At 44.0% G+C, this 136161-nt stretch overlaps 12 protein-coding genes and 1 long non-coding RNA gene across 17 annotated transcripts in view; 6 read left to right on the forward strand and 7 right to left on the reverse strand.

Annotated features, from left to right (window-relative positions):
* The first annotated feature begins 12474 nt into the window (after positions 1-12474).
* Positions 12475-16866, forward strand: LOC134062500 (mitochondrial ubiquitin ligase activator of nfkb 1-A). Its single transcript, XM_062518523.1, has 4 exons — positions 12475-12934; positions 13039-13126; positions 13241-13361; positions 13770-16866. The coding sequence occupies exons 1-4, from the start codon at positions 12821-12823 to the stop codon at positions 14260-14262; spliced, it is 816 nt and encodes a 271-aa protein (XP_062374507.1). The 5' UTR covers positions 12475-12820; the 3' UTR covers positions 14263-16866.
* eif2b5 (eukaryotic translation initiation factor 2B, subunit 5 epsilon) lies at positions 14898-21911 on the reverse strand. Its single transcript, XM_062518513.1, has 16 exons — positions 21728-21911; positions 21085-21209; positions 20798-20983; positions 20419-20596; positions 20210-20290; positions 19726-19803; positions 19319-19631; positions 18972-19117; positions 18733-18877; positions 18443-18544; positions 18131-18238; positions 16907-16997; positions 16689-16812; positions 16186-16311; positions 15638-15748; positions 14898-15319 (listed from the first exon to the last, which is right to left on the reverse strand). The coding sequence occupies exons 1-16, from the start codon at positions 21884-21886 to the stop codon at positions 15260-15262; spliced, it is 2133 nt and encodes a 710-aa protein (XP_062374497.1). The 5' UTR covers positions 21887-21911; the 3' UTR covers positions 14898-15259.
* A 367-nt stretch (positions 21912-22278) lies between these two features.
* On the reverse strand, positions 22279-41508 carry acap2a (ArfGAP with coiled-coil, ankyrin repeat and PH domains 2a). Of its 3 annotated transcripts, none has more exons than XM_062518537.1 (25): positions 41467-41508; positions 41195-41339; positions 36421-36478; positions 36029-36148; positions 35863-35916; positions 35603-35661; positions 35149-35332; positions 34759-34803; positions 34459-34554; positions 34233-34307; positions 33500-33612; positions 33196-33216; positions 33037-33088; positions 32656-32756; positions 31979-32084; positions 31172-31377; positions 30881-30950; positions 30492-30586; positions 30038-30231; positions 29554-29655; positions 28941-29033; positions 28230-28450; positions 27803-27912; positions 27181-27291; positions 22279-26831 (listed from the first exon to the last, which is right to left on the reverse strand). In XM_062518537.1, exons 2-25 carry the CDS (start codon positions 41245-41247, stop codon positions 26681-26683), a joined length of 2490 nt encoding a protein of 829 aa, XP_062374521.1. In that variant the 5' UTR covers positions 41248-41339; positions 41467-41508; the 3' UTR covers positions 22279-26680. The 3 variants fall into 3 exon arrangements, with proteins under 3 accessions (XP_062374521.1, XP_062374529.1, XP_062374536.1); XM_062518545.1 differs by having other exon boundaries at positions 22279-23421; positions 26770-26831; positions 41195-41467; XM_062518552.1 differs by lacking the exon at positions 29554-29655 and having other exon boundaries at positions 41195-41467.
* A 734-nt stretch (positions 41509-42242) lies between these two features.
* dis3l2 (DIS3 like 3'-5' exoribonuclease 2) lies at positions 42243-55106 on the reverse strand. 2 transcript variants are annotated; one of them, XM_062518573.1, is made up of 21 exons: positions 55019-55106; positions 54402-54630; positions 53619-53752; positions 53468-53521; positions 52449-52550; positions 51841-52024; positions 51522-51601; positions 50700-50929; positions 50426-50599; positions 50011-50090; positions 49783-49895; positions 49289-49396; positions 48861-49094; positions 47520-47599; positions 47055-47238; positions 46548-46634; positions 45719-45866; positions 44846-44976; positions 44635-44739; positions 44098-44202; positions 42243-43771 (listed from the first exon to the last, which is right to left on the reverse strand). In XM_062518573.1, exons 2-21 carry the CDS (start codon positions 54610-54612, stop codon positions 43673-43675), a joined length of 2643 nt encoding a protein of 880 aa, XP_062374557.1. In that variant the 5' UTR covers positions 54613-54630; positions 55019-55106; the 3' UTR covers positions 42243-43672. The 2 variants fall into 2 exon arrangements, with proteins under 2 accessions (XP_062374557.1, XP_062374548.1); XM_062518564.1 differs by having other exon boundaries at positions 53916-54630.
* Positions 55107-58343: 3237 nt separating this feature from the next.
* Positions 58344-59829, reverse strand: ccl20a.3 (chemokine (C-C motif) ligand 20a, duplicate 3). The gene is made up of 4 exons (XM_062553912.1): positions 59573-59829; positions 59329-59428; positions 59071-59145; positions 58344-58567 (listed from the first exon to the last, which is right to left on the reverse strand). Exons 1-4 carry the CDS (start codon positions 59661-59663, stop codon positions 58522-58524), a joined length of 312 nt encoding a protein of 103 aa, XP_062409896.1. The 5' UTR covers positions 59664-59829; the 3' UTR covers positions 58344-58521.
* Positions 59830-62866: 3037 nt separating this feature from the next.
* Positions 62867-64569, forward strand: LOC134062588 (uncharacterized). The gene is made up of 3 exons (XR_009935471.1): positions 62867-62983; positions 64222-64292; positions 64449-64569. It is a non-coding gene; the product is annotated as an uncharacterized LOC134062588 (long non-coding RNA).
* Positions 64570-65604: 1035 nt separating this feature from the next.
* LOC134062578 (C-C motif chemokine 2-like) lies at positions 65605-66718 on the forward strand. Its single transcript, XM_062518641.1, has 4 exons — positions 65605-65753; positions 65935-66043; positions 66265-66342; positions 66447-66718. Exons 1-4 carry the CDS (start codon positions 65678-65680, stop codon positions 66469-66471), a joined length of 288 nt encoding a protein of 95 aa, XP_062374625.1. The 5' UTR covers positions 65605-65677; the 3' UTR covers positions 66472-66718.
* Positions 66719-72120: 5402 nt separating this feature from the next.
* Positions 72121-82984, forward strand: capn10 (calpain 10). Of its 2 annotated transcripts, none has more exons than XM_062518595.1 (13): positions 72121-72205; positions 72646-72826; positions 73037-73168; positions 75055-75251; positions 75731-76002; positions 77109-77250; positions 77491-77654; positions 79310-79590; positions 79854-80056; positions 80952-81198; positions 81435-81622; positions 82000-82045; positions 82214-82984. In XM_062518595.1, exons 2-13 carry the CDS (start codon positions 72692-72694, stop codon positions 82241-82243), a joined length of 2037 nt encoding a protein of 678 aa, XP_062374579.1. In that variant the 5' UTR covers positions 72121-72205; positions 72646-72691; the 3' UTR covers positions 82244-82984. The 2 variants fall into 2 exon arrangements, with proteins under 2 accessions (XP_062374579.1, XP_062374569.1); XM_062518585.1 differs by having other exon boundaries at positions 72142-72357.
* A 1078-nt stretch (positions 82985-84062) lies between these two features.
* On the forward strand, positions 84063-89156 carry eif4e2 (eukaryotic translation initiation factor 4E family member 2). The gene is made up of 8 exons (XM_062518616.1): positions 84063-84200; positions 84906-85017; positions 85175-85309; positions 85855-85959; positions 86535-86687; positions 87086-87222; positions 87560-87636; positions 87791-89156. Exons 1-7 carry the CDS (start codon positions 84181-84183, stop codon positions 87606-87608), a joined length of 711 nt encoding a protein of 236 aa, XP_062374600.1. The 5' UTR covers positions 84063-84180; the 3' UTR covers positions 87609-87636; positions 87791-89156.
* A 173-nt stretch (positions 89157-89329) lies between these two features.
* Positions 89330-93974, reverse strand: LOC134062551 (phospholipid scramblase family member 5). The gene is made up of 7 exons (XM_062518607.1): positions 93582-93974; positions 93159-93233; positions 92549-92741; positions 91503-91614; positions 91050-91149; positions 90818-90876; positions 89330-89629 (listed from the first exon to the last, which is right to left on the reverse strand). Exons 1-7 carry the CDS (start codon positions 93946-93948, stop codon positions 89603-89605), a joined length of 933 nt encoding a protein of 310 aa, XP_062374591.1. The 5' UTR covers positions 93949-93974; the 3' UTR covers positions 89330-89602.
* A 2352-nt stretch (positions 93975-96326) lies between these two features.
* Positions 96327-101843, reverse strand: chrng (cholinergic receptor, nicotinic, gamma). The gene is made up of 12 exons (XM_062553924.1): positions 101777-101843; positions 100988-101127; positions 100715-100759; positions 100452-100573; positions 99953-100108; positions 99736-99833; positions 98989-99189; positions 98486-98600; positions 98073-98187; positions 97550-97784; positions 96993-97126; positions 96327-96775 (listed from the first exon to the last, which is right to left on the reverse strand). Exons 1-12 carry the CDS (start codon positions 101832-101834, stop codon positions 96608-96610), a joined length of 1587 nt encoding a protein of 528 aa, XP_062409908.1. The 5' UTR covers positions 101835-101843; the 3' UTR covers positions 96327-96607.
* Positions 101844-118967: 17124 nt separating this feature from the next.
* Positions 118968-122676, reverse strand: LOC134100625 (COP9 signalosome complex subunit 7b-like). Its single transcript, XM_062553936.1, has 7 exons — positions 122546-122676; positions 122126-122290; positions 121794-121869; positions 121607-121695; positions 120203-120405; positions 119511-119616; positions 118968-119276 (listed from the first exon to the last, which is right to left on the reverse strand). Exons 2-7 carry the CDS (start codon positions 122288-122290, stop codon positions 119211-119213), a joined length of 705 nt encoding a protein of 234 aa, XP_062409920.1. The 5' UTR covers positions 122546-122676; the 3' UTR covers positions 118968-119210.
* A 7838-nt stretch (positions 122677-130514) lies between these two features.
* The window catches only part of vwa5b2 (von Willebrand factor A domain containing 5B2), a 17038-nt gene continuing 11391 nt past the window's right edge, over positions 130515-136161 (forward strand). The window contains exons 1-8 of the mRNA XM_062530844.1: positions 130515-130653; positions 130970-131185; positions 132323-132548; positions 132864-133021; positions 134530-134661; positions 135014-135138; positions 135351-135527; positions 135904-136014. Coding sequence (XP_062386828.1) covers positions 130515-130653; positions 130970-131185; positions 132323-132548; positions 132864-133021; positions 134530-134661; positions 135014-135138; positions 135351-135527; positions 135904-136014 — 1284 coding nt within the window. The remainder of the gene's footprint in view (positions 130654-130969; positions 131186-132322; positions 132549-132863; positions 133022-134529; positions 134662-135013; positions 135139-135350; positions 135528-135903; positions 136015-136161) is intronic.

The following is a 136161-nucleotide window of genomic DNA, read 5'->3' on the forward strand; positions in this document are numbered from 1 at the left end:
GTGTGTTCCACACTTGTGAGACAGGAAGCAACCAGGATCATTTAACATCCTGAGCAACATGACCTGCTGGAGAGAAGAGGAGCCATATTTCCCTTTGCGGGCTGTAGCAAATCCCCATTGTGTCCTGTCTCTCTCTCTCTCTCTCTCTCTCTCTCTCTCTCTCTCTCTCTCTCTCTCTCTCTCTCTCTCTCTCTCTCTCTCTCTCTCTCTCTCTCTCCAAGCACTGGTGTAACCACATGTTTTTGCATGTGTTGCTTTACTGTAACACAGTTTCCAGTGTTAAAGCACTTTTGTAAAATTGTCATATTCTAATTGATTTCAGCTAAATTATGCTGTCCGTGCAATTTACATGTGTCAGCAATTTTGATAAACACATAGCTTGACACTGCATATTGGCTTAACTTAACTCTATCAAGGCAACATGATGACATGCGTGGGTTTGCGAGGTTTGATAAATATGTGTACAGCAGCAATCAGTGAGCCTTGAAGGCCAAGATCAGATCTATGAGAGCTATCGGGTGAGAGCCCTTTGCCAATGATCAGCTCTGGCTCTGATGGTGTGCTCAACGTGCTTCCATTCCATTCATTCAATCAATCTCTCTTTTCCCTGAAAGGCCACAGGAGTCAATATGTGTCTGAGTCAAAAGTCCTGTAAACAACCACTTAGTGTTTATCAGCCCTGATAACAGCCATTTAGCAAAATTATTTAATTGAATCTTTCCCATAGTCATTAATCAACACCACTTCTTAGGGTTAGTATTGTCACCACACAGCTTCTTTCTTTCTCTCTCTCTCTCTCTCTCTCTCTCTCTCTCGGTAGCAACCTTATTCTTGAAACAAGCCTCTGACCGTTGAAATAAACTGATAATTACAACAACCACATCAAAAATGTTGTTCTAATTTGCAGCTTGAAGCTGCAGACGTTCACCTTTATTTACTACTGGAGAGAAAGGGTTAGCATAGCTCTAAACACAGAGCTTTTCAGTGCTGTGTGGATGCAGACACGTGTTATAAAACCTGAGGCCACTGCATTGATTTCATCATGGTGAGTGTTCTGCTGAAAACGGATGACTTCTAAAAAGGTCCAGAATATTGCAAAAAGCATTGACCAAACAAGGAATGATAGATACATTTCCTTTCAAAACATGATGGAGACAATCACTATATTTTGCGTTAAACATAATTGCTTGCATCGATTCATCCAAACATAGCAGCATTACAATTTTATTATCACCTGCAATATTTCAACAAAGTTTTTTTTTTTAATAATAAATAAATAAATAAAAATGAAAAATACACTGAAACTGAAATGGCTCATGTTAGCGTATTCCCTTTTTCATTTGCCCCATTTCTCATTTCACTCAGTTAACAAAGGTGTGAACGTTATGTAATTTCTTGGCGGCAGATGTTTATTGACTTGTAGTTATAAATTAATAGTTGATACTTCTGTGCCGCCATTGCAGTGTGATGCAATATGGATCTCCAGGGGAAGCTGTTTTGTTCTTGTCGTGCTTCCAGTTTGTACAATCTAAGTGTCTTTCATTTGTAGCATGCATCCCATATCAAACAGCTTTAATGTCTATAACCTGAAATTACAACTTTGAGTTTATTTCAGAAATTCAGAAAGGTTGGACCAGCAGCAAGGACGGTTATCAGGAGGCACACTCTGATACACCACCAAAGCAGGTCCCTGTTGGCCTGTGATGAAGGATGGCAGATCCAAGTTTTTGAGGCCATTCCAGAGATGAAAAAAGAAAGGTCTACAATAACATTGACAAAAGGGGTCACCCTTGCTATTTCTCAAATGCCATTCCTGCATTACTGATGGACTGACAACCTGCCAGTGACCCATGTCGATAGCAGAACTTCCTGATCAGAATCAGGTCAATCAAAAAAAAAGTAGTGTGATCCACCTGGAATGAGTCCAGATGAGTTAAATAAAGACAGGGACATTCAATCCATATTTATCTGGAATGCATCCGATAGATAGGCTACTGAATATTGACAACTTTGATATAAAAATATTACAACAAGGTCAAAGAAAGAATGCTGTTGTGTTTTCCAGGTACAGCAAAACAATTAATCCTCTCGTAAATCATCTCACAGCCATAAATCCGCCAGCTGAAAATGGTTCCAGAAGAACACTGCGTCTCAGCGCGCTTGCTCAACATGTCTACATGAGGCTAGTCCTAATCCCTCAGAGGCCAGCATTGTTATTCAAACTCTAACCATGAGCCGAGAAATCACACACCCGCTCGCTGTCTGGGAATAAGGTCTTTCGCTCACTGTTTCTCTCACCTGTCGGAATGAAAAGCAGAAGGATGAGCTGCCTTTGACTGCTATGACAATGTGTTCTAATTCTCACTCTATTAATGTTTTATTTGGCCTTCCGTCCTGCTCCTATCTATGTCATAAAGTGGTTATTTATGGCCTGAACAGTACATTGTATCAGTACAGTGTCCCTCACCGATTAACCTGATGAAGCTATTTAGTGTTTTGAAGGCGTGAGCGAGGTCAGAGGTGTGTTGATACACAGTGTACATTTAGTGTTAAACTGGTAGGCGTAACCCACATCAGTATTATTGTAAAAAAAAGCATAGCATGCAAAGGCTTTTCCAAACCTTTGCACTGTGCAATCAAATGTGCATAGCTGCTGTCTTTAAACAAAAAGTACACATTACAGCATGTGTCAAATACCTCTTCTTTTTGATCTCATACCTCACACTGAACAAAGCCTACATTTTGATTATACATTCGAGCCATTCTTTATAAGGTGCATGTTGAGAACACGTGTTTATTGTGCACCCAGGACCTTCTGTTGGCGTATACTATACTATACTATATACTGAAAAGTCAGCATTTATCCAAAAAAAATCCTCCACTGACCCAAAATCGTAAATAATAACAGTTTAAAATGAACCCAACCTAGGATTTATTGAAATCAAGACATAACAATTACAAGATACTAAAGCAAGACATGATACAAAGTCCAGATGAAAAGACAAGACAAAATCCCACACTGACAGCCAACATTCTCCACACCAGAAGGCTTTCGTCTGGAACAGGACCCTAGAGCCTTTAACCCCTGATCAATCACCTGCCCGCAGGTGTTGCTGCTGCAAGGTCCTCACGTGCAAATGCACCTGAGCAGAGAAGAATGGGAGGAGAACAGGGACAAACAGCGCTGGGAACACACACAGCCATGTTTGCCCTGAATAGATGTGTTGTTTCTTTCATTATGACTGATATTAAAACGAAGCCCCCAGGGTTAGCTGAGATATGAACATGACTGGAACAGGACCTCAGACAGACCTGGGTCAGGTGAGAATCAGCAAGAGAATCAACTGAGCTCGCGTGCATTGGCGCGTGAGGGCATGGGCATGTGAGTGTGTGTGTGTGTGTGTGTGTCTGTGTGTGTGAGTGTGTGTGCGTGCGTGTGTGTGTGTGGGTGGGTGTGTGTGCGGGTCCAGCAGGCCTCCACGTGCCTCTCTGCCTCTCTGCCCCCCTCACTGTCGGCAGCTCCCCAGAGAAGGGCTCAGTCTATGGGCACTCAGTGTGCCTGCCTGCAGGCATGGACATTGGATTTCCACTGGCACCACCACCAATCGCTGCAGTTATGTAAGATGTGGTGGGTCAGAACAGACCCAAGCAATATTGTTTTCAGGCCAAAGTGCTACAAGCACAGGCTCAGAGCAACAACCTACCCAGAGAGAGTTCACGTCTTGGTGAACCAGGAGCAGAGGCACAATAAAGCCAGAGGCTGGGCCACGTGAACAGTGATGTGAGTATGATAGGAGCGCTGCACACGTTACACGACCCAGAATGATTAACCATGAAAATCACTGTTATTATCACTTACAGAACCTTTTCGCAAGCCGGGAGCAAATGTCCATGACAGCTCTCCAGAGTATTTAATTTAGTTAATCACACATTTTCTCTTTATGAGAAGACAGAATTATTGACTTGTGCAGAAGTGCAATGACACAAGAATATCAGTACGCAATATAGCATGCAGACTCACTCTGTCTTTCATTGCTCATTCCTTATGATTGGAATAATGTTATTCATTTATGTGAGACATATTAACTTGAGGATTGGTGTAGCAATGTGGTGTGGATGGTCACAATAAACAACAAAACAGCCCCCAAATACTGTGAATTCAGTGAGTCACACTGATCAGGATGTGCTGCATGTGTTGCACACAACCACAAAGGTCTTTCTGAGACAGAACATTCAAACGGTTCTGCAATTAGATTACCATGGCAACATGACATTCGTACAGACATCTGAAGACATTGCTTGGAGACAACGCAGTTAAGTCCCAAACATTAGTCCCTCTGTCTGAGAAGTACAGCTGTGAAGTGTTTTCTCCTTCAATGTACTCGATGCCCCAACTTTGTTTTTGCTCTTCTTGTTTTCAAACATGAGACCTAATGTTCTGCTTTATCATTGGACATGAAGTGCTAAACTAATCTTCAGCACTTTACTAAACTAACTCAACTTTATAGGTTATCTCACAAGCATAATGCATTTCCAGTTATAACAAACCACAATTTTACAGTGAAGGCTGAGTAAGCTAATCACAAAGAGGGAAGTTAACCTTGTTGTCCATAGGCCCATGATTCACATCTCAAGTGTTCAGGTGTCTAACGTAGGCCTACCACAGCATCTTCTGCTGTTACTGTATGCTGTCACTCATCAAACACATCCGTTTCAGTCCTGGGTCAAACAAGCTTACAAATTATTTGAACATAATACAAGTGTGATTATATTTTTTTTTGCATAATCTCTCTCACACATTGATTTTTAGATTACAAGATTTGGATAAAACGTGTTCTGTGCAAAGCTCTCACTTGAGTGTCTGTGTTTTTGTATTGCCCTGAGTAAAATGATTGCTGGGCTTCCACAGAGTATAACCTGGTGCGGTTTGATCAATTTGTAAGTGGCTCCCCTCCGGACAACGCCTCCGCAGTCTATGCTGCAGAACGAAGAGAAGGCAGACAACCTTTGTGCCTATGACTGTTAGACACCGCAACGCCAAACTACCTTTCTCCATAGCTTCCTCTTGTTATCCACTGCATGCCCAGACTCTCAGCCAATACACAGGCACACAAGTATTTGCTGATTAGTGTATGCGATAGTGCTAACATGCACAAGGCTTGTTTTTATAATGTACATTTATAACTACCTATTTTTACTATATTTATTTTCTACAGCTTTTACAATTCTATATCTTCTTTCTGGAAGGTGCCCATTTGAGTTAAATAAAGTGTTTTGCACTGAATTGAATTGAATCTTATTTTAAAATGTGGATGATCAGCAAAGCAGCTTCCTCCCCCCAAAAAAACAGCTGGGGTTAATAGGGGTTTGCTAGCCTAGTTATTTCAATCAACCTACGTCACAGACACTGTTCAGTCACAACATCATTACGCCCCCACACCAGCCCTGGCTGCAAACAAAGCATTGACTATATTGCTGCCTTTGGGTCCATACACGTGTGAGGCAGAAACGTGCCTCCTCCACCGATGACATTAATCTAATCATTTCCGTGACATGACAGCGAGGTGATTAACATAAAGAGGGATTTGGGTGCTCCCTGCACATACTGTAGCACCATTTAGATTAGATGCTTTTTTCTCTCTCCCTCTCTCTCTCTCTCTGAACAGATGTCATAAATACAAATGTCCACACAACACAAATCATGGTCTGTCAGTTTTGGTATTAGTGCATGGCAGGGTAAATGTATGAAGTAGGCTATGTCATGAAATATGTTGTCAGATCTTGTCCCACACATCAGGAGAAAGCAAATTCAGACTTACACAAGTTTGAAAGTGATTTATGAATGTCATACTGTAGCTTACTTTGAGCTCATTTGATCATGCATGTCTGTGGAATCTGAAGCCCACTACATATGTCATGCAGCTCTACTGCCTTCTGCACATCCTCATTTGAATGTAAGAGAAACTCTGACAATTTGTACATTGTCAAGAACTGTGTACTTATGGCATATTTCATTACAACACAGGAGAAAGAACACCTCAATAACCTCATTTTAGTATGCCATAAGCAAACAAAAATAGTTGCATATGATGAAAGGAAATGAAAGGAAATGGACGCCGTACAGTATAAGGATTTTCTTCCAAATCCCAGCGTGTTCTTCTGGGCGGGCGGTTTATTCATAGAGATGCTGTACCAGCAGACCTTTTGCATTATATCTGTTTATGTGGCATTTATTTTAATCTAGGAGGCTCAATCTCCACGGAATCCATCCACTGGATCAGGTCTGTCACTCTCATCACTCTCAGGTAGGCACGTGTGACCTGACGGGGTCAGGTCCGCTTTCATACTGTATCAGGCAAATGACCTTGTACAGTAAATCTCTCTCTTTTTTTTTTAATCATACTTCAATTGCAGTCTGGCATTGGGAGCTCTGGCACGCAAACATGACATACTTCACCAACACATTAAATGAGTTCAGTGTTCTGTACAATATAACTGGTCTTTTTCGAACCAAGTAACATATTTATGGAACAGTTCACTTCTAAACAGTTCTACTAACTACTCACAACCTGTTTTTCTTTTGCATTCACTCTCGCAATAGGAACCGGATCTAAGTCGTAAGTGTCAAAATCATGCCAACACTTGTGGTTTAAAATAGGCACCCACTTGGTCAACAAATGCGAATAAAACAGCCTTCATCTGGCAAATATTTGAATGACACAGCAAATCTTGTTTTTTTTTTTTTTTTTTTTTGCTGTGGAAAACAGCAGTGATAAATCAGTTGGAGCAAGCAAGCATGCTGGTTAACAGCAACCTACAGTATACAGTATACAGCCCACTATGCTTCAAGGGTGAATTTGGGTTGTGTGAGATCAGACGGGAATTGAAGGGGTTTGTTTTGTGATTACTTGTCTGGGTGAACCCAGATGAACCCTTCAGAATTTGAATGTGCTCTGCAGGACCATCTGGATGGGAGCATCTGAACTGTCTGTTCTATACTTTCTCAGGCGTGACCAGCAGGGACATTAAACTCAACCCTCCTGTTGTGTTTGTTTCACTTTTACTCGTTTTGTGTCCCCGTTCAAAAATGTCCTCTGCATTATAACTTTTTATGAATCCATAGTAACACATTGTCATAATGTTGTGATAGCCTTTGGCATTGGCTTAAGTTATGGATATTACGAGTTCTGATCTTCCATTTGCTATTTATGGCCTGCTGGCCTCAATTACCTGAGCTCATGCAAGTCAGAAAGGGGAAGATACTGGGGAAAGTTTCCAGTGGGGGCTGGCGTGAAGCAAAGCGGAGGAGTGAGGGTGTGTTTCTGTGTGTGTGTGTGTGTGTGTGTGTGTGTGTGTGAATGTACACAGACGGTCCATCTGATCAGTATGTGTGCATGGACACAATTTTATACACTGACCATTTTTTCAAATGATCAATGCTGGTCATTTTTGACCAGGAATACGCATGGGTGTTCTAAAGTTAAACAAAACAGCCAAAAAGTTATGAAAATGATCTAAAATAGTTTTGTGTGTTCCCTGTGTTTACAAAGTCATAAAGCCTCATGATAGTCCGAATAAATGCAAGGGAAAAACATGATAAATTAGTCAAATTTTACTATAACACAACGGGATGGTTAGTCTGGCTATCACCATACTAAGCTCTTTTAAGATTGAACATTAGCATGGGCAGTCTGCGCTTTATTTCTAAGAGTCGTTCAAATGACTCCGCACGCTTGGATAGTCCTTCAACTAATCAGACCAACGATCCGGTGTGTCTTTTGGATAAGTGTGTGATCGGACCCAAAGGTTGTGAACAGGAAACAGGTGCCAGCAGGTCAGGCAGGGTTCACCCAGCCTGCAGGATGGTTATGGTTATGGTTATGGTTATGGTTATGGTTATGGTTATTTAGCAGACGCCTTTGTCCAAAGCAACATACAAATAAATAACAATACAAATTAAATTAACAGTGAACAATTACAAAATAGGGAGAATAGCAATATTATCAATAAAACAATCATTTTAAGCACTAACCTAATGAAAAATAAAACAATGAAAATGAGAATAGCAATCAAATAAGTCACTCAATTAATCATATAATAACAATAACTATGGTATGGCTAAATTTAAGTTAGGTTACATTTGAGCATTAAAGTCTTACCATATTGTTTCAGCTAACACATCTTTCTTGTAAACAAAGGTTTTAAATTAGCCTGAGTATACCCATGCTGCCTTGTGCACGATTTCATTCCAGCTGCTAGGCAGCCTGAATTCCATGGACCTAATTTTCGCCTCAGCTAGGGAACCAATCGCAGAGCGGGGGGACAGCAACACGATGACGATGTCTAAGCAACACACCGAAACTTATATTTTGGTTAAGAACCAAACCAGCTTTTGTTCAAATCTACGCACCTATATCTGGCTATGAGGTACGCAGTGACGCATTTGATAGACATCCTTTGTGCCTAATAAACGGCTCTGGCATTTGTATACCCAGACCATATCTCAATCGAAATGAGGTCTAGCGTTAGCGAGGCTATAGTTTAGTATAGTTACTCAATTCCAAACAAAATTACACATTCTTGGGATTTTGTTGATTCTGAAACAGAGGCTATACGTCAATGGACTCCTTTCCAGACCAACCTGCTGAATCATTTCAAATTTGCTAAAAGGGTGATTTGGTTTCACCCTGGCTGTAATCACATAGGATTCCTTCGATTTCTTTATATAATCAATGTACATATCAACCTTCAATGAGTTTTCTTTAACAAAAAAGAATTCTAATTCTTAATTCTAACCTTAAAAGTGAAGTGATATTGTCAATCATAATACCATAACTCCACAAAACTGATCTGTACATTCACTGTCACTGTAAGCAACATAGCCAAGTTAATGGCAACAGCAAGCAGCAGTGAGTAGGTCTGACATCCCCAAACAGGAAACACTCTGCTATCACTCTGTATTGAACTTCCTGTTTGTGCGCACAAGGCTGGATCGGAAGCTTGTCAGGAGTTCTGGAATCTCTTCCCCGCCACCTGGGGAGGTGTGTTTAGCTGAGATAGCATGGTCTGAAAGCAGATGGTGGGCCAGTTTATATTTAGGTTACCCCCCAGACAGACAACACATTACTGTCTGCTTTTCATGTCACCCAGCAGTTAATTAATTCTTCAGCCCTACATGTTTTTACATTTGTGAGACATGATTGTTACCTTGAATTACACTTGGACTGGAAAATAGGTCAGTTCACTATCAAATCCTCAAGAAAAGTTGTTTGATTTGAAATGGATATGACCTTCAAAACTTCATTGAACATTGCAAACAAACAACTTCCTAACTTCAAAATATTTTCACCTAAAAGAATGTTTGTTTGTTTGTTTGTTCGTTTGTTTGGGAGGATAACTGTTGACAGAGCGGCTCTGCTGACGAAGCTGCTCAGATAAGCTCAGTGTACAGTACTGTGTGTACACTGATATCACTAATAAGCACCTGACTCTGACTGTAAGTATAGGATGTACCCAGTTACAGCTTGTCTCTCTCTCTCTCACACACACACACACACACACACACACAAACGCATGCACACACACACACACACACACACACTCACACACACACACACAAGCACGCATGCACACACACACACAGCCAAACATGGGCACATGAGCATCAGAACTGGACCATCATCGAGCAATGGAAGGCTGCCTTTAACGACCACAACAGTTACGTCAGATACCACAGAGAGTTCACGCCTTGATGGGTTAGGGTTGTCATGGTCAATTGGTGTATATATATTCCATCTTTCTTTGGAACCCTGCTCTTATTCTATTCTTAGGACACCTAGATTTATACCTTAACCCAAAGCATTATTGATGTAACGTGACAGATGTTATCTCTAGAAAGGATGTTTAGACAAGTGTCAGGAAGCTGAGTCCCCACTGAAGGCCAGGTTAACTGGGAGAGCGACTCGGTGGTGCTCACGTTTGCTCACCGAGACCTCAGCTTTAAACACGAGGCATGTGTTTCCCCTGGTTTATTTTTAGCCGTATTGATTGTTTTCCAAGTTCTTTTCTTAGAGCATCTTTGTCAATAGAGGAAAGGCCACGAATCCTCACAACATCAGAGTAAACGATTTCTGGATAGCTTTTGATTCATTATTATTAGACATTATTTGTAGTACTAGTTAATGAGACATTGGTCATACTCAGACAAGAGACAGATCACAATGTGATATTTTTCATGCACCATCCAAACAGCTGTATTATTTGGTTATATAGTTCCAAAGAATGTTCCGAAAGACAAGGGACAACAGGCAGGCTGGAAAATGGATTCCCACTTGGTGAGTCAACCAAAAAAATGCAGTCAAGGGCATCCTGTTGTTGTAAACCAAAGCCATGACCTTCAGGATATGAAATCACTGCAAGAGGAGTTTCCTGTGATTCTCACTGCTAGCCAGAGACTTGAAAAGGCCACATGCATGAACGATGGGGGTTTTATTCATGCTGAAAGTCTTCATTATGTTCCATGTGAGGAATGTCTGTACCTTTGACAAGGAAATAATAATAATAATAATAATAATAATAATGATAATAAAGTATGCCCTAGCAGCTTATATTCACTTTACATGGGTAAGTAGGACGATAACTAGGTTTATGACAGACTGACGAAATAAGATGGTGTCACCAAGCAGAGAGAAAATAAGCTATAGCCTAGTTTTTTTTAATCTAATGATGCCTTCATGGCTGCTTCTCCCCTACACATACTGTAGGTGTTCTGTCTCCAGCTATTCAGAAGAACATGTCTAGACTTGAGTCAGAGCCTATTGTCTCTATATAGGCTACTGTATGGCTCTGGCCTCAGTGTGACAGTACTGCCACCTTGTGTTCCAAATAGGAAATTGAAATATCTCAAAGTTCTAAATAACATATAATTTTGACACTGGCTTTTACCGCCTTTAATTATTCAAACGCATGTATGCCACTTGATTTTCCTTCCAATTTCTGACAAACACCATATTATTGTGCAATTTTATCCAACTGGACCAGCCCCAAGATTGTGCACTGAGTCGTGTACTGAGAAAAAAAGTTAAATAGATATATTAAATTGCACATGATCAAAAATATACCGTTGTCATTGTGTAAACTTTAACCTATAATAACATGTAAGAGCTTGCCTTTTGGTCAACACAGACCATACATGCTGATGCTCTTGTCCACAGGCCTATTGCTTATTGATGTGAAGTTGAAAGTCCATACAACAGATCTGAGAAAAACAAGATCTGTTAGGCTAACAATAACAAAGGCAGATGCCATTCCTTCTAACCTGCATTACTATTAGGCTTATCATATAGGCTATTCGAAAGGGAAACAAGTCTTAATAAAAGCAAACAAACCACAAAGTAAGGCTAACACTAGGACATAACAATCTTACAGTCTAACAGTAATCACAAATAGTTGAAAGAATAGTAGTTGAGGAGGCCTATGATTGATGAGGTCACACATTGCCCACTAGCTTACACATGGAAGATTTAGTAACAGTAACATGTCCATTAACAGTATGATTACTGTAATCATTTTTTATATATGCTTCTTTAGCACAAATCCAACTATTGCTCACAAAAAATGCAAAATGCCTCATATCTCCTGCAAAATAAAACACAGAATTCAAACTAATTGTAAATACATCTGATGTTGGAAACACTTACGTCATGTACACACTGTTGCTCAAAACCGTAAGCTTCTTTCTGTCATGGGTTTTCATGGGACTTTCCATTTAAGAATGAAAATCATCTGCAGAGAGAAATATACACAGTAAAGGCAATATTGAAACCAAAAGTATTGACTTTTCTAATTCATTTCCTGTTGTGTTGTGTGAATAGGCATAGTATTTTGGAGCACATAAGGAAAATAAATAAAGTAAAATAAAACAACCATCACATGTAGCTGCAGAAACCAAAAAGCTGATTTTTCTGATGAAAGAATACTGCTCTCTCTCTCTCTCTGTGTGTGTGTGTGTGTGTGTGTGTGTGTGTGTGTGTGTGTGTGTGTGTGTGTGTGTGTGTGTGTGTGTGTGTGTGTAGCCTACGAGGAGTATGTTACGGTGGCCCTGATAGCATGTCAGGTGGAGAGTTTTGCAAAAAGAATTTGATGAAATTGAAAACTGAAAAGGCTGAGAATTAGAGTGACAGGTTTAAAAAATTGTGCGAAGATGCGAAAAGCAGTTTTAAAAATAATAATAATGATAAAAAAACAGTTTAGGACTGGGCCAGAATTCTTGATTATTTTGAAGTTAGCCTAATTGATGTAGCCTAACTAGTTCTAGCCTACATTAAAATCCTATTGGCTCTATGTACAACCGGGTACAAACAAACAAACGTTGCACATCACCCGCATGCGACGGTTTCCAGAAGAAATGCTGTGTTTCGATTGGAGGGGAAAGGGAGAGGAGGCGGTCTGTTGCCAGCAAACGAGGAAGGACAGTCAGATGCTGCTGCTGATATCAATCGTTACACTGGTTTTGGTTTCACTCACTCACACTCAACTCTTTAATGAGATAAGAACATATTGTAAGTGTAAGTGGACATAAAACGGGTGAGTGCTGTAGTGCGTTTGGAAAGACTGAAGAAGGCTAGGCTTGTGTGGTTCGTTGTGAGGTTGCATGCGTTGCGTGCGTGCTTTAATCCAGGTAGTTTTGCTTACAGGTAGAACCCATAGTTTACTTGTTTGTGAATTCCTATAGTTCTCCCTGATCGATTTACTTGCGGTCGATGTATTTACTTGAATATATAACTTTCCTTTTAAACTGAAGTTCTCTCGTTTTACAAGAATGAGCGACACATTCGCTGCTCCCTTTGCACTGTTAGTAGGGTCCAGTTTCGCTTTCTCTGGATTGTTCTACCACTTGTACCAAGAAAAGAAGAAGGAAATAGTGAAACTTAAGGTAAGTGCCAAGAGGATACTCTGTACGTACTAGGCTAGACTAGACTACTACATGACATCCTATAGCCTAATGTCGTATTTTGTGTTGTTGTTGTGACAATGTAGGAGATACCGAAATTCCAACCAGATCATCACCTTCTTAGAATTCTAAAAGCATCTCCGCAACATCGACTACAGTATGTTGCAGTTGAGGGTAAGTTTAGAATGATTGCCTACAGTAAACTGTAACAAAGACGCTCTTCCTTGGTTTCTGTAATAGAGCAAGTATAATATTTTGAAGATGTCTGTGTTCTCCCTTCCTACTAAGGTGTGGTTCAACCTGATGCTGAGCCCTTGGTCAGCCAGTTTGTGCCTAAATGTTTTGGAGTTGTCCAGAAAGTTATTGTTCAGGAGGACTGGAAAGTGTGGAACAACATAACACAGAGATGGTTAGTATGGAGCTCTAAAGACTATATTTTACAGATGATAAATAGCTAAAGGTGAAAATACATGGTCATCAAAATGAATCATGTAGCGTATCTTTTCACCATATTTTGCACCAGGTTTTCTCATATTAGATAGACATATAGTTTAAGATCTAAGAGATTCCATGACCTTATAAATAGACCCAAGTTGTAGCACACCCACATGCTCTATTGCATGACAAACATGGAATCTAGCTGCAGATTCACAGCCCAAAACATTGGGTGTCATTTCAGGAAGTGAGGGGTTAATGGATTCTGATGCTGGAAGGGTGTCCACTAGTAGGCCTGTTGAAGACACTTGGTCATTAGGTCCCTTAGTGCCAGGACCTTGTATTTGAAATCTATCATCTGCTTTCAAAATTTATATTGCAGGTCCAACAAGACAGTGGACCGGAAGGTGACCAACAACGCGGTCCCGTTCAGCTTGGCGAGTCTAGGCGCCTATTACACAGATATCCTTGTGAAGGTGCAGTGCCCACTGGACTCCTCGGGGGACTTCCTGGAGCTGGTGCACCAGCAGAAGAAGCGCGCCCAGACGGGCCTAGTGGGCGCCGTGCTGCAAGGCGTGAGCGGCGAGAAGCCCGTGAGCCAGGACGTGCGGGAGGAGATGCTGAGGGTCGGCACGCCACTCACCGCCTTTGGCGAGGTGGTCCTCGAGTACGGGGACGCGGTCCGGATACAGCCGCCCCGGGACGGCCGGACCTACGTGTTGACGGTGGGCGATCACCGCAGCTTCATAGAGAGGCACGAGAGCACGGCGGGCTGGTGGAGAGCGCTGTCGGCCTTCTGTGGCATCACCGGATCGGCCGTGCTGGCGGGGATCATCTACGACGCCAGCAAGGGACGCGGCGGCAAGAGGGACTAGTCTTAACTCGACACACAGGTGGTGGGAATCGTATATGGCAAGGCCTTTAACCTCGACAATAGTTTGACCAAATCAGTGATTTAGAAATAATGACTACTCCTAACATGTCTGACTTTCATCAAACTTTTTAAATCAAATGTGAAATGTGCCCATGCAATGTGAGGAAACGCAAAAAGCTTGGCTGCAGCAACTGCAGGCTTGAGTATGGCCATGAAAATGCACTACCTCTCCAGAGTAAAAAACACACGGCCATAAAGTATTAGGTCATAGATATGAATACCTAGATTCTACATTGGTATTCATATGTATTAGGTGCTGCTAGGTTTGAGGTGTTCATTAACATTGAATCTCATCGTTGTCTCCACTGTTCTTACCGGTAGTTTCATTTCCTGGTTTGGTGGTTTTACAATAGTTGCCCCACTTTCACTTTCATTGAGATTGGCTTAACCTCAGGTTCTGTACTGCTAGTCCTCATTCTTAAAACATGACTTGTTCAGTCGCAACACTGCTGCTTACCCGCTCCTTAACACCTGCCATGCAATGCAATACAATCAGTGGTGCTCCAATCAAATAGCTTTCCATCAATTTTTTTCTGTTTACTGGGAATTATATGAGCAATGGTTCAATCAAAAGTATTTTGTGTTTTTCTCTGTTGATGAACACAAAATATTTAATGAATACATTTTAACAAATATGCCTCACCTGTATTTGGATTAACACAACCAATTAAGTAACTGTAGCAACCATGAAACCGCTGACAAAAAATATCAAACAATGCTAAAATCAGCCGTTTCTCAGGCGAACTTTGTGGACCTGATTTAGAGGAGTTAACATTGTTATGCCAACTATTCACAGGCACTAAATAACACGGCAGCAGATGCAAAATATATATAAGAAGAGTTCACACAGATGTCCATGTGGGAGTAGTCCCATGCTGTGCCCTGGGTCAGGGCGTGTACTTGGTGTGTCCCTCTATCAGGCTCCTGCGCTTCCCACTTCAGTCGTCCTCCTCTGATGACTCCTCGGCCTCCTCCAGCCACTTGATGAACTTCAGTAGCTGAGGAGGGACACAGCTTTTTTACTCTCACTATGAAATCAACACTCACTTCTAGATTGCCAATGTGCACATGGTGGTGGTAACTAACACATGATTTTGTATCAGAGGGATCAAATCCAAATCAATATGCTGCTATAAAGGCTCCATGATAAAACCCGCTGTCTGTCTGTACTACTTATTTAGCATTAGCGTAATTTAAGAAAGGAATGGTATGTGTACATTCAACTTTAGACAGATTGTCCAAATTCCTATCAGCTCTGCAACAGCTCTATTTGGGACTTAAAAAGCTTGGGCCCTGCTAGTTGTGGTTGTGCTCACCCCTTGGTTTTTGCGTAGCAGTTTGCTTTTGTCTGTGGTGGCCCCCTGAGAGAACCAACGCATGATGGCATCCTCCTCCAGAATCTCCAGCTGGTATGTGTTCATCAGCACCTGAAACAGGGTTGATAGGTTACCTTAGCCCGTACAGCGAAACTTCCAATCCAGCTCCAAAGAGAATGGCCATTTTGAGATGCCATGTAGAGACCGTTTTAAAGGGGAACTAATGCAGGGTTTTTTTTTAGCTTCATTTATGGTAACTGAACAGCTTCGGAGTCATTGGAATGGTTTTGTCTTTTTTTGGGTGGGATGGTGGCTGTCTCGCTTCCCCATAGCGCCTGTGAGCGGAAAGCCACCCTTGCAAGATGACTCAGTCAGATCTCAAATCAGATGACTCAAAAACGGTAAAGTTGAAAAATATTAACTTTGTCCAAGCTCCCTAGTCAAATAACGACTACATTTACCAATTTCCACTATACCTCTCACTATACCCACATCTCTAGCCCTTTTAGTTCCACATGATAGGAAAGGCTCTGAAGAGCTGCTCTTACTTTGACCAGTGCTCCCCAATGACCCTCGTGTTCCAGGAAGAACTCCTCCATGGAGCCCAGACAGTCTAGATGGTCCTGGGCCCTCTTCACATAGTTCTTGAAGACAGGCGCCCATTTCTTTAAAAGCTGTGAAAAGGGAACAGAGAAGCCTCTATTTTTATTATCATTTCCTGGCGAGCTTTAATAATCAATCTTTGTCATAATTATGGAATGGATTAACTGATTGCCCTTACGCTTCTCAAAAAGTTGCCTCGTGTATCACCGTAATAAGCATACAGTTATAACCTCCAATATGTATAATTTACAACACTGGTATCTGATTTGAGATAAGCCCAAATGTTGGATGAAAATAGTTAAAGGGATAACTTTTACAATGTTACACATTTAGAGTTAGAGAATGTACATGTGTAGAAAACCATTGCAATCAGAGTCCTGCATACTATTACACCACTGGCGTTATCACTTGGCTGTTACATGTGACTACTGATAGCAGGGCCACCCACCGGGACGAGTAATGTGCAGTACTGGGCTGTGGTCAACTGCTCCCCCTGCTGGTAGAAGGGGTACTCCAGCGCTACTCTCATGAGGATCTGCATGACTTCCTTCAGGGTGATATTATAAGCATACCTGTTGAAGAAAGCAAAGCAAAACAAAACAATAAATACATGGACTTTGTTTGTATTCATATGTATGCAGGTAAATCACTGTGTGAATGTCTTACTTGAGCGAGTTGATCTCTAACACGAGATTGTCACAGCCAATGTTCTCCTCCAGCCCTCTCTGCAGAGTGCCTTGAACCTCTACCTGGAACACTATACACACACAGGGAGAGAAAGAGAGAAACACATGCACAGAGTGGGTGTTTAGTAGGCTGGCTGGATCCAGATCCATTCTGAAATGTCAGCTGCGGTGGAGAATTGATCAGGGGACACATCGTTCACTTCTGATTTCCCTGGGGCGTAATCAGAAGTGAAACTTCATTGGTTAAAGTGTTAGTTAAAGTTGTCTGATATGCAACATGGGCTTGCAACGGTTGGTTTGGGAGCCGAACAACTGTCAACTCCACCTCTGCTCCACCACACCCACAAACTGGTACATTCGGCTCTTATCAAATCTTTTTGGAAGTACAGCAAACACATCATTCTTCTTCTTGTAAACAAAGCTTTTAAAATGAGTTGTTCACTTAATTCCAAAGAAACTGTGCTCCTGTCATCATATAATACCGTCCCATGCCGGATAGATAGATAGATACTTTATTGATCCCCAAGGGGAAATTCAAGAAATATATGGTTGGTATATGATGGGTGGTTGCGGTTGAGATGGATCGGCTGAGTAAATTCAAATGTGCTCACAGATTAAACTGGGTTTATCCAGGCTTGGTGCTTAGACCATATAGTAATCCCATCCCAACACTGGACATTATTCCTAATTCCAGAAAGCCTGGACCAAAATTTGAGGTCGGGAGGTTCAGTCTGGACTTGGTCCACTGACTCTATGAAAACTTGAAGATTGTGCGGACCAATTAATTTGTCCGGGCGGGCTTTATACAATGATGGACAGACGAAGGTCACGTGATCCGGACGCTTTGTTGAATTTGTTTACAGCAAAAAGCTTGTCGCTAGAAAAAGTTACACATCTATAACGCTATTGTGTATGTTGTACAAGATATTGCCGTCACAATAACTTTAAAAAGCGAACAGGAAGCAGTGATGAATGCATTTGTCGAGAAGGATGTTCTGACAACTGTTTCTGCAGGTTTAACAGTAGGCCATTTCATTGCTCTGATTGGTTAGGTCTATACAACTGTGTGCAGAGTAATTTTTCCCCCTGTATCGGTTGGCACATGCTACATAATCACATCCCAGTGCTTCAGTTCCGGACTCAAATTCTGAATAGAATTTCGAGTATGGCCATATCAGGCTAGGTTCCAAGTGATCCTTCGCACCTTTCACGTCGTCGAGCTCTGGAGACATGCCCCGGCTTCCTGGGTCCTGGGAGCCTTCGCTGGCCTCGCTCTCACTCTCACTCTCCAGGTCAGCATTCAGCACCAGCCCTAACAAACACACACACAAACAAACATCAGGTTACTTCAACACAGCTAGATTAGCCAGGACTAACTGGCAACAATGCTGAATGACTAGTTAAGATGAGAAGCATAAAGGTCTATCGTATGGATCTTATGTATTGGAGAGATTGGACAACAAGCCCTGCAGTAGTGTACACATGGATCTGGTTTTACAGAGAGCTGAAACCTCACCCCATAAACACTGAGCCAGCTCATCGTCCTCTGTATCATCCAGACTAGGGTTCCTCCAAATATAGCCTTTGCCCTCCGCTCCAACTTCAGCAGGGTTGAATGCTATAAATCAAAACATCAACATGATGACAGATGATAACAGATGACAAGGACCACTCAATTTAAACACTACGGAAAAAAATATTGTGCACCTCAGAACTGAACTTGAGCTTTACATAAAGAGATTCAAATGTCTTCTGCAAAGTCCAGCACAGCACTCACACCCCGAGAGGCTTTAAAGTTCTACGTACCCTTCTGCTTCATTACACCTTTAGTATGGCCAGTCTCAGCGTCATCGCTCAGGAACTCATCTTCGTCCTCCTCCTCCTCCTCATCTGGATGGTGCATGGACACCACGGTCCCTTCTGACAATGTGAGCTTAGGTCCGACCACAACCTGTGCCATTCAGAGAGACAAACCTCCTTGAGAGCTGTTCTTTGGATCAGTCGAGCAAGCCCACAGTAGTGGTGAGTGAGTGAGCAAGCCTTACATTGAACGCCAGGACACACTGGTCCTTCAGCGTCACGCCCTCTTTCACCACCACCTTATCGCAGATGACCGACTGATGGACCTCCACGTTGCTGGCAATGGTGACGTCGCTCCAGATGTAGGCTCGGTCCAACACCACGTTATCCCCTGACAGAGCAGCGTATAGAGAAAAGGCTGTATTATATCACAGTAGAATGAAGTAAACATGAAACAGCTTTCAAATACCAATGCATTTCCAACATCATCAATTTCATCAGATGCTTCTTGAAACGGTACATTTCACATCAAGTCACTTTGCAGTAGGAGTAGAGGTTAAGGATGCTTGTGTGGTTGTAGGTGTGGTTGTACCTATGGAGCAGTTAGCCCCGATGACACTATTGGAGATGACGCATTTGGCTCCAATGCTGGTGTCTCGGCCGATGAGGACGTTCTCCTCCATCTGACTGCCGTGCCCCAGACTGACCCCCGGGCCGCGGTACACGTTGTGCCTGGAGTGGGTGCAGCGCTGGCCCTCCTGGTCAGCGAAGTTGGCCTCTGGGGTGAGGGGGTAGACCCACCGCCGGACCATGTCTGACGAGACGGCGTCGTACATGAGCATGTTGGAGACGCGAGCCCCGTAGCCGTCCTTGGTGACGTGCATGTGAATCTGGTTTCCCAAAATCTAACAGGAGGCAAATTGTGTGAAACAAAGCATAGAATAATGTGGCTCTTTCCTTGATTTCTTTCGATTCTAGACCTTTCTCTGTGAAACATACCTCCTCATTGACCAAAAGCCCTCGGACAAAGTCATTTCTGGTCTGGTAGTCGAAATTGTCAGTAAACAGCTCAGCCACCTAAATAAAACCAAATCAGATTTAGTATTAATGTCTTTGAAAAGACAAGACTAGATGTCTATGGACCTAAGCACATACATAGATTATGATGTAAAAAGCAACCAACTTGGACCCTATTTAAATCATATGCTGTAGATTATGAAATATTTCCGTATAACACTACCCTTATAGAAATCCTCAAAGAGTGATTGTGCATGTGAGTGACCCAAACCTTTGACATCCTTAGAAACAGTGTGAATATTTCATAAACACTTACAGTAGCTAGTTTTCGCACGTGTATAGAAATGACCACAGATAGGGCCTTTCACACAGCCCCTTGCAGAGCCCTGATAGTTCCATGGTGTGTGTTCTGCACAGATACTGTATGCCATCATGCACTAGAGAGATGACCAAGAGACATGCTCACTTGTAGGGAACAGATGCTGATGTGACAGTCTAGGAGATCGTGTCGGATCTCATACTCATCACTCCCACTGTGGAAAATGTTCTGAAAACAGAAACAGATTTTACAGTAGTTATTCAATCAGGTTTGTTCCATTGTTGTATTACTGTTTTACTAATAACTAAATGTTCTAACAATCTACGGTAATGCACAATAATAAATGAGCTGTGTACCATGGGAAACTGAAGCTTCTTCAACCCCTGGGTCTTCTGGTAGTGAAGAACACGCTTGCTCTTGCTGTCCATGGCCACTATAATATCATCTTCACCACAGCGGGACTTATGTCCAGGGGAGGACTCTTTGAAGATCATGGTCATCACAGACACATTCTTGTCCAATTTACGCCTTTGCCTAGAGGTAAAAGTGTAGTTTTTGAAACAAATTCATTACTATACAAAGATGACCAGACCGCTCACAACACCTGGCAATGATAACATCTGTTTCCACTGGCCCTTATAGCCACCATCAATATCGACCTCAACACATCAAGCAAACCTTGAAGCAGACACAATTGTCATAATGGTTAAAGATTGCCTCTGCACAGATACTCACCGATGTTCTTGTACTGCTTGGGTGACGTCAATGTTGGACACCACATCTCCATAAACCAAGATAAAATCTGAGCGGATCAAGTTCTTGGCATCAACATCTCGCAACACATCACCCAAAGATCGGTACAGGTCAGAGGTAATAATGTGCACTGTGTTTGGAGAAGTGGGGCGGCACCACTTTGATTTCCTGTAATCATAAAGAAATGAGCGAGGCCAGATAATACAAGTATGACACCGTCAATTTAATAATTCCATGTCTACTCATGCAATATGAAATAGCACACTCACAACAAATGGTCCTTTATCTTGTTAGACATCCAGCAACAGAAGACAAAAGTCTCTTGAACACCGGTTGCCGTAAGAAATTCCAATGTGTAATCAATCATAGAGACATTCGCTAAAGGTAATAGTGCCTGTAAAAAGAAAACATAAATAAATAAACGTTTAACGTTAACCTGCAACGCTAGCAATGATGAATAATGTGTTACGTCAAGACATTTTGCTCTTCTACTCAACCTGACCTGAACATATGTTTGGGTATGGGTAGCATGTTACTAGGTTGTTTTATCACACGAAGGACACAAGCATGATGAAACTGGATGCAACTAGCATTTATTGCTGACAGAAGGGATGCTAACATAAGGTTGCATCAAAATAGCGTCAGCGACTTCATTCAAAAAAACTTTACTTAGCTACTAGCTAGCAATCAGTTATTAGCTAACAACACTGTCAACTTAATTCTTGCTACAGGGTATGTAATTAACATAAACGTAGTTCCAAAATGTCTGGTTTGTACCGTTAATTGGTTAGGCAAGATGGATTGTAATGGTTAGTAAGAACACTTTGAGGTTTAGTGAAAGCATCCCTGTATCACATGCGTGTTTTCAAACGTGAGGCTACTAGTTACAGCAACACTGGACGTGATACATACGCGGGGCTGATCTTTAGTGATGGGGAAAAACCTGCGGTTGAAGCTGTCAGCAATCAGTACAGCTTGAAGTGGCTGTTCCTCTTCTTCTTGGTCAGATGCACCTTTACGGCCAGCATTTCCAGTGCCAGAGCGGCTCTGCTTGGCTACCCTACCTGCCATGTTTGACACCCGTCTGTTCTGTACCGATTGCTACAAACTACGGGAAGCCGCGTAGGACAAATTCTGCAACGCAAATCATAAATGTGCAGGAATATGCCACTAGGCAGATATGGAGAGAGAGAATATCCACATTTAAGTAGAGGAAAATGTCCTCAGACTATTATCATACAGATACTGCTAAACATTTTGTTGAATTGTTTCTGGATTACTTCAGATTACAACTGACATTTACCTCCACAGTGGTCTAATACAAATGCATGCATAGGCTAGCCTAGGCCTGCTGATTGTAAACTAGTATAATTCTGTTTTAACGTTGGTGTCAAAACAATAGTATTTGTTTCTTTTGTGACATAAGTTATGAGTACAAAATGAAAACCTCTGCATATAACACACATTCCTTGCTATTTTATTGGGAATTTCATGAAGCATTCACACACTAAAGGAATAAATAACAGTCACACACAGATGTTTTGTACAATAAACACAATTTTTACACATTTATTTTTGGTTGTAAACAAAATCTTTTGGAGCCTTAAAGACGATATGCTGATTAAGTCACATCATAGTGTTTCATAAACCAATATAAACACCTAAAACAGCATGTCTTCCCTGAGTGTATTTGGTGTTGAGAAAGAGGCTACTGTATACTTTGTTGTGGAATGCTTAAAGGTTCTCCCGAGAAGACAGTGGTGATATAGCACTTTGCCATCGTCTACATTATAGGGAGCAAGGAGTCAGAACTTGGCCTACACCACCATCACTCATGGTATGGTCTGTTTGTCTTTTTCCAGAAAGTATGTGGTCTATCATTGCTACACCATTCAAACTCTTGTTCTAATTATGAAGAGAAATGCTTACAACAAGCAAAAAAAAAAAAAAAAAACACTAGGTTAAATCATCCAGAGATTGTTTGTTCTACTTAAATACTGTTTTCTTTGAAATGCTGTCTAGGGAAGCTTCCTAGCCTACTGACTGTGGAATGGCTGTGGCCCTCATCTGCAGATATCAGATCAAACCAGATGAGTGCAAGTCACTTTGGAGCCAGACATACAGTATAGTAGGCTACAGTGTTACTTCAATGGACAGCCATGGAGATTTTAAGGATGGGAATTATTAGTGTGTTTAGCAAATTTGACATCATCCAACTGCCTGTGGTGGAGGAGCTCAAAATAACATGAAGAGAAGTAAACTGCAAAAGGCCTGCTCTGAGTTCAAAGTTGGACTAAGTTATCCTCAGGATTGATACCACTCAGTCTCAACACAGCACCAAAATCGACTGAGTCACCTTCATGTCTTGACGCCATTGGGACTCAGAACCAAAATCTTAAAGCTGTCCCCAAGTCACAGGTGTCCAGTGTCTTGAGCCTTGAGCTTTGCTTCAACTGTCAGCCAGTCTCCCTCTGTGATGATTACCTGACCAAAGTCAACCTGACTTATGTCATCTGATCATCTGGCTTAAAAGCGCTTCAGCTTGTCAGGCTCATTGGACGCCATCTGGGAGAAGTCCCGGAAGATATCCTGATACGTCTCATCTCCTAGAGGGCACAGTAGAAATCTCATTATGGGAAGAACATGAACCCCACTAAATAGCTTGGTCATGCATTGGATCAAAAATGGCATCTTGTTGGATGTGCATCTGGAAACTATGACATCTCTCAGTCTCGCTCTCTCCCACACACACACACACACACACACACACACACACACACACACATGGCCAAGCACATGGAGGACATGAAGGTGAGTGAGCAGAGAGAGAAAGACAGCCGTACCTGAACATGTTGCACAGCTTAGCAGCGATTGTCAGAGTCAAGCAGGTCAAGCAGTTGTTAAGCAGAGTGGAAAGTGCCAAGCCCCACTAGACCAGATGACTAACGCACACAACTCCTTTTGAAGAGTTTTAAGTAAAGTTGCACAGCATGAATAAGTTATAGGAAGAGAGCAAAGGAAAGCGTACAGTTTAAACACCAGCGGTAAAGCACACTAATATTAGGAAGGAATAAAGAAAAGAGACAACATGGACGGCGTGTTTTTGCTAATGACCATACTGTATTTAAAGTGCAGATTTACAAAGAAATCAGAGAACAGAAAAAGGCACAAGCTCTGGAGTGGGAGGACAGGAGGAGGCAGCGACCGCAGGTGCGTCTGCACAGCACAGGTAACATGCCACCAACGAGGAAACACCAAGACAGACGCTCGCTCCTCCCAACATATCACACCACCATCAACACAGCACTCTCGTACAGAGCCTCATCGACTTTCACCTCAGATATCCAACGGATGACAACAGGGCATACCAAAGCAATTGAAGTATTCCACTGGGTCACATCTTCCCTACACTAAGGCTGGTTTTCCCTACATCTTTGGCAGACCAGTTCATATCTCTGCCCGCTGAAAGTCTATTTGTAACAGAATAACTCCCCCACCCCCCCACATAAACACATTTCACTTTCAAACACACTGCAGACTGCCATATCAGGAAATCAGTGCATGACTGTCTCATGCATTAATTCCATTGTCCAAAAATGGCTCCTTCACTTGACGGAGCACCGTAACATGAAAACAGAAAAAGGTGGTGGTCACAAGAGTAAACACATAATGGGATCAGTGTTCTCAAATGCAAAATGTTACAGATCTTTGTGAACAGGTAGGCAGCAAACATGGTGACATAGGAATAAAGATCTACCGTAGAATTCCTGACTTAATTCCTAACTGCTGCTACAAATGAGAGTGTCTCAACACAGAACACGAGTTGAATAAAAACATCACTATTATGGGACGCTGTATATAGCATCAACATAAAATAATGTGCACTGTAGTACGGAAAATTCTTCTACATAAAACCAATATAAACATATACTTTTCTTTTTTTGCTTGGACTGTGTGCTATGGCCATTTACATAGAATAGTTGGAACAGTCTCTCTGGCAGGTTAGTGTGTAGTATGGCTTCTGCAGGGCAGTGTGCTGACCTGAAGAACACAGTTACTGGTAAACAGTGACGTTTAAAGGGCTGTCTGAGACCGGCAGATAAAGGCCTCTCAACCCACTGCGTGTGCTGGTTTGGTGTTTATATCAATCTAACTAGCGATACATGGAGCAAGGTTTTGAGCAATGTTGCTGGGCAACCACATCACCAACCCCATGTGTTCCGATTGGATGATTTGCCTATTGTCTATTCAGTATTCAATGTTGGTCTAAGTTATAGATCAGTTAATAAATGGCTGCCCACTATGAACAGGGATATGCCCGTACAACACTATTCAGGAACATTGTCCAGCTGCACTGCTCAAGAAGTTGCCTTGTGCATCAGCTTTAGATTGACTTGACTGAAGTGAACAGTATGAGTATCCCAACTATTGATTGCTATATATATCATACATATGTCTAAAGTTTTGTAGAGTTTTAAAGAGTATTGTATGGTGAACTGGCTGTATGCTATATGTACACCCTATAGATTCACCCCAGCCATGTGCTATTGAAGCGTAATGATCAGTCCTTTTGAAGTTACAGTACGTAAATGCTCTACTGGAAAGATATGAAGCACATGCACAGGTTGAGAAACAGTTATTAGACTTGAACGTCTGCGATGGTCTCCACTGAATCAGTGGACAAGAAACAGAGTAAGCCTGCCTACATGGGAGATGCTGATGACTCTAGCTTGAACTAGGTACCCTATAATAGGGCCCAAGCACAGAGTCGGTGGTCTCTGGTTTAGATCGCTTGACAACAGGTGTTCCATCATGTCAGGAGATGACAAGTTAGTGCATTTATCATATTTCCCCTTTACTCCTGGTGTCCGGTTCTGTGTCAGCTCATCCTTTCCAACTTCACTTACCACTAAGAAATAGTTTGTTGCACATGTGCATGAGGTAGCAAATGCCTTCACTTCTCTCATTAGAATCTCCAAAGGTGTTATTTGTCATTCTAAAATGGGATCAAGTTGTCTCAGTAGGCGGTCAAGACCAGAGACCACCACTCTGTGCACAGGGGCCAAACTTTCAAACCAAAAGGACTTCACAGCATTTCAATGCATACAGTGAATTCAAAGATTCTCTACATACAGTACAACACAGACTAGTATTAGGAGAGCAGGAGAGATTAAATACAATATGAAATGAACTTCATCACCGAGCACAAAAACGAAAAAAGAATTTAGCTGCAACATCCAGATAATGTGCAAAATATGTTCTGACAGCCAGGTGATAACACAACAGCCTCTCTCTGCTTTAGGAAGACATCAAGTCTGTAACCCTGCTTTGAGACCCATTTTATCATGGCATTGTGAAGCCCTCTCAACCCAGCCAAGCTGGAAGTCACTGGGTATATGTAGGTGCATCACCAACCAATTCTATGATTTTGAACGATTACAAATGCATTCGTGGTTTTGTTATAAACAGTCAACCTGTGAAACAGGCTGGAAACAAGCACCTATAGCCAGGGATTAAAAACGCAATCCTGACACCTAAAATTGGGAAACATACAAACCACATGTATGCATATTTAGAATCTTATTTGGTTTCTCCAGATCTTATAACACTACTTGTGACCATTTTGCTAGCCAGCATGAGCACACACAACATGCCAAGATGCCGAGGTTTGTTTGCATGTACGATACACATGCATGACAACCATTTGATTTTTCCCCACAATGATTTCAGTTTCATAGCACTCTATGGTCTGGCTGAGGTATTGGAAATAGTTGAATTGCTTTTCTTGTTGCCAATTTATATGTAAATACTGAAAAGGATTGTTTTTTTGTTGTTGTTGTTATTCTGTAACACATTTAGCCAGGTTTAGGACTCATCCAACTGCAGAGTGATAAACTCCTGTATGCATTTCTTATACTGCTGTTCAGTTTGGGTGTTGTGGGAGGGATATTGACCTGGCTGGCCAAACACTCCCTCCGTCTCCCGCATCTCCTCGTTCATCTTGGCCAGACGCAGCCTGGACACAGAGGAGAGGAAGACAGGGGAAAGGGTGGTGAGCAGCAGGAGAGGACTAGAAGGAGAAAAGGCTATTCAAGATGTTGGGTGAAAAATTCAATCAAATTTGGTTGGCCATATTGGCAATATTGGAGGCAGAGCGTGTCTGCAGTTAGTGCTTTTTAGAGCCAAAGAATGCCTCACAGAAAATCTGCCACATCTGCCCAGAACTGACAATATTTGGTGACATCCTCCATTTTTAAGTTGCGTACCCTGTCCATTGCTTTTTATAGTCATTGGTGAAAAAGGACAAGTTGACATGCAATAATCAGGATGTTAAAAATGGGATGAGAGTATTTGTGTCCACTTACAGAGTGACTATGTCAGCGTTGGCAGCCTCCACAGCGATGGACAGCGGAGTTCTGCTGTCAGTGTCGACAGCATTCTGTTTGGCTCCCCTCTTCAGAAACAGGCACACTTGACTGGGCAGAGAGAATGGGCAGCGATTACATTACACTCCATGTAATAGATTTACAAGCAAGATGCTGTCACTGACAAAGGACAGAGCCGGCAAAACTACATCTGCACTGCTTGCCAACCATCTCCATGACAGGCTACTGTAGTAATTCATCTAGATAGTCAGCAGTATACAGTTCATAAGAGTCAATGCGCCCTATGTTTAAAGCAACACTAAAGCACTTTTCCTCTGTTGCACGCACGCTATTTGTTTATCCACCAAATAACGGTGTCAACAGACAAGGTAGAGCATGTTGCATGATTTTATGAACGTGTAATGTATTGCGACATCGAAGCAAGTCAAATTTGTAGTTTCTTAGGTCTCATTTCACTGAACTACAGGTACGCTACCCGATCTGGTAAAGTTACATAGTGCGGTTACGAGTCGATGAACCGCTAAAATGATTTTGGAAACATTATGTTACCGTACGAAAAACTTTTCAGTGTTGCTTTAAGGGTCCTTATGGTGGCACGTACCCTGTGTGGCCCAGTATGGTGGCGTGGTGCAGAGGGCCTCGGCCGCGGATGTCCTGCTGGTCCACATTACCAGCGTTCTGGAGGAGGAACTCACAGGTGACCAGCGAGCCCTGTGTGACCAAGCATCAAAAACAAGGCACAATAGAGACTTGAGGAATTACAGACTCATGGTGATTTCTCACATTCTACTGTTAGATTTCACCCAAATAATCAAATACAAATACATCAATCCTCTCATTGATTAATCCTTTGTAGTCTGCACATCATCAGTACTGGAGTACTGAAATTAGAGCAGTCTGCAAAGGGTTAAACAGACTGTGCTTTGTCTTGTGGAGTTCTTGTCTCCGCCCCGTCCATTCATTCCATATATCGGGACACCTCGGAGGCCGCTATCCATAACGTATCACACACACTGTGGCCCACCCACCCCTTGGACTGCCTGTATGAGCGGCGTGCGGTTGCTGTCCTCGGAGTTGACCCAGTTGATGTCGGCGCCGTGGGCCATGGCCTCGGCCATGTCGGGGATACTGCAGGCGCAGGAGGCCCAGTACAGCAGCAGGTCTGACGAGAAGTCCGTCAGCTCGGAGAACACCGGCGGAGACTCCGTCCGCGGCACCGCCACTGGGGACTCAGACTCAGGCTCTGAGACTGAGACACACACACACGGACACACACACAGGTTGTGTTAGGACTCTCAATCAAACCTACTGAGGACTACACAGGCATACCACGAAGTTGTTATTCTATTCATGTTATAAGAATTGCTGTTTGAATTGAAACGTGGGGCCCTAATACAAAATGACAAAATGTATTTGAGAATTTGACACCATGAGCAACATCCTAAGCGCAAATATTTGTGTATCAGCTCAATGCGCCCACCTGCCATGCGCCAGCTTTGGGCCCAGTGATATTCCTTCACTCTGGTGAAACCATGCTACCCACTGACCTGTGCCAGAAGAGCTTTCTAAAGCAATCACAGCTGTAGTGTGTATGTAGCCTACAATATCTATGTTGTACAAGTGTATTTCATTGGTATGCCTGTGTAGTCCTCAGCAGAGTGTTGCTGACTGTTTCTCTGACACACTAAACGCTGACACCTGAACTGCGTGACAGCGCCTCCCTCTGGACACTCACTCACCTGGCTCACTGAGGCTGTTGCTGGAGGGAGTGGAGGCCAGCATCTCCCGACTGCCATCTGCACTGTTCTGTATGCCACTATCCGCACTCCGCACTAGGAGAGGAGAACAGCATAGTACATCTCATATGTCAGTGTCTCAAGGCACAACTTGCATTTAAGAACACCAAACCACCAGAGGCGTACATCCCAGGTTCAGAAAGTAGAAGTCCTGCCAAGTACTTGATCCAACCATTTAGTAATGCATCCTAATTAGCAGCCAGGTAGATCAGATAATTAGTGATATCACCTGTTTTAAATGCACAGGCAGAAAGAATATATGGCAGGACTTTTACTTTCTGGAACCGGGATGTCCACCTCTGCAAACCACACAGAATAGCAAGGTGGGATGCAGCACAGTGATAGAGACAGATGTGGGATCCCAAACTGACTTCAGATGTCAGTGGACATCCAGGAAATGAGATGAAGTCTGTCAACATGCTTCAGCCAGCCACTCTTTTACGATGCCAGCCACTGATCACAGCGACAGTGGACACTGTCCACACGACAACATGGACGGAGGTGCAGAGGACACACAAGTGGACACACAGTGACAGTTTCACTTGCAGCTACTTACAACTCCGCAGCTTTGAGGAAGTGTCAAAGTAGGAGAAGAGCGAGTCAAGCTCGTCAGGGCAGAAGAGCGAGTCACGGCGGACCTCCTGGCCGGCGGCCGCTACTACTCAGCGGTCAGAGTGTTTGAAGAAGGAGGGGGGCCAGAGGCGAGCGTTAGTAAAGGAGAGGGAAGCACAGGGCAGGTCAGGTCAGAGGTCAGAGGTCAGGTCAAGGGTCAGGGGGGAGAGAAAGGGAAGAGAAAGAGAAGAGAAAGGAAGAGAAAGAGACAGGGCCAGAGAGAGGAGGAGATGAGTGAAGAGAGATGTGTGGCTACGAAGAGAGAAACAAGCAACTTTCAAGCTGAGGTGCAATTAGTCTAACAGGCAAAAGCCAGAGGAGAGAGAAGACAGCCTCGTAAATGCTAGCATCGCTAACCATCCAGAAATGTATATGGCCTTCATGACTGTGGCTTGTGCTGGGGATTGGGGAGAGCACGTATTACCCACCTGAGGTGCTGGAGGCGGTGCGGAGCTTTGGGGTAGGCGGAGGCGGCCGTGGGGGCAGGAACTCGGCACAACTCCTCGGCTGCTTGTCCTGTTTGCTCAGGCTAATCACCTTAGCTCTCTGCTCCATGGCAGAAGGCTTCAGGACAAACTTCCTGTCAATGTACTTGGCTCTGATAAAGGCCTCAATCTCCTGTCTGTGAGGGTGCGAAAAGTAAAACATTATGTCAGAATGTTTGACAAATACTAGTTCATACACTGCTGCCTACTGGTGTAGATCAGATAGCAAAGCATAGTACTGTAGTATAACATGTTAACAACACTTAAATTCTGATGCAATATTCTGTGCAATATTGAGTAGATTCATCCTAAAGTAGCATAACCACCTCCAGTTTTTCCAGCTGTAACAAACACAGAAAAGAGTGAAAGCACATTGTTAATAGGGGAGTAGGCCTACCTGGGGTCTCCAGGCTGCGGCTTCCTGCATCCCAGGTCCTCCCGACGGGCCTCATAGATCTGGTTTATCACCCCGTTTCCAAGTTCACACATTAACTGAAAACACATTCACATGTCTTAGTGAAACTATGGCAAATAGAATAAGGAGTCTTTTAGGAGCAACTTAGAAACACTTTTGAAAATAAAGACTTCAACTACTCAAACATGTGGATGGCACCTGTACCTACTTTTATGACTGCTGGCCGTAGTCAAGTAGTGACCAATTCATTAAGATACTTAAGATATTTTCGTTCACATAGTGAACATACATAAACGATCAGTACAAAGTTGAATGAACCTTCAACTCTCCCATACACACTCCATTACACCTGCTGCATACTGCCATCTTACCTTGAGCAGTTCTGGCTCCCAAGAGTCCAGTGTAAGGGACCTGACTTTGGAGTTGTGCACACCCAGACTCCTGAGAAGAACAGAATGAACACACACACACATCAACAAAACATGAGAGTCTGGGCAGGCCTTAGAGCTTAGAGCAGAACACTGGCCAAGAACTGAATTACCAATCTATAAACTGGACCCTATTTGGAGGCCAGGCTCAGTCTGAGAACTGCGACAGCAACCTGCGCTGGAGGAGCAGCAGTGGAGAAACAGGAGCCAGCAGGAGAGTCACACATGCAGTACCTGTGTATGCCGGAGCACTCGATGCAGAGTGTGATGCCCAGGTTGATGCTGGCCCAGCGTGGCTCGGGTTGCCCACAGTCGGCACAGGTGTCGTTCCCATGGATGGCCAGCACCCTCCCGAGGGCGCTCTCGCCCTTCATAGACCTGGTGTCGCCACCCGAGTCCAGACTGCCCAGGGACGCAGAGGACTTGCGGTCAAGCCTTGTCTAAAATATGAACGAGAGAGTAAACAATCATTTCTGCTAATTATTTTACTTAATAATTATTTACTGTTTTGAAAAGGTCAGTGTCCTTGAACCAGTGACTTCCAAAATGAGGATCCCACTCATGTAGACAGTTTGACTTTAATGTCACACCAAAGAGGTAATGCAACAACATCCTCACACAACACAATGAGACACTCGGCGCTCATTTAGACAGAACAATAAGGCCCTCTGTTTTGTCCCAAGATCAGGGCTAGACTGGGAGCTGCTAGTTCAAACACGTTTAGGGAGACAGACACTCATGCTAGCGAGTTTAATTTCAATATCTATTCTATACCATGCAACACATCTCATAACATTATCAAAATGTACCCTTCCAAATATGCTACTGATGCAGAATACACAAACTACAGGCATTTCTTGAGGCACAAAATGCCCAAGATGCAACAAAGATTTCTTCAAAAGACAAATGCATTTTGAACTAGAGTTTTTTTCTGCGACAGCCTGTGAACTTGTAAGTCTCTTGTAAGTCTCTTGTAAATGTATTGTAAATGTATTGGTTCAGACAGACACAGGAGCACATTCAGGTGTCCATGACACTCACCACCGGTTCGTCCCCGTTCTCTCTGAAGGCCGTGGCGATGCTCTCCTGCACCGCCTTGATCCAGGCCTGCCGCAGCTTCTCCGAGTCCGCCTGCATCATGCAGCTCCTGGGAGCAGGACAGGACCACAGTACAACTCATATATCTCTCCTGAGGAGTCTCTCTTGTGTGTGTGTGTGTGTGTGTGCCTCTCTCTCCCTCTGTGCTTGTGTAGCCTAGCTGGTACAGCATGGCACAGGGCAGGCAGGCCCGAGTTCAATGGGTCTCCACATGAAGGGAAAGCACTGATAAATGATGAGGCCTGTGAGCTGCAAGCTAGGATTGAAATATAATGTATACAACAAACTAAAACATAATTTATATCATACTGTATAACTATAACATATTTTAATCACTGGATTGACTGTGTCATAACATTTCTATTCATATACAAAATAATTCTACAATAATTAATTAAGTACTGGAATTTGTTAGTTCTTTATCAAAATAGCTGTGCTGAGTTTGAAAAATGAAACCAGTGAAACTTTGTGTAAAATGATTCTTTTCGGTAATCTATTTGATTCTATGTTAGTGTTGATTACAACTTGTAATCTGTGTCACTGCAGTTCGTAGTCTTTGTACTTGTACTCTGCACAATGACAATAACGTTGAATCTAATCTCATCTAATGGAATGCTCACTTTGTGGGTGATACCACTTCAAAGCAGAAGCGCCGCTCAATGTCTTCACACTGCTTTACGGTACACAGCCGCAGGTCTTCCACTACCACAGTGGGGTTATCCTGCAAAACATACATATGCACAACCACAGTGGGGTTATCCTGCAAAACATACATATGCACAACCACAGTGGGGTTATCCTGCAAAACATACATATGCACAAACACATGAAGGCCACTGCCTACATTGACTATCAAATGTATCTAATACAAAGAAGGCTTGGTTAATATTTTTCAGCATTCTCTCTCTCTCTCTCTCTCTCTCTCTCTCACACACACACACACACCACACATATTTACATAAGATAAAACACTGACTGTGATAGAGAGGGGGTATTCCTACCTTAAATTTCTTCTGATAAACCATCTGACTATTTTGAATGGAGAACCAGCGCCTTTTAAAGAAAAGCAATAAACAATCACTTGAGCAAGAGGCACAACGCAGAACTAAAACTCAGCAAATCACTACTAAACAGAGAATGTCCGTTCGGATGTCATGTACCTGTCATTATCTGCTTTTTTCCTGTCATGCATCAAAACAGAGGGATGGACCACAAGAAGATGGATGGGATAAATGAAACCGGGGGAAACACATGCCACAAGGACACAAAACAGACAGAAAAAAACTGAAGAACAAATAAGGGATATGAAACAACGACAGACATATAAACAAACAAAAATGAAGAATGGAGTGACTGGTATGGTATAATAAGGGAAAATAACATGCAGATATTCTTCATCCCTTCATGCCATGAACCCCAGCAGGACCATGTGCTTTTGTTCATTTGCACTGTCTCTTTGTTTACCTATTCCATGTTTTAAAGGCGTTGCTCGCCCTCTTGAACAGGTATCCCTCCATGGCTATCCCATTGTCTGTGTCCACATTGTACTCTAACTTAGTGTCCTCGTTGAATAAGTCCTGCATTGGATAAAAGTTCACAATCAGTTCACACAACACTACATATCATATATCCAAAGCACTCTTTTCAGAACAAACTGGTTATGAGGCACAAACACCATGAGATTGTGGAGGGCATCTACGGGATCAATTTTGCTTTTGATTTGTGAAGATAAAGGTTACCAGTGAGGAGTGAATGTCAGAAATGCGCAGGCCAAGAACAGTGGTCAGGCAAGAGAAGAGGCAGACTTACTTGTAGCGCTGCCTGGGGAAGCAGAGCAAGAGGAGACAGAAGACATTAGCAACAGCAACCAGAGCAAGACAGAACAGGCAGAGGGGGAGAGGAAACAGCTCAGGGGCTGAGTGGAGGTAAGAGGGGGCATGAAGACATGTGGAGAGGAATCTGCTGTGCACTCAGGATTATCAGTGTTGTGATCTGCTACGGTGGAGAACGGCAGGACCACAAGCACAAAGTGTGTTTGCATACAGTATGTACAAACACAGAGTCCTATATGAACACACACTGGTCATCTGGGCAGTCTTTGTTGAGGTGACCTTTTATACCTCGCTTAGCCTTTCTAGTCATAAATGTAAATCAATCCAGTGTGGGGTTTCAAAGACTGAGGGCAACTATAGACTACCTTCTGTTGGATAGTGGAATGTTTCTGTTCCATGTCTCTTTTCTCTTTTGCAGCGTCAACCACGAGCTGATCCAGCTAAAACAGAGACAAAGATAGTGTAAGTTACGAACAACCACCTGCTCCGCAGCAGGTCAATAACTGACCTTCATTTACATCTGACTGTATGGTACTAAATTAGTCTCTAGTACTGCAGAAGCCATAAGTGTTGGGAAGAGACCGGTTTTACCTGTATGCCTAGCTGTTTCATAAGCGGTTCAAGCTCACTAAATAGGTCATAGCCTTGGTGGAAGAAGGTGAGATGGGCTTGCATGAAGGACAGCATCTGTGACACAAAATGATGGTTCAGAGAAACGTTTTGAACTTTTAGAAGTTAAAAAGTAAATCTGGGCAGCAATACATGACAGATGGTTGTAAAATCAGCCTATTCAAATGGGTGAATTGGCCTATCTGAGCAATTGTTCATATTGTTTTCAGTTAATACATTCACACTAATTAAGTCACTATTCTTAAGAGGCCCATCACTCACTGATTTGAGGATTTCAGATCTTCTTTTAGATTGGAGCACATTGATCTGAAAGAAACAAATATAACGTTTCTATGATGAGCAGTGAAAATACAGAATACAGTAGAAATACAGAGACAACTTGTATTTCTAATACAAGCACATCCAGGGTAAAAAAACTGTCCTTGAGAAACAATTTTTGAGAAACATCTGAGAAATAAATCATGAGCATTGTCAAATAAACCTCGTCTTGATGAAGTGTATTTGGAGTACTAATACAAATCAAGTATTACGTATTACATTGTAAACACCTGTAATGCAATGTCCCAGAACTAGGTCAACCATATCTTTACAGGCTTCCTGTGTCTGGCAATTCATCAAAGGGGACAGCCAGCTTCCTGTTAGGACTCTCACCTGCAGCACATAGTCCAGGGCGATGTGGCGGAAGCACTTTCGCGTGGTGGTGAGGATGTTGGTGGCCTCGTCCACCTCGTGCGTCTTGTTCCGAGGCACCTGTGCGTTCTTCACCAGCGCCACCTCCTTCTCCTCGCTCACCTTGTCAAACTGCTTCTTGGTCTCTTTTATCTTCCGAAGGTCCCTAAACACAAGGGGCATTTGGATAAAGTAAAACAAAAAAACATATACAGATGGATTATCTTTAGTTGAACAGTCATTTTGAGGATAAAATGTAAGCACAAAACAAGCTCTAGCGCTTGATAGGAATTGTGTTCCATGATCATTAGGCCTACAGTTTGTATAGCATCGTTGTCTCGGTCTGAATGTACAGCATCTTTGGAAGAGACCAATGAGACCTATTATGTGAGAAAACCCATAATGTTATGAGAAAGTACTGATCTATGACACTTACTCCTTCACAAATGTCTGGAGTTGGGACTTTATTGATCTCTGAGCTTGATCAAATAAAATCTGTGGATTGGAGAGAAATGGGCATAATAAGCCTATCGATATTACAACATTAAATCAACATTAAATAATTATATCCTGCTGTAACATGCAGTCAATTTCAAGAAATGAGTGCTGCTTCATATTTGAGGAATTTGGAATTTGGAATATGCCAAATGAATAATAAGAAATGCCTCGGAGGGAATCAGTGAATGATGTTCTTACTGTATGGTAGTTATTCATCTCTTGTAGACTTTCAGCGAACTTGGTTAAACTCGACTGGAAAACAAAGGTACCAGAACTCTAAATAGTGTTCCCAGTGAATTTTGCAGGTTAAGGTTGGGTGTACAGAAATTAAACTGCCAAATGTGCCTGACAGTCATTCACTCACCTCAATGACCACATCTCTAGTGGACTGCAGAGCGAGGTCTCTGATGCCGTTGACAAACTGCTTGTTGGCCAGAATATAGGCCCTGCCAGCATCAATCATCCCAATACAGAGCTTGACCAGCTAAAATGAACAATAAAAGGGAACCAAAAGTTCAGAATGAATCACAGTCACAAGCTGACAGTACTAAATCTGTAAAGAAACATTAAAAAGGATCGTTCAAGTCAAGAGTGTGCGGTAGAGCGATCTTATTCATTACTATTTAAATGTTCTTGCAATCTACCTGCACCTTATCAGGCAGTGCGTGGTACCAGAGTGATTTGGAAAACTGTAAAGTAACATGTTGTGATTTTGTGGGCTCACTGGCAGATGTGTTTTTGAGAGTTCATTCTGACCTTGTCTAGTTTGGACTCTAACTCCCCGACATCGGTCTCCACCTCCTCGATGGTCGCTCTGCACACAGAAAAGGCATTCAAACGTGGTGATAAGTACAGTAGAGTAAAGTCAGTAAGTAAAAAACAAAAGACAAAAATAGGTCAATGAAATGGTAAACTCTCTTGCCATTTCCATTGTGCATTAAACCCACTATTTTCTCACAATGTAAATCTCCCGACACACCAGTAACAAACATTACATTACTCTTGAGCATCACACCGTGAACAGAGTCTTTAAAAGTAACACACATTACATTACACTTTGAGCATCACACCGTGAACAGAGGCTTTAAAAGTAACACACATTACATTACACTTTGAGCATCACACTGAGAGAAGAGCCATTTCGCTGTTGGTCTTTGTTCTTGTCCATTTGAAATGAACCATGGAGCTTCTACTGAGATGCAATCTTGCCTGCCCAAAGAGCTCCCGCTCCACTGGCTGGTGCTTGTTAAATCAATATAAAATGAATATTCACTCTGTTAACTTTTCCTTTGAAGTCCAATATACATAGTGGTACAGAGGATTAATCCTTTTGAGAAATCAATGATGACAGAAGTGCTAACCAAACCATTCTGTTTGCCTACAAGGTTACACAAAATCCCAAGGGTGTACCAAAAGACTGGTAATACTGGACACGCACGCACGCACGCACGCACGCACGCACGCACGCACGCACGCACGCACGCACGCACACACGCACGCACACACACACGCACACACAATTTAGACTATCATGGAACTGGGACCCAGAATGTCAATGATTTGTCCACTAAACGACCAGCGTAAATCTATCTACTGTATCTATCTATCTCCGTAGTCTATCTAGATGGTTGAAATTGGAGTGCAACAATTATGTACATTAAGTTTTTACAGTGTATATCATTATTTTGAAAGAGATAAATAATGATATGGAAAATATTTGTATACTATACTCAAATACCCCCTGTCTCTTTACAGGATAGCTCAAATTGAACACAACAGCTCTTTTTGAAATGGTTTCATTTGTAACCAAGCATCAAACAGAATATGTTTTAACTGTTAGAGCAATCTAATGTGAGGGCAATGCCTCTCATTTGAGACGAGTAGAGGAAAACAACATTCTGCCATTCTGTGACTGTACCCTCTAGCTCACAGACCCACATGGCCGGCGCTCACATGCACGCCAAAGAGATCCAACACAGAAGCCAGACTGTTCACACACGCAATCACACACACTCTCACACACACACACACACACACACACACACACACACACAGGCCTGCTATGAGTAAGAGAAGGATGCAATACATTAACTGTTCACCACTGTACAGCTTTGAAAAAAAAAAAACATAATAAAAATGCCCATCATCCACTACAATAAAAACCAATAAATCGAAACCTTCTTATTTCTTATCACTCTGGCCTGAGAAAACTCCATATTGCTTGTTCACACCATATCAGTTTCAACACTTATGTCACCCTTAGGTCACCCACATCACTGCAGAATTCCCACATAATACAAGGAAACATCATGGTAACTTGTCCTTTGATCAAGCCAAAATTGTGACATTGCCAAAAAAACACGTGCATGTCTGAAATAGTTACAGTTGATGTAAGTATGGCTCTAACCCGTATACTGTAGTTTTTTTCAGGGCAGGTTATCCTACATGTTAAAAATAAAGACATTGACATATGCCTTTCACTCTGATGCTTTAATTTGTGCTGGATTGACAGGGCACAGAGTATCTTAAGGAAGTTTTCTTCCTGCAGAAACTATGGAATGTAGGCCACAATGTCCCCTGGTGGCTCTGAGTGACACACAAGCTTCCTCTACTGCTCTGACGAGCGCATACTGGAGAGTGGGCCAAACAAATCTGATAAAAAAAACTATTCAGCTGAGTGTCTGAGGCTATACTAAATAATGTGTCACGCATCAACTTTTTTAATCCGTTAAGCCAACTCATCCACTTTCATCCAAAACTATGTTCAATGCAGTGAACAAGGGTATTTTATCGACATGGCTGTTCCTGGAAAATTTAATATATCATTTCTTGGTTCTAAGGTAAGCTGATGAAACACATTTATATTAGATTTGATTACATTATATTATAATTATTTTATATACTACACTTAATTTCAAGCCTAATCTTAGGCTATAACAATAGACCAATAGTAACACAGTCTAAAGTACAACTGTTGAAGCAGGCTACTGTCAGTCAGTCCCATAACGCTGATAATCATTTACTATGTTCCTTATGACAAGCCCTCGGGAGAGCAGCAGATTCATCTCAACCCAGTCAATACCCCAGTCTGGACAAGACTGAGAACAACCACAATCCAAAGCCTCTCGAATGATATAACTAAAAGGAATAATCAGGAACTTTTGAGTGAAGTAGCATATAGAAGTGTCTTTACAGTCTTCAAGTGCAGATGGTTTACAAAGTATGCATGCTAATCTAGCAGAAATGCTAAGATTTTTTGTTTACGAGTATTTATACGGCAATGAAATCATTTTGAATATGTTTTCTCATTTTCTGCTGGATTTGATCCCTTGCACCCTCCATCTGCACTGATCCTAGCGGTGCCCTTGAGCATGACTCAGGCCCCCCGGCCCTCCCCACAGGCTGCTTTGTCCACCTCAGCTCCACCACCACACGGCATTACTGCTGGGCCCGGTGTTAGATTACATGTCTTGTGCCTTTAATACTGTATGTAGATCAATGGGATGTGACAGATGAACAAGAGCACTGAGTCCGTCAGAGGTGTGCAACGATGCAGCTTTCTAGCAATACAGTCTGAAGAATGATATCCCTTATCTGACAATATTCAGACAAAGTTCAGCTTTGTCTTCAGACAGATGGAAGTTGTTTTGGCAATTCTAGATTTTCAATTTGCATGATCAAATTTTACAATGAACTGTCTTACAAAAGTACCAAAAAAGCACCCTGGCAAACAAATGAAATGTCACCAATTAATCTTTAAATTAACTTAAGTATTTTTTATTGAATAAATATATCAATAATTGTTTTAACATACCGTGCTTATATATATACAATATATATATATATATGTGTGTGTGTGTGTGTGTGTGTGTGTGTGTGTGTGTGTGTGTGTGTGTGTGTGTGTGTGTGTGTGTGTGTGTGTGTGTGTGTGTGTGTAGTATGAATAGTATGTATTCCACTGTAGAGAGATTGAGTACCTAACTGACCACAGAGTTTATACTGTATTTGATTGAGAAATGTCTGGATATGACAAATAGCCGGACTCTTTTCACTGGATACTACTGGCCTACACTCCAGACTCTCCAATTTGCTGCATGACATGTTACAACTAAGCCTGCTGTGGACAAGTAAGCCTGCGGTGGGAAAGAAGCCAGCTGATGAAGAAACAATATTGCAGGCAGACACCCTGTCTGCCAGTTATCCCTATAGGCAGTCAAACACTTCACCTTCGTCACAGCACAACTGCATCATGAATATGATCTTAGTGTGGAACACCTGCCTTTGTATGCCTGCCATATTGGTGCATTTGTGTTGCTGTGTCTACTTGTAGCTACTGAATTGAAAATAACACAATGTATGACTCAAAAGAGGGCCTCCATTCTCATGTGATTTGGCTCAACTGCAACCAAACCTCATTCAAAGACAATCTATTCATATTTACAACAGTGTAGCAGTACAAAGGCAAAGATGATCTCATTGCAGCCAGAGCAACAACCAATAAAGAGCTCAGACTAAGTGCTGGACAAGCCTTTACAGTCCCTCACAAAGGCAGTAAACTAAAATGCCTCTAAAATTTCCCTAATTCTCCAGAGCAATCACATAGGCATACAGGACAATGAAGCTTGTCAGTGAATCAGGGCAGTAAGGTTAGGCTACCTTACAGTATGTCAGCAAGCAAAAAATCTTGTGACATAAGAAATGTGATGCTTTCCAAAGAAAATGCAAAAGTTGTTGTCCCATTGAAAGCACACTGAATTTAGGCCGGAATTGTTGTGTCGGTCAGTCAGGCCGCAATGAGGATTCACAAACCGCTTCGGGTATTCCCAAGCATCTGTCCATTGCCACTTATTTTCTTTTTTGTCTGATGTCTGGAAGCGAAAACAGCTGTTTTCTTAGCCTACAAAGTAACAAAACATCCTACGCGTCCATTTTTTAGGAAAGCGGGATAGCCTGCAAGTTTTTATTCCGAGCATGGGACATTACGTGAGACATGCATCATTTCAATTGTCTATGGGCCTATATCTCACAATGGGGCATCTGTAAAAAAAAATCATCTGCAGCAGAACTGGGTTTGTTCATGAAAAGACAGTTCAAGCGGGGGAGTATGAATGAGAGAACACGTCACGCAGCATCCGTGAAACCATTCTCTAAACTGCAGTCATAGGCGACCTACTCTGTTTATAATCGCCTCTTGAACAGAGTGCGAGTGACGATCCCCCTGTCCAGATGCAGGTTGATCCAACGAGGAAGTTCGAAGTGCAGCCAGTGCATTCATAGAAGCGGCACTGTCGTGTCTCCATCATTAATCATCAGAAAAATTATATTCCGCAGCCGACATAAGCAGTTGCACCATCAATTGCCCTGGCCTGAACGCATGACTGTGAACATTTGCCTCGTTTTGAACGAGATGACACAACCGCAATGAATGGGTAGCCTAAAGATTGGGGGAAAAACGTATAGCTTTCTTTTTTGGGGTTACATTGCATTTCATTGCAGCATTTGGAAGAGACGACAATAATTATCGGCCTACCGGAATCGAGGAGAGTCTTTCAGACAATCTTCAAAATCCACAGTCACCTTCATTGCTTCAGTTGGAAGGGAAAATGCGCTTCTGAAACCTGCGTCTTCACCAAATCCAACGATCGAGATGCAAGAAACCCTGCCTCGACTGCACGCTAACAATTACCAAGCATTTACCACTTATATTTCAGAATAACTAAGACAATAACTGCAAAATATTTGCAAAACACATGTAGCCAATTACTGCTGAAATGGTCATTGCATCGATTACTATAAACCTACGTCAATCCGTTCACCAGAAATTCAGTCCCACCCCATTCTGCTTGCTATTGTCAGGCACATGAATGTCAGAATATGTGGCCAATGAGAGTCGGTCTTGCGACCACAGTCAAGGCAGGAAAAGATGTCTTGGTTGGACCAGATATGGACTTTAGCCTATCCTATCTGTTGTTACAAGATGGGTTAGCCAAATGTGAGTCACTAAGATGAAAAAGTTGTATTATAATATTACAGCAGTTAAGTCAAAATAGCATTGTAGCCTACTATTATTTGACCAAAGTCCATCTAACGTGCATGGGTATATTTTGTAGAATAGGGCCATCTGGCGTCTTTAGCCTTCTAAATCAACACTTGTGTTATTTCCATACTTATGACACCGTTGCCATTGTGTTTTACTCTGCTGTCCGTCCAACTCTAAAAGTGGACCAAATTGATCATAAACGATTAATGCCAGTGACGTGAGGTGTGAAGAGTATGACCATCCACACCCAATTGGGAACTGCTGCACCAGCAAACTGCTCTGCAACCTTGCACCATTTCCAATATCTTGAAATAGCTGCATCCAACTCATTTAACTGCAATTTTGAATTAGTATTTTTTATATTTTGATTAATTTAAATGATGGACGTAACTCCCCAGTGAAAGGGAAAGGGAAAAAAACAGATGTAGGGTGACTGCACAAGCAGCATGTGAATAAACATAAGCCGTGATTATTTGAAAATACAGTTTGGTCACAGTGTCTTATAATCAAAGTGCTCCAGAAAATAACAGGACTCTGATTTAGATGTAGAAGGCTCTTTAATTCATCACGAAGTTAGGGCCAAATAGATTGCATTTCCATAAATACCACAGGTAGCTTAACATGTATTAGGGGTATGCCCAAACCTGTGGCCCATAAAGCTTTAGTTACTGTAGTCTCCAGTGTAAAAGCAGCATCACATAGAGAAAGTGCACTTACTTCAGCCTTCACATCTCATTAAAGCCCACATACAGTAAGCTCGTTTTTGTGTTCCAATTATCAAGAGGCCTACCTTGGTCCCAGCCAAACAATCCCACAGTCAAGTATATTAAAATTAATCAACTATGCAGGCTTACAATAAAACAAAATAAAACTTTGACACAAAATTAAAAAGAAAAAGTAAAAATGTTACCTTTTTTGTCACGGGAGAATGTTTTGTTTACTAGTATTATTACACTTAAGCTACTACAAAATCCTACTCTTGTTTGAAAGTAGATATTTGCAATTATTGCTTAAAACTGTAAACACTGTACGGCAGCTGAATATATCATTACATGTTAGCTTTATACTCCCAGAGAAACACCACACATCACATTAAAAATCATAAAACAATTTTAAAATAGGCACACTCAAAACTTCAAGTATTACTGTAAGGAAGCAGAAAAAAATGCTTGAGAATTCTCCTCAAGTGAGCAAACAGACACAGACAGACACACACACCCACACCCACACACACACACACAAAGAGACAGACACAGAGACAGACACAGACAGACAGACACAGACACACAGACACACAGACAAGTATGTAACTGAAAATAAATCTATGTTAAAAATCATATCTTGCGTGTGTTTAACCATAATGTTCTAGGGTTAAATGTGCAAAATAATACTTAACTTAGAAAAGAACACTGAAAAAGGCCAACATCAAGCAAGAATAATAATAATAAAAAACATGAAGAAATGTTAATGGCTTACGATGAAACCACTACAGAGATCTTTTAAAAGACAAATATTTTCACTCCTCCAAGAAGTCAAATAAAAAAAATGAGGTGAGTCTAGTTGAGTATTAACCAAAGTAACTGTGTCACAATTAAAAAACAATTGTAATTACAGTCGGTCAGTATTTAGTTGCTTTAACTAAAGCTGATTCAGTACTGCATCCCATTCTTTCTGTTGACGGAAAATCATTTAAAAGTCAGTTCCATTAATAAAAATGTTCAATGCATTATAACTGCAAAACAGGCCTTTTCTGGCACTATAAATATGTCTGTAAGGTTATTTGATGATCGGAAATAAGGATTTAAAGATCCAACAGTAAATAAAAAAAAGTCACTACCAAATGTGGCTCTCGAATCATCTCAAGTCAAAAAAAACAAAAGCGTACACCATTTCAATGAGTGTGAGGGGTGGTGGTGTGTGTGTGTGTGTGTGTGTGTGTGTGTGTGTGTGTGTGAGAGAGAGAGAGACTTATGGGTCTTGCTCAGGTCTCTTCGTCACAGCACTGTATTTCGTTGGCACTTTGTCCGCCCTCAGCTGAACGTCAATCAGAGTGAACACAGAGAGCTCCTGAATGGGACAGAAATACATAAAGTACAGACTCATTGTAAGGATGTATTCTACATGATAATGGGTCATCATTTCGTAAAAATCCTTAACATATAAACTTAAACATAAAGTGTGTCCTTTTATGCTCTTCTATATAAAGTAATGCTTCCTTCTTTTATCCACATCATTTACTAAATGTAAGATTAACATTTCTCAAACTACAGGTTACAAACACTATCTGATCCAATATATGGCCACACAGCATCAGATACACAAAGGAAAAAAGGTAGGGAAAAAATACAAATAAAAAAGGCATCCACTAAGAGCAAAAAGTGACTGCAGCTGACCTGTCGTATGGGGCCCTTTGTCGGGTCCTCTGCTGCCCACACCAAGGTCATCTCCGGGCGCTTCCCCACCTTTCTGTAGTGATGGCTCTCAAGGCCCTCTAGAGCCTGAAACACACACACACACACACACACACACACACACACACACACACACACACACACACACACACACACACACACACACACACACACACACACACACACACACACACACACACACACACACACACACACATCATTGCATACGCTGCCAAAAAGCATCCTCTGAATCTGATGGCGGCATGGCTAACAGGCGTGTCCCTGAGCGAGGCAGCACTTGCTCCAGGGGGACTGCCCCCATTACCTAGTCCACTGCAAGAAGCTCTGGATAAGAGTGGGAGCATCACAACAGATAATGTAATGTGGGTGCTGCCCATCAGAGCTGGCTGTTATGACTTCACCTTTACTCCACCACTCCCCTGAACTGTAAAGTGCCTTGAGTATGTGGAAAGGCTCTTTATAAATGTAGCATTATGGCAATGTGTGCTGCTGACTTACATTGCAGTAGATCCTCTTCTGCACTCCGTAACGCAGAACCAGCACATCAAAGGACTGGTCAAGCATTCCCATCACCATGGCCTCAGACTCCAAAGGACCGCTCTCCTACCAGAGGAACCGAGGATTAGAGGACACTGAACAACATGTGTGTGTGTGTGTGTGTGTGTGTGAGTTGTGTGGTGTCTCTACACATATATGTGCCACAAATTACCTTAACAAAGACACTGAAGAATAGCTCGCTGCTTAGCTCCTGAACCCTCTTTGAGGCCGTCTTCTTGTCGTTGCAGTGAGTTGCCCGTTTGTGGACCTCCTCACTAGTGAGACCCAGGCGGGAGCCTGCCCCTGTAGACACATACACACACACACACACACAGAGGGGCGAGAGAGAGCGAGTGAGCAAGTGTGTGTGTGTGTGTGTGCGTGAGTGGAGATGAGACTGATGAAGGTATAAGCGTCGGATGAGAAGGTGGGCAAGATGGGTGCAGCACTAAGAGGAGAAGATGGAGGGCAGGAACAGGGAACAGCAGCAGAATGGGAATGAAAGGACAGACAGAAGGCACTCTCTTGGGTGGTGCAAACCAGAGAACTCCCTGCTGAGAAACCTCTTACTAGCCAGCTACAGTCTGGCTATGCCCACTTCTGATCTGGCCAACTCTATCCATCTCTGAGGAAGCGTTTCTGTGCAGCAGTGCACATGAATCTTTAGCTTTTCACCTGCTGTTCTGGCACTCATGCTAGGCAGTGGCCCCATTCCATTCATGTACACATCACCTGTGTGATTCTTACAGAAATATCGACATGCCCAACATGGGTCACGTAGGGGATTTTCCAAGACAATAAGGGGCCAATGGCTCTCCTAACCTGACTGGCTAGAGCAAGGTGTGATGAAACAGCACAATGTGATGAGCAATGTCACAGAGCAATGTTGCTCGGGCACTTTATCATTCCATCAGTCAACAGCTTATAGCGCCCATCCACTAAGAACAGTATGTACCAGTATGTAAGATTGTTTTGCAACATTGCTCACGGAGTTGTGCCATGCATCTGATCAACACAACCTTAAATGGCGTCTGAACAGACTCACCGATAGACGCCGCTAGAAGCCGATGGACAATGACATCAGCGTAGCGTCTGATGGGCGACGTGAAGTGAGTGTACAAGGGCACGTTCAGCGCGTAGTGGCGAAAGAGGGTCTCGTCCTTGAGCACGCCTGTGCAGAAATACAGCGCCATCTATAGAGGAGGCAGAGAACAAGCGCTTTCTCAGTTCACTGAGTACACATTTGACATTAAATGCCATGTTTCAAAAAAATGTTTACATGTCATGAGCGGGAGGGTAAAATACAAGGGTAGAGTTCACATTTGTAGCCAAAACAACACAACAGCCGATGCACTGTGCTCTTTAAAACCATTCAAATGAACATCAACAAAATGACCGCCATTTTCTTCAAAGGTTACGGTACAACATAGCTAACAAAACATCTTGCTCAACTGAAAAATGTTGATGCTTTAGGATCTGCAGTCAACAAATATTTCCCATTGACCACACCCAGCTATACAGGTTTGAGTGTAAGAACACACACACGAACACACATGAACACATATGATCCAAGAGAGGTGCGGCAGTAAGCGAGCTCTAACCTGCATGGGCCTGGAGCACATGTTTGAGTGTAAGAACACACACATAAACACATATGATCCAAGAGAGGTGCGGCAGTAAGCGAGCTCTAACCTGCATGGGCCTGGAGCACATGTTTGAGTGTAAGAACACACACATGAACACATATGATCCAAGAGAGGTGCGGCAGTAAGCGAGCTCTAACCTGCATGGGCCTGGAGCACATGTTTGAGTGTAAGAACACACACATAAACACATATGATCCAAGAGAGGTGCGGCAGTAAGCGAGCTCTCACCTGCATGGGCCTGGAGCACATGTTAGTGAGGACCTCCTTCCTGGCGCTGGTGTACTCGTCGCTGCCCAGGGTCTCGTGCAGACTATTCTGTTCACACAACACAGACACAAGCATGGAGATCAGCCTACAGTAGTAGAGGACTGCAGGAGCTACTGCAAATACAGCACACAGAGCGCTCATCAGACATGCCCCTTCAACAATCTCTCAAAGCCTCGTACTAAAGATGTGTTGTAGGCAATGTGTCTGTGGAGGCAATGTTTTGTTTTACAGTGGATCAGTGAAGCTATTGGGCATGCTAGGCCTCATGTTTCCAGTGTCCAGTATCAATGCCACGATATGTAAAACCGTCCAACCAAATGTACCAGTGCTCTGCTTACTGGCAGTCAGTGATGGCAGAAATGGTGTCCACTGGACAGACGGAACAAGACCGGGCACTGTGTCCACTGCAACTGGACAGCCTGTACATAAACGCTGCGGATGTAAACGTGTAAACGTTGAGGCGCTCACATGCAGGGCTCCGGCCGAGGCAAAGTCGATGTTCAGCCCCATCTGGTCGCAGAACTCCTGCAGGTCGTCGATCATCTTGGTCTGGGGGGGCGGGTGGCGCCGCAGGAGGGCCAGCTCAGGGAAGGTGCGGTACAGCTGGTGGGCCGTGGCCATGTTGGCCAACAGCATGAACTCCTCCACCAGCCTGCAACACAGCTCACACAGTCACAGCGGCCGCAACGCAACAAGTCCATTTGTTTTGGCCAACGTACAGTACAAGTTCAGTGTTTTGGCCAATGGTCAAAAAACCCACCGTTAGCAAAGGATAATCACTTTATGATATTAAAACGGATTACTTATTTGCAGCTTATTGAAAAGGAGCACAGGAAATGACTAATGTGCCATGTTTTCTTTGTTTTCGTTGGGCCCTTCTACTAGCCCCCCACACCACACTGCATCTATAAATCAGGAAGGTCTAGGACTCACTTGTTGCTGTCCCTGTACTGGTAGATGTAACAGCCCTGGGGCATCCCAGACTCTCGGTCCAGAGTGAAGGCCAGTTTTAACTGCAAGACAGACAGGACATCATCATCACTCGTGCAGAGCCCGTAGATGTGGCATTTTTTGTTCGTATAACATGAAATTTGGCACTGCACACACTCGTGCCATTAGGATGACACCCACCAAATTTGAGAGAAGTCGGATGAATGGTTCGAGAGTTATGCGTGGAACGAACAGACAAACAGACAGACGTTCCTTGCATTTATAGATAGATAGATAGATAGATAATCAATCATCATCATCTCAACTGGTCATTCTTTATCCTGTGGTGCGGTCATACATGCTTACCTCTTGGACTTTCAGTGATTAATGTACTACTATAGTACACTGGGGACTACAACACGGCATCGCCCTCAGAATCCCCCCCTCTGTTACGCAATGCACCGTTTAATCCTCTAATGGGTGAATGCACAGCCAACTAGACTGTGTTTAAGATACTCTTCTGAATGATCTTGGTCTTGATTTAAAACTGCTCTCAACACAGCCAGCAACACTCTTATCCTCTCAGCCACACATCCTCTAGAGGCGGATCATCTGATCGACATGAACAGCAGCTGACAGCGGGCTAAAAGCATGTGAGACAGCAATTACCTCTGTGAGCGTGATGACACTGGTGCTCAAAAGAGAGGGGCGTGTATATGAGTGATGACAGAAGAAAGTCTGATAAAGGAAGTGCGTGTGTGTGTGTGTGTGTGTGTGTGTGTGTGTGTGTGTGTGTGTGTGTGTGTGTGTGTGTGTGTGTGTGTTTGTTTGTTTGTTTGTGTGTCATTGGGGAGGGCAAAACTCACTAATGTTCATGCTTGAGCTTGATAAGATGTACTGCAGTCATTTCTCGGTCATGACTAAATACTACGCAATGGAACGTTCAGGACTAGGTATGTCAACAGAATATTGCGAGTGACGCGGCCTTGACAAAACGCTGGACAACAACAGCAGCCAGAGGGTCCAGCACAGACTGAAGTTGCAGCATAATGTAGACACTGTGAGGACTCAGGATGACTGACTGACTGGCACTCGTCAGCTGCCTGCCCTCTACCAGGACTACAATCACTTCTTTATTTCCAACGCTTGCAAGCATACAAAAGCCACAGCAACGCATGCAGCAATCCATGCACTCAAGAGCAATCAGGGGAGACACCCAAACTGCACAGCACAAGACACCGTACGCTGCCCCTTTAAGACATTTCAAACGATTCCGTGTTTGGCAGAGAGCCACGTGAGCTCGGATTCCCAGACGACGGGGGGGTCGATCCATCTCCTGCTCACCTGGTCCAGCCGCAGGGCCCCTCCCTCGAAGCGCTGCGCTCTCAGCCGCTTGGCGATGGCGTGCAGGTTCAGCACGGCCCGGTGGATCTCGTCGACGGGGTGCTCCGGGTCGCAGGGCGGAAGCTCCTCGGCGGCGAAGAGCTTGTCCGGGGCGTCGATCATGCTCTGGGCGTGGTCGTAGCTGAGCTTGATGCAGGAGCGGATCACGGAGCGACCGAACCACTCGCTCAAGATCTGAGGAGAGGTACCAGAGGAGGTCATCGTGGAATATAAACGCAGGGGTTAGGCAAAACATTAACTCACTAATTCGTTTTTTTTAGGATTGTGTTCCATAATTCCAAACCTAAGGCTAAAGAAAGGACTTTGGGCTTGTCTATTATACACAATAGAAGACTCAAACATCTTAAGCTCAAAAAAAGACCTCCTACCTTGCCCTCAGGAGAAAGCTTCCATATGACGGAGAAAGTGAGTCGATCCGTCAGGGGGTTAAGGCTACACAGCTCCTCACAAAGAAGACGTGGCAACATAGGAATCACCTGTGTGAGGGAACCACGGAAATATAAATCAAACTATAACAGTGCCATGGCAACACAGTGTCTAGAATGCTCTCATGTTCATGTCTGCTGGAAAAATAGAACTTTTGATATGTTGTGAACAGGTAGACAAACAGCCTTTCAAGTAAGGGCAAAATATCTGGGGTAGACTAGAGTTGTTGAGTCAAATAGAAGAACAGACACACACAGAAATGTTGTGACACGCTTTTCCTTGGAAGAACCTGGAGGAAACTTCACCTAGCCACTCTCATTTACCCTTGGAAACTCTGGGATTGACACAAAAGATGAGTGCCTGACATTTAACACGATAAAACAGAACGAACCAACCCAGCATGTGGAATGTTGAAATAACAAACATAATGAATTACCTTCTGAACCAAGTAAACACTTGTGGCTCTTCTACTGGCAATAAAATCCAGTGCATTCCCCTCTTCAACAAAATAACTGACATCTGCAATATGAACTCCAACCTCAAAGTTCCCTGTGTAGAAATGACAAATGAAGTTAACAACAAGTAGGCTACAGAGATGACCAAATACCCAACTTAAGCATATAAAGTATCATAAATAATAGAAAAGACAAGTGGAAGTGCATACCATCGGGTAGCTGCTTGCAGGACAAGGCATCGTCTAGATCTCTGGCAGTAGCGGGGTCAATTGTGAAAATGCATTCTTTTCTGCATGCAATAAATAGGGAGAGAGGGGTTAGATTACTTCAATGTTTAGTTTTACCACAAGCATCTGCAGAAACAGGTCTGGCAACACCATGATGAACCCCAACTCCAGTGTAGTTAGACAGCGTCACGAACACATGATTGAGCCCTCAAATCCAATTCCAGTACCATTAAACATCCAGTTCCCTGCATAGTTCTGGGTGGTGATGGAAGTTTGAATGTGAATGCACCCTTAAAGACACTTATGGTGATAGTATTCTTATCAAACTCATAGACTTCAATATACTATAGAATATGTTGATTTAGGGGGTGACAAACGGGAGGGTCAAGTACTTCACCTTAAATCTCGCCTCTTGGCAATCTCCTCACGTGGGATGGTCCACGGTAGAGCCTGGGGCAGACAGGCCAAGACCTCATCGGAGAACTCGGAGAAGTCCACGTCATACTCCATCAGGATGCCCTCCGTCTCTGGCTCGATCTCTCCCGCCTGACCCAGGGTCTTGCAGAGGCGTCTACACACACACAATTGTGCAAGGACAGTTTAAAAACAAAACACACTTCTAGTGAAAACAACTTCTACTGCCTTTAGTGCTAGCTCACGCCTTCACCTACCCCTCAGCAAAGTTGCTATCTGCTGGCCAGTGGGTGATCCGGCAGATAAACAGGGTGTTTGCATAGTCCCCTGGACGGGACGCGAAGTCTGCCGGACAGTCCGCCAGCGGCACGTTCACTCGAGGGACACGATGGTCCACGGGGGCGAACATGGCAAAGTTCTTATCGGGGAGAAACTTGATGAAGCCCGACGCTGCCCGCGAGTGCTTCTGCTCCACGATGTAAACCACCTAGAACACACACAATAAAGACAGTGGCAATGCATGCAAATGTATTTCTGAGGTTTATTTTCCTGTGGGGACAGTATAAGTTCCTGGTGCCGAGATACATGTCCACAACAGCAACACTGGTACACTTTGGAGACACAAATGCACACATACACATCCTCCATATGGGTACACAGATATTTGGACCGTGCTATACTGCTGACGGCTCTAAGGACTTAAGTGTAACTGAAGGACTGGCAGTTGGCCATGGGGACGTCTCTGAATAATGCTTGAGGTGTACCTTGAGGTAGATCTATTTTTGTCTTCTGAAAGTAGAAACACTAGTGGAGGAGGAAGGCGCCGACGTACAATCCCAGGCAAACGCTAATGGTGCATCATCGATATATAATAGAAGTTGTTGTTGTTGTACCCCAACCAATAGTGCACATCATCTAACATCTTGGCACGGCAAAGTTGCCACCCCCTTTACTCAGTCTTATAGAAAAAATGGTTAAGAAACATAACATTTCCTTAAAACATATATTCCTTTAACAAGCAGTCCTTTATTGTTCTGGAGAACAAGGAAAGTTCAGACGATCATAAAAACTGGGCTTACCTTGCCCGTCCTCTGGGGCACTCGCTCAGTAGAGGCCCGTGAGTTGCCGTCATGGTCAACTTTTAGTGGGGTATCTGGAGCTACAAACATTCATTTAGAATCAGTGTCCATCGGCATGTTAAGATGCAGCATACACATGGCACATGTGAAGGAACACAGTAAAGAATACATGGCCAGCCAACACCTACATCTACCATCACATAGTACCTAAATCTATTTGGGCACTCATATGCTGCAGAAGTGGCCTACTGTAAGTGCATCCAGCATGAATGGTTAAACCACATGTCTCTGTAAGCACAAGATGAAGGTGGAAAGACACCTTTTCCTTGAAGGCTGATGTTGCGAACTCCCTGCGCCAAACCCTCTTCATCACCACTGTACTGAGCTTCTACAATGACATCAGGGGTGGGGGAGGGCTTTGTCCCTTTGAGCTTCAACGGTGTCTGTCCTGGCGCACTTTGGGAAGTATTCAGTCCGTCAACATCTGCCTCTGACTTTAATACCTACATAGCAAGACCACAGCAACACGTTAGAAGCCTCAGAAACATGAAATTGTTCCAATAACAATTCCATGTAATAAACATTCCATGTATTTCATTAATCCTCAACACCAAGAATAAAAGTAGTGTGAAAGTGCCCTTGAAGGAGCAATCCGGTGATTTTTCACCTAAATCTCTGTTTCTAGAGATGACTGAGTACTGTCGTCGCCGGTACGGAATAAAAGGACAACAAGTCGTTTTACCCAGCTCGAGTGGCTGCAAATAACAGCTAAAGCAGCCAGACAGCACTACACCCTGGGGGCATGAACATGGGGGCTCATGAACATGCCCTCACGGTGTAGCACTGTGGCTTCCTGCAAGCTCCAACTGTTGGCTGCAGCGACTCAAATGGTCAGATTTCTCCTTTGAATAAGAGATGAGAGATTACCTTCCACTGATCAGGGGGGAGAACCTGCACCACCACGACATCACCAGTCAGGGCCCTGTTGCGAGACACCACTCCATCCAGAAATATATCTGCTGTGCCATCCTGTAGCAAAGCAGAGTCCAGTTACTCACCACTTATAGACTGAGTAGTTTCACTATCAGTATATATATTTATATATATATATATATATATATATATATATATATATATATATATATATATATATTATGACTACCGTATATAATATGTATTTGTTGGGGTGGACAAGAACTGTCTGACTGAAAACAACAATAGAAGTTTCACAACTATAGCAGTTTTTATTATATTCAAATTGTATGTGGACATTTTGTTGTTGGACTATTACTTGGTACTTAGTTACCGGCCCGGTCAGTTATATTTCTGATCTCAAATACCCGCCATTTCCATCTAACTTAAGATAATTCTGTGCTTTATTTGACATCACAATCATAATGCATCACAGAATGCCCTAGTGTGGTCCTGACTCTCCGTGTTCTGCCCACAGTAACATTTTGATAATATGAATGAAGCGGTGTAGCCTGGGTGTTCCCATGCTGCCTTGCGCGCGATTTCATTCGCGCTGCTAAGGCAGTCTGGAAACTGCCGCCCTAATTTTTGCCTGAGAAAAGGGACCAATCACAGAAGAGGGGGGAAAGCAAGACGATGATGAGCTAGTATGCACAGACGCATTTGATAGCCAAGCTAGAAGCGGTGTAGTTTTACAACAAAACATCAATCTGAAGATTACGATGAAAATAACTGGAAAATGTGTTTTGCGCCAACACATGCTTTTTAATGCCCTTATGCGCTAAGACACTCCAAACAATCGTATGTTTTGAGGTAAATGTATGTTTTGAAGTTAATGTCACTTATCCTGATTGTGAAAGTATCCGAATACACAAAACAAAACTTAGCTAAACATACATCTGTAGTAGCAAACTATAGACACCAAATGAGAATGAAGGGGAGTCTCAAAAACACCATTTGGGGAGGATACTCACTGGAGATGGAACAAATGCTTCCTGGAATTTTCTAGGGTTGATTCTAAGTGACCCCTGAATTAAAAAAAAAAAAAAAAAAAATCATAGATCACTTGGTTATAAATATGCACCTGCAAACAAAATATGACTACTTTTGTGGTGAAGAATGCACCTGAATGAGTTCTCCTCTCTTCAAGCCAGACGAAACGTCCTGCACACTCATGTATTCTTCGAAAACCCTCTTTTTTGAGCCTCCTCTTCCTCCCCTAGTCTTTTTAGCTTTTTCATTAGAACACACATTTGATCCTAAAATGCAAAGAAGTAAACACAAGTTATGACTTATTCACTCGAGAACAGGTACAACAGATTCTGTAACAGGCCTATGTAAATGAAGGCATTTCATGTCTCAACCTCACCCCAAAAACCAAGTGAACACCAAGTGAATACTGTTGTATCTGAACAACATTACCTTGTGGTTTCTGGTTTTTAAGAGGGGTTGTAATGTTTGCTTCACCCCCACAATCATTCTCTGACCCGAGAGCTGCATCCAGCTTATTCTCTGCATTAGCCTTAGAGGCACTCTTTTTCTTTGCCTTTTTCTTGCTCAGGTCCTTTCTGGTCTTTGCATCATTTTCAAGAGGCTGCTGAGAATTACATTTTGAGCCCAAGGCTGTGTCTTCCTCTGTATTATGCCTCTGTAAGCCTCCTCTGTGATTCAAGACTTCAACTTTCTGTTTGCTCCCTTGGTGAATGCCTTCATCTAAATCTACGATTCCATCTAGATTGGACATCGCATCGCTCCAGTTTTCGTGGTTAAGCTTTCTGCCTACAGGGGACTGCTCTTGTCTGATGGATTTCTCCACACATTTTCCCTTTTTGTTCTGACGTACTGAGGTGTCACTTGAATCTGCACACTCAATAAAAGGTGGTCCTCGTGTCCTCCTGTTTTTATCACCTGGAAAGCACGCGGGTTGACGTTGCGGACCGGTCTCATCATCGTGTATCAGGGATGTCGGCTGAGAAAACTGTTCCAGGTAAGATCGAAATTTGATGCTTTGGTGTTGATTGAGCAGCCTGGCATAGGCATCTTTTTGTGACGGTATGGGATGTTGATCGCGTTTCGCTACTCGAGAGCGCGTGGAGGATCTCCCTTTCATAGATTCCATTATGTTCACTTATGAAATCTGGAAATATACAGCAGGCAAGTTTACTATGATCGTCAGACAGTGACATAACCTTATAACGTTACGTTACACAAGAACCCCTCCCGAAGGTAGCATAAGTTAACCTCCAAGTCCAGTCATTACTAGTCAAATGACTAGCGTTAATGTGAACATAACAGATATGTAACGCTAACAAGCTAAACAGAAGGCAGGATGATTGGAGCCATTAGTTAACGTTAACCTAATGCTGCTAACATTAACGTTACCGACAGCTGTACACGATTGTTCTGTTAACGAACCATCATATCTTATAGCCATCCTGAAAATATACACAGGTTTCATTGACTTAATTTACCAGTTTAAACGGTCATGATTTTGCAATGCCCACACATATACAACAATGACTTGCCTGGTAGATGACTCAAATGCCAACTTGTATTTCAGTTAGTAGCACACAATGTGATAACAAACCTGCTCTTCCGGGGCAGAGTTCATTCAGAAACGTTGCATGCTGGGACTGGGAGTTTGGTTTTTATGCGCCTCCACTGTGCTTGATCACACACATTATTATAAGCAAGGGGTGTTCATTCTCATGCTATTGCCACTTTCTTGCTAGCCTACATAAAACGGTCTTGATTGTGTCACTTTACCTATGCGCTCTACAAACGTGGTAAAGTTGGTTTTATATTGGATGTTGGATATTCGACACATTCGAAAAACCTATTCAGCACCGGCTACGGGGCAAATTTGTGTCAAACCAACGTGCACGTGTTACTAGGCTTGCCTACATAACACAAAGCTTCATTTGTCCAAAAAAAATATATATATACAGTATATTTTGATTTTTAATGTTGATACATGCTTTTTAATCTATTCTGCGACTTTATTTTTTTTACTTACCCATGTCAAACTAGGCTACATGGGGTGAATTCAGTTAACTGCCCCACACATAACACAAAGCTTCTTTTCTCCAAAAAACAACCTTTGATTTCATAGGCCTACAACTTTTAAATGTTCAAATGCTATAAATCTATTGTGCGGTCTGACCTTTTGACCTACACATGTCAAAACACATATGGTGAACTCAGCTAACTCTCCTACAGATAACACAAAGCTTAATTTCTATAAAAAAAAAACACTGTTTGATTTTATATATTTTTTAATGTAAAAACCATGCTTGAAATGCTTTAAATCTATTTTGCGGCTTGACCTTTTCGCCTACCTATGTCAAAACACATCTGATTATCTCAACTAACTGCCCCACACATAACACAAAGCTTTTTTCCCCAAAAAACCCACCCTTTGATTTTAGACCATTTTTTAATGTGAAAAAAGGCTATAAATCTATCCTGCGGCTTGACCTTTTCGCCTACCCATGTCAAAACACATCTGATTACCTCAACTAACTGCCCCACACATAACACAAAGCTTTTTTCCCCAAAAAACCCACCCTTTGATTTTATAAAAAAATGTAATGTGAAAAAAAGGCTATAAATCTATTCTGCGGCTTGACCCTTGTTTGTTTTTGGTTGTTTGGTTGTTTTTTGAAGAAAAGAAGCTTTGTGTTATGTGTGGGGCAGTTAACTGAATTCACCCTATGTAGTTTGACATGGGTAAGTCAAAAAATAAAGTTGCAGAATAGATTAAAAAGCATGTATCAACATTCAAAATCAAAATAAGTTTTTTTGACAAATGAAGCTTTGTGTTATGTATAGGCAAGCCTTGTAGTAACACGTGCACGTTGGTTTGACACAAATTTGTCCCTTGTAGCCGGTGCTGAATAGGTTTTTCGAATGTGTCGAATATCCAACATCCAATATAAAACCAACTTTACCACGCTTAGGCAACACATAATTTAATTGGTGCCCTTGCCTGAAAAAGTTGAGAACCTCTTGGTTATAGCCAGCCCTTGGGTGGGATATAGGCCTAGCTAATCCCTGAATCAATGGTGTGATAATAATTGCATTTGGACAGTTCTCTAATCCTCTGGAGTGGTCGGTCAGACATGTTTCAATCTGACATTTCACTTAACATGAAAACCTGATGATCTAATTCTAATCCATGAATACATCTTCTAATACATGCAATTCAGCATCAGATGTGCTCGTTGTCAACAAGTTTGTGATTAAGTGTTCTTCAGGTGAACAGTGGAACTAATTAATGGGATGACATTTGCTTTAGACCTGATCTAGGTCTAATGTAAGTGTTGCACAGACCAGTGAAACTGCTCCCTAACTTGTAGGCTCTGACCTTCATTCATGAACTTCAAGCATGCCATTTAATAGGCCTACAGTGGATGTCCTAGATAGTCTGAGCTTGTGGCTTTAGAGAAATAATATGAAACTCAATCTGTGCCTGTGCATTCATTTTTCTCCACAGGAGAAACAGCCGACTCGTCTAGAGAGCTACAACTTAGGGCCTACTTCAGCAGCCCTCCACTGAAGGTCATCCATCTTCAGCAGTCATCCACTGAAGGTTCTTTTTTTTTCTTCATACGAGTAAATAAGTAAATAAAAGACCCCGGCCACAATTTGAGGATTTACAGTATATACAAATAAGACCATATCAACATTTGGCATAATAAAAGCTAAAGAAATGCTTTAAAAAAAAAAAAAACCTGCAATAATTGAAACACCATACAAAGCAAAACCATTAATAATAATGTTGGCATGTTGATTAGTAATTGAGACATTATCATAATTCTTTCTGACACAAAGAATAGCCTAGAAACACATGAACAGACGTGATATCAAATAACAACAGCGGTAAGTCCATATACATTCCCTATTTTTGTAACAAATACATTTAACTAATACAATTCACATTTTCCACATCCTGATTGTCAATGCAAGTTTTGATTAATAAATGAATGCCATTAACACCTATACTACTGTAGCCTCCTATTTCACTCATCACGTAGGCCTATAAGTAGGCCTAATTACCTCCGCCAAGGAGGTTATGTTTTCATCGGGGACCGGCGTATGTTTGTCTGTCTGTCTGTCTGTTTGTTTGTCTGTCTGTTTGTTAGCAAGATAACAAAAATTAATGGATAGATTACAATGACATTTTCAGGGAATGTCAGACATGACCCAAGGAAGAAACTATTGGATTTTGGGAGTGATTCGTAACACCGTCGGGATTCTGGAGCCCTTTATGTTTTTAGGTTAGTCGTGTAATGGCATGGTATGGCCACGTGGTGGCGATCTGAATAGTTTAGGTTCAAATGTATGACAATGTTATGTCAAGTTGAGTTGACTACTACCAACTTGTGCGTCATCACGCTATTACTAACTGTGTAGCACGTTTTGCGTTAATCATTTACAGTAGTGGCTGCTTACTGGCCTTCTTTGCTATTGTACTATTCAGCACACTGCTAAACAGCTAAACTGTACCACTGTAAACTGTTTGACGTGGTTATGATCCTAGTGAATTACTTATCATCCAAAAATAGACCCTACAGTAGGTTGTTGTTAGACCGGAGTTTCCCTTTAGTTTGCTGATAGTGCATTGTTTGTTTAGGCCTACTGCCTTATTCTATCACACATCCTCGTGTGCTTACGATGACATTAAATTACCTGTTGGAGAATGTTCAGCCTTGTGGGAGCATATATAAAGGCCATATCTCTCATCTGATTAAAAGCCTACCATTTATATTTGAAATGTACCAAGGGCATGGACTAGGACTTTCCATACTGGAATGTTGGGAGTTGATATAGGAATTCAGACAGTGAACATTTACAAAGAAATATATTTATTGCTTGAAAAACAGTCATGTAATATAATAATATATAATTTATATAACAGGGTAATATAAAAAAAGACATAGAAGAATCACTTCTATCACTGTAGACGTTTCTGATCATTTCAATGTGAAATCATAAAACATTTTGTGACATCCATGCAACTGAAAATCTACTGACTACTATCGTCCTTTGCTCTCAGCACATGGACCTGTGCCCTGGAAAAAAATAAAAATAAAAACAATGTCATGTTAGTTTTATCTCATTAAGTTTTATCTGACAACTCAAGGGTCAACATGGTGGTCACTTAACCCAAACGAAAACATATGCTCGCCATTGGAGGCACAGGGGAACAGAGTATGCTCATCTGGCTACAGAGCAAAAGTCAACAGAGGAGGAATTTAACCTTGGTGGTTGGGGAACTACATGAACACACCTATATGGCATTAATAAACAATAATAAACAGGCTAATTCCCTGACAGCTACAGTATATTGAGTTTTAGATGGAATTGAAATACTGTTCCTAAAGCTGATGATATACAAGATAACTATTTGAGCAGTGTTGCATGGGCAATGTTTGAAAGTGTTTTTATTTTTTTCAATTGTCAATAAGCAAATTTGCATTGGCACACAGTTAGAACCAGTTATGTGGTTGCCCAGCAACACTGCTCAAAGCCTTGCCCCTTGCATCATCCCCTTAAAATCATGGGAGATGCTTACCTTAGCTTGTCGATGGCGTCAGTCACCCAACGTAGTTCAGGATCCACACAGAAATTGCGTTTTGGAGTGTGCAGGCTGCAATGTAAACATATAATTCGTAAGAGTAATGTCAGATGTAGGCCTATACTGTACATAATCTCATGGGTGTTGCAAACGTGGGGTATGTAGACGTTATAACAACCCCACTTTCCCAGAAACACGATTTCACTGCACAATTAACTCTCTTTAGCACAAGTTATATTAATGGCATATACTTACATCACTGCATTGATATTGCATTTTCCTTGATTGGTCTGGATAGTAAATCCTCTGATCTGTTTCGTGGGTACTTTACCCCTGTAGTACATTGTGCAGCAGCCTGAAACAAAAATATAACCACATTATATAATTAATGTTATCTCATACATTATAATACTTATAGTTAGTGTTACTCATTAGAAGACAACAACAACAACAACAAAAACAACAACAGTAATCAAATAGGGCAATGGCTGGTCCTCACCTCTGCTGCGGACAGCTGCAGCCTCGCTGCTGTAGAGCCCCAGGGTGCAGAGCACGATCAGGACAAGGACAGGAACACAGATCTGGGCCATGTCTCGTGTGGTTGCTGCGCCTCTCTCTTCAGACCTTAGGATCAGGGTATGACTGAACCATCAACTCCACTCTGCTTTATACCTCATTTTGAAGTGGAAAGGTGACAGGGGCTGCGGGTTTTCCACAGCCTCTGTGGTAGTGATGCGCCAAAACTTTCCCTCGTAAGCGCTACGACCTGACCGAATGAGGAAGAACATCACGTGGGAAATGCCATGACTGCCGTAGTTTGCCTCAGTATCTCATTGTTATGCTTGTTTGACCTAGGCACATATTTTAGATAAGAGTTTGTGTGTACTCTCCAGGAATGTGTCTCCACACAGTACATACATCACCATGTTATGGAGGGAAATCACTGAACTCTTGGTGTATTAACTGACAGTGATCTAAATTTCAAAAGCCATATGAAAGCAATAACTCAATTCGATTTTTTTATCAGCTCAAAACATTGCCAAACTGAGGCTAATGTCAAACATAATTTAGAAAAACTAATTCATGCCTTTATCTCCAGCAGGGTTGATTATTGCAATGGGCTTTTAACAGGCCTTCCTAAGAAAGACTAACGGCTTCAGGTAGGGCTGTAGTCAAGACCACCTTTGTCGAGTCCAAGACAAGTCCAAGACCAGGACCGGTCGAGACCAAGTCAAGACCGAGTCCAAAGAGGTTCAAGTCCAAGACAGACCGAGTCCAGGACAGAAAAAAACAAGTTGCATGCATGACAGTATAAAGACAATCATTTTGGGTTATTATTTGCTGATCTAAATACCCACCCAGGATTTGTAAGTATAACCATTCCCCTTGATATCACATAATCTAATCTAAAGAAAACAGAATGATATAAGGTGATACCTTAGTTACAACTGATACAAACACCAATCCACTACTATTACCACTGCTAGGTACTAGTACTGAGCATTTGAGCAACTAAATTACAATAGCTTCACTCCAGACAAAGACAAGAATGACCAGTATTACAGAGTGTACTCCTACTTCCCTTGACTATTATAACATAATAAAGACGCCTGGACTCGGTCAAGACCAAGAACCATATTTGGCAAGACCAGTGGCCGAGACCGAGACAAGTCCAAGTCAGATGCCAGCGAGTCCGAGACAAGTCCGAGACCATAAAAAAAAGGACTCGAGTCCTACAGCCCTGGCTTCAGGTATACAACGCATTAGCTAGGGTTCTAAACTAAAAGAACTGACCACATTACTCCAATTATTATTGCATTATTACAACTTTACTTTGTGTCTTTTATTTTGTCTTTTTTATTATGCTTTTGTTAAAGCATTTTGAATGACCTGTTTGAAATGTGCTTTATAAATAAACTTGACTTTACTTTATTTGACTTGAACTAATTGTGATGGTATATTTGACCTTATTGAAGAGAGTGGCATAATTTATCTATCTATCTATCTATCTACCGGTATCTATCTCTCTATCTATCTATCTATCCACATAGCATAATGATCATATTCGAATCACCAGAACTTACACAACAGCAATATAACAGCAGTTTCCACACATATTTCCGAATAGATTTCTATAATGTCATGTCATGTCTCCGTGTCTGCCATGCATAATTCTGCTGGTTTCTCTAAGTAATAATGTCAGTCTGAATGTGTGGGAATGTTTACCAACTGCATGCTATTTGAATACATCCATTAAGTCCATTAATAGTTCCTTTTTTAGATCACCACATGCCCATGACATTCAAATTTAAACACAGTAAAAGAAAGGTCTGTTTCGTCCTGCTTCTTTACTTCCTCCTCTGCTCATCACAGAACTTTCCCTTTCCCATTTTTCCCCCTGGAGGTAAAACACAATCAACTCTTTCAAATCAGTTGACATATAGGCCTGAAAGGACTATAATTATTTCCACTCATTTTTGCCAACATAAATTATACAGATTTACCTGAGCATTATAACTGTTTTTTATTTTATTGATACTGTAGGAAAAGAAGACTTGTATAAGAACAACTAGTGTATATATATATATATATATATATATTATATTGAGTAATATTACTGATTACTACACATTTTAATACTTTTATTTGGATCTTAGCACAAGGGAGGAATTACAGATCCGAACAGTAATGGAAATATGCTGTAGGTTTGTGCAAATGTGATCAAACATGGTACGTGGGTATGGGTATCTATGGGTAGATATGACATCTTCGTCTCCAAATGGACAAACTACCTATTATAGCAGAGTTTGAGCAGTACTTTATAAGTCTCTTTGCACTTGGTTTGCATAAGCCACCCAGTTGTAACCCCCGCAGAGCAAGTTTATGCACATGCCCAAGGCTCCCAAATACAAGCACAATTAATTACAATGAAAACCAAGATCTGTGACTGTCTCAGTGAGTGGCCGATATTTTAACATGTTAGAGTTAAAACAACATGTAAAGATTAAAGCAGCATCCAATGTCAATAATTGTCACTGTTCTATTGTTTTCATTTATGATAGTGATGTCTGGTGTATTTGGAATACTGTTCAAAGATTATCCCAGTCTTTTGATAATTTCAGTCACCCACTCTTTGTTGGGATCAGCATAAATCCATTTGTTTCTCACATAGTCTTGGTGAATACCACAACAGGCTTGGAATTCTAAGTTTTGTTCCTTTGTTTATATGCACCAATTTTGGACAGCAAGAAAGAAATTGAAGGTGGTCATGATATTTATTTGATTATCATTATAAAGAGAATAATGTAACACTAACTGTAACAAATTTGCACGATGGCCTTCAGACAATCAGACAACCCCCCCCCCCCCCCCTTTACACACACACACACACACACACACACACACACACACACACACACACACACACACACACACACACACAGACACACACACAGAGAGAGAGACAATGGCAAATAGAAAGTTGATAATCAATCATTGGCACTTTCCCTAAAGGTGGAGTCTAAGGAGTGACTAATTCTGATACCTTTCGTGCAATTCAGTGATTCATTGATTCTCATGTTCCTAGATGCCCTTTTCCATAGTGGTCATAGTTGGCACTGACAAAAAGTCCTTGCCCAATCCCACCCCACCTCTCTCTCCCAACCCACATCCTCCTGTCCGAGTGGAGGAGAGAGTCTAAAAGTATACTCTAAATACAGTCCTGGCTGTGTCTGTAAATGGAAAACGAATATAAGAGCCTCGGAGTGAGCTATTAGAGCCATCAACATTTTTAATTTTCTACTTACATACTACTTGTTGCCTCAGGAGCACTGAAGAGAGATATGTTTTATTGTCTGTTCAGATCACAAATGGAAGAATTGAGGACACTGTATCTGCAGGGGTGGACCGTGTAAGAAAATTTACTTTATTACAGTAGTTAAGTGATTTTTGAGAATCTGCTTTACTTGACTGTCAATATTATTGGAGACTTGTGACTTGTGACTCCTCTACTGAAAGACAAATAGCCTACTTCTGACAAATGTGTATTCGATGGTGAGAATATTTTAGATTTGTGAACAGAGAATGAATTAAACAATTTAAAGTGTACCGGTATTACTGCATCCATTTTAGCAGTTGCAAAGTTATTAAAATCTATGTCAGAAGTGGAGCTAAAGCCCTAGCAAGCAATAGACCTTATTGACAAAATAAGCATTACATTATACATTAAACAAATACCTTAAAAGCAAGTTCTATATCTCAACTCAAGTAAAAATGTAGTAATATTTGACAGGGTGTATTTTGACTTAAAGGGACACTTCACCGATTAGCATTAAGCTTTGTATCTTTAGAATATGTGAATGGTCGTGCAACATTCCCTCAGTTTGCCTTGAGATGGGAGAAATACGGATTTCAATGAAACCCAAGAATAGGACTTCCTGCTTTCAATGATGAAAAATTATGATTTTTACATCATTGAAAGCAGGAAGTCCAACTTTGAAATCTGTATTTCTCCCATCTCAAGGCAAACTGAGGGAATGATGCACGACCATTCAAAAACATGACTGGTTTTCTAAAGATACAAAGCTTAAAGGGTCACTGCACCCTAAATTAGGTTTTTTGAGCTGTTGATTGATTGAAAATACTCATAAGTGGTGAACTGTACTATTACCAGGGTTAATATTGACAAAAATCGTGTTTCTCGACAAACGTAACATTTCGTCTGATTTTGTATTGGAAATATTGCTCTCTCGCGCATACTACCGTTTGAAAACATGCCATGGCATGTTGGTCCAAAATACTATTGGAATGATGACGTTGTCCTGCACTTCTAGTCCGACACTACGTCACCGGGTCGTTACAAATTAGGACTGAAACGCCCCAACACCTGCTGCCCTGATTAGCCTACCTGTGATAAGCCATGTCTGCAGCACTCATTCCCAGATTGACACGAAATCACCATGGTTAATTGGTTGCAGCAGTGCTGCACTCTCTCTCCAAATTTCAGAACGTCTCGCCCATTTTGAAAGCCGTTTTCAGAAATGTGAAGTGGGTGGAGTTATGGGGTGAAGTGACTCTTTAATGCTAATCGGTGAAGTGTCCCTTTAAGTAAAAGAATTATGTGCTTTGTCCACCTCTACATAATGACAGTTTGGGAGTAAGTGTCAAAACTGATGCTCAAAGAAAAGATTAACTGGATTGTGAGTGTACCATGCCGTGAGGTGAGATGCTGTCCTTTTTGTTTATCATTTTTTACATTTTAGTTTATCATAAAGCGAAAGTGCGGCATGCCATTTTCAATGCAAGTAACATGAACATTAATACAGTAAGCCTCTATGCTCTGAATAGGATGTCCCATTTCTATGTGTTTTTTCTAGGTCACAAGAACATGGTTTGTCTTGGGGTTAAAATCAAAAGGAGTAACTGTGTCTTCTTAACCACTTTAAGAGGTCATGTGCCACAATTGACATTCACTCACTAAAGAGGTCATGAGACACTTCTTAAATAAATTTCCCCTCAAACCCACTGCTCTGGTTCTAGAAAAAGTTACGCAATTTGTGGTCCAAACGCTTGGAGCATGCTTAATTTGCACTCAGGGTGTAGCACGAAGGACATGTGATTTGCAGGATACGGTGGTAGCAAAAGATAGATTGATTGATAGGTTGATAGATTGATATAAATAGATAGATCAGTAGATTAAGAGCTCTTATTATGTATTGTCTGCAAAACATCTATGTCTGCATTGATGAGGTTGTGATGTTATTCCTATCCTACTTCCCACTAGGAATTACCAATATGAAACACACTTCCTCACTTCCACACTTCCTCATCAAGGAACCATGAGTTAAAATCAACCTTGAAGGATCTTCCCTATTGTTTTCATTTTTATACTGACACTTTTCATATGTCATCAACTTTCGCAATATGACAACAGTATGATATGGCACGTCCCTGATAGACCATTTAGTCTCCAATGAACTGTTTTCATATGGATATTGCGGAAGCATATATTCATATTGATTGTGTCCCAGTGTTGTTTACTTCATGTGCAGTGTTGCACTGATTGGCTACTACAGAAGGCTATAAGAACTCAGTAGCACATACTGGATCAGGTGTATGTAAAATGTTGTATTCTATGCAATTAAAATTGTTATAGTTACTATGTAAATTATAAAAAATTATAAAAAAATAATGAATAAATCAGGCTTCTGTTGCTGTCTAGTTCATATATGCAATTAACCAATCTGTTTCTCGAAAAATAATTGCTTTCGTTTCTCCAAATGGTCCCCTTTTGATTATCACCCCAGTAATGTAATGTCATCTGACCTATAGTAACATTTTAACATTGCACAGTATGCATTGTTGAATTCATATTTCTATTAATTATGGCTCTGTCTCTTAATTCAGCTGTGACTACCTGACGGTCCCCCATGATGAGGGCAGAGCTGGAATGTACGTGCTTGTGGTCACGTTTGCCCCACAGAAATTTCCCCTAAGTGTTTTCCCCACAACAACCTACATATACGCCAGCATCTCAGCGTATCCATTGTCACTTTATCAGCCTTCCAATCTAGAGCTTACTTTGGGATCCAAGGACACTGAAGACATGGCAAAGGTCACCTTCTCTCTCTGTGCTCTGCTTGGGCTTCTGCTGGTCTTCGCCGCTATGGGCAACAGCAGCAGTAAGTAGGACAAGTGCTTTCACATCAGCAGACAGCAATTGTTTGGCTTTAACTAACCTGATGAGGACTCTACCACACCTTTGTTGTAGCCTTTGACGTCTTTAGTGCTCAAAGAGCAGTAGATAATATGTGCAATGGCAAACGAGTGCTGGTGTCTAATGTGTTGGCTAACCTGTTACAGAAGTAAATCCAAGGAGCAAGTGCTGCACCAAATTCCAATCGAAACCACTGCCTTTTGAGAATATCCGTGGTTACATTTTGGATCGGAAATGTCGCCTCTTTGCAGTCAAGTAAGTTAATATCCTTCTTCTTCCATGAAAGTAAAGATCAGCAGAGAGGTCATACAAACCAAATGGAGACATTAGGTGTGACACTTCTCCTGTTATTGTGACATGACTACAGTTATTTTGAGGAAGTTACTTCCTTACCTGATAAAAGTCTGTCACCAATGTAACTGCATTGTGATGGAGCTGTGCAGTATCATGAATTCAAGCCCACTTTCTCTCCATAGGTTCATCACTATAAAGGACAGATCTGTTTGTGCTGATCCGAAAGCGCAGTGGGCACAAGATGCAATGGAGTTTGTCAGGTAAAAAAGAAAAAAAAAATCTAATTGTGCTATAAGCCTATTAAACTTGATACGAAAAGTGAAGACAGAAGCAGTCATTACAAGTATCTTTTTTTTTTCCACAGACTGAACCAGACTGCATCAGCATAATGTGTGTGGACACCTACAGTTTTAATCGGAACCTCGGCCTGCATCCAGGGGAAGCTTTTTTTTTTATGACCCGCAGGCTTTATAAAAGATACAATAGGCCTATAGCTGATACTGTATATGTCTGTATACATGTCTGATTGCAATACAAAGTATTCAATAATGGATACAAATGTGCATTATATTTCTGAGAAATATAAAGTTTTTAATGTACCTTTTTATATTTTTGCAATAAAGTCATTGAGAAAAACAGTGCAGTCAAACTGTGTTGTGTTATGTAAGGGATGACGGCCGACAAGGTCACCTGTTTGATGGTCTCTCAGTCTAGTTCTGTATAGGCTGGACAGTCATGGGTAAGATTGCTGACTTGACAGTTGTCCAAAAGACAACCATTGACGCCTTGCACAAGGAGGGCAATATACAAAAGGTCATTGCTAAAGAGGCTGGCTGTTCACAGAGCTCCGTGTCCAAGCAAATTAATAGGGAGGCGAAGGGAAGGAGAAGATGTGGTAGAAAAAGTGTACAAGCAATGGGAATAACTGCACCCTGGAGAGGATTGTGAAACAAAGCCCATTCAAAAATGTGGGGGAGATTCACAAAGAGTGGACTGCAGCTGGAGTCATGCTTCAACGCACAGACGTATGCAAGACATGGGTTTCAGCTGTTGTGTATTCCTTTTGTCAAACCTCTTGAACAAGAGACAGTGTCAGAAGTGTTTCGCCTGGGCTAAAGACAAAAAGGACTGGACTGCTACTGAGTGGTCCAAGGTTCAAGGTCAAACAAGGAAGAGAGGAGAGGCACAGAATCCATGTTGCTTGAAGTCCAGTGTAAAGTTTCCACTGTCAGTGATGGTTTGGGGTGCCATGTCATCTGCTGGTGTTGGTCTACTGTGTTTTCTGAGGTCTATAGGGTCAACGCAGCCATCTGCCAGAAAGTTTTAGAGCACATGTTTCCTGCTGATGCAGATTTCATTTTCCAACAGTACCAAAGTACCTGGTTGAAGGACAGTGGTATCTCTGTCCTTGGCCAGCAAACTCGCCTGACCTTAACCGGTATTGTGAAAAAAAAAGTGATACACCAGACACAACAATGCAGAAGAGCTGAAGGCCACTATCAGAGCAACCTGGACTCTCACCTGAGCAGTGCCACAGACTGATCGACTCCATGCCACGCCGCATTGCTGCAGTAGCCTAATTCAGGCCAAAGGAGCCCCAACTAAGTATTGAGTGCTGTACATGCTCATACTTTCCACGCTCATACTTTTCAGTTGGCCAACATTTCAAAAACGTTTTTTGTGTTGGTAGTAAAATATCACTTAAGTAATATCTTCATTTGGGATTTTCATTAGTTGTCTGTCAATACTATCAAAATTAAAACTAGAAAAACTCAGAGAACGCAGACCTCCGCCTGTATTGTTCTCCCTAGGTTGTCATACATTTGAACCTAAACTATTCCGATCGCCACCACGTGGCCATACCATGCTATTACAGCACTAAGCGAAACACATGAACGGCTCCGGAGTCCCGGATCACTACCAAAATGTAATAGTTTCTTCCTTGGATCATGTCTGACCTTCCCTGAAAATTTCGTTGAAATCCATCCATTCCTTTTTTAGTTATCTTGCTAACAGACAGATAGACAAACAAACAAACAAACAAACAGACAGGTCCCCAATGAAAACATAACCTCCTTGGCGGAGGTAATAAATAAACATTTGAAATATATCAGTCTGTATGCAATGAATGAATATACACAAGTTTCACTTTTTGAATGGAATTGCTGACATAAATAAATCAACTGATATTCTAATAAGACCAGCACTTCTTGTGGAGAGTCAAGAATGGTTTGATCAGTTGCAAGTAGGGCCAGTAAATCCCCATAAAATGTAGATAGGCCTATTAGTGGGGTACGAATTGTAATTCGATTTTTTTGCTAAAATTGATTTTTTCGTTTTATTTGCTTTATTTGGGGTCCTACTGTTGAAAAATGACGGGGTGCAAATTTTCTGACCCCGTTTTGCCCTTCCTCTGGGGGGCGCTTTCTCACCTTGGCCAGGATACTGACTGCAATCATACATCTACTAATAATGATCACATTTTCACAATCTTGGTGTCAATTTAGGGGTTGTTGAGGATGCTGAGTCCATTTATGACAGTTTCATTGTGATCAGAAGTTGTTATGACTCATTTTTACATAACATTGCAGTAATAAAGGCAAATCCAATGGGGCAAAGTCGCCAAACAATAAGTGAGCTCATATCTTGGGAACGCTTTAATGTATGTTAACGAAACTTGGTCACATGACAGCTGACCCCCTCCCAAGGGCACACAACAAATTTGGTGTAATTTGGCCAATGGGGGGCGCTATAATTAGCAAACCTGCATTTAGAGGTTACAGTAGATCATGATGATGTTGGGTTAGCAAAAAAAATCCAATGGCTAGTCATACTCTTCATACTCATATTGATGATCATTGCAAATTTTACCCACTCATTATAAACAATTGCCCATTTTGGATTTTCCTGAAAGAGAAACTAGATCATCAGCAGTCACAACTTTGTTTGGCCCCCTCATTGCTGCTTGCCAATTTTTGTCAAAGATAACTATTTCAACACAAGATATGTCTTTTAATTCTGTCTAATGACACAAAGCTGAGAATCACATTGCTAAGATACAGACAGAAGATACAAGAAGACAAAATTATCAAATGATGCCATTTGTAATGGATGGCAGCTAAAAATCGTTATGTAAAAATGTATGAAAATCAATATCGGATGAAATGAGAAAATTATCTTTTTCTTGTAAAGTGTGACAAGCAGTATGACACAAAATACCCCAGAAATGTTTCACTATCAGTAAACTGAAGACTGTGTGTTATATGAAAGTCTCGATTTCAATTTGAAATTTGGAGCAAGAAAATCTAAACCGAGAGATGAGAGGAAAAATCACATGTAAAATTCTAGCTCTCTAAATAAGGTGGTTCTTCAAATCCAAAGGATAGGAGAAACCCTATGAGCCCTAGGCTGTTTTAAGGGCATTTCCACTACCTTTAGTTAGAAGCATTTATCCTGGTCATTGTAAGTGCCATTCACACATGCTACATAATACAAGAACCATGGTGGAGGGATACTTTGGAGCTGAGCAATTTACAGAAATACTGTATGTGGTGTGTGCCTTACAGAAATAAATGGCAATTTTGATTTAGTGATGAGAAATGATTTTTTGACACTTTTTGTGCTCCATATTTGTGACACGAGCTGATCTAACCTGACTTGTTTGCGTGGCACACATTACGTGCACACATGATGATTCTCTATACAGTAATTTCCCGCATATAAGCCGCATTGTGTATAAGCCACAGGACAGTGTTTTATGCAAGTTAAAAGAAACAAAACCATATTAACACCATATTAACTGCCCCCCCCCCTGTATTAACCTCATAGCGGTAAAAGTTTTGCAAAATCAAGCTGCGGCTAATAGTCTGGAAATTACGGTAATAACTTTTTACTGCATCGCAATGAACAAAGTAAAGGCAAAAAAGTGTTTATTTGTCAAACAAATTTGGATGCAAATGAATTGGATACCATACAGGAATTTGCTAGGATCTCAAAACTGGATTATGAATGTGCCTTGCCATAGAGAAACACATGATAATGTTGGATTATGAACTTAAGCTATTATGCCACAAAAAATACACAAAAACATGAGGTAAGTGGAGCTAAATGAAGTTATTATTTTGCTGTCACTTCGTCTCTTTCATGACCTAGAAGGTTGTATGGTATCTGTGGATAGCTCTGTGTCTCCTCTTTCATCTGACATGTGTGCCATAGCTTTCTGATCTTTGGTTCAAGAGTAAATCAAACGAGAGTAATGGTAGCCTAAGCTATATGACATTATTATTTGTTTGTCACTTTGTCTATTTTTATAACACAGAAGGATGTATTTGGTATCAATGGAAAGCTCTGTTTCTCCTCTCTGTTTCTCATCATCTGATATGCGTGCATGTCTGTGCGATCCCGGGTTCGTGAGTAATTCAAGCGAGAGTAATGGATGTGCGGGTGAACGCAGAGAGCAGTAAAGACTATAAATATGATATACTTTGATTTAATTTAATGACAAGTGTTTAGTCTCGTTGGAAAGCCCCAGTTCTGCTCTTTCGTATTATGAAGGCTTCATCTCGCTGCAACTAATAATTGCGGAGCAATGTAACAGAGAAGAGTGGGAGTGTTTTTTGACGCACTTGGTCAATAGGGCTCATAGGGTTAAAAGGGATCCATTACGAATGGCATCATTTGATAATTTTGTCTTCTTGTATCTTCTGTCTGTATCTTAGCAATGTGATTCTCATCTTTGTGTCATCAGACAGAATTAAAAGACATATCTTGTGTTGAAATAGTTATCTTTGACAAAAATTGGTAAGCAGCAATGAGGGGGCCAAACAAAGTTGTGACTGCTGATGATCTAGTTTCTCTTTCAGGAAAATCCAAAATGGGCAATTGTTTATAATGAGTGGGTAAAATTTGCAATGATCATCAATATGAGTATGAAGAGTATGACTACCCATTGGAATTTTTCTAACCAACGTCATGATATGCTGTAACCCCTAAACGCAGGTTCGCTAATTATAGCGCCCCCTAGTGGCCAAATTACACCAAATTTGTTGTGTACCCTTGGGAGGGGGTCAGTTGTCATGTGACCAAGTTTCGTTAACATACATCAAAGCGTTCCCAAGATATGAGCTCACTTACTGTTTGGCGACGTTGCCCCATTGGATTTGCCTTTATTACTGCAATGTTATGTAAAAATGAGTCATAACAACTTCTGATCACAATGAAACTGTCATAAATGGACTCAGCATCCTCAATAACCCCTAAATTGACACCAAGATTGTGAAAATGTGATCATTATTAGTAGATGTATGATTGCAGTCAGTATCTGGCCAAGGTGAGAAAGCGCCCCCCAGAGGAAGGGCAAAACGGGGTCAGAAAATTTGCACCCCGTCATTTTTCAACAGTAGGACCCCAAATAAAGCAAATAAAACGAAAAAATCAAATTTAGAAAAAAAATCCTACGGGACCATTATTTCATGACAATTCGTACCCCACTATATAGCAGATTCGAGCATAGGCTACACTACATAAACTTAAAATGTACTCAAACATACTTTCCTGAAAACATACCAAAACTATTTCATTTTAAATGAACTGGCCCTTAACAGGCTCCAGGTTTTACCATAATACAGATGCAGTCAGCGATAGGCCTACATAATATTTTAACCAAGGACAGAACAAAATAGGCTACACCATTACCATAGCTCCCTTCCTTCAGGGCTATCGCATTGAACCTCGATCCACAGGATCATGATTGCGGAATGTGACAAAAAAAAAGGGCTTGAAATCACGTGAAATCAGTGACTAAACCTTTAAAATGCCATTTTTCATGCCAGGTATTAATTTAAAAACTACTTAATCTTAATAAAAAGCTGTTCAAGGTCAAAGTCAGGCACTTATAAGGGTTGATATAATTAGGCTACGGGGTTTGGTTTTGTAGTGATGTTATGCATCAGATTTCCTACTTTGACTTTCATTCTATGACAGAATTCATTCGTCACCGTCTCACCGTGCCTTCTTTCCGGACCGGAAGTGGGGCGGGTGCACAGTCGGATATGCTACTGTCCGAGCAGTGACAGTTAGTGAAAGCTATGCAGTTTCCCATGCAAATGTTGACATGATAACAGTGTATGTGATTGTAAGAGTTTACTACTTTAGCTATATAAACACCTCTTTACGACCTGAAGCCATGCTCTCGACTGTCAATGCAGCGATTTGTAACGAGCTCGTTTAAGTTCGCTCAAATCAAAATGCCATGGAAGTGACTCAGTAACACGATGGTTTGTTGAATTTACATTGATGCATGATGGTTCGAGTTTTTGTTTTGGTGAATGACCGTATTTTCCGCCAAAAGGTCGTTTTGTTATGCCGACCCTCAGTAATATTTCATTGTTTCATGGTATTGCGAAATGATAACGCTGTCGTCGCGTCCGTCAGCACTTTGGTCCAGCTCATCCAGCAGTCTTGTGTTCATGTCGTCGGACTGTTTGTTTGCAATAAATGAATTGCGCTGTATGAAAATAGATAAGTGAGGGTAGACATGAAGTTGTGTTCTCGTGTGTCCACAGCAAAAGCTATCATCAAAGCTGCTGAAACTTCCGCCGCTCTGTTGTTATGGAGGAGCCCCAAGATGAGATTGCCTGCTTGTTTGAGGACCCTGATTTCCCCTCGGAAGCGTCCTCCCTGTGCTCATCAGATGTCACACCCATCTCTGTGCTGCAAGGAGACATCACTTGGCTCCGACCCCAGGTATGAGAGGAATATTAATAATAGCCTCAGGCATATAAAGTGAGTATCAGCTACGGATATGATGGGAGGAATTATAAGCTAAGTCAATTTAAATTGATGATGTTTTAATAATAGCCTAAATAATATATAATAAAGTTATTTATAGATGTGTCTGTGAAAGTAAATCCTCGGTATGTCTTGTAGTTTTTTGAGACATTATTATGTTTTTAGGACATTTGTCAGTCTCCTCGGCTTTTCCCCCTCGACCCACCCAAGGCTCATGCCAAGCAAGGCATTCTGGGAGATTGCTGGTTGTTGTGTGCCTGCACTATGCTGTTGAAGAACAAGGACTTGATGGACCAGGTAATTCTAAAAAAAAATACTGAAATAACTCAAGTCGCATCCATGTACTCAGGCTATATTTCACCGACTATTCACTGATGTTGACAGTTCAATTGTTGATAGTGAATGAGAGATATGAGGAATAGTGTGTCCATGTCATGTGGTTTAAGAACAACTAATCGTTTATAGGCTAGAAAAACTTGCCATCTCTGTTTTATAATTTGAAGAGGCAGCACCATGAGAATGTGTGCTTGGAAATCACATGCTTGGATTTGTTCATCAGAACTGATGTGAATAAAGTTAGGGGAAACTGAAAAAAAAAAGTCAGATATGTTTATATTGAAGGAAAGAGTTTCATTCATGCAGTGAGTAAAAGTGTGTCAGGCATTTGCAGTCTTATTGAAAACATGTTTGCATTGCAATGCAGATGACTCGACATCTGCAAGAATTCTTGGTAACACTTTATATTAGCACACACATATTCACCAGTAATTAGCTGCTTACTAACATGTATATTAGTAGCATACTAGCCATTTGTTAGTCATTATAAGTCACTAATTAATACCTTATTCAGCAAGACCTTATTCTACCCTTACTAGACCCTTAATTAAGAATTTCCCCTATGTAAGCTCCTAATTACCCCTTATTCATAGTTATGAAATAAGTTGTTGCATATGAATTATGACTTAAATATACATGGCTCAGTATGGGGCTTGTAAGGTGGTAGTACAACAAGAACAGTTATTCACCCCTAATAATACTTATCAAAGATGGTCTATTCAAACTGAACTAGACACTAAACCACATGTGCTAATAGTGTACAAACAACTAATAATTAAGTCTTTGTAATGCCAAATATGTTCCCTATTCTAAAGTTGGATCTTTGTTCACTATTAATTCACAAATAATTTGGCACTATTAACCCCCATGTATGTATACTGCCTCATACTAAAGGAGAAATCTGGTGTGATTCAATCCTTAGCTCTGCTGTTTGAGGTCAGTAGGGAAGAATAAGATGCTGTCCGTAAGGAAAAGAACAGAGAATTTGATACAACATACAGTAGACCAAATAGCAAACCCACAACTTATTCACACCGGAAGTCTTATTTATGTGACCCTTCACACTTAAAAAAATAGTTTTGAGTTTGAGACTTTTGAGTACTCAGGAGCCAAGAAAGTTAGCATACAAATATATCCAGGTTCGCCTTTCTCGCTATCTCGTATTCATTATATATTTTGTATTTGTGCTAACTTAGCTGTCTGCTTCTTGTGTAGCCTACTATGTGTAGTAATACAGTTAATAAGTGTGAATAGGAGGCAACTTTAGTTTAGGGAACACATGGGGGTTAATAGTGCCAAATGAATTGTGAATTAAATGTGAACAAAGACACAACTTTAGAATAGGGAACATATTTGGCATTACAAAGACTTAATTATTAGTTATTTGTACACTATTAGCACTGGTGGTTTAGTGTCTAGTTCCATTTGAATAGACCATCTTTGATAAGTACTATTCGGTGCGAATAACTGTTCTTGTGGTACTACCACCTTACAAGCCCCATACTGAGCCATGCATATTTAGGTCATAATTCATATGCAGCAACTTATTTAATAACTATGAATAAGGGGTAATTAGGAGCTTACATAGGGGGAATTCTTAATTAAGGGTCTAGTAAGAGTAGAATAAGGTCTTGCTGAATAAGGTATTAATTAGTGACTTATAATGACTAACAAATGGCTAGTATGCTACTAATATACATGTTAGTAAGCAGCTAATTACTGGTGAATATGTGTGTGCTAATATAAAGTGTTACCGAATTCTTTAGGTTCATGGGTCATCTCGGAGGTGGGCAGGTATTGTGTTAGTAGTGGCGTAATCCTGGGTCCATGTCCTGTCCTGCCCTCAGGTGCTGCCAGAAGGCCAGCCGCAGTGGGGGGAGCAGGGCTACTCGGGCCGCTTCCTGCTGCACTTCTGGCAGAGAGGTGCGTGGGTGGAGGTCCAGGTGGACGACCGCCTGCCCTGCATCGACAACAAGCTCTGCTTCTCCCAGTGCCTGTGTCCCAGCGCCTTCTGGGTGGCACTGCTGGAGAAGGCCTATGCCAAGTGAGTGTTTGCTTTATAGTGGGTTTCAGCAGTCAATCTCAGTTTTAATCTCAGAGACCTGCAGTCTCAGCAGCCCTCGTCCTGTTTAGTTTGGGAAATCAGTGCATGTAAGTTTGCTTAAAGAGGACTGTATTTAATTGATGGGATGCCACAATATTGTCTGCAGTGAGTAGTTTGAACATCGATAGATAAAGTCGGGAGGAGGGGCATGTAGTGACCTCATCTTCAGCTGTATTATTCTACAGCAAGTGTTTATCATGTGGTCATCATCAGGTTAACCAGGTATGGTTGTGAGGTGTCCCCATGAAAAGAAAAAAAACCCATATTACGACGATACAATTGTAGCTCTACACAGGCTTGCAAACAAACAGTATCGTAGCTCTACACAGGCTTGCAAACAAACAGAGAAGCTTACACCGCCCACAAACCTCCCCCTACATTCTCCTCCGTCACCACTGATATTCCCGTGTTGTGTCCAGGCTGCACGGCTCCTACGAGGCCCTGTGGGCGGGCCAGGTGTGTGAGGCGCTGGTGGACCTGAGCGGAGGCGTGGCAGAGCGTTGGAGCCTCCGACCCTTCACAGGGGCCGAGCAACAGCAGCAGCAGCAGCAGCAGCAGCAGGAGAAGGAGGAGGAGGAGAGAGAGGACAGAGGAGACGCGCCTCCTGCCAGGAGGAGAAAGGAGCTGAAGCTGCCTCAGGTGGTGAAGGAGGGCTGCGCCATCAGCTGCTCCTTACACAACGACACAGGAGGTGAGAGAGAGAGTGAGAGTGAGAGAGTGAGAGAGTGAGAGAGTGAGAGAGTGAGAGAGTGAGAGAGTGAGTGAGTGAGTGAGTGAGTGAGTGAGTGAGAGTGAGAGTGAGAGAGTGAGAGAGTGAGAGAGTGAGAGAGTGAGAGTGAGAGAGTGAGAGAGTGAGAGAGTGAGAGTGAGAGTGAGAGTGAGAGAGTGAGAGTGAGAGAGTGAGAGAGTGAGAGAGTGAGAGAGTGAGAGAGTGAGAGAGTGAGTGAGTGAGAGAGTGAGTGAGTGAGTGAGAGTGAGAGAGTGAGAGTGAGAGAGTGAGAGAGTGAGAGAGTGAGAGAGAGAGAGTGAGAGAGTGAGAGAGTGAGTGAGAGAGACAAACAGACAGAATCCGCTGTAGAGTAGTAGTCAAGTCACACATTATGTTACACACATTATGTCACACACATTGCGCCCCCCACGCTGGCACTGAAATCTTCAGCTGACTAGCGTTCCATAAACAATGGATGTTATTGAGTGACGCAGACAAAAATAGAGCTAAATCAAAATCAACACGACTGTTGTACTGAATGGAACCCAAGTAATCTGAGCATGCTGCACACATTTCGCCTCTGGTGTGTGTTCCACTGAAGAATGATAGTATTCTAAAGGCAAGTGACCTTAACACTGCAAAAGTAGCTATATGGATGATATTCACATAGCACCGTTGGCAAATTTAAGATCATTTTGAGGCTAAAGAGATCAAATAAATGTTTGATCCGTAAAGGAGGAGGAATTCAGCTTTCGTGCTTGCTTATAGCAGAGCTGGGCTATAAACACAGCACATAAGGCAATACTTTGAACTTGCGGCTGTTGTGGTGAGTGCTGTGCTCCACTCGTGTGGCCATTGAGAAAAAGACGGTTGGATAATGGGCCCATTCATCCCAACAGGAAGTTTGGAAATGTAGAAGTGAGTTTCCCTTGTGGAAGTAATACGTCACCTCCGCTGGGAAATTCCTCATAGGAAGAGCTTTGTTGTGTTTTGCCAAGACTCTGTGTATGTGTATTTCCCCTTGTTGGTTTTGTTTTGCTGCCGTGATAAGAAAGGTTTCTGTCCTTCCGCATTTTGTTGTCATGCAGGTGGCAGTGACCAGTGGCAGTACCATGCCATGAGTGTGCTGGAGTGGACAGACGTGCAGACTGTTGCCGGGGAAACAGAATGTTTACTCAGAATCAGGAACCCATGGGGGAGACGGTGCTGGAGTGGGGCCTGGGCAGAGAAGTGAGTGACTGACATGACTGACCCAAACAGGGACAAAACTCCATTACATATAAACCCATCATAGACATTTACCCATAGATGTATATCTTGAATTTCCCCTTGGGGATCAATAAAGTATCTATCTATCTATCTATCTATCTATCTATCTGTCTATCTGTCTCTCTATTATATCATTTACCCATACTAGAGACATGCCTTTATCAGAACCTTATCAGAAACATTTGCTCTGTGTTGCTGTAGTGGTACTGGCTGGAAAACCCTGGAGCCAGACTGCACCCTGGACCTCCTCAGCCGCACTCAACAAGGGGAATTCTGGGTCAACATGGAAGAGTTCCTGAAGGAATTTGATGAGGTCACGGTGGGCTATCCAATCATTGATGGACATCTACAAAGCATCTATACTGGTACTGACATCACTGACTTTGCTTTAAAATGTATCAGTCTAATGTCACAGTGTGAATGACTAAAAGGGTGATTCATAGAAATTCTTTAGTTGTGTGATGAATTTATTAATTGTGATGAGAAGAAAAATGAGTGTCTTTCTTACAAAGTTATTATACATTTTCCATATAAGTCACAGACAACACTAGCCTAGAAATCTAGACGCACCCTAGCGGCAAAAAATATTTGGGATGGTCTAGGGTCGCACCGTTAAAGGGATAGTTCGGATTTTAAGACACGAAGTTGTATGGGTTCCCTGTCAGCAACGTAGTGCATCAGCACTGACTTACCCCCGACAGCGTCCTGTGAGCCGAGATCCAGCCGGTTTTAGATCGTTTTTGATGCTGAAGAAAGTAGTCCGGCAAGTTTCTGGGGTCACGAAAGTAAAATGTTTTTCTTCTCAAAACCATATGCGTTCAACAGAGTGATATATTTGCACCACAAAAACGTTGTCCAGGAAAAATTCAAACCTCGTAATCACTTACTTATTTTTCGCGATTCCTATCACTGCGTGCTACTGACAGCTGGACAACGTTTTTGTGGTGCAAATATATCACTCTGTTGAACGCATATGGTTTTGAGAAGAAAAACACTTTACTTTCGTGACCCCAGAAACTTGCTGAAGAAAATAGTCCGGCATCAAAAACGATCAAAAACCGGCTGGATCTCGGCTCACAGGACGCTGTCGGGGGTAAGTCAGTGCTGATGCACTACGTTGCTGACAGGGAACCCATACAACTTCGTGTCTTAAAATCCGAACTATCCCTTTAAGGCCAATCCTGTGTCCGACACCGGGTCAGTCGGTCCAATCAGAACAATCTGTGTACCGAGTCCTTGAGCCCGCCTTAGCACAGTGACGACAGAGCTATGGCAGCCGTTCGCGTTGCATATGAACGCGCGGGGGCACCTTCGGCTTCCGATATTGACGCCAGGGGGCTTGACCATGCGTCTTCATTCGACGAGTTGGGTGTGAGACCGTGTTGAACAACCATAGAGAAAAATGAAAGATGGGTGAGGCTAACGAAGCGCGCTCGTTTAGGCTTTTGAAGAGTTAGACTTGGGCTTTTCTTTGAAGGTTGAGCAGAAAGAAGCACTCAAGTCATTCATTTAAAGAAGGATGTATGTGCCGTTTTGCCGACCGGCTACGATTGGTCACAAGTGCTGGCCTATTACGTGCAGAGGCAGTTTGAAAGACATCGGTTCACCCCACCCATAGGCTTCAGCTCTGTGAATGGTCCGACTCCAGACTATACATTTCTGTATAGTTTGGCTTGCCAGGCTAAGACAACACTACTTCAGAAGGTATTGTTATTTAAAAAAGAAAAACACTCATACATTGTGATGGTATATTAGGAAGACATTTCTGTCTGGTGCACAATAGCATATAGAGTACATCTCTACATCCCTTATGGTTAATATACAGTACTGGATTGGGAAATATATTCACACATTCTACACAGAACTGATTGCACACTCCTTGGTCCTTTGGAGATAGCTCCGGGTAAGGAACCCACACGTTTAAGACCGTACACTTACTGTAGAAGTCCAGTTACCAGTTCACCGCTAGCCCACGTCCACCCAGAGCATCATGTGACGAGTGTCCGCTGTGCTCCCGCAGGAGCGGTCCTGTCCCACACGCAGCAGGCGCGGGGCCGCTGGCTGAGGGGTCAGTCGGCGGGCGGCTGTCGCAACAGCAGCGGCTACGCCACCAACCCAAAGTTCTGGCTGAGGCTGGGCGAGCCTGCGGAGGTGCTGCTGTGTCTGATGCAGCACGACCCAGAGGAGCGGACCGCGCTGCCCGCCGGCCGCGACGGGACCACGCACGGGGGCGCCTCGCCGCGCGGGGCCAGAGGTCAGGAGCGCAGGCACCAGCACGCCATCGGGCTCCACATGTGGAAGGTAGGAGGAGAGGAGAACACATCTGCAAAGAGCACATCTTTGTTGAAGGAGCATGTAGATGTAATCGTTAATAGTGAAATCAGACTACAACACTGTTACATCTGATATATCTGATATTTGGTGCACTCTGGGATGCTTGAAGTAACATGTTAGATAAAACAGCAGTAAGGTCTGAAATGAACAAGAAAGACAAACAAAATCATTGGGTTGTGTGTGTGTGTGTGTGGTGTGTTTGTGTACCTGGATGTGTGTCTGATCCCCAGATAGAGAAGAAGCACTTTAAACTGTCGCGGACGCTAAACCGCGCCCCGTGTGCGAGCACACACTCACATGCGTACGAGCGCGAGGTGACGCTCCAGGCTCAGCTCAGTTCTGGCTTCCACCTGCTCATTCCCAGCACCTTCCAGCAGGGGGCGCAGGCGAGCTTCCTGCTCAGGGTCTACTCCTCCAGCCCCAGCACCCTCAGGCAAGTGACCCGGCTCACACGGCAGTCTATGAGCCCAATGTTACTCAACTGTTGCATAGGAAGACATGCATGCACATTTGACCAATGAATAATAGTAATATTTAAAAGGTACAAAGAAAACATTAACAAAATAGATATTGTACTATGATATGAACAATGAATATGAACAATATGTACATATTGACAAATTAACAATGTGTACATAACATATTATGTTTAGAAACTTCAATAATACAACATTAGAAAGTTAGAAACCCATGAAAGAAGAGTTTGGTTTCCTTATGCCAAGCAGGCAGTGCAAGTTAGGTGTCTAAAATAACCTCAAATCAATTGGACGCAAAAAACTTTTGTATTGGTCCAAAGTGATTTGTTGTGTAGTCTGAGCAGGTTCTCAACGCCCGATCAGAAAATGTAATAATCAACGTTTCAGCTTCGGTCTGATCTGAGTGGATTTCTGGCATGTCAGAATGTCTTGTTCATTGCAATCTTGCAGTGTGAGCAGACAAGCATACAGTGTGAGCACATCAATTGTCTGATTGAAACATGTAGCGTGTATAAGTTACTGTATCAGATTTGGCTGAACAAAAAATGCACACTGTCTGCCTGGCTGTAGTTTGTTCCTGGCGTGGTGACGGTGAAGTATTTCATGAATAAGAAGTTGTGCCCAGATATACAGTAATTTCCTGTGTATAAACCGCAGGACAGGGTTTTATGCCAGTTTAAAGAAACAAAACCATATTAACACTATATTAACTGCCCCCATGTATGAACCTCATAACTGAAGAAATGTAGCAAATTCAATGTGTAAGCCGCGGCTAATAGTTGGGAAATGACGGTATGTTTGTAGTGGTCTCTCTGCCTGACTGACCGGTGTACTGTGACTGTGCCCCTGCAGTGCAGTGAGGGTGAGGGAGGCCGTTGTGCCGTCCAGCTCGGAGGGGGAGTGGGAGACCAGCAGCTGCTGTGGCTCCTGGACGCCCGGCTCGTCTGCGGGGGGCAGCCGGAACTTTCCGTCTCACGGGCAGAACCCCCGATTCCCTCTCACCGTGACCTATGACCCGGGCGGATCCAACGTCAGGGTCACTCTGTTCCAGAACTGCCCTGAGTCAGCCTGCCAGGCCATCGGCTTCCACATTTATAAGGTGACCAGAGGCGGCTCTTCTGCTGCTCCCTTCAGAGCGCCATCTAGTCCATCTTGGACTGAATTTATACTATAAATGCTTTCTGATGCTATTTCCCAGTCTTATGTGTCAGGCATTTACATAAATATTTCCCTCAGACGAATATAGGATATATACAGGATAATATAGGATTATGTGCAATACATCTCTATGCCCAATTGCACATCAATACTCTGACCATGAATCCTGTGTTTAAGGTCCTTGACGGTGGAGCAGGCGTGTCTTTGGCTCAGGAGCCGGTGGCCAGCTGCGTGCCTCACTGCTACTCCCAGGAAGTGAGTCTGGCCTGCAGCTTGAGAACCGGCGCCTACACCATCATCCCCTCCACCTACCAGCCCGACTGTGGAGGTCACTTCACCCTCACCCTGAACCGCAGAATACACAGGTGGGTCCCCGCACACAATGAGCAGGCCTGTCCCCTCACAGTGGCAGTAGCAGGCCTGGACACATGGACTCATGCGTTTGTCTTTCTATGGAAATGAAGGCAAATTTGGTTGAAAACTGAAAGCGGCGATTAGAGGAAATTGGAGCCAGATTCAGGACAGGAAGCGTTTTATGGAGCCTACTGTACAAGTTCACCCACCCATTTCTGCCTGTAATGCCCCTTATTATTAAGATCATTCTCTGAGTGAACAGGTTCCAACTCCCATCTCATCTTCTCTTGTTGCTATTATGTTGATAAATTCTACTGCAAACTAATATAATTATGTAATCAATTAACAAAGTAATGTGTCTTGTTTTTTTTATTTGTACTCCACTCAGAAAAGTGGTACAGAGCCAGGAAAGCCTGGGATCAGCCATACAGGAGGTGAGTCCTACTCTAAATGGTAATGGTCTGGGTATAGTCTGGTAGGTCTTCCATCTGTTGCTTTTTATCCCTATTGATTATAATATTTATCTTTCTTCTTCTTTGCCCCCTACTCCACCACTTTTTCCCCCTCTCTCTCTATCTCTCTCGCTCTCTCTCTCGCGGCAGGTCTCTTACATCTCTCTGATGCGCTGCTAGCTGCCGATCCTCTCCACTACCGGCGGTTCTGACGTGGATCCTCTCTCTTTCTGGACGCAGATGAAAGTGGGCCGCCACTTCCCCTTCCTCCTCTCCTCCCCCCCTCCTCCCCCTCCACCGGGCTCCCCCGGACCCCCGCGCCCCCATACGCTCCAGCAGTCCTCCAGTAGCCGATTAGCACATCACAGCGCGTCCGCTGGCCGCTTGCTAATGGGAGACGACACGACTCCGCGGTGTAAACAAACAGGCGCTCGTCCGCCACTCACGAACAAAGATGTCTCTCATGGAGGGGAGCGCGCGGGGAGTTTTAGAGGGGGGGGGGGGGGGTGGGATGCGGAGCTCACCAGCTGGCTACACCCCTTCATCACCCAGCAGCCACCAGAATCACTTTATTTACCAAATGTACAAGGTATACAGGAGTGTGGACTCGGTGATACAGTGCGACAGAATAGGACAGTGCCTCTGTAAGTCAGTCAGCATGCCTCTTTGAACTCGTGCCTGTGCCACCCCAGCTCTCCACCTTCCCCGACATGCCCTTTATTATGCCCTTTTTGCCCCCACCGCTGCCCTCTAGGTCCTCTATCTCTACGCCCCTAACCTGTGCAGGGCCAAACCCAGCGCCAGCCATCAACCGAGTAGGGGCTGCGGTGAGCAGCAGCCCGCCGCTTGAAGCTCTGAAGTGGGGGCTGGGGGTTAGATGGGAGTTGGGGCAAGCTCAGAGGGCAGTGAGGTAGCCTAGGATGGGATGGGGGGGGGGGGGGGGGGTAGGGGGAAGGGCTGGGGGTGATGGGCAAGGAGGGGGTTGCAGAGTCCCCTTTGGAAGTAGCCGCCCTGGTTTTTGGCTCAGCACGCAGCGACCGCAGAAGAGGCATGCATGGCTGCCTCATGTCCTGGGGGTGACAGGCCGTGGCCCATGGAGGGATGAACGCACGATGGCCTGAGCAGCGTGTGTGTGTGTGTGTGTGTGTGCGAGTGCGCGTGTTTGATGGAGAGTGAAAGAGAACGTCTGTTGATTAAGTGGTAAAATTTTGTTTGCTTGTTTCTTGGAAAGCTAAAGTACAGTGAAGTGTAAACAAGTAAATTATGTCCAAAAGATTTGTCTGTATTTACATTTATTTCAATTGTGTTAATTTGGTGGATGCATTTGTCCAAAGTGACTTACAGCAACAGCATAACATCTCAGCTATTAACATGCATTTTGATGAGCTACAGAGCTACAGTGGCAACATCAGATTACACTTAACATTTAAGGTACAGAGCTACAGTGGCAACATCAGATTACACTTAACATTTAAGGTACAGAACTGCAGCTCCAGCAATAGAGTACAGTGCAGAGGAGACTACAGGTAGGAATGACCACTGCATCTGCCAAAACTAGTACTGAGTATAGGCTATAGTGAAGTATGGTATAACAAGTAGACGGAAGAGCGTGGTAAGTGTGTATTGTTGTGTGAGGACAGAAGAGGAATTCTTCTTGGAAGAGTGGTCTTCAAGAGTTTTTCTTTTTTTTTTTTTAACAGTGTAGACTATGTTTTACTTGAAAATGTGTTGAGTCTAAACAAATAAATTGGTAATACATACATAATAAAAGCCTCTAGTTAAGAATGTATTAAAAGTGTTAAACAATTTCATATTGAGTTAATAACTTAGTTAGAGTAGGGTAACAAAGATTCGTGTGGTAACTAGAAATATTGAACAAAATAGCCACGAAAACTGGATGTCTGGAGACGTTCCAGATGTAAACCGAATGAACCACAGAACTCTTTGTAATATGAGGCGACAGATATCATGAATTTGTAAACCATATGCACAACGTGCACGTCGACGCAGCACGATGCGCGTATCCGTCAGCACTTGTGCACGTCGTCCGCTGCGCTTCTGCGGAATTTGCGGGGCTGTAGTCGGACTCCCGAAGACAGACGCCCACCTAGAAAATAATGAACAACAAATTTGACGCGTGAGTATCCAAATAGAACTTTGCATGTTTAGAGAACTGTGGGGTCCACGTGTGTACATGCAAAATCGGCAGCGTGCAATTATTCTTTCACTACTGAGACCATGAAGAAAGAGGTGTGTCTGATAGACTCCCAAGCATGGAAGCCGAGGTCACTCACTCATCTACGGCTGTCATACTGGCTACCTTTCTGTATGTTTTCATCCACGTAATTTACATGTGCCGACCGACAGTTGTATTTTTGTTTAGGGGCTGAGTCGATTGTTGAAATCGAAAGCACGGAAACGGGTACGGCCTCTAGGCCCGCGCTGGATCCTCGGGTTGCAAGTATGTGAGAGGCAGGGGCAGGTGCGCTAGAAACCGGCTCGATAAATCCCTTAAACACCCTTGTCGCGTTACGCGCATTTCTTTGAAAAACGAAATACTTCAGATGAAAATAACTCGTGTAGAATTTCTGAAGAGCTATGCAAGAGAAGTGACTGAAATGAGATGCACAGCCGCCCCCAGTTCAAAAGTTAGTTGCTAGCTAGTTGCCCCTCCAGTCCAGTCAAAGCCTTGGCAAAAGTTAATAAACGTCAACCAGATAAACTTACCAGGTCACCTACCTATCTAGTTTTGTCAAGGGTGATGTGTTCGACATTATATGCCATACGACAAGCCGGCGTTCCTCATACGGTAGTGGCGAGTCTAATTGTTCCTTCCTTGCAGTCTGAAAGATGATGACAGTGGCGACCATGACCAAGACAACGTCTCACCGAAAGACTGTGAAAAGGAAAAAAGTGAAGAAGAGGAGAAGGACCCAAACTCTGCCAAGAGAAAAGTATGTCTGAGGTTTGAATGTATTCATGCAACTCTGTGGGTATCGGTCATGTCTACCTTACTATTTACTGACAGTGTTACAAGTTGGTGCAGGTGTGTTACAAGTGGGTGAGGTGTGTCGCCAGGTGTCAGCAATAGCTCTGTGTCTGTGTTTGCAGGCAGTGATTCCGGGGGCAGGGGAACACCCTCTGCAGTATAACTACACCTTCTGGTACTCCCGTCGCACTCCAGGACGGCCCGCTAGCTCTCAGAGCTACGAACAGAACATCAAACAGATTGGCAGTTTTGCCTCGGTGAGAACATTCACATGACACACCCATACTCACAGTAGTGCACTCAATACAGGTTTAGGACCGCAGGTTCTACCGTGCCGCCGAGCTGTTGGCCTATGGCATTCAGCTGAGGAGAGGCCAAAGGAACATCTGGCTGCTGTGAGACAAGTGTGGAATCCCAACCATGCAGAAAGGTCACAACCATGTCAAGCTACTAAAGATTTAAAGTTATCAGGCACTGTGCCTGAATTCAAATGTGTCTAACAGCAGACCATTTTAGATTTAAAAAAAGATCATTAGGCCTATAGTATGAGTTCGAAAGACTTCTGGCACAAACATACAGTAGTCTTAACATCTAAATTCCAATGTAGTTTTCATGTACGTTGAGTTTGGAATCAGTACATTACAAAGGATGTAGGCTACACTTTTCAAATTCATTGGCCAGATCAGATCAGCCAGAATTGGGCACAATATTACCATTTACAACATAATACTGATGAATTAATTGTGATTAATGAGGAGACAGACAGGAAGGGAAAACTGTTTACATGCCTTTATGTTTACAGGTGGAGCAGTTCTGGCGATTTTACAGTCACATGATCAGACCAGGTGATCTGACTGGCCACAGTGATTTCCACCTGTTCAAGGAGGGCATCAAACCCATGTGGGAGGTTTGTGTGTGCTTTTTTAATTATCTTTTTATCATAGCGCCAGTTTAAAGTATTGCTCTGTAAAACAAAGATAATACAGGGTTTTCCTCTCTATACTTAGAATTACTTTAGTAGCTGATTGTTTGACTTAATTGTTGTAAAATGTGTGTGTGTGTATGTATGTATAAGAATGACAATGTGTAAATTTAGGAGAGCTTCCTTACTCACTTTGTAAATGTAACAGACAGCAGACTGCCTATCGGTATTTTAACCTCCTCTGAATTTCAGTATGGCAGCATTGTCTCTTGTCTTGTCCATCAGTAGTGGTTGCCATCTTGTTAATGTTTGGCTTTTCCTGCTATTGAACTATCCATAGCTCTAGTCCAAGTGTTGTGGTACATGCTACTACATTGTTATAAGTAGGAACAAGTGAAGGGTTTCTATGGCTGGACTGGCTTTTTAAAAATGCCCTAATGCGTTGACTGTGTTGTTATATTGACATAAATTGACGCTTGTATGAAAAGGGACTAGTGTGCGTTGCCGTTGACCCTTAACTGGACAGAGTTGATGTGTGCGTGTTGGTCGCTGTCCCGCAGGACGACGCCAATAAGATGGGGGGCAAGTGGATCATCCGTCTGCGTAAGGGGCTGGCGTCGCGCTGCTGGGAGAACCTCATCCTGGCCATGCTGGGGGAGCAGTTCATGGTGGGGGAGGAGATCTGCGGAGCCGTGGTGTCCGTGCGCTTCCAGGTGCCCCACCCCCCCGTCACCCCAGCAACACCACCACACCACTGCTACCGCTGGACAGGCATTTGGGCTTTTTGAGATGTGTAGAGTGAATCACAGTCCCAACAGTCTCTTTATTTCGATCCGCTCTGTGCAATATCCTTCTAGTGTTCTGTTCTGTCCCTTTTTCTTATAATGTGCTGCACCATTAACTGAAGAGTAAGACTCAGTGCAGTGTAGGTCTGTAGCTGGTAGCTGCCAACTCTTTATCTCAAGGAATGCTATTTACATTCCTCCTTAAGCCCTCATTATTTATGCCAATGATAAACCCATAAATCAACAAAACATGATTTCACTGCTTCTACAAGGTCCTGTTCTTGATTGGTCAGCTTTTGACTGATGTGTGGGGTGGATGTGTCTAGGAGGATATCATATCCATATGGAACAAGACGGCCAGTGACCAGGCCACCACCGCACGCATCAGAGACACGCTACGCCGAGTTCTCAACCTGCCCCCCAACACCATCATGGAGTACAAGATGCACACAGACAGCATCAAGTAAGAGTTTGCACACACAGCCTCACACACCAGCAGACCCATTACAGTTGGATTTAAAATGGTTTTATGGACTATTACACTTACCACATTAAGAAATGAGTACTTCAAAGTCTTTATTGTTAAAGGGTGTAGTTATTGTTAGAGTTACCGTTAGGATGAGTAATATGAAGCAATATCTATCTGCATAATATATTGAAACCCTGCTGAACTGTATTGTGCTTTGTTAAGACTGGTGGCTGACTTCACCCATCAAGCATTTGTGTGTAGAATCACAGAACGTATGTATCTGTGTAGCTTTGGCTGGGTGTGTGGACTGATCTTGGTGTGTCTTTGGCAGGGCTTGGGAAGACTTCCACGGCCTGGTGAATGCCAGCGGGGGACGCTAAGCTCTTCTTCAGCAAGTCTATGCCAAGGGTATGACCTGAACAGAACATTAGATCTTTTCCATCTTGTTTTTTTTTTTCTTTTTTTAATCTAATCCATATTTAATCGATTCTATGTTTTGTTGTGGATGTATTGCACAGATTATTGCCTAAGAATCCCTCTCTCTCTCTGTCTCTCAAAACAGATTTCTTCTATTTTCTTTTTTGGACGAAGAGCAGTGGTCGCCAGGGATGATAGCTGGCTGTTGGACGAGAGGTTCCTGTCTTAAAACACAACATACAAACAAAACAGAGATGACCAGTAAACCCACATTAACCAAGAATGGAACCAGGACCTCAACAGGGAAGCAATGTGTTGAATGGAAACTAGAGAGGATCGGGAATCTCATGCTCCTGATGCATGCAGTCCCTACAGACAACCACCAGGGGGCACTCTCATAATGACAAACTTAACACTGTCGCTGTGATCTAGAGAAGAAGGCTGTTGACAGTCTACTCAACATTTAACCAACCAACCAACCAACCAACCAACCAACCAAGTGATGTACCGGAGCCGATGCTCCAAGATTTTAAAAAGTCTACGGTCTATGAATTCTGACAACTTTTCATTGAGCAGCTGAAGCTGTATGGATTTGGCATAAAGAGAAAAAACAGGGTTGCAGGTATACAGTTTTACTAAAGTGCAGTATTTTAACTGTAGTGTTTTAAGTTGTTTGAACTAGAGCTGTCGTGGGGAAAAATGTTATATTTCTAAAACGTTATTTTGGAAGATGTACATTTTTGGGGAATCATTCTTGATTCCTTCCCTTTGATCTGACATTTTTGGAATCCAAAGGTTGAGCGTTGAAAAAAAAAAGGGTGAGGCCCATGTAGGGTTGTGTGTGTGTACGTGTGCGTCTGTGTGTGTGTGTGTGTGTGTGTCGGTGACGGCCTCTGTAGGATGGACCGCCATGCTGCCTGTAGCACTGTGCCTGGCCTCGAAGCCTACCGTCCTTCTCTCTCTTCTCGGCCCCCAAAGAGATTTTGTGTGTGATTTTTTTTTTTTAAAGAAAGATAACAAAAACAAAAAAAACAGACAAAATCTCCCAGTTCCTTAATGTCGAGGAGATGTTGAATGACAGCTACCCAAATGCAGAACGATGATTGGTCGGATGCGATGGAGATGTCAGCGACAGCTCATCGAATGCAGGGTGCTAATTGGTCACGTGCAAAGGAGATGTCAGTGATGGCCTCCTCAGAGCTGAATGGCGATTGGCTGCTCTGGCATTCACTCGGTTCTGAAGGCCTCATGCACGGTCGTGGGATCAGCTGTGAACCCTTGTCTTAACCTTAGAACACTTTTGGACTCTAAACACTTGACTGAGCAGAGAGGGGGCCTGGGGGACCTCATGTGTCTTTACGTACCCATATACGTACATACTGCCTGGACTTCAGAAGATGGTGCTGGAAATGGTGGTTATGTTTAAAACAAACAAACGGAAAAAAAAACAAAGGCATTGTTTGATTACAATTGATTATAGCAATAAATGTTAAATATGCATCCGCTGCTAACCACGTTGGTCACTTGTGTCGTGTTCTCATGTTTTAGTAAAATTTTTCACACTTCCTGAGGGTAACAGGACACGTACCGTAGGTTGTCCTATCCAAGGCACTAAGGAAAGACCAAAGAAATACTCAAAGGCATATTCACTCATTTTTAATGAACGTGTCTATTAAAGGTTTGTGAATAAAGTAGCATCAGCGGTATTTTGCTCAACATCTTAACATACATTGTAACAGACTTATATAGAAGGAACAGCTAGAACAACACTGACATTGATACAGCTTTATAAATGACTATGCACAGTAATATCCACAGTTAAACCAATGCCATTATAAACCCTGATCCATTGCATATTGCTTCAGACATAACCTGGAGCTGGTGTTGTATTAGCATCATCATATTCCACATCTGATGTAGATCTCCAGTAACTCGTACTGAGACTCGTCCAGTTTCTTCAGCTCATCTCAAAGAACATGTAATTCTAGAGAGAAAGACAGGATTAAAATAACTTAAAAAAAAAAACAATAGGGGGTGCTGTGGCGCAGCAGGCTACAGCGCTCGTACCATATACGGGTCCGAGTGCCCACGGGGACCCAGGTTCGAATCTGGCCTGCGGTCATGTCCCGATCCCACCCCATCTCTCTCTCCCACTTGTTTCCTGTCTACTCTTCACTGTACTATAACATTAAAGGCAAAAAGGCCAAAAAATATACTTAAAAAAAAAAAAAAAAAAAAACAATAAAATAACCAACGTGTGGCATCAACATCATTTCCCCTGTTCTGGGAGACCTGGTGTTTTACATATGAAACACAACTGGCACAGTGAACAGGCTGGGTGGCTAATGACATGATTGATACTGTATATAACCTGATATAATATGGTCCTTCACAGGACTGTACCATTTCACTGGGTAGGGTATAATGTGTCACCAGGATGTGTGCTCTCTACCAATCCAACCTATAGTTTTTGTGTTGTCAGTGCATTACAGCTACACATGGTTCTAAATAAAGTATGCCTATTACACAGTTAAAAAACCTTATAAAAAAAGGTCAAGGAGCAAAACATTAGCCCAGATCTGCACAACTATATCTACATGGTCACTCTCCTCTACTGAAGACACTTAATGGTTCTTCTTTGCTATTTTCTTTGCCTGTCTTTCAATGAACCAGTTGATCAAACAACGGATCAGGTGTAAAAACACTTTAGTACTCAACTGTAAACCATCCAATCGCCACTAAGCTCTGTAAAGGCAACAGTAGGCAAAAAGGTGAGTACAGAAATTAGGTGCAGTTGCATATCAATATGCTCCTCTGATATTCTAATATTGCCTCTGTAAATTATTATCATTTTAAATCAGACTTTCACTATACTGTTAGAAAAACATCAAATGATGTGAGTACACAGTTACACAATAGTGTAACTGGTTCATAGAAAATCAGATCAGTGACTCGTGTTATATGGTGACAAAATAGGGTTGTTGTAAATACTGTATAGTTTGACTACTAATAGTTTTGAATTAATTTTGCAAAAGGTCTGGGGCTCTGCTACTTGGGTGTGTGGTTGTGTGAATTCGTTTTGACAAAATGAGCCGTTTTCAAGTTCTTGCATAAGCAATGGAAAAAACAAATAGTGCATTCCGATGGCAAGGGGTGTGAAGTGTTCACTTACTAGCAGGAAGGTGGCAGCTAGCAGGAGCACTTTGGTGTTCAGAGCCATCTCCTGTGGGACTGTGAGGAGAGGGGTGGACGACATGAGACACTGGCCACACATCTACACAGCGTAGTCAGCAATGACCATGGTTACATGGTGGAAACAGGACACTCAGAATGAGGAAGTGGTGCCAACTGTGGGTGAGTGTGGTGAATGAGCCTCGGGCAGCACGTGGGCATGACCAACTCACCAACAAGTCCGAAATATTCATGGTCCATGTTACACTCTTCATTAAAGCCAGGCCATTTCTTCCATATGCTGCCTATCGTCTCGCCAAGTGTGGAAACCACCTGAAGCAACACAGTGTGTGTGTGTGTGTGTGTGTGTGTGTGTGTGTGTGTGTTGTAAGAGTAAATCAACATTCATTTTTCCAGTGTGAAAACGGTATTTTCACTTTTACACAGAGCAGAATGATCAGAATCATCTCTGCACAACTGCACTAATAACAGACAGAGAGTCCTCACACAATCAGCTCATGAGAGCAGTTCACTGGACACACCTTTATCCATCATATCTGATCATCCATCCTCTCTGACATTTGGTGGAAAAACATTTGCTAACACACAAGTGTAGGCCTGCGTATAGTGCAAGGCCTGCGTGAGATGAGAGTGACCAGAGGTAGTGACCAGAGACGAGCCCGCACCTGAAACTCCTGGTTGGAGAGGCAGCGCAGGGGGCAGCAGGGGCCCTGGATCCTCACGGCCAGACTTCCGTCCGAATCACACACCTCAAAGTACGGCGTGAACATGCTCCACCTGACGGGAGACAACAGAGAGGGCTCAGACTTTAGTTCACTCGTGAACAACCACGGAATCTTTTGAAAATGGGAAATATACTGTAGATTAATAGGTAAGGTTAGGTTTACTGTGAAGTTTAGGTCATAGTAGTTAATAGATAATTAGCATGTAGTTGGGAATTACTGTAAGTAAAGCATGTTAAACGTTTGTTGGATATTTACTAAATAGCAATTACTGTATGTGCCTTTCTGTACTTCTGTACCAAAACCCCTGAAATAAATGTCATATTGGCTGTAGCGACAGCAGAGATCAGCATGCTTCTTAATGGAATCTAATTAACCGGTCACTTGTGGTGGCATTCGTGATTCTGTCAACATGTCACCCCGGGCATTTAATTACGGCCCCCAGTGGCCAGCCGGCTGATTTAATTCCGAGGAAACGGTCTGCCACCCATCACAGCACCATCACAACACAAAGGGGACCTTATCTGACCCCTCCACATAGTTGGCACCAGAAGAAAAGGAGGAGTGTTGCCTGGCCCATAACGAGTGTTTTAAAAGGAGAATCACTGGCATGGACAGCCTGACGTAACAAGAGGAGGAGGGGAGGAGAGGAGAGGAGAGGAGAGCGGAGGCCTGGAGACCTTAAATGTCCCCGTCTAAACAGACACAAACACTGCTCTGTGCTGTGCTGTACTGTACTGCATACTGTACATGGCATACACATACGGTCCAGCAACGCATGATTGCCCTTTTCTGCACAAATACATACAAAAACACACACACATATACACACACACACACACATACAAAGAGGCCTATCAGAGCTGGGATGGGATACTGTATGTGACTTTTCCTGTTATCATGTCCACACACCGTGTCCTTGAGGAGGGGAACGCTTTGTTCACTCTCCTCTATCTGACCCGTGGTCAGTGGAGAGCGGCCTACAGTACCTCTGGTGCACGGTCCCGATGAGCTGCCTCTCGGCCGAGTAGGCCCTCATTTCCATCAGGCAGCAGCCCAGGCAGCACGTGTCGGCCCGCAGTGGCCGCTCAAAGTGGAAGGCCTGCTGGGCCAGCCGGTCAAAGCCCTGCAGGGAGCAGGAGCGAGCAGGACCACAGCACTGCAGACACACACACGAGCTCTCTGAGGGACAGAGAGAGAGAGAGAGAGAGAGAGGGAGAGGCATCATCATTCCACAGCGTTACAGTGCAATGAATACCGCATGAAATATCCATTCATATTTATAGAATAGGCTCCTACATTTGACAAGGTAAAATAGGGCATTTTAAAATTGTAATATTGTTTGTGTTTGTGTCTCTCTGTGTGTGTATGTGTGTGTATGTGTGTGTGTGTGTGTGTGTGTGTGTGTGTGTGTGTGTGTGTGTGTGTGTGTGTGTGTGTGTGTATGTGTGTGTTTGTGTGTGTCTGTGTGTGTGTGTGTGTGTGTGTGTGTGTGTGTGTGTGTGTGTGTGTGTGTGTCTGTGTGTGTACAGTCTGTGTGTGTGTGTGTGTGTGTGTGTGTGTGTGCATCTAAGAATTAATTAAAAACAGCTTTTTTACCTTCAACTACCACAAAGACTTGATCTTTGTTGTCATTGGCAATATTGTAGATTCTTCGCGGGACACACTGTGGACCTGGTAAACATTGACTCTGTCAGGAGTGGGCACTAAAATTCCTTCGCTGAGAATGGACGCTAAATCCCAAGCAGTGACAGATCAAATGAAATCAAAATTTCTATCCCTCCAGTTCCACTGTACTGATATTAATTCAGGTAATCAGTAACAGCTTAAATTAAACCAATATTTCTGCAACATAACAGCAACAGATGAAATAAAACAATTACTACTATCCCTAAAGGGGTGAACTGTCTGTCTAGCAATAAACCAATAATATTGTTTATGGAGCTCAACCCACAGTGTTCAAAATATCCCGGCCCCTCCACTTCAGCTGTGTCTGTCCAGTAGTATCAGAGATGGCCTCACCTCTTGCTTCTGGTTTGGTTGTGATGTGCAGTTGCCTGACCGCTCTGAGAGCAGTGAGACCCCTGGCTGTCCCTGGCTCCTGCCAGCAGTCCCTCCTCTCCAGGACGTCCATCTCCACACCCGACGCCCCCGCTCTGGGCCCGGCCACCCCGCTGGGGCCCTGCTCTCCGTGGTGGAGCACCACCGCGTGGCTCTCGGGCTGCGCTGGCCCAGGGAGGGCTCCCATCTCTGGGCAGAGAGAGGTGGTGGAGCCCTGCAGATTAGCACGGCCTCCCCAGCATCTGTGGAAGGCCTGGTACACCATGCGGATGTGCTTCTCTCTCTCCAGCCCCCCGAACGGGTGGGGTTGGTCGGTGACGGCTGACATTGTCTACTACAGCTTCAGACTTCAGGAAGAGACTGCAGCATCATCACTGTTACACAGGGAGAGAGTGAGTGAGTGAGTAAGTGAGTGAGTTAGTGAAACACTAACAACCAATAAAATAGCGATCATTAGCAAATATATCTTTTCATATTTTTAAGTGTTCAGTGAAATGGTCTTCTGCTAAGGAGTAGTAGAGCTGTGGTTCTCCTGACCCCTTGGCTCCATTACGTGTTCCATCTCTCCCTGCTCTAGGTGTGCAAGGTGTGCTCGGAGCAGGTACACACAGCAGGGCAACAGGGCACCAGGAAGAGATCGGAGAACCACCACAGCTGAGCTGCATCTGGGAGATATGCTTCTACACTGGAGGTCTATAATGCAGGCTGCAGGCTACCAGAGGAGGTAATGACCAATAGGATGCAGCTGTGTGGTGAAATGCATTGGTGGAGTTGTTGTCCACTGAGCAGTCCCCCCTCCCTTTCCTTCCCCTACCTGGCAACTGAAGAAACCCTCTACCATTAAAAATCTCTTTTTCTCCCAATTGGCCACCACCGATGCCCATCACATGAAAGCGCATTACACATATCCACTTGAGAATCAGGCTCGATACAGCAGTAGAAATAAAAGAGGACAGTCGGCGTTAATAAATGACTTGGGCTCCATTGAGCGAGAGTAAATGTGCTAATTGTACACCGTGATTGATGGCAGTGTTTTTCTTCCAGCGAGGCTTCCCTGAAGCCTCCGCCAGTTTCCAGCGTCGTTGAGGAGAACGGCCGACCGAAGTCAGTGCCACCCGTCTGCCATGTTTGACCATCGTTATACCTCGCTGACCTCGGAATGCTCATTTTTAAACAATCCCTCCTACACACCAAGGCTGCCTCCCAAAATGGAGATACACAAACACATGAACTCGCCCATCAAATGCACTGACGTACTGTAGATGAGTTGTTGATGGCACTTACCATTTTTAGCTGGATTGCAGGATTGTTGTTCCGAACATTAGAAGATATGTCCAGGAGCGGGCAAACTCAGAGGCTCTGTGTTGAGGGTGCAGAGGAGATTTACTGAGCTGTCCTCTGGGCCTTTGTGAGTAGGGTGGGCAGGGCCCTCGCTTGTAAAGCCAGTGCCTGTGTGTGTGTGTGAGTGAGTGTGTGTGTGTGTGTGTACTTCTGCGGGGGTGTGTTTGGAGGTTTGGTCTAAGCGGTTATCCCCCCCCAACACACACAGACACAAACACACACATTCTGGCTCAGTGTCATCCCTCTGGTTTCCATCCCAACCAGCCGGATCTGCCCATTGTTGGCCCAGAAAGGTCCCACTCACCCATGTAATTGAGAGTCTTCTTGAAGGAGAGGATCTTAGCGGGGGCAGACACACAACAGAGTAGTCTAACCCCTAATCTCTCCACAATCCCCCCCCCCTTCCCATTCCAGCCCATTGGTACCCCCAACAGAGATGAGATCATAAGGGGGTGGGGAGCATCTTAGTTACTGGAAGTGTCGGTTCAATTTGAGGACACAAAGGGGGGCTTTGCCAAACGAAAGAGGTGATTGGCTAAAGAGGTCCTTAGTGTACCATAAATCTCTCCTTTGATATGTATGACGTCCCCTTTACGTCCGTAAAAGTGGTCTTAATCACCAATCTCATAGGGCTGCTGCACTGTGCCTGGGAGAGAGGCTGCGTAGCCTAACACTCATCATCTCTGGGTGGGAAACATCACTGCATCGCCTCAGTATTGACCACTACAGTGCTGAGAGGTCATAACAGTAGATATATTACAGGATACACTGTCAAAAAAATCCCGTTAATTTACAGTAAACCACTGGCAGCTATAGTTGCCAGCATGATACTGTCATTCTACAGTGTAACTACTGTAATCTACAACAACATCTTATAGCTGTAAAATGTGACAGTATCATACTGTTACATGTATAGTATGTATTGTACACTACCCTAATATTTGAATATATAGTAATATATTATAGTATATACCTAATATATAGATATTCAAAGGACAGGCAGTAAGTTTGTTACTAGAATGCAACAGCCCCAGTCAACACATTCTCAAAGATATCACATGTAAATCCTTAATTTAAAATTTAATCTTGAAATATAATCTTCCAAAATGTCAGAGGTGGGCAAACTGTTTACTTGCATTTAGCCTCCACTACAGCCTTGAGTGTGCATAAGTTACCCGTGATTCTAGTAGTTTGCATTCACTTTATGTAGTAACATTTACTTTTGTCAAATGATATCAAAAGTTTCAATCTTTTATTGAAAAGAAAATACAGTATACATACAGTATACACAGAGTATACATTATCCACACATACTTAGAAAAGAAAGTATCAAAATGAAATATTTAAGAAAAAAAAAAACACTGTACAAAAATGTCATGTCATCTGCTTTCTGCAGAATCCAACACCGGCCGCTGTCTGTGTGTGTGTGTTTACACTGACTCACTCCATGTGAGGAGCGGGTCCAGCCTGGCATCTCTCTGCAGCCGTGCTGCTGCTGCTGCTGCTGCTGTGTCCCCTCCTGCCTGGTGTTGACCCACGGCTCCCAAACAAATACGCCACTGCCTCCCCAGGTCTTGAGGCACAGGGCTGAGTAAGTAGGCAAGTCAGTAAACGCCTCCATTGTTTGAGCCTGTACACTCTCTCTCCTACTCGGGCAGGTACTTCTTGGGGTCTCCGGGGAAAGGGGTCAAGGGAGCGCGATTAAAGTGACCCATCAGGAAGATGCCGATTGTGCCGAAAATGAAGAGCATTGTCATGGCGAAGAAGCACACCCTGTCAATCACTCGAGCGGCCAGAAACCACTCCTCATTCTCCTGTTGGAGAGACGTATGAAGATACACACACAGTGATGATTATATAATAATAACACTTTATTGTTTACAGTCGCCTCCTATGCTATGCTGATATGCTGATATGCTATGCCATGGCAATGCTACGCATGCAGCAGCATTCCTCATGATAGCTGGAGGTGATCCATCAAGTGGGACAGGCTGCCATTATGCGCGTGTGTGTTTTGCGTCAGTGACTTACGCTCTGGAAGTCGCTCTGTTGCCTAGCGCTCTCGCTGATGTGTTTGCAGGCTGCCACGCACTGCTGGACCTCTGCCGAGGCCTTGGCCAGGCTCGCCCCGATCTCCTGCTCCGTCCCCTCCTCCAGCCCATTCTCTGGGGGTCAGAGGTCAAAATCCGGAAAATATTTAACCCAAGTGGGGACGTTACGAGGCCATGATGAAGTCTGTGTCATTAAACTGGATTAGGATTTTTCATTCATTCATGGGGAATGAGGCCGAATTACACAAAAGAGTTTTCCAGAGGTGAAATAGAACTTTTCTGAATGTTGCCAAAAGATACAGTGCCCTCCACACACTCTTATGGATCTTCTGAGGTGCTATAGCAATCAGACCTTCTCTCTTCAGTCACACACTCACACACACACACACACACACACACACACACACACACACACACACACAGACACAGACACAGACACAGACACACACAGAGACACACACACACACACACACACACACACACACACACACACACACACACACACACACACACACACACACACACACACACACTTACGGATCTTTTGCAGTGCAGTAGCCATCAGGCCACCTCTCTCCTTCAGCCTGGTGAACATGAGCTCGGAGCGCGCCGTGCGGTGCATGTACTCGTCCGCCTTGGCGATGAGGCCCAGCGAGCTCCGGCGGCGCCGTGCCAACGGAGAGCCGTTCTCCCCCCTGCTGCTGCGCTCGTCTCTGGGCTCCCACGGCTGCATGTGCATCCGCAACAGCCGAGGCAGGAAGTTCAGAAGTACCTGCACATCATAGACATGGAGGATCCTGAGCACAACCACATTAAGCAATACCAGGGTTGGTGTCACCTGCTTTTTTGACTGTCCATAGATCTAGATAGACTCTATGATAGATAGATAGATAGATAGATAGATAGATAGATAGATAGATTGACTTTATTGATCCCCAAGGGGAAATCCAAGATAGAATCTATGAACTATCACATTTTCCATAAGACACAGGTTGCAAAGGAAGTTCAAGTTTGTATGAGTTTAAGAACATAAACATAAACAACAGTTTAGACGGTGTACCTGTCTGACTTTATCACTCATTCTGTGTGTGTTGGGGGTCCTCAGGGAGACATTGAGCACCACCACAGCATTCATCACAGTAATAGTTGTGACCACCATCACAAACATCAAGTACCTGATGAAACACATAACAAGCTGGTCTTATGATGATGATATCTAGCAGAGTAAATGTCCATTATCTGGTGAGAGAGCTCATGGGTTATGACAGCCCATACTGTACACTGTGCAGTCTGAAAATATGATTGAGAAATGGATCAAAGAGAAGATACACACACACTGGTGTTCAAGGCTATACAATTTCACTATTCAAGAATACTTGGGCATTAAAAGCCGAGAGTCTCTTCGCATCAGAAGTCCATAAAAAAAATGTTGTTGTGTGCATGTGCTTGACGGTCAAACTGAAGTTTTCTCACTTTCCGATGAGAGGCACTGCTTTGGACGTTTCCGGAACTTTCTTGGCGATGAGGAAGAGGAACACAGTCTGCGCCAGGAGGATGGTGATGGACATGGTGCACTTCTGACCTCCAGCTACAAACAACCACAACCAAACCAAAGGCAAACTCTCACAATCACTGGCACTAAAAACATCAACAGAGCCATCACCAGCACAGTGAATAAAACATTTTCAGTTTTAGACGTCACGGGGTGAATGTACAGTGAATCAACTGGGATGGCCTACACAACCTCCTCATTATTAGCAATGACTAGCATGTTATTGTGTTAATCCAAAAAAGAACGATATACAGTATCTACTAGGGGATAGTTTTCATTACTTTTGTCCATAGGAGATAGGACATTTCCTCCCATCGCCCTTGAACACTGGTAATATTACGGAAGAATGTCCCCAAAACTGCAAAAAGTCTGACGTCACACTGATTGTGTTGATGCTAAGAGAACAACCCTGTTTCTCTGGTACCTTTGGCTGGCAGGAAGTAGACCAGCAGGCCCAGGGAGGAGAAGAGCACGCAGGGCACGATGATGTTGATGATGTAGAAGAGCGGCTTCCTCTGGATGACCAGGAAGAAGACCAGCTCCTGGTAGTCCAGCTCCTCTGGGCTGCCGCGCTCGTTGACCATCCGCTTCGCTGGTCTGTGTTTTATCACCCACTCGCCATTCTCTAATCACACAAAGATGAATTAATATTAAATATAAGCATGATAATCATCTTAATGAAATGATCTCCTTAGACCCAAGCTTATCCTAAGCATAAAGAAATCACCCGATTAATGAGATTACAAGGCTGTTGGTTGAGTGAGCTAAATCAGGAGGACAAATCTAAAGGAAAGACAAAGCCAAAGGAAGTCCATGTTCAGCACGTTCGGATAAGATTGGATTGTGCAGAACAGAGAATCACCGTTCTCTTAGGAGTCCTCCCTGTCACACATGCCATGGCCTTTACACAGTAAACACCAGAGGCGGACATTGGTTCCAAAGAGTAAAAGTCCTGCCATATATTCCTTCTATACCTGTGCTTAACACAGGCGATATCACTAATTATCTGGTCTACCTGGCAGCTTATTAGGATGAGCTGGTTTCCAAAATGGTCGAATAATACTTGGCAGGACTTTTACTTTCTGAACCCGGGGTGTTCGCCTCTGGTAAACACCTGCTCCCAGAAAAGACTGATAGACCTACAGTATAGCCCTTTTTCAGATCAGCTCACCTGTGAATGCCTGAGGGTCAATCTCAACCCACTCCATTGTGATGTTGTCTTCAGGCATAAGGACCAGATTGATCTCGTTGGCATTGTACGTCTGGGACCTGAGAGGAATGCAGGAGGACATCATAGGACTGTAAAGTCTGAAGTCTCTAACACACTATTTCCCATTCACAGTTCACACTCGGTTGAATGCAGATATTTATTGTAAAGTTGTCTTCACCTGAACACCATGGTGCAGTTTTGCCAGTCAAAGGGGAAGTAGTTGACCCGGATGGGGCAGGAGCTCTGGTAGATGGCAGGGGGTATCCAGCTGATGCAGCCATCTGGGTCAATCAGGGCGTTGACGAACAGCGCCACCTCAAACTGGCCATCAACACTGCCGGTGAGGGACAGGAACATGTGCGAGTGAAACAGAGAGCTATGTATCCAGGGTTCCACTAAAAGGGTTGTATAGTTACGGTAGGACAAAATCATGTATCTCTTTTCTGTTTGCTTTATTAAAAATAAAGTAGTCCTCCGAAGAGGGGGGGTGGTGGCGAGACAAAAAAAAAAGAGCTTTCCCCACATACAACTGAAGCATTGTTACATTGTTTAAAACAATTCTAGTCAAGGTTACAGTATTAATATGATTATTAAATGAAAACACATTAATATAATACATTTTTTTGACCCCTTGACCAAAACATGACAGATTGTATCATCACCCTGACAACACTCACTTGTTCTCAAGGCCGACGTCTGGGAGCCAGATGTGTTTGGAGGGGATGCGCATGCGTGTGATGTCCTTATACACCCTGTACTGGGGCTTGTCATCCCACCTCAAACGGTAGTCACACCATTGCTGACCAACAAAACACAACACTTTTAGCAAAGCTGCACCAGAGTTGCAGTGTGTCATTTACTGTTATTCGGTCTTTTCAATGCCTCAGTGAAGTTCCTGTGTGATAACGTGCTGCATATTTGTCTGTGTGGATTTATTCACCATCTCCATCCAGACGCTTGTTGTGAGCGCTTCCTCCTTTTCATTCTGGACACAGATGAGTAATCATTTCAGAAGAGTTGGTGTCCGACATGCACATACAACAAAGACAACATCTGTGGGATCATTTTTACATTTAGACTGTACTGCAAACAGTAGCAGCAACCCACTCTCTCTCACACACACACACACACACACACACACACACACACACACACACACACACACACACACACACACACACACACACCCCAAGTCCATTGTGAATGTCCTTACCAAAGAGATGAGATTGGTGAGTGTCATCTTGAGTTTGACCTCTGTGATGTCGCCGTACTGCTGTGCTGGTCTGATGTTCCTGTTGTAACCCTTCATCAGGTCCCTGTACAGAGCACCCTCCAGATTGGCCCCCAGTGCTCCTAATGCCATGCAGGACACATACACACACACACACACACACAGGCGCACACGTGCACGCACACGCACACACACACACACACACACACACACACACACACACACACACACAGGTTATGTAACTCTTGTCAGAGTGAAGCACCATGATCGGTCAGCCGCCATAGACCTATACCCCCTAGACTGAGAAACACATTGCTAACTAAAATAATAATGAGAAGAGAGACAGCCAAAAAGACAGCCAATGGGAATGACCCAAACAACCAACATTCATTATAATAAAAGTCACATAATGGGTTGTCATTGTGTTAAATATATTTCATATTTCATATATCTTGGTTAAGCCACACAGCCAGGAATCACGTAATGTGTGAGAGACTGACCGAGCCACACATATTTAGCAAACGTCCATTCTAATTTCATCACAATAAAACAGCTAAACCTAACCATTATCAAGGCTCATACTTTCAAGGGTGGTAATAATACTAATCTTCTAAAGTTAACTAATAATCTTATTCTCAACTCATAAAAAGCTCATATCTTTACACAATGTCCGCAAATAACAAAAGACTCACTCTGGAACTACCGTGACATAGCAGCATATCAATCTCTCCTATGCAGCGGAGGTCAATGGGATGAAAGAATGCCACTTACCCGTGAGGGAGAGCAGGACAAGGGCCCAGGGAAGAGTGGACGAGGCTGGAGAGCACATCACTGGACAATCCAGACTAACGCTGTGTGAGAGCGTCTGATTCCCACTCTGCTATGTCTTACAGTAGCACCTGTCAGGAGAGCCCAGGGGTAAGGGGGGCTGTCTGTTGGGGATCTGAGATTGGAGATTGAGAGAGAGAGAGAGAGAGAGAGAAAGAAAGAGAGAATGAGAGAGTGGGACAGGGAAGGAGAAAATGCAAAAGCAAGGAGGAGCAATGAGTGTGTGTGTGTGTGTTTATGTGTGTATGTGTGTGTTGACTGGCATGCTGTCAGTGTTTCAGGGAAAGAGATTGTGCTTTTGTCGTTTACTTTTTGCTCCGTAACGACGGGTTATTTTGGGGGCAAGGCCGTTCGCTTGGCCCTGTCTGCGTTGTCAGCTGTCACAACACACACCAACAGAGCAGGCCCAAGCGCACACACACACACACACACACACACACCCACACACACACACACACCCCCACACACACACACACACACACACACACACACACACACACACACACTTACACACACACACACACACACACACACACGCGCGCGCACACACAATCTCTCTCTCTCTCTCTCTCTCTCACTTTCACACACACACACACACACACACACACACACACACACACACACACACACACACACACACAGACATGACTGAGAAGTGTATAGGTGGTGATGTGTATAGAGGTGTAGAGGAGAAGTAGTGGCACTGGGCCCAGCAGCAGCAGCAGCAGCAGGAGGAGGAGAAGGAGGAGGAAGAGGAGGACGAGCAGCATCCTCCTCAGGGACTCTGGGGCCTGCATTCCTGCGCCCACTTCCCGCTCTGCCCGCCCACACTCTATCCCCCCATGAGTGGCCGCTCAGCGGAGGGCTTCAGGTTACATGCTCTCTACGCAGGGCAGCGCAGGTCTGGCCCCGGGCCCCTGCACATGGTGCCGGAGGGGGGCGGCCTGCGGAGAGAAGCCCCGCAGCAGCTGTCTGCCGCCCGTCTGGCTCTCTGGTCTATCTATAACGGCCCCGTCGGACGCCAGGCCTGGCCCGCGCTCGGCCCGCGCTGCGGAAACACGTCGGGAGAGGAATGCACGGCTACGCGCTAAGTACAAACGGGAAATGTGATAATTTGCCGACTGCTTTTACATTGACTCACTGCCTCGTGTTACTGTAAGTGTCAGTTATACCCATGTCTGTGTCCTGGCTGTGAAGCTGTGTGAGCCTGTGTGTCCATAGCTGGAATGTGTGTGGATCAACACAACAAATACAGAACACAAATACAAATACAAAGGTGTTATGCATTAGTAGTAGTATGAGTACTGATTTACTCATCTGGTACCACTTACACACATATGTGTGACATCTGGCATAATACAGTAGTGCTGTTGTGACAGTAATGGACTGCATGTGTACCGGTATGTGTTATATACAGTGTTGTTTACATAACTGTTCATACTCGTCTGGCCCCCATGCTCTTGCTGTGTTCAGGCAGCCATATTCATATATACTGTATGCCACAGATGACTTTCTCACACTTCACAGGAGAAACAGCAACATCACACCTTCATTGTTATGCATTGCAGGGGTGCTGTTGGTTCCTCTCGCGCACGACACTGGTGGGCCTGTTGGGTAAACACACACAGTGTTGTCATTGTTCCAAGAGTGCCAGAGCCTTGTCGATGAGTGAGCGCAAAGAAAGTGTAGGAGAGAGGAGGGCCAATGACTGAAGCTCCTCCGTCGCAGACGACAGCTGCTGTGATGATGGGAGGTGAAGGGGGTCCAGGATTAGAAATCATCACCGTGTGCAATGAAGCCTCTTTCAGACGAGAAGATTTGGACTTCATAAAGTATAAAAGTAATACTCACTGAAACAAACATGAGTGCAGACTAGTCTATGTAATGAGATCAAACAGATCCAGACTGATAAATAGAATAATGACATTTTATTGAATTTCAGTTTTTTTTACAAAAATACAAAGCATTTATCTCTATACAAATAAATATATTTGAAACTTCACAACAAAAGCACATGCTTCACAGAGGTGCAACCTTTGCAAAAACAGGCCTTCTGAATAATTTAATCAAGCCAAGAGAAGTCTGGTTCCACCGGGCCACAGTCCCGTGACCCACACCTCACACACTCAGCCGGCCTGACACAGCGCCCCCACACACTCCGCACATCTCCCCTGACAACCACGCTTCATGACAGTCCATGATCATAGAAGAAGACCGGAGCGCTCCTGACCAGCTCTGTAGACTGACCCGGACCTGGCTGTGATCTCGGCCCGTTTCAGATGCTGTCGGGGTGGACAGGGCAGCAGAGCCTCCCTTCGCCCAGCATCGCCAACTGGTCTCTGCAGTGACGGACAGGGCAGAAATAACCAGGATGTGTCCATGAGAGCCGCTGACTCTGAGCCCAATGCAGCCCGGCACTGGCCCTGATGCGGCCCTGATCCGGTGCAGTCAGGCACATGTGGTAATGGGGAAGGCACTGAGAAGTCAAGCTGACCTTTACCCGTCAACCAGGGAATGAAGAAATGTTCACTCTCAAACCATTAAATAACCCATTCATCCGTCAGAACAAGCAGTGCAACGCAAGCCTGTGCAATGCTGCAAAGAGTGTCCAAGACTTTCGTCTCACTCTGGAAGGCTAGTTGAGAACAGCTTCCCCACAGAGGAAGCTGGTTCTTTAAATTAGTGTGTGTGTGTGTGTGCGTGTGTGTGTGTCAAATCAAGATTCAAGATTCATTCATCATGCACACCAAACAAACACACACACACACACACACACACACACACACAAAGACCCGAAAGCACAGAATGAATGTCAACTCTTGAGGTAAGCTCTTGTGTCTCTACGTTTTGAGAGCGTCGAGGGCCAGTGCGATGATTCGTGGCATGCTGCGGTAGAATGACTCGTTCTCTAGCCCCACCAGGCTGTAAAAGGTCAAAGGTCGCCCGCCCACTGTGGCTCTGACCCGAGCCTCGTACAGTCCCCTCTCGTTCTTGGAGGTGAGGTCAACCAGCACCTGAAATACACCACATTGACAAGACTTAGAATACTGCTGCCTCAGAAATTCACAATCACACACACACACACACACACACACACCATATAGCTGTATCAATAGTCAATTGAACTAACCAGGTCATGCCATTCTCCTAATAAGTAGCCAAACAGTTTGTCATACAAATACACACACACACACACACACACACACACACACACACACACACACACACACACACGTATACACAGTACATGCACAGAAAGACTCTGGGTCCTAGTGCACTATGTGTTCCACTCCACATTCCACTGTTTATCACTGTACACTGGTGGTCTCTGAACTTGTGTGGTACAATCTGAATACTGTGGCAACTGGTCTTTCTCTGTGACAAGCACCTAACACATCCAAATGTATAGATGTGACTCATCTATATGTACAGATGTGACTCATCTAAATGTACTGTAGGCTACAGATGTGACTCATCTAAATGTATAGCTGTGCTGCAGTCCTCACCTCCTGGAAGTTCATGTTGAGATTCTTGGAAGGGATGCCCAGCACCCAGCCATACGTCTCCTTGGTGACGGTGACGTGCTGGACCGTTTCAGCTACCCCGGGGCACGCTGCCAACACACACAACAGTACAGATAGCCCGTCATCAATTATAGTACATCACCTGGATACAGGGCATCAAGGACAAGTCAAGGTTACCATCACTGTGGCCTGTAAAGAGCATGCAGTGATACCTTTATCAGTTGCCCCTGGTGTTTGTCTCTTGTGTAGACCTCTTCTTCTTCTGTGGTTTCTCGCTGAAAAAGATTTGGATGGCATCAGTATCTCAAATGACAAACTATACTGTTTACCTCATTGTCCAGTCAGAACGTATAAGACTGACCCAAAAGGAGACATGGCCTTAGCTTGTGTGGAATCACAAACAACCAGTTCCCTCCCAACTTGTTATTGTTTCTAAACGTGGTTAATGACACCGAGTCTGAAGAGTTCTCACCTGTTGTTGGAGAGGCAGGGGGCTGCTGGGTGAAGGCACTCCGCGTCAAGTCCCCACTCAGTCCCTCCTGTGCTGCTCTGGGCTGTGATGGCATCAGGCCAGCAGGGTGCAGCGCTGAGCCTCCGCTGGTCTCCTGGGCCTCCACATGCTCCTGCTCTGGGCTGCCCGGCTCAGCCTCTCTGGGCACGGAGGAGGCCACCGTGGGGGAGCTCGGGGTTGGGAACGATGGCAGGCCTCCCGCTAGCTGCTCCATGAGGCCTGAGATGGATGGGGTTGGAGGGGGCTGCGTAGCGGCAGGTGTGGAGGAGGTGGAGGCCTCTTCTTGGGAGGTCAGAGACGGGCGTCTTCCGTTGTCGTCCTCGAAGTAGCGGCTGTCCAGTTTGGGGATGGTGGGAATGACTCGGGAGTCCAGTTTGGAGCGCAGGAGTGAGATCATGGCACGGTACTCCCCATCCAGGGAGTGAAGAGCAGGCTCTTCCATCTGGAAAAGATCACCGTAGAAACAGATTTAACCTGTGTTTAACCGGTGAAATCCCTCAGTTGGCCCAACTGAATAACAACAGTACTCCCTGACAGTGCACTACACATTATGATTACAGTAAGTAGTGGAGAATATGGATGCTTGTCTGAAATCGATCACAAGAAAACCGTGTTTTCAGACACAACACTTTACGTGCATCATAGTTGGTGTTCATTACAAGCTTACTCATGTACAAAATGGTACAAAGCGTGTTATGATGATGTTTTGATCAGATAAGGTATATATAGGAATGTTCTGTCTCTGTTCTGTGGAGAAACAAGGGGAAATGGACGCCTCTCTAAGCGGTCTCACCTGTGAGAAGAGACCCTCCTCCCTCTGCAGTCTCCCTGTTGCGTGCGCCTCAGCCATTGGCTCCAGCTCATCGGCGATGGTGCTGAGGTAGTTAGCCCAGTCCTCCACTAGGGGGCCGACCGTCTCAAAGAGTGGCGGGGCATGCAGTCCTGGGTCAGCCGGGGAAACCGTGCCAACTATCTGTTCTTTTGAAAAAAGAAATACCCCTTTTACACAAAACACTACTCGCTCTAGCAACTGAGCCACAGAGTGTAACTGTTTGTATGCAGAGCAGAACCATCAACATTCTGTCTGAAGGTAACAGCAGACCAGGCTGATGGTCAAAAATGGGATAGCATTGAGGAAGAGCCGTGTGAATCATGAGCAAAAGTACTAGAGTGAAAATGGTAGCATATACAGTAGCACTGCTTTGTTTACATTTTGGCTATGCATCTATATCACACTAGCAGTGGAATATACTGTAGCTTACATAATATAGTTGCCAGTTTTTCACCAGGCAAAGGCAACAAAAGGTGAGTGTGTGCATATGTGTGTGTGTGTGTGTGTGTGTGTGTGTGTGTGTGTGTGTGTGTGTGTGTGTGTGTGTGTGTGTGTGTGTGTGTCTGTGCGTGAGCAGCCGTACCTGCTGGGGCCTGGCGGCGGTGGCGGATGGTGAGGGTGGAGCTGTAGATGTGCTCCACCAGCTGGGGCAGAGTCTGGGTGAAGAAGGTCAGGTCCACCTTGTCCCGGATGTAGTCCTCCGCCCGCTGCAACAGGTCCAGCAGCGTCTGCAGGAACGACTTGAGCTCTGTGTGAGGAGAGAGAGAGGGAGAGAGAGGGAGAGAGAGAGAGAGAGAGAGAGAGAGAGAGAGCGCAAGCACAACTGTGTCAGGTAAACAGGTCTGAACAAGTGTGATTCATGGAATAGGCATTATTGCAAAAATAAAATGTATAAGATATATTCAAAAAATCCAAATTAGGACTTCAGATTTGTGTGAATTTTCGTCTAGGCTCTGTATATCTGTTATATCCAAACCAATTCAGACATCAATATTCCGCACATTCCTAACATACTTATGTGTTTTGCGTTAAATCACTTGTTACAGAACTAGTAACAATACAGGCTAGTGTGTAACACAGAGTCCACAATAACACTGGCTAGTGTGTTACACAGAGTCACAGTTCTGGATATGGACTGTTACTCAAGGAATGTGAACAACAGGCCCCCACATTGTGGCTGCTGCTGAGCAGAAGCAGGAGACTAGGGCTCAGTGGAGTGGACACTCACGGCACTTTTTGAAGCGGCTCAGGCACTTGTCGTGCGCCAGCTGGCTGCAGGCGTGCGGGCTGAGGCCGGGCGGGCAGGACAGGCCGTAGTAGCGGCACACCGAGGGCAGCTCTGTGCCCGGCGGATCCTCCGCCAGCTCCGACGTCTTCAGCAGCTCAGGGCACGTGGGCTCCCTGCTACCGAACGACTCTGAAACAGCACGCACACACGCAACGTAAGCATAAAGATGTTCACCCAGCGCAACAACACTGCACACACAATTAATAATTAATTTCCGCATATTAGCCACATTGTGTATAAGCCACATGGCAGTGTTTTTTAAAAGAAACAAAAGGGCTGTCCACTCTGAACACTCACTCTGTATCTCAGCAAGGATCCAGTCGGAGAAGGCGGTGACTCGGGTGTAGACCCCCGGCTTGCCCTTCTCCCCACAGCCGTCCCCCCAGGAGGTGATCCCATAGAGCTGGAAGCGCCCTGACATCCGGTCCTGGTAGATCAGGGGACCTCCAGAGTCTCCCTGCACCAAAAAAGTGTACAGCAAAACGTTTTTAGCAAAACACGACATACTAAAGAATACATAATTATATTGCATCTGCAATTCATATCAACCATATCAAATCATTGATTCATCAATCATTCTAGCTGCATTAATTAAAGATTACAAAAATGTCTGGAGATGTGCCTCATCAGATGTGATCATTAGATTACTATTGGAAACATTAGGTCTTGAGAAGAGGACAGTATGCACAAATATGATCATCAGAGCCAGAATCTCTTTAGATCATCAGATGGGATGGTAAACGAGCAACGCGGTGCCCACCTGGCATGAGTCGATGCCCCCAGAGAGGTAGCCGGCACAGAACATGGTGTTGGTGACCAGCTCCTTCCCCAGCGACGTCTTGCAGGTGCTCTGGGGAAGCAGAGGCACCTTGGCCTCCATCACTATATCAGCAGAGGGGCCATCTGCAGACACACATGGAGATATAGAGGGTACAGAGATGGAGAGGTGGAGAGAGGACGAGAGAAAGACAAAAAAGAAAAGGTAGAAAAGGAGAGAGGAAAGAATAGAGGGGGAGGAGGAGATTAGAAATGGATGTTTTCCCGTTTTACAATTACAGTATTAATTGTAATTGTATGTTGTATTATTAATAATCTTGTCACTGAAAACTGAATTGATGATCAATGCTATGGCGTCAAGCATTCTATTGATATTATATAGTCCACATGAAGTTTCATGAGGTCATGGAGGATGTGTTGCCTCAGGGGTCCTCCCTGCTCTGCCTACTGTACCTTCGAAGAGGGATCCCCAGCCGGCCACCAGGCAGGGCGTGCCCACGGGCGGCTCCATGTCCGAGGGCAGGCAGACGGGCGTCAGCCTCTCAGACAGCAGCACCGGCGCGCTCAGCTCCACCAGAGCGATGTCGTTATTAAACGTCTTTGGGTTGAACTGCACACAGAGCAGCAATCACACAATCAAACACACATCACCTCATTGCAAAACATTACATGAGAGTTACAGTAAGGGTCAAACACAAGATCTTTAAACAATCAAGAAAATATAAATACAACTTTATTGTAAAAATGGCAAAATACTACAGTGGAGCTACCGTAAGTGCAGTGATTCTGTTTTTAGGTTTAACAAGGTAAACAGGGTGTGCAAATGAATACCTTAGGGTGAGTGATGATGCGATTGACCTTCATCACTTGTTCTTCCGGGTCGGACTTTGTGATGTCAAACTCCCCCACCACGGCCGTCCAGTAGCTCTCACTGCGACTCCTGGAGAGCACAAGTTATGACATCAGTGCCACACAGTGATCCAGCACAGTCATCTGCATTCCCCTGAAGCTTCATACCAGTACAGATACTTTAACAGCAAGCATTTCATCCCATTTCTGTATCACACCCTATTAAGCCCAGAGTTTAAAACCACAGCAGCTTAGACATTATTTTACCATGAGATCATATCAAAATCCTCGCAAAGCATGATCACAGTTCTCATTTAAATCATGTTGAGATCATTTGACTTCATAAAATCTCACGTCTGACCGCCACCAGCCCACTGACTTTATTAGCCACTGATTTGAGCTGGTTCAGTCCCTTGGATGAGAGCTCTTACCCAGCAAAGCAGTGGGCAGCGGTCACCACCCAGGAGCTGTCCACCAGCACCCCCCCACACATGAGGGCCCCGTCCAGCTGCAGGTTGACCAGCCAGGGCCAGCTGCCGGGGGAGGCCGGGGACCCCCCCACGATCCGGGAGCGCGGCTGCGTCAGGTTCTGGACAACGGACACGCGCTGCCCACACACCGCTACAGAGGACGGAGAGGGACAGGAGAGAGAGAGGGATGGGAGAGGGAGAGAGGGAGGGAGGGAAAGAGAGACAGATGTCAGGAAGACTGACCAATGATGGTGCAGAGGCAGCTGGACAGCAAAGCTGGTGATTTCAGTGGAATGCAGATGTTCTTTATATCTGGCATCAAATCAAAACCAAAATCATGACAGAACCAAGAACTGTAAAAACAGCCTTTAGGTGGCGTGATGGTAGAACATCATTCAGCACTAGTCCAAACCCGCTGCTGTTCAAGCAGAAGCAACTGATTACTCCCCCATAGTAGTACTCCAACCTTCCCTGACAGTTTTGACCTATTACACAGCATGTGGATCAGTGAAGGCTGAAGCTACTGCGCAGCCATGTGACTGATCGATTTATTGGGATGCTTCTCTCAATTTCTCTCTCTCTCTCTCTCTTCCTCTCTCTCTCTGTATGGGGATACTTCTCTCAATCTCTTTCTCTCTCACACACACTTTATCTCTCTATCTCTCTCTCTGTCTCTTCCTCTCTCTCTCTGTATGGGGATACTTCTCTCAATCTCTTTCTCTCTCACACACACTTTATCTCTCTCTTCCTCTCTCTCTCTCTCTCTCTCTCTCTCTGACTCAGTCCAGTGTTGTGTGTGGGCAGTACCCGTGTGTGCGGTGTGCTGTGCCCTCACCCTGTGTCCTGGTCTGGGTGGCGGGCTCCAGGTTCTGCATGGTGCTGAGCAGGCTGCACTGGAGCACGCGGGCGCTGCAGCTCTCGCCCATGATGCGCACGCACGTCTCCTTGCCCAGCTCCGCGGGCGGGCACCGCCGCCGGTAGTAGCCGCAGGCCTGGCTCAGCGCCCAGCTGCGCTCCGACTCGCTGGTCAGCTTCTGCGCCCGCGCCACCAGCTCGCAGCTGGGCTCCGCCACCGTCTCCGACTCGGAGGAAGCTGCAGGGACCAGACAGGAAGTGAGGTCACAGGGCATAGCAGCCAGAGGAGGAAGACGATCAGATTTACACTCCTGTACGCTTGTATTCAAATACGCTTTTAGCTCTACAATGCAGACTATTATATGATACTTCTGGGCATAGAAGGGTGCGTGCAAATATGTCAGTCATAGGTTGCTTCCTACAGTGATTCTTTATGTTAAGTCATGTTTGCACACACAGTGTGGCAGTGTGTGTTGCTGTGCTGAATGTATGGGTCTGTAGGTGCACTTACAGCAGGGGCCTGAGCGCTGTCCGCAGTCCTGAAAGAGGCAGGGCACGCAGCCACGGCAACCGGCCTCAGCCCGACTCCGCTCCGACATGGCCCGCTCCAGCGCCGACAGAGCGCTCGTCAGAGCCGCCTCCAGCACCACCGTGCCGCGCTCCGACAGAGCTACCGCGCCGAGAGAGAGAGAGAGAGAGAGAGAGAGAGAGAGAGAGAGAGGGAGGAAAACATGTTAGACTAAACGGTACATTTTTCCATTCCCATTTGCCACAGCTAATAGTCCAGCTCAACGTAATGCTTGTGAACAATGGGTCAACATGAGAGTACATCACGGAGACAACATTAGAGTAGATGGCATAACTCTGACAGCCAGTGAGTGTGGGAAAGTCCTGTCTCGCTGTGTGTATGTGTGTGTGTGTGTGTGTGTGTGTATTTTGTTCACCCTGCTCTTGTGAGTGTATTTTGTTTTAATTTGCCGCCGCAGCGGAGAGCGAGCTCACGCTCAGAGCGCGGGTGAGGACGCCAGCGGCCCTCTTCAAACACGCCGGCGGCCCCCGCCCCCCCACCCCCCTCCCCCACCCGCCCAAACCCCACGCCACAGGCCGAGCCGCTTCGAGCCCCTAACGACTACAAAGCTGATTGAGGCTTAATTAGAGAGGGCCAGGCCGCAGCCCCCGACGAGCTGCAGCCAGCGGAAGAACACTCAGCTCCGCTCGCCCCGCGACACCCCCCCCTCGCAGAACCCCACCCCCCCCCAGCAACAGCGCTACGGTCCAGAGGAATGCCCCATCGCTCTCCTCACGGCAGCGCCGCATTATTACTGACCTAAGCAAGAATCGCAGCTGAGCGCCCTTTTGCGTCATCATCCGCCGTGAGCGACTCTCGCTGGTGTGTGTGTGTGTGTGCCTGTTCGGCCTCATTGTTGATTTGCCAAACGCCTGCTGAGTTCACAGTTCAGCCTTGCATCACAGAGGGTTTGTAATTGCAGGTCTGGCATTTGCATATTGAAATGACATTCACATAATCCAAACGAAGGACTGATCCGACAACTCCGGCCCAACTGAGCAGAATGATGGCACAAAGATAACTCTATACTTGTTGCATGGGAAGACACCTGTTGATTGCCTTCAAATATCCAGACCACATAACCAATTGTATGACCTGTGTGAGCAACAAGACCTATTCTAGTTTAAAGATGAATGCATCACTCACTCTGCCTTGGTACAACACTTGTCACTTCTTCCTAAATGGTTCTCTCTCCAACAGATGCACATGTCCGTTTTGATCGACGGTAGGCTGCAAGCCTTAACCAGATACACATGCAAATACCACCGACTGTCACTGCATGGATATGGAGGAAGATTAGCACGTTCCATGGGTCTAAAATACAAGCTGGTGTAAATGCAGTGATACACCAGAGTCAATCCACTGGCCTTCTAGATGAGCAACACGATCTGGTCATGGAGATATACATAGCCTTGACACCAACACATCTCCAGACTCAGGCACAGCAGCTGCATGCAGCCTGCGCTACATCCGAGCCAGGGTTCAGTACAGCTCCAAAGGCCCACTCTAGAACCAGCCTCTATCTAAGACCCTCCAGCTGGGCTCCTGACCCCCTGCATGGACCACAGCAGTGTGTGTGTAGAAGTGTCCACGGCGGCGGCGGAGTCTTACCTTTGAGCGCGCTCTGTGGCATCCTGTAGACCTCTCTGGCGGCCGGCGCGGCAGCGCTGCCGTCCAGCAGCATCAGCAGCAGCCCCAGCAGCAGCAGCATCCCGCATCCACCGCCGCCTCACGCACGCGCACAAGGAAGCAGCCGCAAAACGCAGCGCAAACACACACAAGCCACGGGGCTCGGAGAACACAGCGCAGACCAGACACAGAGGAGTACAGCCTCCACGTGCCTGAGCAGATCTCTAGAGAGAGATGGAGAGAGAGAGAGAGAGAGAGAGAGAGAGAGAGAGAGAAAGGCGGAAGGCAGGGTAGCTTCTCCACAAGGCTCCTAGACGTCTGCCTGGAAGAAGGGTTGTCTTTACGTGTGGGCTGAGCGGGTGAATATCTATCTCCCACTTCCTCAGTTGCCTCAACTTAGTCTGCCACGCTACCAGACGGAGCATCTGCCTACAAGTTTACTTAGAGGAACAATAGGTGTGCTGAGCGGCATTGGGTATATATAGAGAGCGGCCACGCGAGGGAGGGGAGGCCAGGCCTAGCAGGGTGGGGGCAGTGGGAGGTCTCGGGAGGAGGGATGCTCCCGCGGCCAATACACAAACAGCTGAATTCATTAAGACGGGCCGAGCAAATGGAGTGGCACTTGCCAAGGCTGGAAATGAAAAAGAGGTTTGGTTTTGTGGAGGGAGGGAAGGGAGGGGAATAACAGAGAGGCAGAGAGAGAGAGAGAGAGAGAGAGAGAGAGAGAGAGAGAGAGAGAGGAGGGGGCTGGGAGGTAAACAGAGGAGGGGTGGGTTGTTTGAATTCATTAATGTTGCAGAGGGAGAGAGTGGGAGAGAGAGAGAGAGAAGTTGTGGAGGAGATAACTTCTACCCATACTATACTAATTACAGATATTGACACATGCAGTCTGTTACAGCATTGCTTGTTAGAAACAAACACAAAGTGAGCTGAGAAGAGCAAAACTAAAAAACAGTGCAAAACTGTGTGTGTGTGTGTGTGTGTGTATGTGTGAGGGAATGCATGAAGTGAGAGAGAGAGCGAGAGAGAGGGAGGGAGGGAGAGAAAGAGAGGGAGGGAGGGAGAGCGATACAGAGCGTCTGCCGTTCAGTCCCGAGCTGAAAGGGGGCATTGTGTTCCCTGTCCCTCTGAGCATCGCCACTTCAAAGCCAGCCTCAGCGATCACAGCCCTGCCGCCCCCATTGATCCCTTTCACGCTTTCATCCCCTCCATTAAAATATTGTTTATTCATATCTCTTTCTCAGCTCATCTCACTTTTGGCTGGGCAAATGCATTACACTAAGGAACTCCAGCAGCGTGTCTCAGGGGAAAAAAACACATCATAATAATAATAACAATAACAAATCGTCCCATTTGCAAAAGAAGATTCTGTTCTGGAATGATATTTCGAGGAGGCCGTTTACGGCTGAAAATTCTTGGAAATGAGAATGTCATTCACCTTAGTGCTCAAGGTCCCTGATGGACTTGTCGGAGAGCCGTGCTTCCACCTCCTCCATAAAGCACCAAAGCTGCAGGTCTAGACTAGCACTGGATGTGTCCTGAACCCCCATAACCCTGAGACAGAGCTGCAGGTCTAGACTAGCACTAGATGTGTCCTGAAACCCCATAACCCTGAGACAGAGCGGTCCGAGGGGTGCGACACACAGCTGAAGGCCTCGTCCATGATCCTTGACACTCGGCCTGTTCAATTAGTGCTGCCTCTGTGTTTTTCTGCTGCGCTTAGTATTGTTGTCATTGTTCTAATGAAGTCTCGGTGCAGATGCCCTAGTTCTTGAGCACATCTGATCTCCACTGGGCCGTGTGTGCATCGGCCACGCAGACAAACATGAGGACGGTCACGGCAAACTTTTAATTCAAGTGTTCGACTGAACTGGTTTTGTTTAGACTTCGTTTTCGTCATCTGTAAAACATGCAAAAAGCTAAGTCGAATGAATGCAGCTTTGGATTAACACTGACAACATATTCTTTCTGATGGTTGGAAAGGAAACTAAAAAAACAATAGTTCATTTTTGATTTCATGGGGTGTAACCAGGGGGGAACTACGTTGCTATATTAACACTAAACACACAAACACTTATTTTGCCGTAAGCAAAGGTTTTGAATGCAGTTGTGTTTTTTATCATGTATTGAAAATACATGTCCATATCTTTTAATACGGACACCTCAGGCTTAACCATTGGTTGTGTAGAAAAGCAGTGCTCAGTTGTCAGTGTATACCGCCTGTCCTATAGCAGATAACATTTACATTTATTCATTTGGCAGACGCTATTATCCAAAGTGACTTAGACCAATATAATAACGCTTAAGCTACAGAGCTACAGGTGCAGCAATATAATAGCATTTAAGCTACAGTGCACAGGAGACCTACAGTAGGAGTTATCCCTGCATCTGTCAATATTATTAGAGGATAGGAGTGCCTACATTTGAAGTACTAGTCAAAGTATGGTAGGAGGAGAAATGGTACAGGAAGAGGTAGGAGAGGAGAGAGGGAAGTGGAGAGGAGGAGAAGGTACCGGTAGATGAGGGAAGAGAGGGGATAACATGGTAAGTGTGTGTAAGAGGTTGTCAGAAGCACTAGGAGAGAAGATAAGTGGTTGCAATTGGTTCCTGGATTTTTTGGTGAATTTTAAAATTGTTGAGTGTCTAGACAGATCTGCCCGAGTGAATTTCAATGCCTTCTGAGATTTGTCTTGTTCCCAGACAAAATGTTTAACATACCGGTAACACTGGATGTTCCGGGTGAAAGATTGGTGCATGAATTCAAAACCTAATAATTGGTATAATCAAGCTATTACATACCAACACATGGGAAAAAGTTTACATCAGTGAACCCTGGATATGCACTAACGTTTTAGCTGGCAGAAGCTATTACTTCCATCTGAGGTCAAGCACAAACCAATCCGCAGACAGATAAGGCCGACGAGTTGTTCTGTTACGTATCTAGGTGCGCAGTCTCCTCTCTATCCTCCAACCGATTCAACTGTCTCTTGAGGTGGTGCAGGAGGTGCAGATGAATGGGTGAAGCACGGTTATTCTTAGTCATTATTAGGACCCTCTGTTTCCTAGTGTTCCTACATCACTCCAACAAACATGGCAAGGACAAGCTGTGATGGACGTGACTGATGAGCACTGTCTAGAGTCTCCCCAACACACACACACACACACACACACACAAAATCGGCCTATGAATACTGATGGCCCTTCAGAAGACGCAAATTGGAGTCATCTTCAAGCCAACTGAGCGGCTGAGTGATGAAGAGGCCTCCCCGCGGCATGGGGACACTTTCAAAGGACGCCGCCCGCTCCACCTCCATCAGGCCCCCACCCAGCCCGTGCTGACGGAGGAATTCACATTGCCAACATACGTGTCAGGGTGGGGAGAGGAGCGGGGGTGGGGGTGGGGTGGGGGTGGCTGGGGAACACTGTGAGTGGCCAACTTTTTTCTGCCGCGTCAAAGAGAAGGGTCTGCTTTGAAAGTGGGCGGCATGTTACATAGAGAGAGAGAGAGAGAGAGAGAGAGAGAGAGAGAGAGAGAAAGAGAGAGAGAGGAGGGGGACACCAGGAGACCGAGTGAGAGAAAGGAAGAAAGAGAGAGGAAGAGAGGATGAGGGAGGGAGGGAGGGAGGACGGAAAGAGGAACACAGAGTCAGGAGAAGCTTCCACTCCTCCCCTTTTGGACGATCACAACAGAGCCGCGAGCCGCCCTGTGTCCCAGGCCCGTCCATGCACTGGCGGGGCACAATGGCCCTGGGGATCTGTAAGCCAACTCAGGCAGAGAGTGAGCACGCTTTCATCCCTCCGCTCCCTTTGATGTCCTCTGATTACTCTGCCCTCGGCTCGCTCCTCTCTTTCTCTCTGTTTATCTCTCTCTCTCGCTCTTTCTCTCTCTGTCTCACTCTCTCTTTCTATCCCTTTCTCTGACCCTGGCCCACCACAACGGGTCTCTCTCTCTCTCTCTCTCTCTTTTTCTCTCCCTTCTCCCTATACAGCTCGCTCAGAGGCACTCCAGACCCAGGATGCTGATCACAGCATAAAAAAGGAATGAATGGGTGTGTGTCAGAGAGAGAGAGAGAGAGAGAGAGAGAGAGAGAGAGAGGGAAAGACAGGGAGATTGAGATTGAGGGAGCAAGAGAGAGACAGAAAGACAGAGTTTTAGAAAGACAAACTGGACAGAGTGAAAACAAAAACAAGAGAAGATGCTTGCACATGGTAGCTCTCTCTCTCTCTCCACGGGCTTCAGAAGTAAATAAACAGCAATACAGCGTCTCAAACAACTTGCACACACACAGCCACACACAAACGGATGGCATGAGACAAGTTTTACTGACAAAGTGGAGGAGCGATAATTTTCAGCTCATATTAAATAACACAATTGAGTCAGTGCGGACCTCCCTACACCGCCCGGTGCCAAGCAGCAGGTGGTAATGGGCAGGTTAGCATGAGGTGCAGCGTGGTCCGGGGCCCCATATATGGGCAAGAGGTGCCCCAGAGTGGACGAGCTGACCCTGTGGGCAGAGAGAGGCCATGAATGTATGGCATGTGGGGAGCATACTTCACATCGCGTCCACACAGGACCTGAGTGTCCGAGCATGGGGCCTACGTCCCCTCCCATCCCCCCCCCACCCCACCCCACCCCAACCCCTCTCTCATTAGTCCGGCCAGAGGAATCTCAGGAGCCCTCCATCACCACTCTCCAACCTGAGCTAATTGTGCAGATTGCTATTTTCTTCATGCAATTACCCCCTAGTTGGGAGACTGGTCACTTACCCCCCCCCCCCTTCAGACAATAGCATGGGGAGCATGAGAGCCTGGGGGAAGAAGGGAGTGTGTGTGTGTGTGTGTGTGTGTGTGTGTGTGTGTTGGGGGTGAATATGTGAAATAATCCATGTTTTTATGGCTCAGGGGATTGACGCAGTACCGTGCCACCACAAACAGAGGGGTGTCACGGAGCCTCCAGCGAGTGTGTGTGTGTGTGTGTGTGTGTGTGTGAGAGAGAGAGAGAGAGAGAGAGAGAGAGACTGGGGTTTTGTAACCCCCTGCTTAGGGGAGTGGGGGAGGTGAGCAGGGTACCACAAGAGGTTACATAAAGCAAATCAAACCAGAGCACAGCCCACACAATCACACCGCAATAATACAATCACTACAGAGCTCAGCCCACACAATCACATTGTAATAATAAAATCACTACAGAGCTCAGTTCACACAATCACACAATCACACCGCAATAATAAAATCACTACAGAGCACAGCCCACACAATCACACAATCACATTGTAATAATAAAATCACTACAGAGCTCAGCCCACACAATCACACAGTCACATTGTAATAATAAAATCACAGCAGAGCACAGCCCACACAATCACACAATCACACTGCAATAATAAAATCACAACAGAGGTCTGCCCACACAATCACATCGCAATAATTAAATCACACACACACACAAAGCTTTACAACAATCGTGTTGAATAACACGCAGGTATTGTGTGTGGTTATGAAATCATTTGGCCCATTGTTTCACGTCAAGAACAATTGAAGAAGTAGGTCAGTGGGGTAAAGCAGAGGCAAGGGACGAAACTGGTTCCCAACGTGTCAGGAGAGAGACAGACAGAGAGACAGACAGAGAGAGACAGAGAGAGAGCAAGAGAACACTCGATCTGGGACGTTTTGTCTTTTTAGATCCATCCCCGCTTTTTTTGTCAAGAAAAGGGTTGGGAAAAATTGGGAAGAATGACTGTCCACACAACGTCTCAACACAACACTTGGAATTTTATAATGTGATATAATAAAAGAATAATGATAAAATAAAAGAATACTTGTTTCCTTAATAAAAAAGAGGAGTATGAACTTTGGCTCTTTGATTCACTGAACGTAATAAAGAACAGAGGAAGTAAAACATCAGCTGTTCCTCGCCCACAATCAAACAGGAACGAGTGACTTTAAAGTGGTCCTACTTTGACATGAACCCTTAAGGAGTAACACATCAGGTGGAACATAACGGCCCATATCCATGAACTTCACCTCTAATGTTTGGACTTGGATGTTGGATGTGATGGGCCTCTGTCCAGGCATCAGGGAGCTTCGGCAGCCGCAGCCGCAGCCGCCGCCGCATCCAGTACCTTCTGGATGATTCTGGCCTACAGACAGACAAAAGAGCTGCTACATCTTTGCACTTCCATACAGACCCAACAGACAGACGTATGCAGAGGAGTTTCAGGGACTGAACGGAGGCCTTTTAGCTACTCAGGACTCACTCAGTGAGATAATCAATTAGTGAAATACTCTTGAGCAGCTTTCATTAATGGCAATGTGGTTCCAGAATTCCATCATGTGATATCTCCTATGCATGAGGCCATGAGGCATGGACTCACCTCCTCCTCCACCTGCTGCTGGTTCATCTTCTGCAGCTCCACTAACTGAGTGACCCGGTCCAGCTGCAGCTCAATGGCGCCCAGGACCGTCTCACAGCTGCTGCACCTGCAGAGACGAGGAGGTGGACGCCAAAGGCACAGGGTCTCAGTTCGGCATGCAAGGAAGGAAGTCTGGACTGTGTTCCCTGACTAGAGTGAGTGGGAGGCCATCAGGTTTGGCACAAGACTCGGCTCCTCAGCAGGACAGAGGATGTGCTATGGACATGTGTGTCTGCTGTCATTTATGTCATTCAGCCCAACTTGAGAGTCATTACCTCCGCCAAGGAGCTTATGTTTTCATTGGGGTTTGTTTGTCTGTTTGTTTATTTGTTTGTTTGTTTGTTCGCAAGATAACTCAAAAAGTTATGGATGGATTTCAATGAGGAATTTTCAGGAAAGGTCTGAAATGACCCAAGAACGAAACTATTCAATTTTGGGAGTAATCCGTATCACCGTCTGGAATGGATCCAGGAGGTGGTTGTGTTTTCGCTTGGCGGAGGTTTGCGCTCTCTGAGTGCTTTTCTAGTTTAACATTGTGTTGAACTAACACTTAAAACGAATCTTTAAAGACATTCCTAGAGGCATGCTATCAGTGACATGAGTTTCTCTTCCGTAAAGTGCTGTGTGTAATGTGTGCTCTGACCACCATTCACCACTGCTGCAGGGTGGACACCAGGCGTCCGGGGTCCGTAGGCTGGATGTCGCGGCCCAAGCAGGAGTGCACCTCCAGCTGCTGCCCGCAGTGGTCCAGCTTGCCCTGGATCACGTCGGCGTACAGCGCCTCGATGATCACGTCCTCCAGCTGCCTCACGCTGGCCAGCTCCAATTCCGCCAGCAGCAACGAGTATGGGATGCACTGCCAGGGAGAGAGAGAGAGAGAGAGAGAGAGAGAGAGAGAAAGAGAGAGAGAGAGAGAGAGGTGAGTGGGGGAATCCTACAGTATTAATCATTGATATGGATGTTTCTTTTGGCAAGTCATGATACGGAAACAACTGAAATCAAGTGCCTGAAGGTAAAAAATGCATCTTGTTATGGAAAGTGCCTGATACCGGACATTTCATGAGAGCACAGCTCAGTTCTAGCCAAAATAACGTGGGGGAGAATAAGAGAATCATTGAGCAGCATGGAAGTGGAGATTCTCAACATTTTTGGGGCTAAGGCACATCAAAGGTCAAACCAAAACACCAAGACATTCCGACTTGGTTACTGGTTATGATGAATCTCACATGCAATGTCTATTAGCAGAGTTATTCATCACATTCTAGTGTTTACGTGTCTCGACTCACCGATTGAGAACCACTGATCTAGAATACAGTTTGTAGTCTGCCTCCTTTTTCATTCCACAGGAAAAGGAAAGTGAGGCCTTTTTTGACATGAGGATCAATAGAGAATTTGTATAGCTGTCTAACATTGCTGTCTTTATTTGACAAGTCCACACGAGCGAGACATTTCTGTCAAACAATAAGCATCTTGGTCTGAAAAAAGTAAAATATGCATCATCATCACTGTCTAATTGGCCCACAGCCTACGAATAATGGCTAATGGCTCTTCCGAAAGCACAATGGGAGTCATCATCAAGCAAACTAACTGGCTGAGTGATGTAAAGGCCTTGCAATAGTGCAGGGACACTTTCAAAGACTACCGCCGAAAGCCCTACTACCCACCACATTTGCTGACAGAGGAATTTACATTTGCCTCTGTGTGTGTGTGTGTGTGAGCTGTGGAGGATTGTGAGAGGCTGGCTTTTACACAACGTCAGAGAGAGAAGGCCAAACAAATAGCTGGTATTTCACAGACAGAGAGAAAGGAGCCGTGGAAGAGAGGGAGGGTGAAAGACAAACCTGGACTAGATTACATGGTACTGTAAGATCAGGAGGAATCTACTGTACATCTATGGGCAACAATACTGGGGTTCCTAATCTTTCACCACCACCATGACGCATTAATCAATATATTTCAATATCCAAAAACGCTTTCTGAATGGTTCCATGAACAAATGGACTGAGCAAAAATTAGACCGCTAGAAAGCCAAGCTGCCCTTATGAAAAATACAATACCTTATTTTTAGCAGCTAAATTCACTATTGTCAGGTGTCTCAGTTTGTTCTTCTGAACTTCAGTCAAAGGTGGTAGATCATTCTTCTTTTCTGAATGAAAACAATGGGATTATCAGTTATTTTGATGTCAATCGAATGACCAGCAGACATTTGTGGTAGGCATATCAGTATTTTATCAGTTTGCTAACCTTTGTAGTCTTTGAAGGTACCATATGCAAACATGTTCAAAAGCTCACAATAGCCTTTACTGGAGCCTGAAGATAACTTTTAAAAAGAATTAGTTAGACAGGGATTAATTGCATGTTATTTCTCTCATACTCCTTCCAAGCTTGTCAATTATTGAAAGAGAAGAGACAACAGAGACTATTACCAGTCAGTTTGAAAACAGAGACACCTAGTGGTGCATTTTGAGAATAATTTGAGAAAACACCTATTTAAAAACTCTTGTAAATATCAACCAGGCTAAATTACGTTGTCAAAGCATGAGTAACAAGAATATTCTCAAGGTGAAAAATTTTACCTTTCGCACACAAGGGAGATTCAAGAATTCCCCAAATACGTAAACTCCAGGTGCATCTAAAAGCTGTTTTATGAGGACAACCAACGCAGGACCTTCAGCCTTTGTGGCAAGTACAACAAATCGCTCCAATTGAACGTTGACTTTAGATGCTTGTCCTCCATCCATCTGTTTTCAAAAAATAAAATGCTTATAAAACACGCCAACTTCACACTTGTGCAATCAACTGGAAGAGTTTTCTTTGTTTAGTTATTCGCAAACTATGTCAAAAAAGCAGTGTTACATTGTCAAGGTTAGTTAGCAACTAGCTGTCGTTGTTGGTTAAATGTTACTAAAGCTGTTTATCAAAGACTTCAGATAACGTTATCCTCCTAACTAACAACTTGTGTTGTGTAAATACTGTGTAAATTAATTTACTCCCACCTTCAAGTATCCAGATAGCTACAGTACGTTATAGTGACAACTATGACTATAGTTGTTATCTTCAAGACGCAACTCAGATAACGTTAACAATTTAGCTATTAAAGTGATGTTACTGTAGCCAGACGACACATGTTTAGTTGTGACCGGTTGTGACAGCTAGTTAGCGCATGCGCATATACTTACTACACAGTGTACGCTGGGCTGGAGCGTCTGTTGTCTCATTACAAGAGGGTAGTAGTAGGGGTTTGGCCCCGAAGGCAGTAGCCTATTACTGTCAACAAAAATGGTGTTCATAATCTTAGTAGGTCTAGGTAGGATCAGCTATTTGACTACTTGAAATAGGACATGAATTATGTTATTTTTTGAGTACTATCTCAGCTTGATCAGATGGCTGATGTAGGCCTATTTAGTGTAGCCTAGTGGATAGAATTTTTTGAATATCTGTAAATATTTCCCAAAAGGTTTGCTATGCATTATACAGAAATGACCTTGGATTGAACAGTGATGTGTAAATGTGTAAATGTGAAAAATGCAACAAGGCTGCAATCCTTGTTTTGCTTCGTGCATCAGATCTTATCAACAGGTTACCAAGCACCATCAGAGATCTGTTTGGCCATGCACATGTCTGCTATCAACGCCCAGAGACAACAGCAAGAATCTGTTAAGTGATCTCTATCTGGGAGAGTAGTCAGCAGACAAACAGTGTTACCAGGGCATTTTATTGAAGTGAAAATATAGAGAAGCTCAAGTTCACAGAGCACTACACCAGACCCAGGTAACTTTCCCTAAACTGTGTCATTGTTTTCCGTGTTCAATGCTTGTAGTTTTGCTTTTTCATCAATTATGTATTTTCCACCAATCTAATTTTGTATACTAGTTCAAATATGGTGTAATTTGGTGTAATACGTGAGGTATTGTTGAAACTGTTTAATTTTTAGTGTTTAATTAGATTTCTCTTTGAAGTCTGACTCAAGCCAGGGGTTCCCCTCTTTTGTCAGGTGACCCTATTTGTGTCACAAAGCGTAGGCGACCCCAATCGTTGAGAAAGAATGCAACTCATCTCTGCTCCAGTTTGTTTTGCTACTCTTTTTCCTTAGCTAGATTGTAATGAGGATCTGTTACTTAACTTGGATATCATGGGGTTGTTAATATTTTTTTTGATTTAATGTAAGTATGTTTTTTTATATAATGTACGGGTCAATTGTAAGATACCCAGTATCTCCGCTGACCCCATTTGCATTGCAGGTGATCCCACCATGGGGTCCTGACGCCAAGGTTGGGAAACAATGATCTAATAGTCAAAGTCTATCTATCTCTATTAAACTGACCCCGGGCCAGTTATCACCTGGCTGTACGTCATCTTATCTCCTCTCCTCACTGTGTCTCCAGCTGCAGTGATGGATCAGAGTCTCACTGGGAGCGGGGAGGAGCGCAGCCACTGGTGTCCCTCAAACTCCCACCCCAGGCCCAAATCAGCCCGAGGCTACAGGACTCGTGTCTCAGAACCTCTGCATCAAAGTCGGCAGACATATCAAATCCCATTCAGAGACAAGCGCAGCCCATCTCACTGTGTTCAGATGAATGAGCACCATGATCAGGGAGGCACAGTGCCCATCAGACCAGACACCTCAGTGGCAGCCATGACCTTCATCTCACCTCAGGGTGGTCAAGGTGACCGAAGTGGCATCAGAAGGTCAGGCCCCCAGGAGGCTTGTGAGCGCAGTGACCAAAGAATGCGTCCGAAGTCGGCCAAGGGATGCTCGAGGAACCCACTCCAAAGGGAAATCCAGCCACGACAGTCTCAACATGTCGATGGCAGGAATTGTAGTTTTGTTCAGCTGACCCAGCTGCACCACACGACACCACCAAGCCATCCACCCTCTGAGTCCTTCCCTGCCCCATTGCCTCGTGTGCCCTGTACTCTGAACAAGTACAGTGTGTTGCCCTCCATAAGGTCGAAAGACCCACAAAGGCTTCCTCAATGATGCATGTTCAACGTGAAGTAACTCCTGTCACTCACGGGATCAAAAAATGATATATGGTTGGTTATGGTTATAGTTATTTAACAGACGCCTTTGTCCAAAGCGAATATATATATATATACTGTCAATAGTATGGACTTTTTGAACAATTTTTAGAATCATCTAGAAGGAACCACAGAGTAGAGCACATTTAGCAGACTATGCGTGGGTCAGTTCTGAGTGGACCCGTCCAATATTCTGTTTAGTGGGGCGATACAAACTAGCTAGGTCTACTATTGTAATTATTATTTAGTATATTTAGAAATAATCAGTGATGGGCAAGCTAAGTTACAAGCAGCTCTAGCTTGTAGCTTAGCTTGCCCATCACTGATTATTTCTTATTTAGTCATTATTGTGCATATGAACACAATGTGAAACACATTTTAATTAATCATAAGGACATGAGTGCATGCTGCTGTCCATGCTTGGGCACTGGGGATCACCAACTTGTGAGGTCTGACTAACTTTGTAGCCTGTAGGGGGTGCCATGGGGACACTTCCACTTTTTCTTGGTGTTGTAGTCCAACATTGTTTCAAACTGCCCCCAGTGCCCCCACTTGACAGGGCCATAATACATCCAGAAATGTATCAGTTTCTCACTAATTATGAAGCAATTTCCTTGATGTACAATAGGCTTTTTATGATTGATTGATATTTGTTTCAAATCATTACTTTACATTGTCTAATGAAGCTGCTTACTTTGTTTACTTTGTACTCATTTCCTCAGTACAGTAAAGGGACAGTTGAAAAAAATGTATTATAGTTCTTGCCCTGCAAGTACTCCAAGGTACAATTCTGAGAACATTCATTTAAATGAAAAAAGTACTCCATATTAGGGATAAGTGGGCCAACCTTGTGTTGGTTATGCTGACATGGTTGCCAAGTCGATTCCTGTTACCATGGTTTTTCAGGACACCCTGGGCAGATCATATTCAGGAAAGGTCATGGGATGTTCCGTATTAAATTTGTTGAGCTCCATCACCTTGGGGAAGGATGAGCAGCCTGTTGAGCACTTCTGCCATGTTGCAGAACAAATCAAAGCACTTTCAAGGCAAAGACTCTTTTTTTTATTTTGTCTGTAATAAGACAGTTGCTGCAAGAAGGAGTTATGCCTTATTCAATAAGCAAGGTGTAGGCAACATCTGGTCCAGTTAATCTGTGTTTTGTCAAAAGAGAAAGATTTATATGCACAAATGAATGCACACAACACAGCAAACCACAGCATTAGGGCCAGATGTGCCCCTTTAATCTCTGGAGTGGACTGCTAGTCACCCAGCAGCAGTGGTGGAAGAGCCTATACTCCGTTGAGGGAGGTCTTTGGTTAGCAGAGTAGGGCTGCCTTGGGACTGGCTGTACTTGAGGAAACCTGTTTGCTGCGCGGGCAGACCATTGTCAGGTGTCATTGGAGGGGTGAACTGGTCATTAGTGGTGAATGATGACTAGCTGTCAAAGGCACTTGGCTTGACACTGACCAGAAGGCCTGGCCTGGCTGCTGGCTCTCGCATCGGTACATGCAGCTCAGGAGAGCCAACTGTTTGCACAGGAGAGCCCAGACACACTGCCTCTGGAGCTGCAGATGTGTAATGTTACCTCAGGGCCAAGACCAAAAAAGGGAAATACAATTTCCATGGCATATAATTGCTGTTTTCTTTGTTACAATGTCACAGTGTGTGTGTGTGTGTGTGTGTGTGTGTGTGTGTGTGTGTGTGTGTTGAAAGCCATCCTCCTGAAAGACATATCCTACGGTTTTGTCGTTGCCAAAGCAATGTTTTACTGACATCTTGAACTGAAAACATGAACTGTAAATATTGTTTTACAGCAAAAGATCTGTGATAGTTTTTTTGAAATTACATTTCTGTTATAGAACAGCAAACACGACTGTATAATGCTCCTATATCATCTTGATTTTTGACATCTCCTTTCGCTAATTATGAAAGGATTTTTTTCTATCTGCAAATTCACAGCCGCCGTTGTTATACGCTAATATGAATTGAAAACTATTTTCTAATATGCGCAGTGTGCTCCAAAATGGGCGTGGTGGGCAGCTTTGCAGTCATTAGCAGACATAAATGATCAACAGTGTGAGCGCTCACGGTGCTGTGAACGAGGAGGGAATTGATATGCGCTCTGGCGAACAGTGAGTGACGCGGGGTTAACAGGCAAACACACGAAGGATGGAGTGAAACTAACCTTCGCTGTCACCAGAGGAACTGCGAGGAAATTGTAGAAGTAAGTGAATGCTGGCGAACGCTGAGCCGTTTTTATGTGTGTTGCTACTGCAGTGCTGTCTGTGCTGATTTTTACCCTGTTGCTTGCATTTGCTAGCCTGCCGCATGGGCTCAAAATAAGTAGTTTTAAAGACTTTTCATCATAGGAATTGGTGTCAAATAATTTAGGTTATCACTTGAACTTGAACCACTAAACCGATGCTAAAATACTGTATATTTGAATGAATCTGGGATTCTCTGAGTGTTTTGATTTGTGTTGTCAGATGCAGTATTAATTCCAGAGATTATTGGCTGCTGAAATTGCAGTTTAATGAACCAATAAGTAGGATTGATTAAAAAAATCTTTGTTATAGTTCATTTTCCACAGCTGAGTTTTATTTTGAATGAATCCAATGAGCAGCCGGGCCATTTTGTTTACAGTGGCTTAAATTGTGTTTATGTTTTAGTTAGATAAATAGACCTGTCTGGCATGTATTTAATTAGTTAAGAAAGTAATATATTTGTGTTGTGCTACGCATGGTTAATATCTGATACAGTAGGCTATATAATGTGAATTGTCTTGTATCAATGTCATGTATTAGCAGTTTAAACTCATTTTTCTGTTACATCTGGAAAAACAAAACAGCAGTGTTGTGAAACTAAGGGCCACAGACTAACAGCATTATAGGGACAGCATTTCACATAGGCTTAGCAAAAAAATGCTTTCTCCAAATTCCTCCTGGCCTATATTCTGGAGTGGGCCCCATTAAACCCCAATAGATGCGGTAAGAGAGTTCAAAGTCACAATAGACCAATGAATGATCAGATTCAGTTCAGATCAGAGTCATCTTTTCTACTTTCTGAATTCATTCTGTGCCTTCACTGCTGCTGACTGTAACTCAGTGTAGAGTACATGTGTGATATATAGAACACAAATGGGCAGTAAATGAAATAATTTAGAGATTAAGTTAGTTATTTAGAAAGCCCTAATAAAGAGTTTCTTTAGTCTTTCCTTAAAAGTTGGTTGCAGTGAGATATAATTAAAAGCCAATTATGTGCATTCAAGAGTATAAACACAAAATCATGGTCAGAAGGTCTGGTATGATCTGCTTGTTTGCTGGCCCAGAGTTTTAGTGTGTGTGTGTGTGTGTGTGTGTGTGTGTGTGTGTGTAATGGTGCATGTTTTTTTTTTTTCTTTTTTGGTAGAGTAATAAGTTCTGTTAGATTCAGGTCAGGCAGACCCTTGGTTTATCAGATGGCCGTGACTTATGGAGATCTGAGTTTTCCATGCCCCGAGTCACAGTGTAGAGACTTAAGGAGATCAAGGGTTTTCCATGCCCAGAGTCACAGTATACTGTAAGTGTAGAGACTTATGGAGATCAAGGGTTTTCCATGCCCAGAGTCACAGTATACTGTAAGTGTAGAGACTTAAGGAGATCAAGGGTTTTCCATGCCCAGAGTCACAGTATACTGTAGAGACTTATGGAGATCTGAGTTTTCCATGGCAGAGTCACAGTGCAGAGCCTGAGAGCAGATCCTCGTCAGGTCACAGCTGCAGTCATTCTCCAATCGCTCGGCCATCTTGAACTCTGGGTAGTGTGAGGACACAACACTGTAAAGGACATTTCTTATGCATATGAAATTCACAACACTATATGCATACGAAATTCCTTATCCTTATGAAATGGCATTTACACTGTTTGCCTACATTTGATTATGACCAGGACTAACTCTGAGAGCATTTCAAAAAAGTATTCTGTCTCAGAATAGTATTCTGTATTCACTTCAATATATTTGACTTGAGACTCAGAAACACCTTAACCCTGGTTTTGATTGATTAATTTAGACTTGGAAGTCCACACCCTGGAGGGCTTGATAGTGACCATGAACCACGATCAGGTTCATGCTGAGACCCCCAGAGATCCCCCACCGGCCCCTCCTCTCCCTCCTCCATAAAACCCGAGTGACATTTCCCTGACCCATATTGATGTCCTTTTACTGTACACCAACATGGGTAGCCAGCTGGGACTTGTTGATCTACTTAGACGGAGGTGTATGTAAAAGGCCATTACCAGGACAAGAACAAACACTGCGTGACCACCACCGCCGCCATCAACTGCTCAGTCAGCTGTGTTGCCCAACACACACCCCCCCTGCTCCCAATAAACCCTGTGCACCTGCACTCTCAATTAACAGTGCTTTCTTCTGACCCCCTTGAACCCTATTTTCCAAATAAGCCTTTTAAAAAAAACAAAGTAAAGGTAGAAAAGAGAAGGGGAGAATGATGGAAAAGAAAGCTCTGTACTTGTATTCAGGGTTGGGTCAGATTACTTTGAAATGTAATGGATTACTGACTACAGAATACATGGCAAATTTTGTAATCAGTAACGTAATCAGTTGGATTACCCAAAACATGTAACGTAATCTGATTCCTTTAGGATTAGCCTACTTTTACACAACTTGTAGGCTACACAACATACACAATCTTATTTTCCACTGTCTTTAATTCATAGATGTGGCGAAGTATTGAATGTTGTTTTTCCCCGACTGGAACGGGTCTATTCCAGCAAGAGACTGGCGGACCACTGTCTGTCAGCCCACCGGGGGTAGACCTGGCACTCCGCTGGCGTTTTGCTCATCGGTTCTCTGGCGGTCCACTAGCGAGTTGCCTCAATATTTTTTCACCATTGGTTTTCATTTATTCAGTTAGGCTATAGGCTACTCAATCCATCATTTTCATAACACTTCATGTCTTTTCTTAATATTCATGATAAGTTAATTTCAAGAGATGGTGGTCCAACGGTGTGGCAAGCAACTAGCGAGAGATGGTGGTCCACAAGTGGCATGCAACTAGCGGTGCACTATTTGCCAATCTGATTTTGCTATCTGGGTTGGCTGACGTTGGCGGTTCCTCCAAGAAACTACATGCAATTGGATGATAATGACATCTAGTGCAAACGAATGAGCTGTTTTTGTCAAATTAAAACACTGGCTAGGCTATCATTAAAAAAGTTGAATTGTTTGCATGATGAAATGTAATCAGGTAATCCCCAACAATGTAACTGTATTCTGATTATTAATTTTTGCATTGTATTCTGGGCTGATTACAGTTACTTGTTTGTTGTACTCTGATTACGTAATCTAGATTACATGTATTCGATTACTACCCTGCTTGTATTGCTACTTTGTAATTTTCCAACACTGAATCGAGTGACTTTGAATAAATGCATGCCCTTGGGCAGCTGCCAGATGGAAATGTGATGTTACCTCAGGTGGGTCAGGTAAGCGGGCTGGCCATTATGGCATGGTGGGTGCCTCTGCCGGGGCACTTGTGCTGTTGACCAGCGGGTTAATGATTTAGCCAAATGCTAATGTAGCCGTACGCTCATTCTAGCCGTTGCCTGGCAGCCAAATGGCATTGCCCAGTTACCAGGGGACAGTGACTGGGCACTTCACATAAACAAATAACTGTAAAGAAAGCATAATTATTCCATTGAAAAGCAAAAACAGAGTTATCTTTTTAAATGACAGGGTCACACAATTATTCATATTACTTTATTTGCAGGAAAGATTTAATGCATTCAAAAAGCTTTTTTCAGTGTTTTAGAATCTAGAAAAAACTGTGATAGATATAAAATATGCTATGTTTAGACTAAAGCATTACGTTATATTTAGATTTAAACATTCAAACTGAAAATGTTCCCCTTGTTCCTACTCATTGGTGATCTTCCACTAGAGAATATGCCTGGCCTAAGAAACAGGTCTACCTGGGCACCTCTGCTCCTGAAAACCTCCTGCATCAAGTCCTGTGCCAAGGGCTGCTCCCTGGGCCTCACTGCCCACCTCACCTATGCCAACATAGAGCCGGGGCCCGTGGAGGGTGAGCAGCTTTTCTCAGTCATGAGTCTCTCATGCAGAGCCTTACATTAAGCCATAATATGCATTTCTGCGTGTATTCATAGCAAACAGAAAGGCACATTAAAGCTTTTAGTTTTCTCTTCTCTTCTCTTCTCTTCTCTTCTCTTCTCTTCCCTTCTACTCTCCATTCTCTCCTCCATGCACATCACTCACATGCGCTCCTCCCTCTCTCCTCTCTTCTTCTCTCCTCCACTCCACTCCTCCACTGTCCCTTTTCTCTCTCTACTCTCCATTCACTCTCTTTCTTCTCTCCTCCTCCCGCCCCCTCCCACCCCCAGGGGTGTTTGTGTACCCGCTGGCGGAGAAGGAGGTGGTGGTGGGCTTCGAGGCGTCCATCGCCGGCCGGCTGGTCAGCGTGCAGCTCCAGAGCCGGGGGAAGCTGGAGGACTGCTGCCTGGACTGCTGCCCCACCTCCGCCCTGGACACCCAGTGCACCAACGGCAAGGACTGGTGCTGCTGTGGCAACTCCAGCCAGGACATGCAGTGCACCAACGGTGAGCAAAACAATGGACACTGTATATAAATATATACATTATACTGTATACAAATAGATAAATAAATAAACACACCAATAATCAGACAAATGCATGTGAATGCTTGATCATATCTCAAACTAATGCATACCAATGTGCTTGATGACATTATATCTCATTTTTAACAATTGTATATGGTGCTTTACAGACATGAATAAGAAAATAGACAGTTAAAAAAAGTACAGAGATAAGACAGATAGTGGAAAATAAATCAATAAAAGAAAAATGGACAATAGAACTCACAATGATATTGTAATATATAATTACATTTAAACAACAGATTGAGCATATTAGTTGAATCCTCTCATTCAAAAACGGAATCCTCCCCCTGAAGTCTGAGGCTGATATGCGTGCTAAATTGAACAAAGTTTTCTTTCCCTAAGTCACCCGTTCTATGTGCAACTTGGTGTTTTGATGGAATTCCATGGAATTAAGTGCCGTGGGTACTCAGGATTCCAGTATCAAGTATTGGGTTTAAACAAACCTTCAAGCAACATCTCAAACACATTATTTGTGGCATGCAAAAGCTTTCACCGTTTCAAAGACCAAGATCCAGTCAGCTGTGAGCACATCCTTAAGAGAGGAGAGATGTTTCTCTTGTAGACATCAAAGACTGCAGCCAGGGAACGGGAGACATCACACAAGCCAAACACAGTACAATACCATGCTTTAATCTTCCAGTGAATCACCTTGACAATTATTGAACAGTAATCAACTTAATCCATTTATGGACGCTGGTGGTGGTGGTGGGGAGTGGGGGGTGGGCTGGCACTGTTATCTTTGTGAGTCATTTTATAAGATACATGTTCCGTCAGTATGTGCACTCTCTAGCAGTTGCTTCACCTGTTGAGCCACACAGATCTTCTGCCTGTCTACATGCTTGTTTGTCTTTAGCTCAAATGCGAATGGTTTCATTTACCTCAGATTTTCAGACAGATACAGACAGATAGAGGTAGAGGTCGCTTGGTCATCTGTCATGCTGGACTTTTTGCTTCACTTTCGTGACCGTTGTGAGATAGGGAAGATGATGTGTAGCCACCTGAGTTCATTCCAGATGAATATTGTTCTGTCCTGTGTTGGTTTCCCTCTGTGTCTCAGGACACCTGATTTTGGACGAGGACCTGGAGCGAGGCACCTTCATCATCAGCATCGGACTCATCAGCTCCATGGAGATTGTGTCTGTCATCATCAGCACCACTCAGGAATTAACCACCCTGGAGAATGGAGCGATCCGTCTCGTGTTCCCCACAGTCCTCATGCCCATAGTGAGGGCACGGATGGCGCCAACCAAGAGTGAAAATGGGGGTCGCTCAGAGGAAAATGGGTAAGGCCTAATTTAGGAATTCTTATACATAGACAGACAAATGTTTAACATGAACACCAGCACCTTGTCTTGTTTAGCATACAACAGTCTAAAACCCTTTTTCCTTCTTATGTACCATTATTCATGATGGGCGTAGACCCCATTTCACATGTATATTTTGGAGTTAAGACTAAACTGTACACTGATCATCACTTCTGTGGTCAAAATGACTCCAAGACAACTGGTGTGAGGCTGCAGCTTTCTTCACACAGGCACTTCTCTGGTGTGCCTGTGTATTAAACCTGACTCTTTTCAAACCTGCTCTTCTCCCTCCAGTCCCACCAGTTGTTTTGGTAGCAGTCCTGGGAAGGCGGAGCGGCTGCTGGGGTCCAGTCTGCAGTGTGTCCACGCCATCTTCACCAGCCCTGCCACCAACCTCTCGCCCTACGAGCTCACCTTCCAGCTACTGGTCAGAGGGGCATGTCTACTGGCAGGTGTGCGCGCACACACACACAAACAAAAAACCAACAAACCAACAAACCAACAAACAAACACACAAACAAACACACAAACAAACACACACACACACACACACACACACACACACACACTTGTTTGCTTGTGGTTGTCCATCAAATCCGATGATAACGTCCACAACTGACTTTAAATGGTGAGTTTTCTGATGGCTGAATAGTCCTATCCACACACACACACGCACACACGCACACACGCACACATACACACACACACACACACACACACACACACACACACACACACACACACACACACACACACACACACACACACACACACACACACACACACACACACACACACACACACAGGGAAGAGACTGAGACTCCCTCGAGCAGGCAGAACTGCGGCCGCTCTCTGTGCTGTGATTCAGGGAGAGGCACAATCGACTGTGACACTGACAGGTATGAAATACGCCCCCCTCAGCACCAGCCAGAGAGGCCAGGGAGGCCAAGCACAAGGAGGGATGTGTGTGTGTGTGTGTGTGTGTGTGTGTGTGTGTGTGTGTGTGTGTGTGTGTGTGTGTGAGACGTCTGGCTCCGAGCCTAGATCCCCTGGCTCCACCATCAGCTCGGGAGACGAGGGCGGAGAATTAAGCCTTTAATCAAACTCCCGGTCAGCATTGTACTGTATGTCTGTGGAGGAGAAGGAGGAAGTGTCCCGGGCAGCCACACTGGATAAGCCAGAGCACACAGGCCGTCTGGGGAAGGGTTGTGTCCTCAGTTAGCTCTCACCAGGAAATCCACTCTGTTGGAACTCATCGCTCTCACACAGTCTGGCATTTTAGTATACAAATGAAAACATAAAATATGTCATTCTTGATAGGAAATATGAATTAATGTTAAACATGTATGATTTAAGAGGTACACAATCATCATCAGTTTCCATTTGTGTGTGATTAGTGATCTTTATCCCCTTGCAGTGGTTTCTGTGCACATTGTGGGTTTGTGTTGTGTGCCAGTGAGGGTTGACTATTAAGCATCTGCAGACCTCTGGCCAATTACAGATGAGTCTGGCCCTGATCCTGTCTGCTCCAGACCTGGTGGCAACTCTGGGCTCCTGTCAGCCTCCTTCTCACTTACTCAACAACTCACTGTAAGTGTTGTGTGGGTGCTTCACACCAACAGGAACACAGAGCGGGTTTGCTGTTCTGCAGTGCATCTACAGTAGTATATCTCTGTCACTAATGCAATGTGAGGTTAGACCTGTTGTGTCCCTATAGTGATGAGCACTTCTAGGTGTGGCCTATAATTTACATCCACATTCATTAATTTAGCACACAATGAGGATTAGCACTCGAGCTACTTTGCAAAGGGCCCTTAGATGACAATAAGTAGTACCACCAGAGGACCAACACAGAGAGCTGAGTGAGGCCAAGAACGTGTGGGGCTCCAGAGCCTGCTCCAGCCATCTCAGGATCAGCTGTTCTCTTGTCTCATCATGGCGCTACTGTACGTCCCCCTAGGCCTGGAGAGCCCCACCCACCCGCTGCGGGCCGACGCCGACCCCAGCGCCCAGTCGGCCTCCGTCACCTGCATCACGCTGGCCGAGGAGCACCCTTACGACCGGCACCTGGAGATCATCCTCCACCTGAGTGGTGAGTAAGCCTCACCTGAAGCACGTGCACACCTGGTGATAAGGGGGCCTCACCTGAAGCACGTACAGTACATACCTGGTGATAAGGGGGTCTGAGCTTACACGCCAGGGGTGTTGTGACTGCTGCTAAACAAACTTCTATCAGGCTTGTTTGTTCAGCTAACTGTTCCCTTATTTGATGCCATGCAATCTCTGATGCTAACAGATGAGTGAGTATAAGTAATTTGAAAAGCAACACATTCTGATATGTGCTAATGTTGTTAAACGGCTCAGATGTGAGATAGATGTCAGATATTGACAGATGTGCTCAAATGTTCATTGACACAGTAATGTAAATCACACCCCCCTGACAGAGCCTCACAGCCCATTGGTCATCCTGGAAAGGGGGCGGCTCACTTTCAGCCAATACGAGCAGCAGATCAGTGCGCGCCGTGACTTCATTCGCTGTGCTCGCAAGGATCCTGAGTCAGAGAAAAAGGTGACCTCTCACACTCTCACCTCTGTCTGTCAATCAGTCATTCAGGCAGTCTGTACATCTATACCATGTGTGTATTTATCTATGTACTGTATGTATGAATGTACATGTGTTTTTATATGTATGTACGTGGTGTATATGAACTGTTTGATGATGCTCATCGCTGTGCCAGTGGAGGTGGCAGCTGACCGCATCTCTACCGTTGTGTCCTGCAGCTGGAGTTTGTGAGGAAGCGCTACCATAAGGACATCCTGTGCAGCCCGGTGCTGATGCTGAACTTCTGCCCCGACCTGCTGTCCGAGCCGCCCCAGCTGCAGAGGGCATCTCGGGAGCTGCTCTTCCTCATCGACCGCAGCGGCAGCATGAGTGACCTCAACATCAGCAAGATCAAGGCAATCGAACCCCATTGTGCAGACGTTTACCTCTCAGTGTCCTTTTCTTTTCTCTTGTTTTCTCTCTTGTTTTCTCTTGTTTCACTTTTTGTATCCTTTTGTATCCTTTCTTTAATTTTTTGCTCTTCTTCATCCTTTTATTTTCTTCTTCTTCCATACACACATCATCAATGCAAATCTGAGGTCTTTCTATTCTGCTCTTATAAGATGACCAATGTCCCCTGTTGCTTTGTGACCTGAAAGATCACACTTGCATGCCCCTTATATACAGTAGGGTGATATGACATTAGATGCAGATGAGAATTACTGTAGAATCACTTGTCTGATCTGGGACATGGATGATCACTGACTGTGTCTCTCCTGCCTGTGTTTTTAGGAAGGGATGCTGGTGGCCATTAAAAGTGTCCCTCCCGGGACCATGCTCAACATCATCGGCTTTGGCTCCACCGTCAAGACCCTGTTCACCACCAGCAAGCCCTGTTCTGATGTCAGTTTTACCCCTTCACCACACACACATGCACGCACGCACGCATGCATGCACGCACACACACACACGCACACACACACACACACACACACACACACATACACCTCACAGCCTGTCTGTTTGTAGGAATATTCATTAGACACACAT

The sequence above is a fragment of the Sardina pilchardus genome, chromosome 2 (assembly GCF_963854185.1).
Source record: "Sardina pilchardus chromosome 2, fSarPil1.1, whole genome shotgun sequence".
Lineage (NCBI taxonomy): Eukaryota > Metazoa > Chordata > Actinopteri > Clupeiformes > Clupeidae > Sardina > Sardina pilchardus.

Excerpts from the sequence above, each read along its gene's own strand:
- LOC134062500 (XM_062518523.1), top strand. The coding sequence starts at position 12,821 with ATGAGCGACACATTCGCTGCTCCCTTTGCACTGTTAGTAGGGTCCAGT. Across the intron at positions 13,127-13,240 it reads ACAGTATGTTGCAGTTGAGG|GTGTGGTTCAACCTGATGCT; the intron begins GTAAGTTTAGAA and ends CTTCCTACTAAG. Across the intron at positions 13,362-13,769 it reads AACAACATAACACAGAGATG|GTCCAACAAGACAGTGGACC; the intron begins GTTAGTATGGAG and ends TTTATATTGCAG.
- eif2b5 (XM_062518513.1), bottom strand. The coding sequence starts at position 21,886 with ATGGCAGGTAGGGTAGCCAAGCAGAGCCGCTCTGGCACTGGAAATGCT. Across the intron at positions 20,597-20,797 it reads CAAGCAGTACAAGAACATCG|GCAAAGGCGTAAATTGGACA; the intron begins GTGAGTATCTGT and ends TTTTACCTCTAG. Across the intron at positions 15,320-15,637 it reads TGCTACGCAAAAACCAAGGG|CTACTGAAGTTCATCAAGTG; the intron begins GTGAGCACAACC and ends GTCCCTCCTCAG.
- acap2a (XM_062518537.1), bottom strand. The coding sequence starts at position 41,247 with ATGAAGGTGACTGTGGATTTTGAAGATTGTCTGAAAGACTCTCCTCGA. Across the intron at positions 34,555-34,758 it reads GATCTGAAATCCTCAAATCA|ATGCTGTCCTTCATGCAAGC; the intron begins GTGAGTGATGGG and ends TTTGTGTCACAG. Across the intron at positions 30,232-30,491 it reads CCGCAGCCTGGAGACCCCAG|ACAGGAGATTGAGGCCTTTA; the intron begins GTAGGCCTACTC and ends GCACCCTCACAG.
- dis3l2 (XM_062518564.1), bottom strand. The coding sequence starts at position 54,612 with ATGGAATCTATGAAAGGGAGATCCTCCACGCGCTCTCGAGTAGCGAAA. Across the intron at positions 50,091-50,425 it reads GCCAAGAGGCGAGATTTAAG|AAAAGAATGCATTTTCACAA; the intron begins GTGAAGTACTTG and ends TATTGCATGCAG. Across the intron at positions 49,896-50,010 it reads CTGCAAGCAGCTACCCGATG|GGAACTTTGAGGTTGGAGTT; the intron begins GTATGCACTTCC and ends ATTTCTACACAG.
- ccl20a.3 (XM_062553912.1), bottom strand. The coding sequence starts at position 59,663 with ATGGCCCAGATCTGTGTTCCTGTCCTTGTCCTGATCGTGCTCTGCACC. Across the intron at positions 59,146-59,328 it reads TGCAATATCAATGCAGTGAT|CCTGCACACTCCAAAACGCA; the intron begins GTAAGTATATGC and ends TTTACATTGCAG. Across the intron at positions 58,568-59,070 it reads GACGCCATCGACAAGCTAAG|GGCACAGGTCCATGTGCTGA; the intron begins GTAAGCATCTCC and ends ATTTTTTTCCAG.
- LOC134062578 (XM_062518641.1), top strand. The coding sequence starts at position 65,678 with ATGGCAAAGGTCACCTTCTCTCTCTGTGCTCTGCTTGGGCTTCTGCTG. Across the intron at positions 65,754-65,934 it reads CGCTATGGGCAACAGCAGCA|AAGTAAATCCAAGGAGCAAG; the intron begins GTAAGTAGGACA and ends AACCTGTTACAG. Across the intron at positions 66,343-66,446 it reads GATGCAATGGAGTTTGTCAG|ACTGAACCAGACTGCATCAG; the intron begins GTAAAAAAGAAA and ends TTTTTTCCACAG.
- capn10 (XM_062518595.1), top strand. The coding sequence starts at position 72,692 with ATGGAGGAGCCCCAAGATGAGATTGCCTGCTTGTTTGAGGACCCTGAT. Across the intron at positions 76,003-77,108 it reads CTTACACAACGACACAGGAG|GTGGCAGTGACCAGTGGCAG; the intron begins GTGAGAGAGAGA and ends GTTGTCATGCAG. Across the intron at positions 81,623-81,999 it reads CTGAACCGCAGAATACACAG|AAAAGTGGTACAGAGCCAGG; the intron begins GTGGGTCCCCGC and ends TACTCCACTCAG.
- eif4e2 (XM_062518616.1), top strand. The coding sequence starts at position 84,181 with ATGAACAACAAATTTGACGC. Across the intron at positions 85,018-85,174 it reads CAAACTCTGCCAAGAGAAAA|GCAGTGATTCCGGGGGCAGG; the intron begins GTATGTCTGAGG and ends CTGTGTTTGCAG. Across the intron at positions 85,310-85,854 it reads AGATTGGCAGTTTTGCCTCG|GTGGAGCAGTTCTGGCGATT; the intron begins GTGAGAACATTC and ends TTATGTTTACAG.
- LOC134062551 (XM_062518607.1), bottom strand. The coding sequence starts at position 93,948 with ATGTCAGCCGTCACCGACCAACCCCACCCGTTCGGGGGGCTGGAGAGA. Across the intron at positions 93,234-93,581 it reads AACCAAACCAGAAGCAAGAG|GTCCACAGTGTGTCCCGCGA; the intron begins GTGAGGCCATCT and ends AATGTTTACCAG. Across the intron at positions 89,630-90,817 it reads TAGCTGCCACCTTCCTGCTA|AATTACATGTTCTTTGAGAT; the intron begins GTAAGTGAACAC and ends CTTTCTCTCTAG.
- chrng (XM_062553924.1), bottom strand. The coding sequence starts at position 101,834 with ATGTGCTCTCCAGCCTCGTCCACTCTTCCCTGGGCCCTTGTCCTGCTC. Across the intron at positions 101,128-101,776 it reads TGTCCTGCTCTCCCTCACGG|GAGCACTGGGGGCCAATCTG; the intron begins GTAAGTGGCATT and ends GCATGGCATTAG. Across the intron at positions 100,109-100,451 it reads GACGTCGGCCTTGAGAACAA|TGTTGATGGCCAGTTTGAGG; the intron begins GTGAGTGTTGTC and ends CCTCACCGGCAG.
- LOC134100625 (XM_062553936.1), bottom strand. The coding sequence starts at position 122,290 with ATGGATGGAGGACAAGCATCTAAAGTCAACGTTCAATTGGAGCGATTT. Across the intron at positions 120,406-121,606 it reads ATTTAGCTGCTAAAAATAAG|TGCATCCCATACTCGTTGCT; the intron begins GTATTGTATTTT and ends TCTCCCTGGCAG. Across the intron at positions 119,277-119,510 it reads AGCAGCAGGTGGAGGAGGAG|GCCAGAATCATCCAGAAGGT; the intron begins GTGAGTCCATGC and ends GTCTGTCTGTAG.